The sequence below is a fragment of the Tauraco erythrolophus genome, chromosome 4, assembly GCF_009769465.1.
Source record: "Tauraco erythrolophus isolate bTauEry1 chromosome 4, bTauEry1.pri, whole genome shotgun sequence".
NCBI lineage: Eukaryota > Metazoa > Chordata > Aves > Musophagiformes > Musophagidae > Tauraco > Tauraco erythrolophus.
Window position 1 is genome coordinate 58,167,209 of NC_141468.1, and position 114,738 is coordinate 58,281,946.

At 50.4% G+C, this 114,738-nt stretch overlaps 9 protein-coding genes across 12 annotated transcripts; 4 read left to right on the forward strand and 5 right to left on the reverse strand.

Annotated features, from left to right (window-relative positions):
* Nucleotides 1–20,226: 20,226 nt before the first annotated feature.
* On the forward strand, nucleotides 20,227–28,782 carry CYP2D6 (cytochrome P450 family 2 subfamily D member 6). The gene is made up of 9 exons (XM_086610125.1): nucleotides 20,227–20,439; nucleotides 22,490–22,661; nucleotides 23,374–23,526; nucleotides 24,177–24,337; nucleotides 24,473–24,646; nucleotides 26,478–26,619; nucleotides 27,228–27,415; nucleotides 28,332–28,473; nucleotides 28,604–28,782. Exons 1-9 carry the CDS (start codon nucleotides 20,227–20,229, stop codon nucleotides 28,780–28,782), a joined length of 1,524 nt encoding a protein of 507 aa, XP_086466251.1.
* Nucleotides 28,783–31,028: 2,246 nt separating this feature from the next.
* On the forward strand, nucleotides 31,029–33,748 carry NDUFA6 (NADH:ubiquinone oxidoreductase subunit A6). The gene is made up of 3 exons (XM_086610242.1): nucleotides 31,029–31,172; nucleotides 31,768–31,883; nucleotides 33,118–33,748. The coding sequence occupies exons 1-3, from the start codon at nucleotides 31,046–31,048 to the stop codon at nucleotides 33,247–33,249; spliced, it is 375 nt and encodes a 124-aa protein (XP_086466368.1). The 5' UTR covers nucleotides 31,029–31,045; the 3' UTR covers nucleotides 33,250–33,748.
* A 1,574-nt stretch (nucleotides 33,749–35,322) lies between these two features.
* Nucleotides 35,323–37,791, reverse strand: SMDT1 (single-pass membrane protein with aspartate rich tail 1). The gene is made up of 3 exons (XM_086610522.1): nucleotides 37,636–37,791; nucleotides 36,936–37,076; nucleotides 35,323–35,608 (listed from the first exon to the last, which is right to left on the reverse strand). Exons 1-2 carry the CDS (start codon nucleotides 37,789–37,791, stop codon nucleotides 36,939–36,941), a joined length of 294 nt encoding a protein of 97 aa, XP_086466648.1. The 3' UTR covers nucleotides 35,323–35,608; nucleotides 36,936–36,938.
* A 4,506-nt stretch (nucleotides 37,792–42,297) lies between these two features.
* Nucleotides 42,298–43,739, reverse strand: PHETA2 (PH domain containing endocytic trafficking adaptor 2). The gene is made up of 2 exons (XM_009984420.2): nucleotides 43,646–43,739; nucleotides 42,298–43,112 (listed from the first exon to the last, which is right to left on the reverse strand). Exon 2 carries the CDS (start codon nucleotides 43,102–43,104, stop codon nucleotides 42,298–42,300), a length of 807 nt encoding a protein of 268 aa, XP_009982722.2. The 5' UTR covers nucleotides 43,105–43,112; nucleotides 43,646–43,739.
* Nucleotides 43,740–45,504: 1,765 nt separating this feature from the next.
* Nucleotides 45,505–49,422, forward strand: NAGA (alpha-N-acetylgalactosaminidase). The gene is made up of 8 exons (XM_086610736.1): nucleotides 45,505–45,674; nucleotides 46,294–46,468; nucleotides 46,616–46,793; nucleotides 47,037–47,131; nucleotides 47,780–47,941; nucleotides 48,397–48,594; nucleotides 48,810–48,953; nucleotides 49,240–49,422. The coding sequence occupies exons 1-8, from the start codon at nucleotides 45,505–45,507 to the stop codon at nucleotides 49,420–49,422; spliced, it is 1,305 nt and encodes a 434-aa protein (XP_086466862.1).
* A 1,992-nt stretch (nucleotides 49,423–51,414) lies between these two features.
* On the reverse strand, nucleotides 51,415–61,674 carry WBP2NL (WBP2 N-terminal like). Its single transcript, XM_086611016.1, has 8 exons — nucleotides 61,606–61,674; nucleotides 58,630–58,738; nucleotides 57,958–58,093; nucleotides 56,350–56,442; nucleotides 55,386–55,604; nucleotides 54,836–54,964; nucleotides 54,403–54,479; nucleotides 51,415–53,128 (listed from the first exon to the last, which is right to left on the reverse strand). The coding sequence occupies exons 1-8, from the start codon at nucleotides 61,662–61,664 to the stop codon at nucleotides 53,081–53,083; spliced, it is 870 nt and encodes a 289-aa protein (XP_086467142.1). The 5' UTR covers nucleotides 61,665–61,674; the 3' UTR covers nucleotides 51,415–53,080.
* A 3,809-nt stretch (nucleotides 61,675–65,483) lies between these two features.
* SEPTIN3 (septin 3) lies at nucleotides 65,484–80,707 on the reverse strand. 2 transcript variants are annotated; one of them, XM_086610126.1, is made up of 10 exons: nucleotides 80,386–80,707; nucleotides 72,298–72,489; nucleotides 71,940–72,068; nucleotides 71,116–71,197; nucleotides 70,619–70,756; nucleotides 70,139–70,256; nucleotides 69,591–69,686; nucleotides 67,402–67,501; nucleotides 66,877–66,928; nucleotides 65,484–65,619 (listed from the first exon to the last, which is right to left on the reverse strand). In XM_086610126.1, the coding sequence occupies exons 1-10, from the start codon at nucleotides 80,705–80,707 to the stop codon at nucleotides 65,484–65,486; spliced, it is 1,365 nt and encodes a 454-aa protein (XP_086466252.1). The 2 variants fall into 2 exon arrangements, with proteins under 2 accessions (XP_086466252.1, XP_009990722.1); XM_009992420.2 differs by lacking the exon at nucleotides 80,386–80,707 and adding an exon at nucleotides 78,715–78,724.
* Nucleotides 80,708–84,873: 4,166 nt separating this feature from the next.
* SMIM45 (small integral membrane protein 45) lies at nucleotides 84,874–91,928 on the reverse strand. Of its 2 annotated transcripts, XM_086610129.1 has the most exons (4): nucleotides 91,886–91,928; nucleotides 88,565–88,753; nucleotides 85,587–85,647; nucleotides 84,874–85,105 (listed from the first exon to the last, which is right to left on the reverse strand). In XM_086610129.1, exons 1-4 carry the CDS (start codon nucleotides 91,926–91,928, stop codon nucleotides 84,874–84,876), a joined length of 525 nt encoding a protein of 174 aa, XP_086466255.1. The 2 variants fall into 2 exon arrangements, with proteins under 2 accessions (XP_086466255.1, XP_086466256.1); XM_086610130.1 differs by lacking the exons at nucleotides 85,587–85,647; nucleotides 91,886–91,928 and having other exon boundaries at nucleotides 84,874–85,082; nucleotides 88,569–88,611.
* On the forward strand, nucleotides 89,144–103,464 carry CENPM (centromere protein M). 2 transcript variants are annotated; one of them, XM_086610128.1, is made up of 6 exons: nucleotides 89,144–89,159; nucleotides 89,198–89,216; nucleotides 98,970–99,068; nucleotides 100,113–100,192; nucleotides 101,996–102,087; nucleotides 102,832–103,464. In XM_086610128.1, the coding sequence occupies exons 1-6, from the start codon at nucleotides 89,144–89,146 to the stop codon at nucleotides 102,955–102,957; spliced, it is 432 nt and encodes a 143-aa protein (XP_086466254.1). In that variant the 3' UTR covers nucleotides 102,958–103,464. The 2 variants fall into 2 exon arrangements, with proteins under 2 accessions (XP_086466254.1, XP_086466253.1); XM_086610127.1 differs by lacking the exons at nucleotides 89,144–89,159; nucleotides 89,198–89,216 and adding exons at nucleotides 95,956–96,012; nucleotides 96,316–96,395.
* Nucleotides 103,465–114,738: the final 11,274 nt, after the last annotated feature.

Sequence of the window (114,738 nt, forward strand, 5' to 3'; positions counted from 1 at the left end):
TTTTGGGCTGAGCTGGATATAAACTTCCTAAATTATCATGCGTAATAGCAGTGTTATGTCAGGAATTGCCTATGCCATCTTGAGTGCAGTGGTTGTCCTGGACATGGTAGAAATGCTTAGTAGAGGGACACAGAATCGGTTTGTCTGCCCTAGTCCCTGGCTTATCAGAATGACTGGAAGAAGCAGTCCTGTATCTAAAAATACAGATCTAGAAAATACAAAGATACGGCAAATATTTTGTGGCTCCACTGACTTCCCTGTGAGAAGCTGAATGTGTAGGTACAATCTTAGTCTTGGGTTAGAAATCTCTTTATTGTGAAACAGGATGAGATTCTTGTTTGGCTGTGGAATATCTCTAACAAACATGTTTGGTTTTGTTGGGTTTTTTGTTCGTTTCTTTGAGAGAGCTACTGCAGTATATTGTGAATCAGAGAATTTAGTCAATGAAAGTAGAGGACAAAAGTAATTATTAGAAAATTGTGGGAGACCAGTAACTCTCCGGTACTTTCTCTATGTCATTGCTGCATGCCGAAGAGGTTTGACTAGTGCACATCACTGAAAAATCACCTCCATATAGATACTCTGCACTATCAGCTCCCAAACTGACCTGTGCTGTTCAACTAGAAACTGCTTATGTAAAGCTGTAAAGGAAAAATGAGATTTTCCTTACGGTGTAAAGATCAGTGAAATAGTTGCTGTTGTTATCTTTATACATGGGTGTTTACATTTTTGCTCTGCGTGTACTTTTGGTCGGATCCAAAAGGTTCACCCTGTCATCCAGCTGAAAAGTGAACAGGGTGCTGCTTACAGAGCCATCTTGCAGGATTTAATTTCTTAAGTGGGACCCCTACACTAGTTAGTACCTCTACAGAAGGGAGCCTGAATTAGAGGGAAAGCGTTGCTTGTTCGCTGGCTTCTTTAATGGGCTGTATTGAGAGCCAAGACTGCTTCCTCGTCCTCTAGAGGTTTCCTGTAATTTATTGCTTAACTCTGTTTTTATGCCATAGTTTCAGGTTTTTGACCTTACCTGGCTAGCTTTAGAAATGCTGATATTTATTAGCAGCCCTAGAGAGAGCTATCTCCCATCCAAATACTTTGAAAGAGAAAAATACACTTCTAGCTCATAGCAAACCTCCTGTGAAGGAAATCTTCCGCTCTAGCTGGGGTGCACAGTTCAGACTGGCTGTGCACTCTTCCGTGTGGTAAGACCTACCCGCACATACTACTGAACATGAACATCACGCAGGTCATGCGCAAATACCACCTGTGTTACATCAGCGGCTTTTGGGTTGTAGCCAGACTCACTAACAACCAGACTTGGAGGTCGCTGTGGGTTTGGAAGTCAGTGCTCCCTGGCTTCGAGGTATTTCATGACAACGGTTTTCTGAGTTCTATTGAAAATGCTTATTTTTGGTGCTGCATCTTTTAGTGGGGAGCAGTGACAAATGGTAGAGAAATTTTCAGGGAAGGAGCTGGGAGGTGCTCTGCATTCAAACTAAAAATAAATATAACATTGTAAAGGTAAGTCTGCATCGTATAGCGAGAGTCCCATGAGCTGAAGCCAATTTATCAAAGAAACGTCACCACATCTAATGGTTTTATTAAAAGCAGAAAGGTCCGTACGTTTTATAGCGTTTGTATTAGGAAAATTTAACTGGACTTCGACCTGAGTTCCTGCACCTGAGCTGTGTTTCCCTCTCAGAAGAGTGGTAGAATCATTAGATTCTTTTAGATTATTTTGAGGACGTTATTTTGGGGACTGTTGGAATTACCATGAACAGATACTTGACCTCGATTATGGGGCATAACAGTACCTACTTCTTCTCGTGCACTTTTTAATCAGCTGTTGTTGAAACACCGTACAAGTATGACAAATCTCATGGTTCACATTTGTAGTTGGAAGAAATACCGAAAAGCAAATTACTCTTCGGTGTTGTATGATGAAATAAGAAATTGGCTGTTGGAAGTAGACCTCAAAGAGGCAAGAAATGACCATTTGTATAAGCAGAACAAAGATGGTGATTTAATGTAACACTTATATTTTTTGTAATATCTTTGCTGCTTTGGAAACCAAGATGAGTTTACTGTATAAAATGGATGTTGCAGTCTGTCTGTCCAGCTGTGGCTAAAGCTGAGGAGGAATTGTTGCCTGTACAGCTGATAGATGGCAAAACTGTAAGCAACCAGTTTGGAAATGAAACCGAAGAGCTGCACTCTGCAAGAAAATAAGCAAAGCTTGTGAAACGCTGCTGATGAAGATGTTTCCAGCAACCAAAAGCAGGGGCCATACAGAATGGACCAATTTTGCAGACTCTGAGCAGATTGCCAGGGTTGTGTTTGGTTCTGCTCCAATTGTGAAACATTCTGGGCTTCACAGGACAGGAAAATGTGCTGGGAGAAGAAAATTTCCAAAGCCGTGAGATGGATGTGGGCATTTGAAGCCTTAAAGAGGGCATTGATGGCTGCAGTCATCATGGCCTACTTCAGCCACACAACTCAGTTTTATTAAAAACAACAGCAATGTGTTGCCTCAGGAACACAAAAGACTTGGAAAAGATGCTGTGCATCAGAAATGTAGGCATTCCTTATGACAAATATGAAGGATAGACTTGGCAAACATCGAGTTTGTTGCTTCAGAAGAGGAGGGAAAGAATGTGCATCTTTTGGACCGAACAAAATTGTTGCAGTCTAGAAGGTGAGCAAATTAGAAGTGGAAATCACTTAAGACTAATCCCAATCCCTAATAATCAGCAACAGTGACTGTAGGCTGCCAGTAATTGGGATGAATTCTGCTTTGGAGCATGGCCCATTGGCCTCAAACACTGCCCATCACCCACATTTGATGGATTTACCCCTGAGCTGAGGGTAAGCACTGCAGCTTATGGTCCAAAGTTCCTCTCAAAAATAAGGAGAGGTGAGAAAACCTTTTACAAGTGGCCTGATTGTGTGAGAAATACCAAATCAGTAGAAGTCATGGAAGATTTGTTCTTGGGGCTCCTTTCAGGGAATGCTAAGACATGAGGAGACCTGAGACCACCAGAAAAGCACTTGAAGGCCTGGAGTCCTCACTGGTGGAGGTGGCTGTTCCTGCTGACCTTTTCTGTGTGAAGTTGCACATGTGTGAGTTTTGGAAGAACAGTCTAGGTAGGTACCATACCAAGCTCATTCTGTGCCATTTATTAGACTACACAGCAACAGGCCCTGAAAGCAACTCTTCCACGTAGAACCTTTTTGCATCCAAATGGTTGTTCCAAATAGAGGATAGTCTCTGTTGTGCTTAAAAACGGAATGTTGGCCGCCAGGTCACCTGGGTTGGTTGGTCCCTCTTCAAAGCACACACTTCATCTTGTTTTTCCACCTCCAGTCAATAGCAACCCACAGAAACAGTGGAACAGGAAGGCTGATGTTAATTTTCTAGGGTTTCATTTGAGCTAGTTAAAAGAGTCGCTTGAGACAGGGAGACACCAGAAGTCTGTGTAACCTGTATTTACCATTTCTGCAGAGAGAAAGATTGAGTTGCCCCTTATTTTTAGCATTTTTTGGAGTTACTTGGACTTTGAGAGTAGCTGATCAAAAACCTAAACAACCTGTCCCAGTCCGCAGTCAGGTGTTCAGTGAAGGGTATGGTGGAACTTTCTTTTCTTGTCCTTTATAAAGGACCAGTGAGGGGCTTGTCTGAACAGCCTTTTCATCTGGCTATTTGCAACAGCCCTCTGAACTACCTTTTTCTTCACTAGGTGCATTATGGATATACCAATTTGCGGTTTTTAAGAATGTGTGTTCTTATCTTTTGGATTTGTAAGTGTATATGTACATCTGGAAACATATGAGTACAAGGATTCGATAGCTGAAAGAAAATGTTTATGTTCCTTGACCAGCTTGCATGATGTTGGGTGGGAGTGATAAAAACCACAGCTAAGGTCTGTCAGGAGTTCAGGGAGCACTTGTTGGGCCATTTAAATGTCACGATCCAGAGTCTCTCACGAGGCACTGTGCCTCTGCACAAGCAAACAGGCAGCGTTCATGAAAGACTAGAATCCTTCCTTGCAGTCAGCAGGCTCTGTACCTTCATGGCACAACTTCCTAAGTGCCCCTCCTTGAAATAAGCTTCTAAGAGCCACACAACACGACAACTCACGTTAGAGGACAGAGAAACCGCTAACTCCTGTATTTCCCCTTCGTTTTCACTTCTGCCTCAAGTGACGGGGGAGCGTTTGAGCTTGATTTCTGCTGCAGCCTGTGTGGCTCAGGCTGTTGGAATTGCCAGAGCAGACAAGTATCCCTAGTCATTCTGAAAAGCCTTGTGGCACTACGATTCAAAAAGCACCTGAGAGTTCATAACAGGCATGAACAGGCCGAGACGTTTTCATTCTCGTTTCCGTTCATTAGGGGAGTCTTTGTAAGACTCTACCGTTGCATTTCTCCAACTTTTACATTACTTTCAGGTCATCTGTGTATTGCACATCTGTGTTGCTTGCAGGTGACTTGTCCTGTTTTTCATAATTCATCTTGGAGTCACTCAAGGGTTGTGTTTTGGAGTTGTAGCCCGCAGGATTTGGGATGCAGGAGCTCCCATTTCCCAGCCCTCCCTCTCACCCTAAGGTGCAACCAAGGGCATCTGTAGCTGGTCTCTGTTCCTTAGGCACTCAGAAAGCCCAGGCACCTCCAGGCTCACCCAGAGCTTATTCCCCTGGTATCTGGTGGCTGTTTGAGTGCTGTATTTCAGTATTTCAGTACTTCAGCGACTTCTCCAATTGGGTTTTTGGCCTATCGCATGTCTTCATTATCTGCACATTATCTGTCTTCATGTCTTCATTATCTGCCGGGTCAGAAGTCCTCAAATTCTGCCTTTTTCTCTCTCTCTTTTTTTTTTTTTTTTTTTTAATAGAATCAGGAAATTTATTCCAGGCTTCTTCAACTTTGCTTTTTTTTTTTTTTTTCCCCAAAACTGAGGAAATCTTCTCCATTGTTCGCAAAATATATATAGAAGTATACCTGCTCTAGATCAAATGTTTAATAAGAATTCAAATAGTGTCTATGATCAGGAATCCCAGTCCAGCAACTGTGACTATTGCAAAAAGGACACATGAACATTTTACCTGTCATCCACGTTCATGTTTTAAAGCTGTCTGGAAATCCTGATGTAGAACAGACTGGGAGGACCTTTCGAGGTCTCTGGTCCAATCCTGTGGCTCAGCGAAGGCCAGCCCCAGAACTATACACCAGGTTGCTCAAGGCTTTGGACAGTCAAGTTTTTAAAACCTTCAGGGTGAAGACTCCACACGCTCTCTGAGACCCCATTCCTGTTCTCAGCCATTCTCCTGGAGCAGCAATTCCTCCCTGTATCTAATCACAATTCCCGTTGCTGCAGCTTGTGACTTGCTTCCTGCCCTGCTGCTGTGAAGTTCAGAGAAGAATCTGGCTCCATCCTGCAGCAGTTCACAGTGGTATGACAAGTTAGGGCAGTCAGGCTGCATGGATGATCCCTGAAAATACTTAGCAGTGGTTTTAATCCTGAAATCCAGCACACCTGCGGGGCTTTGATGTAGCTGTCCAGAGCAGCTGGGGAAGTTGTGGCAGCAGCAGTTGTGGTTATTCTGGACCTCGTTCCTGCCAGGAACTGCACTGCGATCCCTCCCTCTGCAGCCAGGAGGAAAGGGGAGCAGGGACCTCTGCTCAAGTGAAGTCTTTGGAACAGAGTTATCAGAACCTTCTTCTTCAAAGCCTTACTTCTTCTAATTGAAACTTCTTTCTAATTTAAACTTGCTTTTTTCCTGCTTTCTAGAAAACCTGATGTTTGGGTTGATACTCTGGAGGCCAGAGGTCTTCAGCCTGACTTCAGTCAAGCCTAGTCTGCTTGAGGGAAGCGGGACCGAAACCCCAGGCCATGGGCACTGCGGAGCATGTCAGATGGCAGCAGCTTTCCATCACTGCTAGCACGGGCGTTCCTCAGGCTGGTGAACTGTCTCAACCTTGAGTAGAAACCGCAGGTCCCAGCCCACCTCGCCTAATCCTACGCGGTGCAAAATTCACCCTGGCTTGTGGGGCGTGAAGGAGTTTACCCTTCCTTCTTATAGCCCCGACCTCTCTCCGCACCCTCCTCTGCCTGCCTGCTCACCTGCCCACTATGGAACCGCTGCTGCCTCCCGGCTCTTGGTCCTTCTGTCCCTGCCCAGCACCCGGCCCAGCCCGGGGCTGCGCTGCGGGTACAGGTTGGGAGGACTGTCTGGTGCTGCCACCTTAAGGCTTTCTGAATTCATACTCCAACATAACTCACGTGTAAATTAAGCTGAGGGACAGAGGGTGAGGAGCCCACCAAAGGCAGTTTGTAGCAGTTTGAGGGTGGCATAAAGCAGTTACGCTGCTCTCGCTGAGCCCTGCAGCTGCTCCACTGGTTCTCATGGAAAAATGTACAGAGGTTTCAGCCAAGGTCTTTGCGTGCACCCCTTGATTTTGCAGGATGAGTCAAATTAAAGTTTCTCTCTCAGAGGAGGTTTTTACAATACCCGTTTCTGGCACGGGTGGGTGCAGAGGTGGGTGGCGGCACCGCTGCCTGTCTGCTGCCCCCAGACTCGGGTGGTGGCTCCATCTGCCACGAAGCTGTCATCACCGGAGGTGCCCTTCCCCATCAAATTTATGAGACTTGCACAGGAAAGCAGGTAACATTAGAAATAGTTGTTGAATTTTTTATCCTGAGTACAAAGGCTCTCCTAGATATTAGGCCTTAGTTCAACACACAGTGAAGACAAATCAAAAAGCTTTGGATTTTGGAATAGGCGATAAAGAGCATAAAGTAATTAAGGATTTGTCTTAGGGCCTTTCCCTCTTTCTGGGTATGAGCCAGTGTGTCTTATCCTGGAGTAACACGGATCAGAAGGGAGCTGCAGAAAGATCCTAACTCACATACACAACGCCTGTATTCAGTATATAGGAGGACTAAGGTTTGTCATCTCCATATGTGGCGTGGTTTTCACAATTGCCAAGTTTTCGGCTTTTAAGCAACCCAACATTTTTTAAAGTGTTACAACCACAAAAACATCCATTTATCCTGGCTAGCTCAGCCTTGCGTGTTGCTGGTGCTCAGTGATGCCTCACCCTGAGCTGTGAGCACGAGGCCACGCAGCCGTTCCCGGGGGACCTGGGAGTTGGTGGGTTGGGGAATCTGCTGTTTCTCTTGCAGGTGGGGAGGTCGTTTCTGTCGAGGAGCTCAGTGTTTTGCCATCAGGAGGAGGGGAGCAGGGTCAGGTCACTGGAGGCCCCGACACCTCCCATGTCATTTCAGTCCCACTCACAACCCGCAGCATGGCAGCCTCATGCCTTTAGGCATCTGTTCCGTCTCTTGGTCTCTTGGCCAGCTCAAAAATCACAGAGAAAATACTTTCTTTTTCAGTTTTTCCTTGCAGCCACCACCTCTGGTCCTTCCTCCTTCCCATGAAAAGATCACTGCTTATGGATACCTCCTGGGTAAAAGAGTGCAGGTATTTTTGTTGATGCAATTTTTGTTAACACAAAACCACAATTGCATAGCTGTAGGAAATATAAAAGTGAACATAGAAAAGTAAGCTTGTTATGTACAGTTGCTACGAGAATGTAGCAACTGCTATTGGCAAAGTAACCTACAGATCATTTGGGATAGAGTACCCAAGGTAACCGACTGGCTAAACACTCTGCAGTTAAGATCTTGCCTGCATTGCCATCATTTCTAATTTCTGCTTCACTCCATATGCTCCCACTGTTATTAATCAAACTGTGAGCGTGACTGAGCCAATGTTTCAAACCAAAACAGTTATTCATGGGTTTCCTATTCACAAAAAAAAATAAAATATACATTCTGATTTCCCATGCACATTCGGATTTGTGAAGCATAAATTATCATTAGGAGCATCGCACTGAAATGAAACATAAACAACCTGTTTCACTCTTGTAGTAACACACAGCAGTCTTCTGTTTCCAGCACACTGATAAAAACTTCTAAACGCTGACTTGTATTCAAGCCATTGTTTATACTGACAGAAAAAGTGCAGATAAAACTATGAAAAATTGCTAATGAGAGCTTGACACTGCGTTATTCATGAAAATAATAAACTCTATACTCAACAACAAGCACACTGTGCTCTTGGAAATGATTAACAGAGAGTTTAGATCATCAAAATTGTATGTTTGGGTATTTTCATTTTAAGTGGATTAATAATCATTCAGGCAAAAAGTGCTGGGGCAAATGCACGTCTTATTTTTGCTCTTAAAGTTATTAGTTTTCTAATAGAATAGCTGTAAGCTCTTCAGCTTATCATCTGCTGCTGCCTTAATGGACTGCTGAACAAAGAGCAGAATTCAGGAGATCGTGACAGAACAATCATCAATTCGTACCCAGTGAGCAGCAGTCACATTTTCTTCTGCAGTTAAGCCTGGCCTGCCAGTACACGTGCCTTTGCCAGCGACAGTCTGCTCTCCGAACTGTGCTGTCTTTTCCATTTCTTTCCTTCTCTCCTTGGATTTCTCTATCAGTCACTATTTTTACCTCTGTCTTATCATTAATTCCTGCCCCTTGAAGCTCCTCAGGTGCCTGGGAGACAGGAGCATTGAGATTGTTGAGATTTGGGCTGCTTTGTTAGTGAATGAAGCCAGAGATGTCTTTTGGTTTTCACAGATTGTCAGGAGAAGCCACATGGGTTTTAGTGGCTGGAGGAGGATCCATCAGCCCGTTGCAGGGATGGAAAACTCTCCTGTCGCGACACGCCATGGGGTGCCAGCTGGGCTCATGTCGCTTTTACTGTGGCAGTGGGAACCACGTCCCCAGTGCTGTCCCTGCCATGTCACTCACGTGTGCCCACGGCGCGCCCAACCTGCAGGTACTTCCCACCACCGGTGAGACATCTGCCCAGCTGCACAGCAGTGAACAGCCCTACTTGGTGTGAGCCTGTGGCCATTGTCCTTTAAAACTGGGGAAAATTGCGGTACTGCTTCTGCCCGTAACTTCTTTGCTAGTGCCATGGAGGGCAGTTTACACCCCTCGTGTTGGCAGTCTGAGCCCAGACCAGCAAAATGTCTGGGCTCAGTTCATCCTAGCGTTTACTTATAATTCACAGAATCATAGGATCATCTGGTTGGAAGAGACCCTCAAGACCATCGAGTCCAACCACTCACCCTGCACTGTCAGGGTCCCTAAACCATGTTCCTCAACACCAAATCCACACGGTTTTTAAAAACCTCCAGGGATGGGGACTCCACCGTCTCCCTGGGCAGCCTGTTCCAATACTTTACAACCATCTCTGTAAAGAAATTTTTCCTGATATCTAACCTAAATTTCCCCTGGTGTAACTTGAGGCCATTCCCTCTCATCCTGTCATTCATAACATGGGAGAAGAGACTGACCCCCATCTCCCTAAAACTTCCTTTCAGGTAACTGTAGAGAGTGATAAGGTCCCCCCTGAGCCTCCTCTTCTCCAAACTAAACAGTCCCAGCTCCCTCAGCTGCTCCTCATAGGACAAGTTCTCTAAACCCTTCACTAGTTTCGTTGCTCTTCTCTGAAACCGCTCCAGCATCTCAACATCCTTCCTGAAGCGAGGGGCCCAAGACTGGACACAGCACTCAAGGTGTGGCCTCACCAGTGCTGAGTATAGGGAGACAATCACTTCCCTGCTCCTGCTGGCCACGCTGTTTCTGAAACATGCCAGGATTCTGTTGGCTTTCTTGGCTGCTTGGGCACACCGCTGGCTCGTGTTCAATCGGCTGTTGACCAGCACCCCCAGGTCCTTCTCTGCTGTGCAGCTTTCCAGCCACACTTCCCCAAGCCTGTAACACTGCAGGGGGTTGTTGTGGCCCAAGTGCAGGACCCGGCACTTGGTCTTGTTGAATTTCATACAGTTAGCCTCTGCCCATCAATCCAGTCTATCCAGGTCCCTCTGTAGAGCCTCCCAACCCTCAGGCAGATCAACACTACCTCCCAATTTAGTGTCATCTGCAAACTTGCTGAGGGTGCACTCGATCCCCTCATCCAGATCATTGATAAAGATGTTAAAGAGAACAAGCCCCAACACTGAGCCCTGTGGAACACCACTGGTGACCAGCCACCAGCTAGATTTAACTCCATTTACCACCACTCTCTGGGCCTGGCCATCCAGCCAGTTTTAGATCCAGCGAAGCGTACACCCATCCAAGTCATAGGCAGCCAGCTTCTGCAGAAGAATGTTATGGAAAACAGTGTCAAAGGCTTTGCTAAAATCAAGGTAAACAACATCCACAGTTCTTCCCTCATCCACTAAATGGATCGTTTTATCATAGTTTGGGTTTTATCATGGTTTGGGTTGGAAGAGACCTCAAAGATCATCCAGTTCCAGCCCCCTGCCATGGGCAGGGAAACCCTCCACTACCCCAGGTTGCTCAAGCCTCATCCAACCTGGCCTTGAACACTTCCAGGGATGGGGCATCCACAACTTCTCTAGGTAAACTGTTCCAGTGCCTCACCACCCTCAGAGTGAAAAATTTCTTCCTTATATCTAATCTAAATCTACCCTCTTTCAGTTTAAAGCCATTGCCCCTTGACCTATCACTACACGCCCTTGTAAAAAGTGCCTCTCCAGCTTTCCTGTAGGCCCCCTCTAAGTACTGGAAGACTGCAATAAGATCACCCCGGAGCCTTCTCTTCTCCAGGCTGAACAGCCACAACTCTCTCAGCCTGTCTTCATAGCAGAGGTGCTTCAGCCCTCGGATCATCTTCGTGGCCCTCCTCTGGACCCACTCCAGCAGCTCCAAGTCCTTCTTGTGTTGGGGATTCCAGAGTTGGATGCAGTATTCCAGGTGGGGTCTCACGAGAGCAGAGTAGAGGGGCAGAATCACCTCCCTCAACCTGCTAGCCACACTTCTTTTGATGCAGCCCAGGATACGGTTGGCTTTCTGGGCTGCCAGCGCACATTGCTGGCTTGTGTTGAGCTTCTCATCAACCAACATCCCCAAGCCCTTCTCCTCAGGGCTGCTGTCAATCCATTCTTTGCCCAGCTTGTACTTGTGCTTGGGATTGCCCCGACCCATTGATACAGGGATAGGTATAGGAGTAGGCATAAGACTACATAAGACTATATTAGCTATTATTTCTATGGATAGGTATAAGAATAGGCATAAGACGGCATAAGACTCTGGGAAATACATAGCTCTGTGAAATAGCTCTGTGAATTGCTAGAAGTTATCAAATACTAATCCCTGCTTTGAAACACTAACTACCCGAAAAGAAGGCCGGTAAGAGAGACAAAATAAATGATGGCAAGGTTGTAACTCATGACCCATAGGGAGAAAAACAGACAAAGAGGAGAGATAAGGACTAACAAGAACTAACATTTGTCTTCAAACAATAACAAGTAGGAGACAACCAGGTGTCCACTCAAGGCCAGGCCAGGCTGGGAAACGGTTTGGCTCTGCAAGCCCAGCCAAAACAGGAATTTTAGGGAAGAAGTGAAAACACACAGCGAGAAAGACCTACGGCCTTCTTCATCCCAAAGACCCCTGCCCACGACCACCAGGAGGCGTGTCAAGGAGAAGCCTGAGGCGGATCCTGAGGCGGGAGCTATGGAAATGATCTCCTGGGAGAGACTGCCCTTTTGGGGGGACGGTGATGAGTATGTCTGTATAAATACAAGAAAAACTGCTACGGCAGGTGTGCATGTTTGTGGTGGAGCGATCCTCCGTGCACCCAGCGCTGCAATAAACATACCTACTTTACAACTTTCCAAGTTGTGAAGTCTGTTTCTGCACATCACCATGTGCAGGACCTTGCACTTGGCCTTGTTCAACTTCATGAGGTTCTGACAGGCCCACCTCTCCAGCCTGTCCAGGTCCCTCTGGATGGCATCCCTTCCCTCCAGCATGTCTGCAACACCACACAGCTTGGTTGTCATCAGCAAACTTGCTGGGGGTGCACTCGATCCCACTCTCCGTTTCATGTCCTGCTGTTTAGTTCTGCTGCAGTTTGGTCTTGGCTTAAGTCCTGTGGAGCAGATACCTGCTATTGCCCCTCTGTAGAGGCCAGCACAGCAGGGCCCCAAACTAGGGATGGCTCTACTGTTTCTGTACGATCTGCTGGATCTACCAAACCGAGCCTAAGGAGAGGCTAATGTCTGCGCACCTTATCACACAGTGGCAGGTCAGCTGACACAAGCTTCTCTATACAAACCAGCTGTGCAAACGTGGGGACACGAGGGGAGGAAAGGCATCCTGAGCTGAGCAACAGCACGTGTCCACAACATCAAAAATGGCTGCGTAACTTAAACGAGGCAGGAGCCAACTCCTCGCACCAAAATAACTGCTGTGGCATCACTCTGAGCACCCGCTTAAATGATCAGAGTAGATAATGTGCCACTTTACCAGAACAAGAATCTTTTTACTCTCACAGTTGGAGCAATCACAGCCACCAAGCCGGGAGGAAGGTGATGTGAAACAGAGACAGTCACTTCTACCTTTATGGACTCTAAGGAAATTGTAACAGCAAGTATGTTTTAGAAGTAATGCTTCTCTTCATCTCTTCTTTCTGAGATGTGCTGAGCACACACAGCCTGAATGCTTTCCTGTGAAGCCAGGGATGTTCAGGAGCCATCAGAAACAGGCTAATGAGCTTGGAGTGAAAAGAGAGAATTATCACTGAAAGCTGAGATCTGACTTACCTACTAGAAGACAGCATCTCCTAAGGTTATTCTGTCTGCTCCCAAGTGCCATAAGCACAGGAGAAAATGCAACTCACTTTTTAGCCAGATTAGCTTCCCTTTTTATTTTAGAATCATAGGATCGTTTCAGTTGGAAGAGACCTTGAAGATCATTGAGTCCAATGGTTAGCCTAACAGTGCAAGTCCACCACTAAGCCATGTCCCCAGGCACCACATCTACATATCTTTTAAATACCTCCAGGGATGGTGACTCAACCACTTCCCTGAGCAGCCTCTTTCAATGCTTGACAATGCTTGCTTATTTTGATTGATAAATAACTGAAGTGAGGACCTAACTACGAAAAAACAGCATCCCCAGCTATCCTTCCAGAACACGGAAACAGCAGCAAAATGCTCCCTGTGAAATACTGCCCCTGCCAGAAGAACAAGATCATAGTTAGATGTTTCCTGAAACAAGAGTGAGTCTTCAAATTAACTTTTCGTCTTTTCTAACCTCTATTCTGAGATCTTTGGCAACTCACCTCTTTGCTTGGTAATAATTATGGTACCAGACCTCATTAATGTACTTTGCACCTAGACTTTGTAGATGCTTTATCACAACCAGGTAAATATTAAACTCATTTTACAAGAGAGGAAATTGAGCTAGCAGCTAGCTATTGCCTTTCACTCACATGGCAAATCAATGGCAGAAACTAAACCAAGATGCTTTTTTCTGTTTGGCTTCCAAACCCTGGATTTCATCACTTCATTATTTTCAAAGGTGTCCCACTGTTCTCACGCTTCAGGAAAGCAGGATGAGTTTCTCATATGGATTTAAATGCATCTCTTATAGGGAAAAAAAAAATATCCCCAACCAGGATTTTAGCCACTGCCTCTGTCCAAAATTCCCCTGGATGCTATCGTTAGAGCAGAGAAAAACTCCATGGTATCAGTACTAAACCAAAAATGAAAAGAAAAGCGATATATTCACAGCTCTTGAGAAGCTTAAAGAACTAGAAACCAAAACCAGCAGCTGAGACAAATCAACAGCCCATGGTATCGGGGGCGTAAGCCATATTTTTTTGACAGTTTCACAGAAGAGTGTGAGTCAAGGCAACTGCTGCCAGTCATTTTCCGAATGCGCAGGCATCTTTCCCAGAGCTCGGCCACATCACAGAGGTTTAACAGTATCTTCAGGCAGCATTTTAGACCAGTGCTGGTACCACAACCCATACAAAACAGCACTTTGATTCGTTACCTCTCCGTGCTGGGGTTAGAAATTGCACGTGCTGAGCTCCATTTGGCTAACTCAGGTTAACCTAAGTAATGATGGGAATGTTTTAGCCTGAGGAATTAAGGCCTGTAGGAGAACCTGAACTTGGATTCAGCGATTAAAACCAAGCCAGCTTGTTTAGATTTCTGCTTTAACCCAGTTAATATGATGAGGATACTGGGGTTAGGGCCCATAACTACCATGGTCTATTTGCTGAACTGGCAAAATCCTTACTGGGCAGCATTACGTACATGTGCAAGCTCAGTTCAGTATCATCTCGAGCTCCATGAAATATCAAGTCAAGACAAAGTCATTCTGCTCTTATCATTTCAGTTCTTCAGTTTCCCTTTAGAATCTGATGCTTGTCTGGGGGTAACTTCATCTCGGTGGCTGCTTCATTCATCCAGATGCTGACGCCTGCAGTGACTACGCAGCTCACACTGCCAGGCTGGTCGCAGCGGTTGCCAGAGCCTGGCTCCTCGACATCTTATGGCACCAGCACAAAGTTGTCTCTCTGGGGTGAAAGATAGGGTGAAAGATGCGGCCCAAGGCCTGCCTCGCTCTCGGTATCAAGTTCAGTGTCGTTGCTCTATAAGAGCACGGGACATATATGGGGACGGGACGGGATGGGTGAAAGAAGCAAAGTCCAACTAAGACTCACTTTGGTGATAGGTGAGCTGTTGTGATTGATATAGGAAAAAGGGTAGGAAGCCACAGGAATTTAAAAAAAAAGCCTGAAGAACAGATTTCTTTGCAATGTGGGAAGGCTGGCAGTAAGTCATAGTAACAGTAACTATGAAAGACTTGGCTATTTCAGTTCTGCTGACTGCTTTATTGTGAACAAGCTGTTAGCACAGTCCATCTTAAGGCTGTAGAAGTACTTCCAACGTATAAAACCTCATCTGAAGGCCAAGAAAGTCACAATAAACCGGCTGAGACTAAAATTTCCTGAGTTGGGGTTGTGCCTCAGGCTAAATTTGTTTGGGAACATTCAGCCAAAAAATTTTTAATCCCTTTCTAATGGCTGACATTGTTCTTAGAAATCCATTGTTTATCTGACCTTCTCCTAACCCTTTAGAAAAATTCCTGGAGATCTTTTCCTTTCTCAGTTTAATGCTTTGAAGCATTACACGCGAAACTTGGCAGGAGGCAGCTTTCTGTTAGGAAGACACATTGCACCAGCTCTCTAAAACTGTGCTCAAACTTGGCCATGTTACAGGCACTTGAAAACCCAGTTTGCGTGTGCTTGATAGAGTTCTCAGTTTTTCAGCTCAAATTCCCCAGAGACATCTGAACGGAGCAGGTGGTGGTTATTACCGGCTGCTGGAGGCTGGCAAGGGTGAATGACAAGTGCAAAGCTGCTCTCCTCCATGTTCCCCTTGCCCCCTTCCAGCACTGAAATGGTCAGGAGGAGAAGCCATCCAAGTGAAGCCAAACAGGTGAAAGATAGATGGTGGACTGAAAAAAGGAAATGGAGGAAGGACCAAAAAAGTCTGGGTCTGGATGGGAGATCATGTTTTCTGGACTCAGGAGAGGCACCAAAGAGGAAATATTTCTGGGGTTTTCACCAGCCTCAGCTCTGCTGTAAGCCTGGAGATGGATAGACAAGGAACGAGAGCAGCAGGCTTCACATGGACCATTTGTGCTGTTCCAAGAGGCTTTGCTCCTCCAGAATGAAAAATTGCCAAGACTTGGGCCCATCTAACAGTGTTAGGGAGAAAGCAGTCAGCCTGCTGGGATTTGGATGAAAAATTTCTGAAAGCTTAAGAAAATATTCATGTTATGTGACCAGTGCTTCCTGGCTGGCTCGTGAAGGAATGAGTATGTGATGCTGGGTAAACTCTGAATCAGCAGTTTTCATAAACAGGCACTAATCTGTGACCTTCGAGTCCAGGGTGCCAAACTCGTGATCCTGCAAGAAGACCTGCAGAAGCTGCTTGCAACCACAGCCAGGAGCTGGGCTCAGGTCCTGGACAGCTGTGTGTGGCAGCTTCTAGTCTTTTCCTATTAGGTACTAACACGTGGATGGTCATTTGGACTCACGTTTCCGTTTTCTCCATTGGTGGCACCTCAGAGCGATGCTACAAGTACAAAAGACTGCCTGCTCCGAACTCATGCAGTCACTGATGACCATGGTGGAAAAGCCCAACTAAAATACCCTTATGGACAGGGCACAAAGAGCAGGTGGCAAAATAGACTTTAAGACCACATACTGTAATTAAAACAGGATGAGTAAATGATCATCACCTGTCCTGTGCACCGAATAAAGGGAGAGTCCTTCAGAAAGGAACAATAGCACGAGATCGTAATTAAAGATGATGATCTTAAGGAATATATGGACAAAAAGGCTCAATTAAAATTGCGCATTACCTTACTTCTGGATGCTTCATTTTGCAATATTGGTAAGTTTTTTCTTAAAGCTGCCTTTCTGTTCGTATTGCAGGTTCTCCAGTCAAAGAACAGTGATGTCTGCATGCAACGTCTGTAACTTCGCTTAGCTCGTCTCTTAATTGCCTGTGCAGTGAAAGACAGGCACCCAGCACAGTGGGGCTGCAGCTAGCTAAAATTAATATGTACGGATTTGCAGGTTTTTTCCCCTGACTTGAAAATCACTCAAAATATTACTTTATGGAAAAGAAACGCAAATGAATGTCTTTCATTCTTTGGAATTATAATTAGCCTTTTCTCTTTCTCTCTCTCAGAAAGAGATTTGTTGTCTATTGTTTCTTTGCTTGCTTTGAAAACTGTTCTTCAGAAATTGCCTAAGCTATAATCCTTGTTCCAGTCCTTTGCAGGAATGGCAGTCTGTGCCACTAGCCAAAAGTGGAGGAGTTTGCAGCCTGAAGGGGGTAGAGGGAAAGATCATTTACCCAGAGATCTTTTGGAAAGGTATAAACTGGGGGGTGCGTGTGTACTATTTTTTTCTTAAGCTGGTGCATTTCTCAGGTTGCAAGCTTTGTCACCTTATGTCAAGGCCGAGCCACAGGAAGAAGAGCAGCTGGAGAGTTACTCTTCTGAGGGCCTTCAGGGCAATGTTCATTAAAAGTAAATCCACTTCCCTGAATTCCAGTCAACCATTCTTCTTACAGCCTGGAGGTGAGCGATGAGAGTCTGACAGACTTTGGCTCTAGTCAAAATAAGCAGAAAGGAAAGAACCCAGGTGGATATTTTTCAGCTGAAGTTTGTAAAGGTGGAGCTCAAAAGACATTGAAATGGGCAGGGTAACATACTTTTACCAGTGGGGTGATCAGGAAATGTCCACTGGCATTCTTGGAACCACATTTCCCATCTTTTCACTTGTCATCTGAGTACATGGGTCATGAAAATCAGTGTGAGAGGAAGTCTTTGATCACCTTTTAGCATTCAGCCATCTCCTGCTCAAGCCAGTCCACTGAGTACAGGACTGTCACAGCTCTGTCTCCTAAGATCCCGCAGTAGAGCTGTTTGAAATGTGGTGGGTACTCAAAAGTCAATGAGCTCCCAGAGTACTCTGCAAATATACTTCAGCTCTTGTTATCTCTACCAGGCCGTACTTGCAAGGAGTGCTCTCTGTCCCATCACCCAGGTCGTTAATAAATATGTTAATCTTTATCAGCTCCAGTATAGATACCTGTCCTGGGTTAGGCCGCTCCAGCAACCGCACCCACACAGCCGGTCACTCACCCTCCCCCACCCCCAGGAATGAGGGAGAGAATTAAAGGAGAAATGGGAAACCCGTGGGTTGAGATAAGAACAATTTAATAGAGATAAGTAATACACAGTGTAGATGCTCACCACCCCCTCTTATCCGCAGCCCATCTCGTCCCAAAGCTGCAATCCCGGACGAATGCGAGGCCCTGAAATAGAGAGGGGGAGAGAGAGAGATAGTACTCCAAGAGTGGGAGTACTGGAAAAGAGAGAATAAAAAAGGCAATAGAGCAAAGGCGCAGCAAGCACAAAAGAGCAAAAACGGCAAAAGAGCCAAAGCGCAAAAGCCCTTCTGTCCGGCTGTCCCTCACTTTTATACTGGGCATGACGCTGCATGATATGGAATACTAATTGGCCAGTTTGGCCCTCAATCTTAAGTTCCACCACAAATCACAAGGGGAATCGTGGCCCCCTTGTCCCGGCTATGCTCCCCCCTTATCCCACCGTGCTTCTGCACTCTGGCACACTGAAAAGTCCTTGGCCAACTACAAACATCAGCTTGCTAGCAACATTCTTCTCAGAGCGAGCCTCTGAGTAAAACCAAAACACGGAGCTCTTCTAGCTGCTAAAAAGAAGAGCTAACTCTGTCCCAGCTAAAACCAGGACAATACCTAAAAGATGTCACAAGTGATCAGCCACCAGTTGGACTCTGTACACTACTCTCATGCTTTAAGGAGGTTGCCCTTGAAGAATAACCAGCTCTGCTGGGCCCCTTTGCTCTCCAGGGCCACTACCTTTGGGATCCTGTCAAGCAGACCCTTGAATGAGGTGAAATCTGCTCTCCTGAAGGCAAGGACAGTAATGCTATTTGTCCTGCCGGCTTCTTGCAAGATTTAATATTTCACTGTCTCATGGGTGCTACAGGCAAACTTACCCTTGACTGTCATGTTCTGGACCAATTCTTCCCTTTTTTGTGAATAGCAAACCTAGCAGAGCATCTACCCCATTTGTCTCATCGACTGTCTGTGTCAAGAAATTGTCTTCAGCACACTCCTGAAACCACCTGGATTGTGCCTGACCAACTAGCTGTTCGAGTTAAAGCACACCCCTGAGTCCTAAGGCCTGTGACTGTGTGAGGTGGCTCCACTGACTTGCTCTCCTTGATCAGCTAGGCTGTAGTGAGTGGGCAGCACAACATTGCCCATGTTGCTTTGCCCACTTCTCCTTGCCCACAAGCACTTGAATGGCTCATCATATGTCCCATGGCAAAGCTCTGGGCACTCTGCATAAAGCACCACCACTCCTCACTCTTTCCAGCTCGTCTTTCCTGAAGAGCCCATGTCTATCTGTGGCAGCTCTCCAGTCATGTGATTCTCTGTAATTCAAGAGAAATCATAATTCCACAGTTGGGTGGAGGCTGGTAATTGCCCCGGCTGTTTCCCATGCTGCATATGTTTGTTTCCAGATATGTGAGACGAACGCTGAGTCACAGTCCTTTCACAAGGCACGTGCAGGATCATGCTGTAGAGACTCCAGTGAAGGGACCTCTGCACATGGATAAGGAGCGTTTAGGTGCCTCTTTGGGCAAGGGGCATTTCGAGGCCTTGGCTGCGCACCAGAGCTGACTGCACAGGCTTCACAGGTGCGCCACTTTGCAGTCTGAGCTCTCCGTCACCGCTGCAGCAATTGCTCCATGAGGAGCTTTTCTCTGATCCTGCTGAGATCACAGATCAAACTGTGATGGGTTTACTGCTTCTTTTCAGCTAGAGCTAACCGTTGTAAGAGTGAGCTTTATTGATCTCCGATGGCAGCGATGCCAGGAGCACATAGATGTGCTGCTTTAGGAAATACTTCTACTATCTCCGTAATTGTGTTTGCATTACCGCTGCCCCAAAGGCTGGAAATTCGAGGCTCCTTGCAATACACTTGCTTTCTCCCTTGCAGCTGAGCAGTATTCTACACAAATCAAGGTCATTGTGCTGACTGACATTTGGAGTTGAATCAAGATTTCTATTCCCAGACACATAAACTATTTTTAAAGTCTCAGATCGCTGTTTCGGGCTCATTTCTGTGGCGAGTGCTTTCTGTATGGGAAAGCTTGACCTCACCTGAGCATTCTCAAGAGCTTTCTCTGCAAACAGAAACCTGGAAGATCTGTGTTCAGGAGCTGCTTCTCCTTTGACTTGTCTGTACCAACAAGAAGGTGACACAGATTTAAATAAACTTTTTCAAAATCATCCTGTGAGAATGCAGCAAGACTGGATTGCTTGTTGTGAACTGCGAACCCACTCCTGCACCCAAACATCGGGACCTCACCCAGCCCTGCCCCCATAGAGAGCACCACTTCCGGAGCTCCCACCTCTGGCAGGGACGAAGAGTCTTCTGAGCTCTGGCTTTGGAGGAGGAGGAGGAAGAGGAGGGACGACTCTCGTCACCACTCCCCCTAAGGTTGAGCTGAGCAGAGGAGGAGCTTCGAGTTTGAGCCAAGTCCCACACTCAGAGGCCAGCAGCAGCAGGCAGAGAGGAGCAGGGAGACAGAAAAAGAGAGTGTGGGGAAGAAGAGAAAGCAAGGAGAAGAGGGCAGCTGCCTGGGGAAGGAAGTGAGAGAGGAGAGGAGGAGAGGAGAGGAGGAGGCAAAGGAGGCAGAAACAGTCTTAAGTCAATAGAAGAAGACCACGGAGTAGACAGGCTGCAAAATGACATTGCTCCTGTGGCTGGGGTCCCAGCTGACATCCTGCTGGAGCAACATTTCTATACTGGGAGTTTTTCTTACAGTCTTTACTTTAGCTCTTGACTTCATGAAGCGCAGGAAGAAGTGGAGCCATTACCCACCAGGCCCTGTGTCGCTGCCGTTCATCGGGACCATGCTGTCCATTGACTTCCAGAACCCCCACCTCTCCTTCAACCAGGTGAGTGCCGGATCCTGCGACGAAGCCCCCTCGCACAACTGTGGGCCGAGGAGGGATGGAGACGCCCTGGCACCATCCACCCTTGCACAGAGCTGAATGGCAATGCCCCCTCCAAAGTCTAGGATGAAGCAAGTCACTGCCTAAGGGCACTGACCTGGCCCATACCAATAAATAGGTAGTCACACACCAACACTCGTCAGCCTCCATCGCCCGATCTCTGCATGAGCTCAGTGGGAGATGCTGTTGTGCCCCCAGTGACAGATGATGCTTGCTCTGCTGTAGAGCTGGCCACCAAGTTAACGTGTGGGGGCAAGGGAACAGGGAGGTGTACAAAGAATGGAAGACAAGCGTGTGGCTGCAGGAATGGCAGACTTCCCTGCGAGTTACTGAAGCACACCTACAGGTGTGTGACTGTTTCAGTGAAAGAGATCGGCTTGCAGGATTTGCCGCAGCAGCAACGCCCAAATTTCACACTGGGGTTTCAGGTCAACTTTCTCCATAAAAGGAGGGTACACATCTAGTAAGACTGGTAACTGGCACACAGTGATTAGTAGCATTCCTTTTCGAAGTCAGGGCTTAGCTTTTCTCAAAGGAAAAGCACAGCGCAGCTTGCAGCAGATACGCCACGGCGGTTTCGTGCTTCAGTTTGCAAACGCTAAAGACCTTTTCTCTAGGACAGCGCTGTTCAGCTGTCTGTCCAAAATCTGCCAAATGGAGAAACTAAATATAGCATTTGTATTACTTGCTTGCGTATGATCCAAAAGATTACTATTTTCAAATCACATCACGTCAGGGTCATGCTAACCACAATCTTGACCAGTAATTGCTTTTAATGATGTATTTCTAGTGCCAGTGAAGTGCTAATTGCCTTTCCAACCCCACTGCAAATACAGTCTCAAGTACTTCAATTCCTTGTGTTGCTACGGTGCAGAAATGAAGACACTTAGCTTTTTAACAAAAAAAAAGACAGAAAAAAAAATCATAGAATCATAGAATGGTTTGGGTTGGAAGAGACCTTAAAGAGCATCTAGTTCCAATCCCCCTGCCATGGGCAGGGATACGTTCCACTATGTCAGGTTGCTCCAAGCCTCATCCAACCTGGCCTTGAAGGCTTCCAGGGATGGGGCATCCACAACTTCTCTGGGCAGCCTGTTCCAGTGCCTCACCACTCTTATTGTAGAAACAGAAGACAAAGCATAGTCTGTGGGGCATTGCTGCTATTGCACAGTCTTCCAACCACGTGCTCCCAAGCACTTTGTTCAGTGTTACTGACTAGCAGGGAAGCTTTGACCTGCCTTCCTGGGAGTCTGTGTCCAGTCAAAGGGCTTGTCTACCTAGAGGAGACTTAGCTCCATGGCAAGCTGCCATGGTGAGCGTATTACTGGCTGGCTTACCTGTGCAGCCATCCTGCTGTCAGCATTACGTCTCTTGTAGATCACAGCAGACTTAGGGTGTGTGCCAGTTACCAGTCTTACTAGATGTGTACCCTCCTTTTACAGAGAAAGTTGACCTGAAACCCCAGTGTGAAATTGCCTCTTTCAAATGTGTTTTTGGGAACCGGGCTCTGGTTAGATTTTTAGGAGCAGATGCATATTAAAAAAAAATTATGTATCACCTGATAACCAATATTTTATTCTAGCAGAAGTAGACTAACTCAAAACTTGCCTAGTCTTTCAGATCAAAATAAATACAAGCATTAGGAAATAATTTGTTGTTGAGCATGAAGCCTTTGAAAATCCCTAGACAGGTCTTGACCTTGTGTTGTCAGACAAAATCTAAAATACTTGCACAATGGCCATGGCAACAGTTTGGCCAGGATAGCTGTATTCTAGATCTTTCCACTCACAGAGCATCGATCTCTGCTTCAGCTGTTGTTAGGCACCACTCTGAGCTGTTGCACTGCAAAGACAAAGGTCAAACATCAGCCGAAGGTCTCCTAATAAAAGCACCTTGAAAATCACTAAATAGTAAAGGGCCTAAGGAAGGATATGTTGATACGGTGATGTTACATTCAGCTCATTTTCAGGGACATACTTTTTTGTCTTGGCAGCTTCACAAGAAGTTTGGAAACATCTTCAGTCTCCAGAACTCCTGGACAAACCTGGTAGTGCTGAATGGGTATAAAACAGTGAAGGAAGCCCTGGTCCACAAATCAGAGGACTTTGCTGACCGGCCATACTTTCCAATATATGAACATGTGGGCTACGGAACCAAATCCGAAGGCAAGTCCCTCGGAAATGGACATTCCGCACTGGCACTAGCACAAAGACTAGTGGGTAGATGGAAGATTTTCTCAGTACGGAGCCACCTTCTCATGTCACTGTGGCCAATCTTCTTGTGTGTCTGCCATCCTTTGGTGGTGACAAAATCAGATATGATGAAGAGGAGGCTCCCCTTAGTGGTTGTAGTACAGCTCCAGGTGCTAGCACACACCTCTTCAGCAGTGTTAGGACACAATCAGTGGTACAACTTTCCTGCTAGCGTTGAGCTGGTAGCTCCTGACACTCAGGTCACACACTATGCACATATCATTGTCATCACAAAAAAAGGTAACTTTTTTCCAAGACAGAGTATTTTCCAGCATCCAGCCCACATCTGTCATCCTCAGCTCCTGTGTGGTGGCACAAGCTGCTACCCAGCTCACACAAGCTAAGGGTGCAATGCTGAATGGTTTGGGGGAGTGATTCCTTTATCCTTAGAAGCACTTGTTGCTCTCATCGCATCCCCCCTCCACCTTTGCTCGCCATGCACATGCATTAGAAGGTGCAGTAATCTGTTTTTAGAATTGCTGTATGAACAAGCTGTACAAGATCAGACTCTTTCATCTGTCCACACAGACCTGTACCTCCAAACTCACATTTGCTATTCTCTAGCAAACTTTGCTTGATGTACAGGTCAGAGCTCCTGACATTTCTTGCTCATCCATAATTCCAGGGATTGTTTTAGCAAGATACGGGCACGTCTGGAAGGAGCTAAGGAAATTCACGCTCTCTACCTTGAGGAACTTTGGGATGGGAAAGAAATCCTTGGAGGAGCGAGTGACGGAGGAAGCTGGATTTCTGTGCTCCGCAGTCAATTCTGAAGGAGGTTTGTCACATCCGGAGGACAGAGAAATCATAGAAAAAGGGAATACCGTGATGCAGAGAGAAAAGTAATACTACAGCCACTCTTGTTTGCGTGCAGTGCTCTCTTCCTAAGCAAATGCAGTGTTTCTAGTCTATATGCACCAGTGACCCTGCTCTACCTTGAAGCCACTTCTACTTTACACAGTGGGGCTAGTGTAACACTGATCCATTTGAACACAGGAAACAAATAGGAAATAAATAGAAATAAAGCAGTAAAATATAATTATTCCTAGAGCTGGGTAACTATTAACTTTCTGAAGTTTAGTGGAACATTCTAATACCATCACATGCAATAAAAGTGCAGCTGAGTTTTCACAGCACATCGCCTGTCATCTAAACACAAAGCAAAGTGTTATCTGTCAAATGACAGAACAACCCTGCAACTCAGTTTTTCTTGGGAGTTTTCTCTTTCAAACAAGGATCAACCAAATAGTAGTAGGAGATGAGAGGATCTTCACTTGCTAGTATGATGCATTTGTACTTGGAGTGGTTTGGGGGCTTTTTCTCTTGAAGGCATCAAGGAGGCATTTGTGTGTTTTCATTGCTGACGGCTGAGGTCCAACAGCTGGGTGTTGCTTAGCTTCATCGCTTGGTCTCCATTTCCATTTTTAGGCCGTCCTTTCAATTTACATCTTCTTGTAAGTAATGCAGTCTGCAACGTGATCTGCACCACCGTCTATGGAGAGCGTTTCGACTATGGTGATGAGACATTCAAGAAGCTGTCACATTTGTTTCAGAACTCTCTGGATGAAGAAACTGGATTCCTGCCTCAGGTAAACCAAGAGCGTAATATGTTCTGTAAGAAGCTTGTTCTGTTGCTTGAGAGCATTGTGTTTTCATTATTTTCCATTTTGCATCACATAATATCTTCTCTCTCTTTCTCTCTCTCTATGGTTCTGACATCCCAGCTTCTTAACGTGGTGCCCATTTTGTTGCGCATCCCCGGAGTGCCACAGAAAGTCTTTCGAGAGCAAAAGGCGTTCATGGACTTCATAGACGTGCTCATAGATAAGCACAGGGAGACCTGGAACCCTGCTCACATCCGAGATCTCACTGATGCATTTTTAAAGGAAATGGAGAAGGTAAGGTGACGCCGGCGGAACCTCAGGGTCCAGGGACAATTCTTCTGCCTGTTTAAGCTTGTTGATAGAAGCTGACTTTCCTCATAAAGCTGTATAAAACCTTTTACTAACTAATTTCCTACTTTTTCATTCCACATTGTATCTTGAGAAGAAAGGTGTTAACTTCTTCATGCTGTAATCTCCTTAATTAATCTCTTAAGAGACCATATTATCTGCTGATGTTCTTGTTCCAATTTTCTACCTTCACGTTCCCCTCAGAGTCTAGCAACTCCCTTCTTTTCAGCCTACACCATTTTGAAGGCATTCAAAAGGCAATGATTGAGAATTCACTCATATTTCTAAGTTTGTGCCAAGGGACAAGTCAACATGCAAGATTCTGTGTATGTCGTTGCCTCAATGACTGATGTCTCAAAATCAGTTACAAAACTGCAGGCACAGAATGGCTTTTTGGTATCACTGCCCAGTCTGTAGCCTGTCTTTAAACCAAGTTATGACTTGGGAAGACAGCATCTCCTTCAGGATGTGTGTCTTTGAATTGCTTGCTAAGAACTAGATCCCTACACATCAGATAAAGGCCTAAACCTGAACCTCACTGAAATGAAAAAGGAGTCTTTCCTTTGATTCAGTCAAGCGTGAAGTCAGTATAAAATCAAAGGTACTTACGTCAGCCCATCCATCCACCATATGTTTCTGCACATGGATTCACTAAATTTCAAGTGCCAGATGAGCAACAGTAGCAAATTCTGCCTGTGCATTGCTTCCGCCATCCGAGTCCTCAGGCTGGATTGCTGCTCTGTGCATAAGGAACCCTGCCGTGCTGCAGGCACTGGGCACCTCCAGTCCATGCGTTGCCCCCAGCTCACACAGGCGGAGCAACGTGACCTACGTTACTCTGCAGTGAGCAGTACTATTTGGGGGTGGATGTGAGCCTGACTGCGTTGCCTCTTGTCACATCTCTCTCCTGTTCACTACGGTCCCCTGATAAGCCAGCCTGATAAATCTCTCTGCTGGGTTAACTTTGGTCAAGTCAGTCTCATAGCTCCTTTGCCAGAGATCTTTTCTTGGAAAAACAGTTGAGTCTTAAATGCCTTATTAGTTGCTATCCATAGTACAACAGCATCAAAATACACAGAATAACTTAGCAGAAGCTAGTCCCTGGGAGAGGGAAGTATAAAGAGGATTAGAAAAGACAAGCAGATGAACTCATGCAGAGAGCTTGTCATATCTCATATGCTAACAAATTTGAGCTCAATTAGCATTTGGATGAGAGACTAGTTTTGCTGAAATTGGTGTTGCAGACTTAATAGGCAGCAATGATACCCTGACCTTTTTTTTTTTTTTGATTGTAAGAAAATAGCAGGGCAGAAGCAGCGAGAATCTGTAACGCATAGCTATACATAACCTTCTCAAAATATTGTTAATTTTGCATTTGCCACATCAATGCAGCCTCCTTTCTACTGCGTGGGTTTTATGATCTATCAAGCCTGAATAACTGTGTTCCACCTCCTCTGGGAGAGGATGTTACAACAAGTGGCAGGGGCCTGCTGACTGTTTGAGTTGAGAGGGCAAGGCATTCACTTCTGTCCTGAAGGCAGGTGTAGTGTTTATCTCTCAGGATACGGGAGGTGATTGATGATCTTCAAATACATGAGGTAACGAGGACTTGACATCAGTCATACACAGACTGTTGCCCGAGTTGTGCTCTACTCTCCCAATGAACTTCTTGGTCAGTAAAAATGGATCTAGCGCTTCTTAGTACTTCTCTGGAACAACAACCTTCTTGGCCAGCAAGTACCTGAGCTCCAGTCACCCACTTCTTTGCTCTCCACAGGGTAAGGAGGCTGAAAAGAACGGTTTCAACTATAACAACCTTCGTCTGGTGACCGCAGACTTGTTTGCAGCTGGTTCTGAGACCACCTCCACCACTCTCCGGTGGGCAATTCTGTACATGCTTCTCCACACGGAAATACAGAGTAAGTCAAAAGACAGGCAGAGGTATGGTGTCTTCCCTTCAACTCTCATTTTTCTGAACATCTTCTCTTCGTGGCTTGGGAATTTTGCAATATGGATCAGCTTTGGTGATTGTTGGTCTAGCAGAAACCAGGAGAAACACTTACCAAACACAGCTGTTCTGGCAGGGACCAGTGGCAGGGGCGAAGCCCTGAAAAAAAAGGCCGGAGTTGGAAGGGCAAGTTCATTCTCACCTTCATTTTGAAGGCCAGCTGAAGACTTTCAGTGGCCAGAGTACCCTCCATCCAGTATTTGGGACAGATGCTAATCGCTTTTAATTCTCTAATGTTGCATGTCCAGGTGCTCTTTCAGCTGAACAGAGGAGGGGTAAGGTAGTATGTCAAGCAACAAGACCTTTATTAGAGATACTAGGCACAAAGAATAGTTATACAGATGGCTCTGAGAAACTGAAAACAAATGCATTCCCCTCTAGTTTCTGTTCCTTTCTCTAATTGCTTGTCCTGCTGTCACCTAGTGTCTACAAACTCATGCTGCCAGCCTTCCTACATCTTGTCCCAGCCCCTTCTGTTTATCTAAGGGCACTCTAATTTCTTACCTGTGCTGCTTTCAGGTAAGGTTCAAGCGGAGATTGATAAGGTCATTGGCAGAGAGAGATCACCCACCATGATGGACCAAGCGAGCATGCCCTACACCAATGCTGTGATCCATGAAGTGCAACGCTGCGGGGATATCGTTCCTATTGGACTACCTCACATGACATACCGGGACACCGAGTTGCAAGGCTTCTTCATTCCCAAGGTGACCGTGACCAGATAGGCAATGCAGCATCCTCTACCTGTGCAGATGCCAGGCATGAGGTGTGGGTGACCCCACACAACTCTGCAGCGTGGCGCTTCCAGCCCCAAATTACAGTCACTGGCCAGCAATGAAGTAGGACATTTTGAAATGCTAAATGTGGGCAGACGGTCACATTTGTGCTCCAGGTGTGCACTGGTTATGTGGGAACCAGTGGCAGTTCAGTGCAGAGGTTTGCTTTCCTCTCGATGAGCTGTGACATTCACTGCCTTTGTTGGAAGCAGAAAGAAATGAAGCCTAACAGGCTCTCTGGAGGCACACACCACCAGCTTCCTGGCTTTCCTGAGATGGCAGTAGTTAAAATTCTAATCTCTGAAGCTCTTCAAATAGCTTTCAGTCTGCCATTGTGACCAGCGGCTGCCCTGCCAGCACTGGTAGCAATGCAAGCCTGGGATATTTTTTTAGCCCTGTGATACCTCCTCTAGCTTAGAACACTGACATGTGAAACAGGAAAGCTTTGCAATTTCCCATGGGCCCTGCGAAAGTTGGGCTTTGAAGTCTGTCAGTCAGCTTTTTCTCTCCAGCTACAAAACAACTCCAGGCAGATCTGAGAAGCAGAGGCCGTTTCCACTGTGCAACCATGAAATTGGCATTCGCACACAATGGCCTGTGTAAGGATACAAATTGCAAAAGTTCAGGTGCTTTAGAGCATAGGGCAGGCACCGTATCTCCCTGGAAAAGTGCCCTGCTTTAGCTCTGTTTTAAATACGATACAGAAGAGATCGGTGCCTTGTTCTGAAGCACTGAACAATGGTTGCTATTAGATGGGAGACACAGACCAAGAGGGACCAACACTGATCTGTTGTGCCGAGATAATGCTGCTGTTCTCACTTAAGTTTCCTTTTGTGGAGGACTGCAGGGGACGACGATCATCACCAACTTATCTTCCGTGCTGAAGGATGAGACAGTATGGGAGAAGCCCAACGAGTTTTACCCCAAACACTTCCTGGATGCGAAAGGGCAGTTTGTGAAACCAGAGGCCTTCCTGCCTTTCTCAGCAGGTAAATCTGAGGGGATGATCTAAGCTGCAAGTCAGAAGCACAGCAGGAGGGGTGATCTGCTCCTCCTGCAGAGATTCCAGCGCGGTTTAATGACCTCTTTCATGGAAACTTTCTACTCCCTCTCTTGCAGGTCGCCGTGCCTGCCTAGGGGAACAGCTGGCCAGGATGGAGCTCTTTATTTTCTTCACGACTCTCCTGCAGAAATTCACCTTTGTGGTTCCTGAGAACCAGCCCAGGCCACAGGAGGGTAGTCGCTTTGCCCTCACGAAGTCCCCACACCCATATGAGGTGCAAGCTGTCCCAAGATAAGTGCACACCACTCTCACTCAGAGACCACCACCAATGCAAACTGTGTCAGAAATATTGCAGGTTTAGGCAGGATCATGCTGGGTTCCGCTCAAGACATCTGAGGTCTGTGCAGATGTCTCCAGCTGTGTAAAGTAAGGATCTGGCCCAATAAATAGATTAATTCCAAACCTGGTTCTTGAATCAGCCATAGCACATTACGAATGACGATCAAGTTTGCAAGAATATATGTGCCTAATCAGCCAGCTCTGCTGCGCTTGGGGCTCTCATCGGTTGCAGCAGCAGTTCACTGAGCACACAGCTACTGAAAGAATTACTACTCCTGAATCAGTTTACTGAAATACAAGGGTATCCTGGGTAAAAGACAACCCTGGGGTCTTCTAATTCTAGGAGAAAAAAAAAACTTGGAAAAATCCCTTGTTATCCTGCTGCATACTCAGCCCCACTCGGCCTCCCATGCGGTGCCATCCCACAGCAGCATATGCCTCTGCCTGGTGCTCAGGGGAGTCCAGCTCTGGCTCGATTCCTGCAAAAACAATCCACAGCCCGTCAGCTGATTTGGCATATGCTGCTGGTGGGCAGGGAGAGAGCTTCAGCTCCCACAACATGGTAACATTTAAATGCAGTTTCAGTTTCAGAGCAGTGCTCTTGAAAATTCTTACCAGCCAATAAATGCATAACCCCTTCGTTCCTTCCTGTTTATTGCCTACTCCTGTCTATTGCACACATATTACCTTGCCTTCATTTATGGTCCCAAAGAAAGCAAGTTTTAATGCAGAGAAATGCCCGACAACCCTTGTATCACACTATGCCTCCAGCAGGAGTAAATACCAAGAAGTACATAAATAATCCCTATGGTGTTTCAGCCACAGAAGCAGGTCATTTGTGAAATACAGAAATTCCTATAAATGTATTTTAAGAGGAATCCCGGTGTCTAGATTTACCCTCTCCTATCTAAATAGTTCCTGAAAACTGCTTTTTTCAGCATTGCATAAAGTCAGCTCTTGGGCAGGTTTGGAACTCATGAAGGGATGGAATTACAGTGTTTGAAACAGTACGGCTGCAGATTTCAGAACTACCTTTCTCCTTCTTCCTGCAATATTCCTGACAAATTGTTTTGCAAGGTGTTAAGATATGTCGATGTTTGCATTAGTAGTAACTACTTAAGCGTAACTACTACTTAAGTAGTAACTACCACACGTGAATAAGAAGACCATAGCATAAAGGAGCTTCTACTCAGAATCACAACTAAAAAAACCATCTCTGGAACTGAGTGCATGTGTGTGCACACATTCATACCTATCTTTCTAACAGTAATTTTTCAAGCTACGAAAGCTATTGAATTATGCAAATACTTATTAATACCATTGCCAAGATTTTTACTTCAGCAAGAACTGCACGTTTATGCTTTTCATCTACAAAATAATCTGAAAGAATAAAGTGATATGAAAAGTCGTCTTTCTCACGCCTCCTCTTTGCGTTTGTCTCACAGACCTGCCTCAGATACTCACCTGACAACTCTCTCCTTACAGCCAGCACCCCGCCTGTTTCTTTCAAGATCTTTTCAGTGTTACTTTTCTGGTTGGTTCAATGACACTGAACCGAACACGCCTGGGTTTATAGTTACCAGCACACCCGTAAGTGCTTTCAAAAAGAAGCTGTCAGTGAACTAAACTTCCAACAGAAATGATTCCTGCAATCGTGTACTTGGATCCAAAGCGTGGGTACGCCGGGAGCAGGGACGGTCGAAAGAAAGTCAATCTATATGTGCCAACACCAGCTGGTGCGGCGCTTTGGAGGCGAAAGGGAACAAACAGATCATTGCGAAATACTCATCCAGCACTGGTACCGGCAAGGGGGATGCATCTCCAAGCCAAAATCGGCCGTAAGCGCCAACCAGCCGGCGCTGGGAGCTGGGGGCAGGCGCTGTTACGAACCCGCCTCTCCCCGTACCGCCCCCGCCCCTCGGCCCGCCTCTCCTCCGCCTCCGCCAGCCCCGCCAGCTGCGCTGCGGGTGCGGCCGCCCCGGGAGGCGGGGCACGCCACAGCCCCGCCCACTCGCTCGGGTCCTCCGTCGCGCAGCCAGCGGTGATCGACGCTTCTCCCGACCAATCAGGTGGGAAGCTGCCGCTATTTGCCGGGCCCAAAAGGCTGGAGTGGCAGCGCGTCTGGCCAATAGAAGGTCACCGTGCCCGTTCCCACCGGCGGCGGGGAAGGGGCGGGACGCAGCGGGCGGAGCAGTCGCCGCGGCGGCGGCCGTAACAAGATGGCGGTGGCGGGCAAAGGAGCGGTGTCTGCGGCGGTGAAGCCGATCTTCAGCCGAGACCTGAGCGAGGCGAAGCGGCGCGTGAGGGAGCTGTACCGGGCCTGGTACCGCGAGGTGCCCAACACGGGTGAGGGGCGCGGAGCCGGCCACGCACGCGCGGGCGCGGAGCGCGCGCTCAAGGTCGTAACGGCCACCCGGCAGCCGGTGGGCTCTTAAAGGGCCCGTCGAGGAGCGCCGGTTGCCGCGGGTGTGCGGGGTCCCCGCCGCGGCCCTGGCCCGCTGCGTGTGCGGCGGGTGAACGCGGTTGTTCGGGGCCTTACAGCGGCTGCGGGCTCTCGGGTGGCAGCCCCGTGCAGAACGGGCCCGCCGGCCTGGCACTGCCCGGTTTGCCGTGCCCTCCCTGCGCTGGCTGCCGCCCCGGGACGGGCAGCTCCGGTCTCCTCATGCCTTACTCGCGCTCGGCTTTCCTAACGAAGCAGAAGAGAAGTCTAGCGCTAATTTTGCAGGCTGGGGACGCGTGGCATGATTCCCTGCCTCCTTAAAGTTGCACAGGGGCTCGTACCGTGGCCTGGTTGTTTGCCTGAAATTAATTGTATTAGCGAAGTCTGCAGACATTGCAAGAACAAACGACTGTAGTGTTTTGTAGGGTTGAGTTGTGCGCTGTCAGTAGAAAAAAAGGAAGACAACCGAGATGATCTCTGCGGGTGTTCTGTTTTTCCTAGTGCACCTCTATCAGCTGGACATCACAGTGAAACAGGGGCGCAACAAGGTGCGGGAGCTGTTCATGAAGAATGCCCACGTTACCGATCCACGGGTGGTAGACATGCTGGTTATCAAGGTACAAACAAGTTATTGCCGTGTTGTTGAAGCTGCACAGAACGCGAGAGTGGATAATTGGTGGTGAGAGTGATGGAGGAGCTGCTTTAGCATGCAGAGGAATAAGGTCTTCACTCACCTAAGTCAGAGCTGCCAGAATATGGATTTCTGTCACTCAGTGTACTGGCTCTTCCAGTTTGCAGATGTTTAAAAGAGGAAGTGTATGGCAAGCAAAACAGTGGTTTAAACACAATGTTTTGGGTTTTTTTAATTTGTTTTTTAGAAAACAGTGGCAATCAAAGAAAGGAGAAGAAGATGCTGCTAGCTAGTTTATCACTTAAAATTGCCTTTCTACTCTCTACCGTACTGCCTTAGATTGGGATGTGGTTTTCTTCACCGATTCTGAAACATACACTAGAGTGGCAGTACTGCGTGGGAGGGTGGCTTTAGGTGGCAAAACACCTCGAGTCTGTAACACGTCTGGTTATGTCTTAGGCCTGGGAGACCCGTCTGGTGCAAAGCAACCATCAACATACCAAGAGTAGGGAAAGGCTTCAGAACGGGTCTGAGCAACGATAACTGACCTTTGCGGTTCTAATGCGTCAGAAAGCTTCCCACTGAGGACTGCTGTGCTGTGTGTTTCTTGCATTTCAAGACAACTAGTCTGTCTTTACATGATGAAAAAAAGCTGGAAACAGAATCCTAGGTGATAGAGTAGGTGACAGTTCCAGGCAGTCTTGTTCTGCTCTGTGCTGCCATCCTCTAAAACCAGTACGATAAATCATAGACTGGAGTCAGATAAAAGTTATGTTTAATAGCAATACTGGTGCAAAGCACTTGGCAGCAATTTACTTAGTTTTACAGATAAGTTGCTGCTATTAAAAAAAAAAAAATAAATAGAGGTGCATCAAAATCAGGATTGCAGTGTAGAATTTAATAGGGGTGCTGGTCATGAGAGAAAAAAGGCAGGTTCTAAGCAGGGGGCATGGTCCCTTGCCTATTCCGCAGGGCTGGAAAGCTGTAGAGACAAGTGACTTGTTAATATAGGACATGAAGCATGAAAGTCACAAGGCAGGAACAGTATGTATATTTGTGTCACAGTGTAGGTGATGCAAGCAGTCTTTAGGAGTACAGAATTGTTGATGCAGCCATCTTAAGGGTGTTTCTAAGTGCATTCAAATAATTTTCATAGTGCTGTACAGTTAGAATCAGGCTCTAACTGAGAACTAGTCTAAAATTCTTTTGTCTGTGCGCAGGGAAAAATGGAGCTTCAAGAAACCATTCAGGTATGGAAGCAGAGGACTCACGTCATGAGGTATTTCCATGAGACGGAAACCCCACGACCTAAAGACTTTCTGTCCAAATTCTATGCGGGTCACGATCCCTGAGAGATTGAATCTGTGTCTTCCTGCCTTGTATTGCAAATAAAGTTCTATATAGCAGAAAAAAATCTGTACAGAAAGATTGTATAGCATATTAGGAGCCTAATGACTAACTGAATCCAGAGTGTGTGCACGCCATTACGATCTATATGGAGAGCTGTGATTTCCTGGTTTTGCCAACGTGTGTTTTCAGTGGATGGAGTTTGTCCCATCACTTGACCTGGAGCATCTGCTGAATGGCTGTGAGGCTTCCTGCTTAGTCTGCAGCCCCTGTGTGTAGGTGTTAGCTCTCTGGAAGAAAGAGTGGGCCCTCAGAAAAGCCAGTGTAGTCACACAGATATTCTTGTGCTTGAGGCCCATCTGTGTTCATGCAGTGTTTTGCGATTTCATGCTATCAGTTTGTTGGCCTTGTGTTTTTCACTTGGACACTAGTCTCTGTTTACTTCCTCACAGAGAACGGGGTAAAATCCAATAGACAAATAAAGCCCTTTGTGCAATAAAAAGATCAGCAGAGTCCATTTCCCTGCTGTGAAATGAAATTACCTGGAAAAATGGGGTTTCGTACTGTTGTCTAGAATAGGGAGGCTCTGTAAGAGCTTCTGATGCCTAGCAGAAGATGGTGTCCTGCCTTCACCTCCTTAATTGAATCTGGAATTACCTACTCCCTTCTGAGAAGGGTGAGGACAATTTGTTCTTTTCACCAGTCAGAACACATTTTCAGCAGGTAACTCAGTGCTGGAGCTCCCCCATGTGTGATCAGCATTGAATGCTTGTACTACTCTCAAACTTCTTTTTATCCTGGCCTAAATACTGGGGCCTTCTTCCCCGTATGAGGGCTGTAAAGCCTCAGGGATGCATATGTATGTGTACCTACCTAGGGGCTTTGGTGGTGGGATGTTTTTTTAGGACAGGGCTGAAGGAGGAACACGGCCAGGAGAAGTGATGGGATAAAGCAGTGATAAGGAATTTGGCAGTATAGAAAACAGGAGCAGGGACGTGTTTGGCTCCCAAGAGCAGATGAGCTCGAGCAACCACTTCTTAGTTGGCCATGGAAGAGGGGGCAACTGAGATACCGACTGACTCAAGAACGTTCCAGCTGCCTTCAGCTACAGCTGTTGGGGTTACTCAGATTGCAGGCTCCCTTTCTCTCAGTACCTAAGCTGGAGAGTTAACAGAGCAAACATCAAAAGCAGTGCCAAATAATAAGGGAGCAAGTGTGCCTATTTGAACTACACACTGTACTAACGTGTGTGACATTAAAAGAAACTTTTTAACAGCTGCAAGAATACTGAAGGGAAAAGTGAGCAGTCAAGAGGAGAGGCCGGATACAGTGACCAGAAACCATGACAGAGACATTGGAGCAATGCTGGTGTTAAAAAAAAAAAAAACAAAACACATTTGACTTTAACCTTTGAAGGTATTTGAGAAAACAGCTGGTCTGATGTGACCGAAGATACTCTACACATGTCCTAGCAGTAGAGAAGACCTTTTAAGTCTATTATGCAAGGATTTAATTACAATAGTAAATGCTTCTGTGAAAAGAAGAGTTGAAATTTATACACAGTTAAGAAAATAAATATTGGGGCTCATACAGAAGAAAGTACTGAACTGCCTAGGAAATACTAGGTACTTGGAGCCAAAGCGTTCAGAGATTTTTCACCATTCAGAGATTAAATGCTATAAAACACATCACCAAGTTACTTTGTCACTTGTGATCTTAACCTTTTACCAAAGCTACTCAAACGTTTTAACAACGTGATGATAATACTGTATTTAATCCTCAGTGAGGTGAAATTAACGATATAATCTCTGCCTAGGTTGTAAATCAGCATTATTTGAACAGCAGTGCCAGTGTAAATATGTACTCCATTCTTTTTATGAGGCTGTCTTGTGGGGCTGCTGCTTCCTCTAGGATTCCTGTCATGCACTGTAGATGAGTACTGAGTTACAGAAAGATCTCATAAGAGGAAATAAGTATGGAGAGCCTCCTTAGCAGAACAGCAGTATGGAGGTAGAAAGGTTAAAACAGAAATGCTACGACATAGACACATAATCTATAAAAACACAAGTCCAAAGTCATACATCTCAATCTCTTGATCTTTAATTAAGTGGTTCCCATATTGCTGATAAAAGGAATCCCAAGTAGTTTTTGATGAGGCAAGCGTGTGTGTGCAAGGATGCAGGGCCTATCAAGCACTTCCTTCAACCCTGATCTACAGGTTTCCATCTTAGACATGCGCAGGATGCTCACTGGCAAGGGGGATACAGAGCCCCCGGTCCCATTCAGAAAGGACAAAACAGGTGACAGATGTTGGAACCATTGCTTTGTCAATGGTTTTCTCTCTTCTGTTCTTCCATTACAATTCTGCAAATAAAACAATAAGCCATTACTCTTCAGATATACGATACTGAGCTCCAGTCTGTACCCTCCCCCTGAACCACACAAGGTGGAGTTTACATAAAAGGAATTTCTAACAGGTCATTGCAGTCTTTACAGTCTTTTAATTCTTTGGTTTTAGATGCGTAGTGCATGCTGGAAAATCCCTTTATCAAATGGAATACATCCCCCGAACTGACTATAAAGCAACACTATTTACAACAGCTTTAAAACAGCTTCTTTGTTCTATAAATAATCAAATAAGGGCAAGTTAAACAGAATAACATAAACCGGTAGGAAGTGTAGTGCAGTGTAGTGTACTATAGATAAAGGTGAATTATTTCCACTCTTCCTTTATCCAGTGAGTCTGAATGGTCCAACTACTCCAAAGATCAGTGTTGTAACACCCACCGGACAGTTTTTTTCTGATGGGTTCTGGAATTCCCTTAAATTGTTCACCTCTGTATAAGAATTTCGTACAATAAGTGATTCTTTTTTAAAATAGGCATTCCGTGAGTTAGCAGAAGACTTTTAAACAGGTAAACATGTAAAAGAGAATCACAGAATCATTTAGGTTGGCAACCTAACACTGCTAAGTCCACCTCTAAACCACATCCCTATGTGCCAGTCTATATGTCTCTTTGAACAACCCCAGGAATGGTGAATCAACTGGGTCCCTGGACAGCCTATTCCAATGCTTGACAACACTTTGGTGAAGGCATTTTGCCTAATATCCACTCTAAACTTCCTCTGGCGCAACCTGAGGCCGTTTCCTCTCGTCCTATCACATGCTACTTGGGGAAAAAAGACCTACACTCTCCTCACTACAACCTCTTTTCAGGTAGTTGTGGAAAGTGATAAGGTCTCCTGCCAGCCTCCTTTTCTCCAGGCTGAACGACCTCAGTTCCCTCAGCTGCTCCTCACAGGACTTGTGCTCTACACCCTTCACTAGCTTTGTCGTTCTTCTTTGGATGCGTAACATAGTAACACTGGAGTCCCTCTTTTCTGTCTGCAGTGTAGACCCTTACTGACTACAGTTTATTTCTGATTCAAGATCTAAAACACCATCAGTTTATTCCAATCTCTAATGAGCATATGTTGTGGAGATTTCACATTCAGTTACCAGTCTGGCCTACTCCAGTATAGAAGAACAGAAAAGTCAGTAGCCAAAGGCAATACTGTGTCTGTGTGTTTCACTGCAAACGCATCTTTCAAGCTGTTGCTGTCTGTGTTTCCTAGCCTGAGATTCTCCTCCCTGCCTCAAGCCAAACGGGAAGCACAAATAATTAGACTGCTGATGATGCTAATGACATACCCTTTAATCATCATCGTCATCATCCTCTGGGACAAAGATATCGTGTTCTTCAAGTAGGGCTGCGAAGTTCTTACTGATCTGAGTCCCAACATACAGGAAAGGGATCACAACGCTGAATACTCTCAGGAGGCCAAAGGGTGTCTGCAAGGAGCCGATTGGAAAGACTGATCTTTACCAGCAAGTTGCACTGTGGCTGGACCTACGTACTGCCGGCTCCACAGGCGCGCAGCGGACCTGGGGAGCAGCGGGAGGAACGGCTGCCGTCCCTAGTGCCGGACCCCCACTCACCGCATCGCGCTTCGCATAAAAACTCCAGCACCGGGAGAACAGGAACCCGCGGGGAGCTCGGGGTGGGGAAAACTAGGGGCTTAGGAAGGGAGAGCGCTTGCCGGTGAGAAACGGCTGGGTACAGCCGGCTGTTTGTCTCCTCCTTATGCGCGGCGACCACCGCCGGGTCAGCGCTTCCCCGCTCGGGGGCAAACTGGCCGCCCGCCCCGGCCCCGACCCCTCAGGGCGGCCGCCGCCACCCTGCTGCTGGGGGGCGCTTCCGCATCCCCGCCCCGAGCCGCTCATTAGCCTAGCGCCTGTCACTCAATCTGGACGCCCCGCCTGCAGCCGAGGCGCCCGCACTGATTTGCCACCGCTGCCATCCGTTACGCCGCGATTGGCTGTCGCCCCTACCCGCTCGCCCCTCACTCACCTTAACCGGCTTGGGCAAAATGGCGCCGCTGCGGGTGACGGTGGCGCTCCGGGAGGGCACAAACGGCACGGCCGGGGTGCGGCGCGGCCCGCCCCAGCCCGCCCGCCCTGAGGAAGCCGCGGCCGTCGCCAGGAGCCGCCCGCCTGCCGCTGCCATCCTCCCTCCTGCCCTTCACCGGGCTCCTGTACCGGCCGAGCCCAGGCGTCACCCGGGGCGGCGGGGCCGTCTGTTCTCGCGAGGCTTCAGAGAGGCGCGAGATCGCCGGTGCGCATGCGTGGGGCGGGGCTGCTAGCCGGGACGCGACCGCGTCTCCGTGATGGGCCCGTCCGCGCCGGGAGCGGTCCGCCGGCTGTGTGGTCGGGGGCCGACCCTCTCCCCGCCTTACTGCCGCTCTCGCTGCCACCGCGGGGAGAAAGGAACCGAGCAGCCTTTCACCGCGTCTCGCCAAAGGGCGCGGTAAGGCTCGGCAGAGGAAGACCGGGCCGAGTGACGCTGGAAGCGGGCAGGGCGGGAATCGCCAGGCCCTGCAGCCCCCGCCGCGGGTGTTCGGCGTTCACGGCTCTGTTGGCAGCGCACGGGCTACAAATCAAAACGGTTTATTCGGCTTCACGGCATAAAATACAAACGTTAATAATGTCTTGAAATGCATAATACACGTTCTGCACGTAAAACAAAGGCGCATGCAAAACCACCTCTTAAAAAAAACACGTCGTCTACCTAAAATACAAGCACTTGAAAAGGCAGGAGTTGCTCGTAGTGTCGCCTGGTAAGGGTGCAGACTAGAAAGCACACTTGGTGCTGGGGAAAGATGCCCCTGACGCGGGAACTCCACACCTTCCCTGTGCGTTTCAGTGGGGGTAACTTAAGTTTCTCTGCAAAGGCAGTCGAGAGGGGTAAGACTGGGAGTCACCCAGCTCCAAAGTATTAATGCTGTAGCTATTGTAACAGAAAATGTCTGATCTTGGTCATGGATGTCCACCAAATGGCTGGCAGTGGTCATGGGTAAAATCTTTTATCACTAGGACCTGGATTCAGTGGAAAACATCACAGTTGTTTATAAAAAGATAAACGTACAGAAATAAAACAATACATTATAGGCCTGAATCTGAAATCTCAGCCTCAGAAAAATGGAAGGATTTAATCAACTATTTTAACAGGATTGGGAGCCATCTTTGGCACAGCTTACAAAGGCTATGTCAATCTCCCTCCCTCTTTCAGTCTTCAATTTCTTTTAAATTCAAGCAGTCTGATTCAAACAAAACATTTTTCTCTCATTGCTTTTGCGTCATTATGCTAAAGAAAACTCTTAGAAAAGGATTTGACTTAAGTACTTTTAAGAAAAGTTGCCATTCAGCTTTCGTGTTCAGCTCCCCCTTTGCTAAGGAACCGGTTTTGTTCTGCCCAGACGTTTTCTATTTTTAAAAAATAATAAGGGAAGCGAAGGCAGAAGGTGAAACAGTCCAAACCTGAATGACCAGAGAAAAAACAGCGTGTGGCAATCAGTCTCATTTTGCTGTAGGGGACAATGAAAACTCTCTGCTTTTCCTGTTAACGATCTCTTGCCTGCAGACAGAAAGAGAGGATGCTCCATTAGCCAGATGCATGTGCAATCTCAGGAAGCTGAAATGCTGACCTTCTGTCTGGGGGCTGCTTCAAAGGTGCCGCCAGCACAAGTGGTCCTCAGCCAAGCTGGTTTGATAGCCTCCATCTCAGAAGAGGTGGTGGATCACCCAGGTGCTTCCTGCCTAATGAAGCAAGCGGCGGTGGTCATTAAGAAACCGTACATCGGTACAAATTTGAGCTGGCTCCAATTATGGCTGTTTTTACTCCCAAAAGGTGCCATCCCTAATATACGAGTGAGATGGTGAGGAAGCCCTGACCAAGCGCATCCAAAGTCAGGCAGCGCTTTGGAGACCTAGGAAAGGCCCAGGCATGGACAGCTGGGCCGAGCACAAATACTGTTCAGGATTCAGCCATTTTCTTTTCAGCGCTGGCTGCAGAATAAAACACAAAATTACTCCAAATGCGATCGACAGAAAGCGGAGCGCAGCTCCTCATTTGCAGGATTTAGGGTTTAGTTGGGATATGTACTAACGCAAAGGCAGGTAGCGTGCAAATTGTGCCATTTGAATGGTGCAGATTAAAGCATTAAATATAAGCTCTTTAGTAGTGTTACTAGCACAATCCTGGCTTATTAAAACAAACTAAGCTGCTTAAAAGTGAAACTGCCCTTAAATGAATAATACTGTTTCAGTTCCAGTTCTGTCAGAACTGGCTTTGTTAATTTATTTTCCCTTTCAAGTCACTCCCAATTCTTGGGTCTCATGTAGGAACTGCCATTACATTTTGATTTATTTTGGACGTTAAATCTTTACCACCAAACTGCCTTATTTCAGTCTCAGACATCAAGAATATTCTTCTCTCTGTATTACATTTAAAAAAAACCCCACACCACCACAGAAAAATGCTCGCCAAGTCTGACCCTGGCCCCAAAATACCCACGCTCAGAACAAGGAGGCACCAGGTAGTGCCATTCCCTGATGCTGCTGCTCTGCCATGGGGAAGGGGACAGATTTCCAGCCAGGAACACTGCACCACTGAACAATTTAAGCAGCAGGTAGGGAGGCAGAACTGGCCCGTTAAGTCCAGCCAGCTGGACTACTGACGGAGCCTGAGCAGTAGCCTGTGGCCACCTGCTCCTGTTTTTTCTGAACTGTTTTCACTTAAAAGGCAGAACAAAAATAATCCTCCCAAACCCAAAGATCCTTACTGTGAAGAAACACAGGCATGAACTGGAGAGGACTGGATTGCATCACTCGTATGTGAAGGTTACACTCCCACTGCCCAAAGTCATGTTTGTAAGATCTGATTTAAGATCCGATTTCCTCTGATATACCATCGAGCCATAATTAGGCAGGAGGCTGGAAGCTCATCATCCAAACCTACCAGAGATATATTTTCAAAGGCACCAAGAGTTAATGGAAGTCATTTGATTTCCGCATTGGCAATCTCTACTGGCTACTGCAAAGTATTAAGCTGAGTGTGTTTAACTCCAGAAAGGCAAATAGGTTCCTATCAGTTGTGACCTGGATTGGCCTGTTGCTTTCCTAGCAAGGCTCCTTAATAAAACAGGGCAATAAAACCAGGTTTAACACTCTTAGATAGGAAGCACAAGCGTATTTTTTTCTGCTCTGAAAAACCACTCTTGCCAAGAGGGTACAGGAGGAGATTTATAAACCCCATCTCCAGGGTGTTCCCGTCCCTGGACTCAGCACCGACCTACTTGTACCGTCTGCCTTGTGGCCAAGGTTTCTGACCTACTGAAGGACAAGTCTGTTTCTGTAGTGAGGCGACAGGCGTGCCTCCCCGCAGCCCTCCTCGCCTGCTGGGAGGATGGGACGTGCTACGGAGATCAGCTGAGTGATGCCGACATGAAATCAGAGGGAAGCACTGGCTTTGGTAGAAAGCATCGATGTGGCTTTGATGCTGGAGAGGCAAGCCCAGACACTGCTGACACGCAGTCTGTGCTACCTGTAACTCACTCCCACACCTTCACTTAGCTCCTGAGACCAGCCCTCTCCTCCTCCCTGCTCCTCCGCAGCCTCTCCTCCGACTGCACAGCTCTGCCAGGAGCTGGGCAGAGCCACAGCAGCGAGAGGCCCTGCAAGAGTGCGGCTCTGGACACTGCCTCGGGCAAGCTGCCCCAGGAGCCAGCTGAGCCCTGTATGGCACTTTGCAGGAGCTATGGTCTCCACAGGGGCTGAAAAATACACCCCTGGCCAGGCAAAGAGGCTTTAGCATCCATTTTGGAACAGGGAAGGCTTGACCGGAGATATTAACAGGCTTGGCTGCTGCTCAATGGAGTCCAGATCAGCCCTGGGGAGCTCCTGGTCCTCGCTGTTGCTTCAGACCAGGCTCGGTGTCTCCATTCCAGCCTTGCTCAGGTGCTCAAAGAGACAGATGCACCCCAAGAAATCCACATCCCAAGGGATTTAGCAGGGAGGAGGGTTGGTGCAGATGAAAGTAAAAAGAACTGATGACACAAGAACCCAGTCCTTGGTGTCCTGAGTGCCGGGCCAGCCACAGCCACGGTGGCTCACTGATGTCCTGTGGTGAGGGAGGCACAAAGGTGGCGGCACCCACCACGGCCAGTGGCCCATCTCAGGCATTTCGTAAGATCCCAGCCTTATCTGCAGCGAAACAGCAAAGGCAGAAGGACTTCGGCACAAGACCACAGACAATAATAAACGCTGAACTGTGCAAACTTCCACACTGAGAAACAAAACCAAAGTGGTGAAGGAGAGGCAGAAAATGAAGCACCCAGAGCATCCACTATGCCAGGATGGCAAGCAGCCAAGCTTGCGGGTGAGGTTTGTTGCATATGTGCCGATTTGGGCCCCCTCCACACCTCGTATCACCAGCGGCGGAGAGTTCAAAGGCAGCTTCTCTGGGAGTACACACTCTCCAGCTGCATAAAGCCTCATGGAAATGAAATGTGAGGTTTGGGGAAGACCTCAGTCTCTCCCGCACACCCCGTGAAGCACACACACTGCACACTCAGCCACCGACCAGGGCAGGGGGCAAGCAGCGTCCCTCGCTTTGCTCTTCTAAGGTGGGAGAGAGGCTGCCAGGCATCAGCTGGCCAGCAGCTTGTGCCCCTGGTCATGGATGTCCCCTCTTCTGCCTCTCCTGCCACTCCCGTCTCAGAACCGCGATCTCTTGCCCGTACCAGCTGTGCAGCTTGGAGAAGCAGGCTGTCTCCGGTGACACCGGACTCTCCGGCATGGCCGGCGAGCAGCTGGGTGCCGGTGACCCCACGGCGCTGCCAGCGGCTGAGCGTCGGCGTGGAGGCAGGGGTGGGGGCTTCGCGTGCCCGTCACGGTCGGGGCAGGCAGCCCCGCCAGGGACGCCACCGCTGCTGCCCCATGTGGAGTAACCGTTCTCCAGGACAGGGGGCTTCTCCTGGAGGGGGAGCAAGGCAGGGTTGGAGAGGTGCCTCTTCCTGCTGGAGGAGGAGGACCTCCGTGGAGACTTGCGGCAAGCAGCCAAGCTCTTGCAGGCCTCCTCCAGCTGCTTCTCCAGCTCCCTCACCACCAGCCGCATGTAGTCGAAGCTGGCCCGTGAGAGTGCCTTCACCCAGGCCTCCATGGCAGCCTGCCCATCGGCCGCCAGCACGTAAGCCCTGGCACCAGCATCATCAAAGCGGATGGCGAAGGCGAACTCCTCGGCGGCCTCGCACAGCTCCACGGTGCAGCCCTCCAGCACCACCAGCCCCATGGGCTCCCGGCTCTCCTGCTCCTCGAAGTAGAAGAGGAGGTTGCCCTTGAGAACAAACCAGCGGCGCTGGTAGGATGTGGCGTGGTGGGCATGGTGGTGGTGCCGCTCCACCCGCTTGCGGAGGAAGCCGGCATGGTCGGCGGGTGAGTCGCAGGTGGCGTAGTGGGCCACGCTCCGTTCGTTCAGCTTCATTGCCACGCCTAGGAGCAGAGGAAAAGAAGGGGAAGAAGTTGGCTCGGGGTGAGGAACATCTCACCTGACCTGCCAGGAGAAGCCCGATACTGCCCCAAGCCCGCTGTGGCGAAAAGCAGCCCCGACTCCAGCAGCCAGTGCTGCAGGACGGCATCTCACCAGCAAGCACCCTGCGAATGGCGAGATGGTTCCTCACTGCTGCAGAGAGGAGGTCATCACCAGAGCCCCACCACTGATACATCTGACGTCTCTGGGGACGACAACACTGCTGCTTCATTTCTTGTTTTACGAGTGACCTACTTTACTGGGTTTTTATGAGGCACATCAAAAAAAATTTGCCTCTGTGCCTGTAAGGCATTTGTTTCACTCTCTCTTATTTTAGGGCAGGACAAGGAGAGTGTTTTCATACCCAAGGGTTCCAGGACCTTTGTTTGAGCACTCACTCCCCATCTCCATGCAGGACCCCCTGGCCCCACAAGCCCTCCCAGCAGCAGCACCCCCAGCCCCAGGTTAACCAGCAGCAGGGTGTGAGGTGCCGTACCAGCTGCGTGGGTCAGACCACGACCCCTTGCCGTCTTCCTTGGGTGGGCTGCTCCCTTGCCGAGGGCCTCCAAAGCTTCATCGTGCCGAGCCCCATTCCTGATCAGAGGAAAGATGGCAGAGAGGGAGTCACAACCCAGAACAGCTCGGGACTGAAAAAGCAAAGGGCTGCGTTGCTCCCACCCCAGAAAGCCAGGGTCCTCAGCACACAGGAGCCCCGCCAGGACCGGGCACTGCTGGTGAGTGGCTCTGAAAACCAGAGTGGCAAAACCAGGGGCACTTGCATTGGCTCCAAAGCCCAAGCCCCATCCCAGCTCAGGCCAGTGCTCCTGTGGGTTTAGGTTTTGGCTCCTCTGGGTTTGTTTTGATATCGTTACGAAAAAAAATAGAGCTTTTGTAGAAGCCCGTCGCTGCACTGTCTGCGGAGGCCCTGCAGCAGGCGATTCGGCCAGGCAGCAGATCCCACCGAAGGACACAGCGAGCGCAGCCTTTGTGCTTCTGCAACTGCAAATGGATGTCCCGCGCCAAAACTCTGCATAGAGAAATACGCAGAGAACAAACCACAGCCGCCACTCCCCGGGCCAGATCCGGCTGGAGGAGGCTCCTCGGTGCTGAGCAACCTCCAGCATCCCTCCAGGAGCCCTTCTCCCCCATCAGCGCTTGCAGGGCAGGGCTGAGGACAAGGGGCACGGAGCCCAGTTGGAAAACGGACAAAAATTCCCTCAGGCGTAAGGAAACGCTGTTTCCCGGAGTTGCTTTGCCCTCGGCGCGGCACCCTGAGGAATTTCCAGCCTTGCACACCCCGGCTGAGGACAGCCCTGACGGGAGGGGGCTGTGGGAGTCCCGTGCTCTGAGCATGTGTGCGCGGGTGTGCCATGCTGGGCTGCGTGTCTTTCTGTGTGTGTGCGCGTGTGCAACTGGTCCGTGTGTCTTTGTGTGTCTGTCTGTGTGTGTTTGCCGTGCGCCTGCGGAACCCCGACGCCCGGGCCCGGCCCCGCCGCCCGCTCCCGCCCCGCCGCGCCGCCGCCCCGCGGACCTTGCCCAGCGCCTCGCCCCGGCGGCAGGACGGCGGGTCCCAGCCCGGCCCGGCTCACCTCGGGCCCTTCCTGCTCGGCGGCGTTCCCGGCGCGGCGCGGCGGTGCGGGGCAGCCGAGGGCCGGCCGCGGCCGGGCGGGGGAGGGCTCCTGCGGCCGCCGGGGCCGTCCCGCCGCGCCGGCAGCACCGCCCCGCCGGCGCCGGCGGCGGCGGGGGGCGGCCGGCGGGGCACGCGGTGCTTGGGGCCGTTGTCTGCTGCACCTCTCCGCTTCGCCCGACACCCCTTCGGGTACCCCTGGGGTCCCACCTCGGCGGGACCAAAAGCCCCCGACTCCTCTCAGTGTAACTATTGGGGTGCAGCGGCCATGGGGTGTCAGTAATGGGGTGCAGCAGCAGCGGGGTGCAATGGCACTTGGGTGTAAAGCCAGTGGGGTTCAGCAGCCGTGGGGTGCGTTACCGACTGGGTACAATGCTGACAGGGTGCACCAGGTACGGGGTGCAGCAGCGGGGTGCAGTGCTAATGGGGTGCAATACCGCCAGGGTGCACTGCTGATGGGGGGGACACACAGCTGTGGGGTGCGGCGGCAACGGGTGTAACTGCTGGGGGGTTCCATGGGTCTGTTACTGACGGGGGGCGGCAGCGCAGAGGGGCGATACCGGCGGGGTCGGCGGCTGCGGGGCGGAGCGGGGCCGGGAGCGGGGCCGGGCCGGACGGAGGGGAGGGAGGCGGGGCCGGGAGGTCAGGTGATGCGGGCGGCATCATGTGAGCGGGGCCGGGCCGAGCTGGGGCGGGGAGCGGTGGTTTGGGTCCTGGTGGCGGCGAGGATGGAGGTGCCGGTGTTGGTGCTGAGCGGGCTGGTCCTGGCCTTGGTCCTGGCGCTGCCCACCCTGGCCCTGGAGAACGGGCTGGCGCTCACCCCCCCCATGGGCTGGCTGGCTTGGGAGCGGTTCCGCTGCAACGTGGACTGCCGGGCGGATCCCCGCAACTGCATCAGGTCAGCGGGGCGGGGAGCGGCGGGGGAGTCCCCGTCCGTCGTCCCCCCACCTTCCCCGGGGCTCCCTGCCAAGGAGGGCCTCGGTGCGGCATCTCTTCCCCCCGGGACTCGTCCTCTTTCTTCTCCCTGCAAGCGAGGCTTGTCCTGTTTGTCGCCTGCCCGGGGGAACCTGCTCGGAAATGCCAGGCTGGTGTCCTGGGTCTGCCCCGAGTGGGTGGACGGGGCGGTGGCAGGGCGGGAGAGGGTGGATGGTCGGGTTGGACATCAGGTCCGGGATGGCTCTGGCAGCGTCTGTGAGTCCCTGGGATGAGCCCTGCAGCAATGGGATCTCGGGGATTAGGGGTGTGTGGGAGGTGGGGGTCCCCCAGCACTGAAGGATGTGGCTGGGTTTTGTGGGGCGTTGGGGAAACGCTTCCCCTTGTTGAGGTCAATGAATGGGATGTGGACGGGTTTTAAACAGAAGCCTTGGGGACCTCCCCATATGGCCCAGGCCAGCCCTGTCGTGACCAACCCTTCAGAGCCTCTGTTAGCCCCAAAGTCTTGCTGGCTGCCTGCAGCCGGTGGGGCATAGAGGTCACAGGGGCTCAGCCTGCCATGTCTCCGTCCCCCCGCCCCCTAGTGAGACGCTCTTCTTCGAGATGGCAGACCGCCTGGCGGAGGACGGCTGGAGGGAGCTGGGCTATGAGTACATCAACATCGATGACTGCTGGTCAGCCAAGCAGCGGGACGCAGCAGGACGGCTGGTTCCTGACCCTGAGAGGTTTCCCAGGGGAATAAAGGCTCTGGCTGATTACGTGAGTGCCCGCTGGGGATGGTGCAGGGTCTCTGTGTCCCCACACCACCATGGCAGGAGGGCTGGGAGAGGATGGAGGAGCCTGGTCCCTGGGAGGCACCTCAGACCCTCCTTGTCCCCCCTCCTTACAGCTCTCCTCTCCTTGCAGGTCCATGCCCGGGGCCTGAAGCTGGGCATTTATGGTGACCTGGGCACATTCACCTGCGGGGGCTACCCAGGCACCACGCTGGACTGCGTGAAGCAGGACGCCCAGACCTTTGCGGAGTGGGGTGTGGACATGCTGAAGCTGGATGGGTGCTACTCGTCGGGAGAGGAGCAGGCGGAGGGTAAAGGCTCCCCAGCCAGATGGTATTTCTCCCCTCGCTGCTTTGGTCAGGGTGGCTGGACATCTGCAGAAACACTTGGCCGGCTTTGGTTCTTCCCTTGTTTCTCCTGTTGCAGCTCTTGGGCAAAGAGGAGGGAGTTTGGGTGCCCTAGAGCAGGTGTAAGGCAGGGGGCCAGCCGGGTGGGCTGGGATCCAGGCTACTGCCAGCCATCATCTTCACCACTTGTTGTCTTCTCTCCCTAAGGCTACCCAGAAATGGCAAAGGCCTTGAATGCAACAGGCCGCCCCATCGTCTACTCCTGCAGCTGGCCGGCATATCAGGGCGGGCTCCCCCCTAAGGTGAGGGTTGTCCTGTCTGGCAACTGCTTCCCGTGTCTCCTGTGCCCTGCGGGAGCTCTTGTTGGAGCTGCAGGAGCTGGGTGCTGCACCCCACTGATTGCTCAGCCCCTGGTTGGATGGGGCTGCAGGTCCCCGGAGAGGACCTGGCCTCCCTGCCAGGCATTTGGGGACACTTAGGGTTCCCAGCGTGGCTAGGTGATGGAAATCTGGGGGAAGAAGGCCCTGGGGTGTGCCCTCTCCATCCCACTCAGCTGGTGTGAGGTTGATCCTGACAGTCTGTTCTTCTGTGAGGGGTCCTGTCTGGTTTAAGTGTTTGAAATAGGTTGTTCCTCCTAGTAATGTTTCTTGAGAATTGAGTGCATTTTTTTTTTTCCTCTTTCACCTTCTGAGTCAACCTTGCAGCTGATCATACTTCCCCAAGACCTCTTCTATGGTTGTTTTGCCAGACGTCCTAACATACTGGGGTGTGCCCAGTCATATTGGAATATGACTCTCTCCTCCTTCATTGTGTGACTCTGCCCTTCTCCAGGTGCCAGTGCTTTGCAAACACCAAGCATCTTCTGGATGCTGTAGTCTGGCTGCCCCTTCTGCTCTGGTTTGCAGACTCCATCCTTTCTCCTTCCTGCCTGACCCTGTGCTCCTCTCCAGGTGAACTACACCGTCCTGGCAGAGGTCTGCAACCTGTGGCGTAACTACGATGACATCCAGGACTCCTGGGACAGCATACTTTCCATCCTGGACTGGTTCTCTGCAAACCAGGATGTCCTGCAGCCGGTGGCTGGCCCTGGCCACTGGAATGACCCTGACATGGTGCGGCTGGGTGGTGGGTGCGCTGACTCTGGTCAGGGGCTCTCTGGGGATCCCCTTCTAGGTGCAGGGTGAAGGAACAGCGCCAGGAGCAGGAGCCCTGTTGCTGCAAAGAGGCAAAGCTTGTTGCCCTTGGCTAAGCTGTGGGAAAAGCCTGTGGTTGCAATGAACCCTCCAATGCCCGAGTATACCTGTCCTCTTGTCCAGGTGTCCTTGTTCTTCCCTGCACAGCCTGACTGGGGATGGTAGTGAACTGAAGGGTAATAGTGAGTGTGTTTGAATGTGTGCTGATGGCCTAGCACCTAGCAGAAGTGGGATGTCGCAGCTGCCCAAGGAGAAGCAGCAGCCTGTGTGAGGCTTCCCATGTGTGCTCCACCCACCCAGGAGGCTACAGCATCACCAAGTGTGGTGAGCAGACCAGTTTCTAACCCTTTTCTGTTTCTCCCTCTCCCCTCCAGCTCATCATTGGAAACTTTGGCCTTAGCTACGAGCAGTCACGCTCCCAAATGGCCTTGTGGACGGTGATGGCAGCTCCGCTCCTTATGTCCACAGACCTCCGCACCATCTCCCCGAGTGCCAAGGAGATCCTGCAGAACCGCCTGATGATCCAGATCAACCAGGACCCCCTGGGAATCCAGGGGCGCAGGATTGTCAAGGTTAGGGGGAAGGTGGACGTGTTCGGGAGGGCAGACAGGAGCAGCATGTGGCATCAGAAAAAGGAGAGAGAGGGAAGCAATGCAGAGAAGCATGTGCAGGACAGCTGTGGGAGCTGTGGGCCTGCTGGCATAGCAGCCCTGAAGGGCAAGGTCAGAAGTTATGGGCCAGTGCTGGTCCTGGCAGCACTGCCTTACCCACCCATCCCCAACCCTAGGAGAAATCCCACATCGAGGTGTTCCTGCGCCCACTGTCCCATGCTGCCAGTGCCCTTGTCTTCTTCAGCCGGAGGACGGATATGCCCTTCCTCTACACCACCAGCCTGGCCAAGCTTCACTTCCCTGAGGATGCGGTGTATGAGGTGAGCCCCACTGGCACGCTGCATGGCAGGGCAGCCCCATGGCACCTGGATCCCCTTCTTTCCAGCTCCCCGCATTGAAACCCTCTGCGTTTTGGGGAGGGAAGGATTCCCACTCCCTGCCTTCAGGATGAAGGGGCAGTTGCTTGTTGGGTTGCCCTCCTGCCCACTGCTGTGCCCCGTTCCCCTGTGTGGCATGGCCCACTTGGGCTGGGGCTGTCAGTGAGCGCTTTTGGACCTCAAGATGAAAGGTCTATGGAAGTCCTGGTAGCCACCATCTCTCTTCCAGGTTCAAGATGTGTACAGTGGGAAGATCATCAGCGGCTTAAAGACAGGAGACAGCTTCTCGGTTGTTATTAACCCCTCGGGGGTAGTGATGTGGTATGTCTATCCCATGGCACTCTCGGTGCAGCCCTGGCACATCGTCAAACAGCGAGCCCCTGGTGGGAGTTTCCGCCCAGTCCTCCTGTGATCGCAGTGTGGGTCAGTGCTGGGGTGAGCTGCCAGACCCTGTGGCACGGGACTCTTCGTTGCATAAGTGTCTTTGGCTGTCATGCCCAGCAGTGCTGGGGAGTGACTCTCAGGTAATTCTTCTGGTGCCAGCTTGATGCTACTCAGTCTGCATAAAGCAGGAATTCTTGTTACTCACCTCCTAAGGTTGTGCAAAGCCTGATTCCTCTGCGATTGCAAAGCTCTTTGAGATCCTCCTATGGAAGATGCCATACAAGCAGAGTCCAGCCACTGTTGAGTTTGTCAACTCTGACACCTGAGCACTTTACTGCTTTGAACTGAGTACCACTGACTGCTGCAGGGGCTGTTTGAACTATGCCTGTAGAAAGGCCTTGGATGCTTTAGTATCTTCTAGGATGGTGATGCATCCCCTTCTCCCCAGCCCTGCCATGTGAGTGATGGCTTTAGCCTCAAGGATCAGACCTGTCCACCTTCTTTCGTCTGCTACAATCAGCTGGCTTAGAATAAAGGGCTGTCAATAGGGCTACACCCTTCCCATGTACCCTCCCCAGGACCAAGAGCTCCTGGAGGAATGATGGTCCTGTCCAGAGGGGTGTTGCTTGCAGGCCTGATCTTGCTGCCAGAATCCTGGAGGCCAACACTACTCCAGTCTAGCATACATGCTAGCGTTGTATTAAAGCCCCTCTGGTATCAGTTTACAGCAGAGCAGAGCAAAACCCTCCATAGGCAATGGCCAACCCCAGCAGCCTTGCTGAGGTACAGCATCAAAAACCGTAGAGCACAAGTGGTGGTCAGGAAAATGCCAATGCTTAGCAGAGGTTGTCTTTTGAGTTGCAAAGTGGTCATGGGTGCCTCCAAGCTGTGTCCTGTTCTTGCTGTAACAGGAAATTCCTGCTAAAAGGAGGCTTGGGCTCTCCTCCAGATGGCTGAATGCTCAGGGTTTCTCAGGGAAAAGGTTCCTCTATCTCCCGAGGGCAGCTACATCCACAGCTCCATCGTGGGGAGGACCCTGCACTAATAAACTGGAAGTGAGCAGCAAGATGGACTCTAGAGCCCTCAACTGATTCACCTTCATACAGCACACATCCTGCAGAGGAATTTTAGGTGAGATGTGGCCCACTCTGTCCTAGAGAGGCATGCAGCATTCGTGAAGATTGTCTCTGAAGATTGTTGTCCAAGGGAGACCAGCAAGACTAAGCATCAGACCAGGGAAATAACAACATTTAAGATTAGCCAAAGGGAAAAAAAAAAGAAGTTTCTCCTTTCTGTTCAGATGATGGAGGGTTGGGCGCCCACGCCAGTTCCTGCAGGACCAAATGGCTGATTCTGTCCACTTCCAAAATGTCTTCAGTGCAGCAGCAAGATACTGAACACGATGCTTCAGTGGTAACAGGAAGGATGAGTGCACTTCGTGTCTGTGTATGGGAGCTGGCTTTGTTCTTGGGGAATGATTGAGACGAATTAATTGAAATAAAGGGGAAGCAGGGCAGAGGCTCTCTGTTTCATGTTTATTCAGTGTTGCTAGCTATAGCTCCTTGGTTAATGTAGGATTACAGAGTCATTACCTCAAAAGAGGAACTATGCTAAGAAATAGAATGGGTTTCCTGTGAAGAGACTGGACTGATGCAGAGTAGGAAACAGCCTTCCAGTAGTTACATCATGTTCAGCAGGGCACCAGCTTTCCTTGGCGCAAGGGGAAACAGATTTTACAGTCCACAGTTAAGTGCCATTTTCCTTTACCGTTTTTTTTTTTTTTTCCATGTGGAGTTCCTCTTAAAGCCAGGCCTTTCTACTGCCTAAAGACAGGCAGTAAACGTACAAAGGAGAGCTGCTAAGAATACAGCCTTGGTGAGTGGCAGGGTGGGGACACTGCCTCTACCAAATGCAGTGTTGTGCCTGCCCTGAGGACACGAACATTCTGGATATCTGGGTGAGAGCAAAGGCACAAACCAGCCTCCCACCCTCCCCAGGCAGCAAGAGGACAAGTCCCACCTTCTTCTCTCCCCTCAGTTACTTCATTCCAGATCCAGCTTAGCCAGGCACCAGGGAGAGAGGAGGACTGGCCCACAGCACACCCGAAAGAACACCAGTGGTTGTCATTTGTTCCAGCCTTCTGTGCAGCAGGCAGAAATGAAGGTCAACACAAACACACGCAATAGTGAACAGGCAGCTAAAGGTATCAACGCTTCTGTATTAAAGTGCAATTCAAAAGTTATAAACATTCATGAAGATTGATTATTTTTAAATACAGAGTTATTAGAATATCTCTACTTCAGGCTTAAATGGTGTTTATAGATACGGAAATTTAGTTCCTCCCACACAGGGCTGCTTTAGGAATTCACACTTGCCAGTTGCGCAAGCCTGACTTACAGGAAAGCCCTGGTGCACAGAGAAGCAAGAGGGAAAACTCTCTTTCCTCTCACTGTGAAGGTACGAAGGCTATAGGAAGAAACACAGTCACCCTGTATGTAAAGGATCACAAGGATCTCCAGCAGACTAGAGAGACTTCAGAGCAGGTTTAATGGCACTACGCCCTGGGGAAGAAGGCAGGGTTGTGGCTGAGCAGCTGAGACACGGAACTGCACCCCTAAGCAACCCAGCTCCAGCATTACAGCGCCCACCTGCCCCCGTTGCTCAGGCGTGTGCATACACACCCTGGCTGCAGCAGCTGAAGGAGAAGACGGCAGGGCAGTTTTCCCCTGCCGAGCTAGCACGCAGCACAAGCTTTCTCAGAAGAGGGAGCCAGGGCTGCGGGACCTGTCTCCTGCCAAGGCTAATGCCAGGTCCTCTTCCTAATGTAACATATTTTGCTCCAAGGCAAGCAGCCTCCTGCGCAGCACTTGACTCCATTACACTTGAAGAATAGCTGCTTGACACAAGATCATTGCACAGATACTGGACCTGCTTCTAGGAGAGGGAAAGGAAGACTGATTCGCACGCCTGCCAGTATCAGCTCACTGCCCTGCAGCACACCTTTGTTTGCTTTTCTGTTCAGTGTCTACAAAAGCAGGCTGACGGGCCCATCCCCTTCCCTCTCGTGCAGCCAAATGCTTCAGAGTCTCTTAGGATGCACAGAGTCTCTTAGGATGCACTTTGCAAGTTCGTCACCTCATGACTGTTAGACCAGGACATGAAACACACGCTTCCAGCATGATACAGGATTTTCAGAGTCCTATCTCACACTCTGCTGTGCCAGAATTTAAGGAAATTTAACACCTTTCTGGGGCACCCTAGGGTCTATGCAAGGAACCTCATGGCTCTTTATACCTTTCCCCTTGGATGGTGCTTCAGAAGAAGTCAAAAGTTTGGCATTCCAAGCAGCTTTACTCCAAGATCCCAGAGCCTTCATATTTTAGTCCTAGATTAGCGATGTGGTCTACCGGTGGTTTAAGAAGTCTCTCTCTCTCTTCAAGCCAATGGCAGAGCAAAAAGGTTAGTGCTTTGACCCCATGAGATAAAGAAAATAAGCAGGAAAGTGCTGTTGTTCCACCTTGTATTGCCATTGACAATGTTTAAGGAGGGCAGGTGCTCAGCTGCCCAGCACTACACATATTGTATATATACAAAGAGACCTAGAAATATTCTAACCCAAGGGGTAGTAACAGCCAAGTTGTCTTCAGGGAGAGAGACTGTGAGAGGCTGATTGCAATTTTCTTCTGTTAGTTGTTCTTCTTATCCTCAGGAGGTGTATAAGGAGGTGGCTGATCCTGGAAGGAGATAAAGTAGAGTCAACAACCCTGCTTGTTTTATGATGAGCTCTTCTCAGGCGTTCCCAGGTTTGCCTTACAAGAAATGACTGCTCTTCAGTGAGCAAGAGACAGAGCCAGGTGCTGTGTTTTAAGCTGTCATTTCATCGCATCATTCCTCTCTAATATCACTCATGCTCCAGAATATATGCTACCTCCCTTAACGTTTCTAGTGAATGTCCCCTCAAAACCAGGGAAGAAATGGTCTGTTGCAAGTAGACCGTTTAATCTGTTTTAATCCCCATCCTCCACTTCCAGGACTTTGTCTCTCTTCAACCTGGAGAAGAGAAGGCTCTGGGGTGATCTCATTGCAGCTTTCCAGTACTTAAAGGGGGCCTACAGGAAAGCTGGAGAGGGACTTTTTACAAGGGTGTGTAGTGATAGGACAAAGGGCAATGGATTTAAACTGAAAAAGGGGAGATTTAGATTGGATATAAGGAAGAAATTTTTCAGTCAGAGGGTGGTGAGGCACTGGAACAGGTTGCCCAGAGAAGTTGTAGATGCTCCATCCCTGGAAGTGTTCAAGGCCAGGTTGGATGAGGCTTTGGGCAACCTGATGTAGTGGAGGGTTTCCCTGCCCATGGCAGGGGGGTTGGAACTAGATGATCTTTGAAGTCTCTTCCAGCTCTAACCATTCTATGATTCTATGATTCATGTTCGTAGCTCTGACCTGGCAGACAGCAAGCCCCTGGGCTGAGGGCCAAGCTTTGCTGCTCCATCGACCTCCAGCCCACCACAGAGCCACACAAGGCAGGGAAGGGCACAGGCAGACCGGCTGTCACGTACCCCACGTAGGCTACAGCCTACCTACTGGCTGCTGCTGACTGAACTGTAGGAGACCTCCCTGTGTCCTCACAGCCCAGCAAAAAAATAAAACAAAACCCTTACGCTGTCATCCTTATGTGACCTGCTCTTCAACTCTCCTCACTTTCAGGCCTCACAGAAGCAGAGAGGTCTGTACATTCTCTGTGCTCATGCAAATTTCTCATGCCTTTAAGAGTAAGACAAGTACTGAACCACAACTACTGGGTGAATCTTACGGCCCTTCTCCTTTCCTGACTCAGGATTTAACGAGCCACCTTCATGGCACTATCATCCACACCTCCAAGGAAAACTCACACATTCTGTGCATTTTCAAAATGACGTCACGCTAGACTTTGCTAGGAAAGCAAACCGCTGTCTCTTAGTGACGGAAGGGGGAGCAGGCTCACACAGACCACAGGTGCAGTACTCACCATGGGCATGTACACATTGTGTGGGTTGGCAGGGTTGTAATATGCACTGGAAGCAGCCTCCATGGCCTTACTGTCCCCTAGAGAGAGAAGAAGGGAGCATAGGACATGCTCATCTTACATGCCCCAGGCAGCAGCCCCAGCCCCAGAGCCTTCTCCCCAACCATAGCTCTTCTGAGTAGTCAACAAAAGTCCAAAGAGCCAGCAGCAACCACAGCAAGCTGGGTTTGAACTCGGATCAGTTCAGCAAAGCTGCAAGCTGGCTAGAGCTGACCACAAGCTGTGCAGCGCAGAGCTGAGCAGCTCCTCTTCCACTTGTGTTATCTCAATAGATCAAGATATCTTTGAGCTCCTGCAACAGCAGCTTCCCCACCCCATGCCGTACCCACAATGCCACCCACAGCCTAAGCACCCTTTTGCACCCAGACCCAATTACCTGGCATCCCTGGGCCCACCCAGGCCGGGGGAGCTGTGGAGGCTGAGGGTCCTGGAGGAGACAGCCCAGAGTAGGGGGGAGGAGGTGGCACATACATGGGGTTCATGTTTGGAAGCGGTGGGTAAATACCTGAAAAAGACAACACCGAATTGATGCTTTAGACTGTGGCAATGGGACAGAGGGGAAGAGAGCTCACAGGCCTAGCAGCACATCAGCCTGGAGAAGGGCGCTGGTGAAGCTCTGCAGGCGTGGCAGGGATGCAGGCAGCGGGGATCTGACATTTTGCTAACGCCCATCATGCGTTAGCATGCTGTCTGCAGGCAACAATTCTCTGCCGTGCAACAGCACAATTTACAAACCACATTTTCACCTCCTGTCCAGCTGCAATGATAGAGACATGCGAGTGTGATCAACAGCACATGGCAGATTTTTGCAAGGACAAGGATTCTTGATGGAGACAAAATTACAGCCACCTTCAATGTACCATTGTGATTTATTTACAACAAACAGCAAAGACATGCTACCAGTCAACATTACACAACTTCCAAACCTGGAGTCTGGGCGTATGGATATCCCATGGGCTGTGGAGCAGGTCCATAGGCATTCATAGGAGGTGGTGTATAAGGATATGGTCCATTTGGTGGTGGAGGTGCAGCGTAGCCCCCCGGTGCAGGTGAATAACCCCCTGGAGCAGGCGGGGCGGGTGCATACCCTCCAGGCACAGGTGTATAGCCATAGCCGGAGTTCTGGAGAGGAATGCCGCTGGAAGCTAAGGAGCAGATGTTTAGTAAGCCAGACATCCTTTCATTATAACTAAATGTGTAGAATAAAAGGAAAACAGTCCTGTGCATGCAGCACCATTTCCCTTCATTTAAATTCACAATACAGTCCTGGCATAGTCCTGCGCTTGAAAAGCATTTGTCTCCTCACCTTAAGTTCACAGAGTGCTAAACAAAACCAGCTGAAAAAATACTAGCTATCAGGTACCAGTCCCATCACAGAGCTCCTGCTGCTACAAGAAAAGACCATTCTAAAGCAAGTATCAGTAGGACGTTTTCCTCTTCTTTTAAAACTTTGTCAGAAAAAAAATGTCCATTTTTCCCCCATTTGAAAGTTTTAAACCAAAGTTATTTTTTAAAATTTCTTTTTCCCCTTTCCAAATGTGAACATGTTAACTTCCTCCACTATTATAGAACTGAGTTGAGGGTAGGTAAGTGGATTGATTTTTCACCATCACATATTTCAACTTTATTCCAGGAGGAATAAGGTTCTGTAAAAAAGGTGGTCCACCTCAGAAGAACAGACCCCAGAATATTCTGACAAAGCATTAAGATGAAATAAAAAGCATCGGAAGGGAAAATTAAAGTTCCCCTGGAAAGAGAAAAAAATACATTGCTGTGGAAGAGTGCATAGAGTACTCCTCTTCCCCCAGCCCATGAAGTTCAAAAAAAAGCACTATTCTATAACTAGCTCAGCCAACCATGGGGGAACTGTGGGTTCTGAAGATCCTTTACCGTTAGAGGCAGCTTTGAACATCAGCTGTCCAAACTCAATGGCTCCTCCACTGTTGAAAGTCAGTTTAAACGTCCCCTGACCTTCCCAGCCACCTAGAAGAGAGAATTAGAATTGAAACAGACTATTAACCTCCTCAGTAGCAGTTAAGCCAGCAAAAGAGTTAATATTCAAATTATTCTTTATTTCAAACCTATTTTGCATCATATTGCCAGAAGGAAAGAATTAAGGCGCTGCTATCAGATGTCCCCCAAAATGGTATCTCAAGAAGATCAGGAATTTACTTCTTTACCCTTTAAAAGACAATCTCCTCTACAGTTACGTAGAAGCAGCCTACTCTAGATACTAGGTTGTTTTGTCCTTTCTTGAAGGGTTTAACAGAACCTAATAATGAACACAGTGTAAAGAAAGAACCTTAGTCACTCAGGATTTTATCAAAAGCCCTCAAATGAAGTTTTATTGCTGACCTCAGTAGACTACAGATCAGCATCTGCAACTCAGGCTAGGATTTAAATCAAATGCGACATTCTTAATCTCTTTGACCCACAAAAGCTCAGAGAGATTATAAATGCTTACGTATATAAGCAACTTTTCAGAAAAAAATTCAAGTAGGCAATGACAATGCAAGATAAGTAGGAGTGCTTTGTTTTGTAGTGGCTTTTTTGGGTGTTTTTTTTTTGTTTGTTTTTTGGTGGTTTTAGAAAAAAGGTATCATTTAAATTAAAGATTTCATAAAATAAGTATACAATCTATCTTCCTTGTCTAACAATGAAGTTAGTAAAAGTACAGGTAGTCTCTTGGGGACAAGGTAGAAATAGAGGACAGAAACATAACAATCCACCATGGAAAAAGTGGAGATTTACCCTTGGAAATTCACCTCTTTAAAACCACTGTCTTAGTATGATATCAGCCTGAGAAAGTGGGCTGATCCACAATCCAGAGGACCCAGCCACTTTAAAACATTTATACAAACAGAAAGCAAAAGCATAAGTTCTCCAGATGCCATGAAAATACACATAAACTAATTCCGGGGCTGAAGAGGGAAGAAATTGGAACCAGAAGCCTTGTTTTTAACCACTGTTTACCTTCTGCAGTTCCCCATGCTTGCTCCTGACTCTAAGTCTTACCACAGTTTCACCAAATTGGGAACAAAGCTAACAATATACAGCAGCATCCTAGATGGACACAAACATACCCAAGGTGGTAAGTCTCTACTGACCTCCGGAAAACAAAACTGGTTGCTAATTCTGTCAATACCAATGGCTGGTGACTCGGTCACTTACCCACTGTTCCAGGTCGAAGAGAAAGGAAAACACGCACATGTGGAAACCAAGTAAACGTGACTACGCAGCAAGACAGAAGTTACAGAATTAAGCAAAAGCCATCCTGCAGAAGTCAGTTACCAGCTTGGGGGTCAGGCAGTAATGCCAAAGCAGTGCCTTAAAGTTCAGAAGACATGAGTTACCTTCGGGTGGACATGCTAGCTATACTACTACAGCTACTCTGTCCACCCTTCCTGTGCATGTAAGCTGTCTATCTGATGTCCAGCAGAAGAGAAAAGGAATTGTGACACTTAGGAAGAGTTCAGTCTACAAAGCGTGGGCACACACCTCCTGCCTCGGCCTGAATCTGTCCTTTGATGTAATTGGCAGAGAAAACAGGCTGCTCGATCGAGCATCCTTTCACCAAGTAAAATGGCATCATGAAAGACAGCATAGGATCCTTCCCCTTCGACACAAAGATCATCTGCAAGACAGGAGGGAATGCGTCAGAATTACTCGAACTAGATATAAAAAGGTGGTCATTAAGTTCTAGTTGTAGCAGCATCTAAAAAAGAGGATAATTTAACCCCTAGTATCAGTATGCAAGTTGTTATTTCACAGCCTTCATGCTGCAGGATTCCAAACAGGTTTGATGGCATGGCTCACTCACCTGAAACACCTATGTTCCAAAATGATATACCACTTACAACACACACACATTTACAGAGTTTTATTGTTCTACTTTTTAAGGATAAGCTGTGACAGTTTTCAAAGAAAGTAATATAATATATGAAATAAATTCTCTAGACAGAAATTTCCAGGACTGCACATACCTTTGTAGGGAATTGGGATTGTGACACAGGCATGAACTATCCTATTTCTTCCTTCCCTTCTCCTACCTAGTATTCTCAGTCGCTCCTCCCATACCAAAAATCCCTTCTCCTATCGACAACTAGGTTTCTAGCCTAAAGTCCACAAGATCCCTTGAGAAAGAGGAAGCCCTACTAGCATCAGACTTACCCTGTAAGGGGTGAGATACAGCATCCCTTTCTTGGTGCCTTTGAAGGCTTCGGGCTTGCCTGTCACGTCACTGAAGGAGAGCTCCACATCTTTACACTGTTTGAGAACACTACAGGAGGAAATCAGAGAAATTGGAGAGACAACCTCAGCAACAGCTCGGACACACACCCCCATCACACAGAGAGGGGGACAGCACACCAGAAACTCTTAATATTACCCCAAAAGACTGAGTTCTGATGTGGTCCCTGCTGTTTTTCCTTTGGACAGAGAGGGATGATATATGGAGAGTGAAAGAATTCATCCTCTCATCTGTGACAACTTCTGCTCCTCCTCCACAAAGGGAAGTTTTAAATGTCAGTTTCTCTTTCTGTCTCCAAAACCATCAGGCTGAGGAATTCCTCACTCCACATGAGAACAGCCTCAGCTCAAAGGTCAGGGCACAGAAAGGGGAGAGATGTCTGAAACTGTCCCCCTTGAAGCCAAGGTATCACCTCAGAGCAAGCCACTCTCTCCAAGTCAACGCTCAAATCCAGGACCGGCCACCACACGGGAGAACAGCACCGCTGTAACATCGCACCCACTGTGCAAACTGAGGAAGTTACTTCACTAATACTCTCACTGCTGACCTTCCTTCACAGGATTTAAGTAAATATTTGTAATAAACAACACCATGCTAAGGAACAAAACCAGGAGCCAGTAATGTCAGCAATAAGGTTATTATTGTTGGATACCTGTGGGAACATTAGCGAAGTCTGTTAATGACACCAAAGCCAGATAGGAACTGTGAAAACTGCAGGGTCAGGGGTATGGAGATGACTGAAAAATTAAATATATTTTCAGGAAAAATGAAAGAGTCAACTTGGGAAAGCGTGTCACTGAATCTACAGGGTAGACCCTAATCATACCATCTTCTTTTGATGCAGCCCAGGATACGGTTGGCTTTCTGGGCTGCAAGCGCACATTGCCGGCTCATGTTGAGCTTCTCATCAGCCAACACTCCCAAGTCCTCTCCTCAGGGCTGCTCTCAGTCCATTCTCCGCCCAGCCTGTACTTGTGCTTGGGATTGCCCTGTCCCATGTCCATGACCTGATGCTTGGCCTTGTTGAACTCCATGAGGTTCACGCAGGCCCACCTCTCCAGCCTGTCAAAGTCCCTACGGATGGCATTCCTTCTCTCCACCATGTTGACAGCACCACACAGCTTGGTGTTGTCAGCAAACTTGCTGAGGGTGCACGCAGTCTCACTGTCCATGTTGCCGACGAAGATGTTGAACAGCTCTGGCCCCAGTACCAACCCCAGAGGGATGCCACTTGTCACTGGCCTCTACTTGGACATCGAGCTGTTGACCGCAAACTCTCTGAGTATGACCATCGAGTCAATTCCTTATCCACCAAGTGGTCCATCTGTCAAATCCATGTCTCTCCAATTTAGAGACAAGGATGTCATGCAGGACAGTGTCAAATGTCAAATTACCCTTATATATTCTCATCGGTCTATTCTAAAAGTCAGATCAACTAAGGAGTCAGGAAACTGCAAAATTATTGGGGGACAGGTGGAATCAGCAGAGTCAACATATGGGAAAACAACCAAAAGCCCTGTAGTTTCAGTTTGTGTGCTCTCTAGGGAAGCGAAAAACATATAACAGTATAGATTAGTTTCCAGATACATCTGGAAAATGTAGCAATCCAAGGAGGAAGACATTAAAAATGTCTACCTTTAATGTGAAAAAAAAAAAACTGACCAAAAAATTCTACTTGGACATCGCTTCATAGTTGAGCTAGATGCAGATTCTCAGACTGGCTGAGAGGGACAGACTGACAGGGCAGCAGCACTCTTTTAATTTCCAAGATGCAAAGAGGAAACATTTTTTCTAAGCTAAATAGAACCAACTCCTTGACAGTTTGGATCTTACCAGATCACTTCCTCAACCATGTCCTTCAGCAGCATTTCACGTCAGTTTGCCTCATTGGGAAGAATTTCTACGTAGTCACTTTTATGTTTATTCCTTCCCAGCTACTCACACAAGCAAATAACATGCAGCTACCACCACTGGGCGTAATTATGCTGCTGAACTGGTTTGCACCTGCATGCCCGTCCAAGGCTGTCACGGGAGAGCTGTGCACCCCGTGGAGCACCCACCTGTGACTAAGCAGCACCTAGAAGAATGGCTTGAGGTCAAGGATAGAGAGATCTCCTTTAAACCAACAGAAGCCCTACGTTTCAAAGGACTTTCCTGACTGAAGTATTAGCAGTGAGTTACAAACTCAACGTTATTTGAAGCATGTTTTTGGAGTGTATTTTTCCAATTGTTTACCAGCCCCAAACCAACTCAATGACCGTTTACTGGGCCCCTGGATTCTAAGATTTCTCTAGACAAGATTGCGGGAGCACCTGAACACAGCCAAGGTGAAGCCCAAGCCCGTCGAGCTGGTCTGCCATCTCCACTCGGGGCGAGGGCGGGCATCGAGCAGCCGCCAGCGCTTTCACGCACAGAGGTCCTCCTCCTGCGCCGAGGATGGGGCCTGCTCTGCTCAGTCCTCGCCTCCGACGAAAAGTTTTCCTTACTTCGAAGTCGAGTGATTCCGACTCCTACCTTAAGCGGCCTATGTCTCCCTGACATCGTTAGCTAACGGCATGTGACATAACAGAAAAACGCCGATTCCTTGTCTTTTACAGGCGGTGACAGCCAGGACGCCTGCTGGAGCGGCACTGAAGACCGCCGAGCTCCAGCGGCACAGACGAGGCAGCTCTGCCGGCTCCAGCCCGGCCCGCCCGCCGCTGCCTGCCCCCGCGCTGCCGGGAGAGCTCTAAGTGAACAGCCCCAGACCCGGCCGGGCTGGCAGAGGACGGGGCCGCCGCAGCGGGGCCGAACTGCGCCCCCCGCCCCGGCCCCCCGGGCTGCCGGCCCCCCGGGCTGCCGGCCCCAACCCGCCCCCACCCCACAGGCCGCCGCGGCCCCGCGCCGCCCGCCGGTACCTCTCGGCATTGGGGATGACGACGCCGCCCTCCTGCGAGTGGTTCCTGTTCAGCGCCATCGCGCCCCGCGCTGGCCCCGCCCCCGACCCGTGACGTCACCGCGACCGCCCCGCCCAACTTGGCACCTCCCGGCAGGCGGCGAGCGCGCGGCGGAAATGACGCGGCAGCCGCTGTCAGGCGACGCTGGTTTAATGGCGGCCGGCGGAGGGGACGCTACAGCTCGTGGCACCGCCCGGCCCCCCTTCCCTTCCCTCCCCTCCCCTCCCGGCCCGAGGCTCGGCGGCCGCCGAGGAGGACCGCGGCTGGTCCCTCCTACCCGCGCCTGGCGGCGGCGGCGGCGGCAGCCGCCTGCGGCCGCGCCCCGCCGGGCCCGAGGAAGGGTCGTTTCCGTAAACCCGCTCCGGTCCGGTGTCGCGCCGCTTCCCGAGGCCTCTGCTGGGTGGGAGGGGTGGCGGCAGCGCGAGGCGCCTGTTCCCGAATCCCAGTGAGCCGTAATTGACTTGTTTTCACAACTACCCACAAATACTTATGCCTGCACGTAGCGCTGCTCGCTCCTCCTGCCCTCTGCGCTCGCAGCGTCACCGTGCCTGCTGCCGTGTTCGTCGTTATCCTAAACGGAATTTGTCCAGTATATAAAAAAAAAGGCCTTTGGGATTTACCACGCGTTGCAAAATTTTTCCGGTCGGTGGCTTACGTGGTGAAGAGTTTGTGAGTCTCTGAACGCACCGAGTGGGTGCCTCCGGTGTAAAATGTAGACTCTACCCCGCTATGATATTGTTCAAGTGATACCTCTGAGGGGAACATCTGAGGTGCTGTGGTCATCCCAGGACTCAGCTGGTGGCACACGGGAGCTGGGATCCGTTCAGGCTTTTCCCAGTTTATCTGTCGGCAGAGACTTTTCTCCCAACAGTATCTCCTGCTGTTGCGCAACATGGGAAATTTTTGATGTTTGCCATTTGTAGACTTTCTGGGAGATAGGCAGATGTCGGTAGGATATTTGCATGAGCGGATGGCAGTGAGGAATACCTAAGCCTGCTTTTCTCAGCAAGCTTTTATGCATTCCTTAGAAGTAGTCCATGATCTGACAGGAAATTACAGAGCAGAGCTTAAAAACCACCTTATTACAACCAAACAAAAATTCCTAAACATACAGGGTAAAACACACAGCCTTGTCCTTGCAGTCCATGTTACAGGCAAAGGAAAATCTCTTTCTTCTGCTTCGTGGGACCTGCTTTGCTTTCATTAAGCAAGGCAGCGTTGGCTTTCCGCCATAACCCTTGTTTGGGCCCAAAAGTCGCAGAAACGACCGTACCGCAGCCCAGGGTGATGCAGCCCGATGGCAAGAGGTCCTCTAGAGCAGTCACATGGCTGCCGAAGAAAGCTGTGTGAGAAAGCAAGCACAGGGAACACCTTCACACGCTCCTGCTAAAGACAATGGAGCGTGGCTTCATGCTTCAGTGCAGTGAAGAAGAGGAGCCCTGGGCGAGGAGCCCTGGGCGAGTCTTTCCTCTTGCACCGGACTTAAAACATTATGTAGAGGAGAGGCTAGGCAGGAGCAGCCACAGTGGAGCAGGCTGAGAAGATGCTTCTGGCAGCCAGTAATGCAGGGGCACGTCCATGGCTCAGTGGCTGGTGGAGACAAGTTGGGAGGAGGCTTTGACCCCATGTTGGGCTGTGGACGGCCAGTGTGGGCGACGGAATGGGTAGCAGTGTAGCAGGATGGTTTCTGCAAGGTCTGTGGTACGGCTGCTGGCACCCGTGATGAGGTTTTTGTTCTCTGTGGGGCCGAGGAGGCCTGGTGCAGGCGGGAAGGCGAGTGCAAGGCTATATGCACACGCTGCATCCTGGAACACCAGGAGCTGTGAACGTAGCTGGTGAAAGGACTGCGAAGGACCGGTACGGCCCTGATATCCTAGTGATGCTGAGCACAGCTGATTTGTGCGGACAGGGGGAGCGAGAGTGAAGAGACCTTTGCTTTGTAGTGACAGCACCAGAGAAAGCCACAAGATGGACAAATGCTCTTAGACGGTTTTGGTAAGGCTTGGAGCACCCTATTCCCAGCCCTGGCCCTCATACAGCTCTGTCATCCATCCTCAGGCTTGGCTTGAGTTCTGCCCTGCTAATCCCTTCACTGGGACCTCTTCCTCCCTCCCATGCCAGCCTTTCCAACCCCCATCCCAAACTCAGTGCAATTCCCCTGACTCACAGCACTACTGTCCCATGCCATAGCATTCTGCACAGGCATTTTAAATGCAACCAGCTGTTCTCCTGGAGATGACAGCCCCTGCCAACTGTGTCATATGCTAGGTGACAAGCAGAGACTGCCAAACTCAGGACATCTGTGATTTTCTTCCCCCCTCCCTTCTGCCCATCCAGCCCTGACACTTTCTGCCTGGCTCAGAGACATCCAGAAAAATAGCTGACACTGGCTAGACACGCGCATATGGTCTTCAGTAAAGCCATGCCTCTTTCTGCTCCAAGGTCTTTAACTTCCCTCCCCGTCCACTCCAAGGGAAGGTAAAACTACAGCTTTTCAACCCAACACAATGAAAGCACATTGATAAGGAGATGTGAGGGCTGGAAGAGGGAGAGGGAGGAAATGGCCTGGAGAAGAAGCAGATTCAAGTACTTGGAAGAACGAAGGAGAGACAGAAAGGGTTGAGAGCAGAGAAAATGAGATAGGGAAAGGAAGGAAGCAAGCAAGCTATGGAGGGCTAAAAGGGAATAAGGACAAAAGCACAGGAGAGGAGGACATGAAAGCTGGAAGGGCAGTAGGAGCATGGAGGAACAGCACAGGCTGAGACTGCTGGAGCACTGGCCTGCACTCCTCCAAGATCCTGAAGGCGCTGTGCCAAGTGGAGCTGTTGCTGGGGAGTCCCCAGCAGGGACCCACTGTGGCACAGTCTTCCCTGTGCTCCCACAGCAGTGGGGCAGTGTTGTGGGGGAAAGGTTCGGCCAGGGCCTGCTCAGCGGCAGCAGAGAGAGACTAGAGGGACTGCTGCAGTGGTGGGTGAGGTGGAGTGACTTCAGGGTGGCTTGGTCTGAGCTGGACGCTGCATGGGATCAAAAGCCTGTGACACTCAAGCATGGCTCTCGATCTTAGCACTGGGCAGGACAAGTGTACCCTCTGCAGCAGAGACATGATCTTTTCCCCTGGGTTTTCTTTTGGAAAATATGGCTGTTTTCCCCAAAGTACTTTGGTGCTTCTCAAATAGATGCTACAACCCAAGAACTAATTCTACCTCCTCCCACCGGTCACTTACTCTGAACCACAAAACACATCGGTCTGTCACTTCTCCCATCTATCCACTTCCAAGCTGCCATTTCCCCTTGGGCAGCCACAGCAAAAAATGGGGATAAAATGCTGGGCCACCACGCCCTCAGACCAGCCAGCTGCCTTCCCACCCACCGAGGACCCAAAAGAAAGCTCTGCTGCTGTCATTGAAGACACTGCGTGCACCGACTCAACCGTTTCTCCTGGAGTCTCTCCTTGCCATGTCTCCAAGTGATAAGAGAACCACAGCATGCCCCAGATCTCCCACCTCCAAAGCCCACCTGTCCCCAGAAGTCTTTCCTCCCCATCCCTGTTTCCCCCAGGCAAGACACACAGTTGAGAGACAGAAATGAGAGAAAGGAAGGTGACAGACAGTCCGCTGTGCAAAAAACAAACCGAGAATGAGGACACTCTGGGAAGGCTGGGGGAAACACCTTTCATCCCTCTCCGCACGCAGGCACGCACTCACATTCGCATCCTCTCACACACGCAGAGGATGCGGCACATGATTCAGAGACAGGCCTGTCATAGAGTCAAGGGTAGAGGGGGTGGGTCGTCATATCCAGAGACACCAGGTGACAGCGGAGGGGGAGTGGGGTGTCATTCACAGGTTACTTTCATGGTTTTCCTCTGTCTCGACAGTCATGGGGGGCAGCCCTCCGTTGTCATTCAGCCGCTTGGCCCTGTAGGTCTCATAGTGGATGTTGTGGGTCACTTCTTTTAGGTCCTGAAGGTGGGTCCTGCAGGGAGCAAAACGAAGATGTGGTTGGAAAGAGAATACAATAACCAATATCAGGGCGTCAGTATTAATCTTCTGATGATCATTTTATTCCCCAAGATAAATAGAAGATTTCTCCAGTCAGTCTGGCTAATGAGTGTACCCCTCTTTCTGCATGGCTGCCATCATACAGAACTGAGAGCTGGAGCATCAACATCCAAGAACACGTCCATAGGATGCAGACTATGGGCTGAAATCTCCGGTTATGCTTGCCAGTGCCCTGTCCCTCTCACACCTCTGCCAGTGGGACAGCTACTGGCCGTTCTGGTGTGTCAGAAGCAGACAGGTCTTGTCTCATCTGAAGCAGTGGTCAGACAAGGTAGCACTAGGAGGGTGTATCAGGTCCACTTTGGACCATAACCTGCTGAACACTGCCATGAGCAATAGCCCCTAACCTCCATAGAAAGCCTGGGGACTTGGGTTGCTGTATGCTTTGTGATGGTCACTTGATTAGGATGTTTTTACTGGAAGACCTGGGGAAAGCACGTCTGCTGCAGAAGGTATCACAGAACAAAAAGAGGGCAGCAGGGTGATGTCAAGGCATTGTACCTGGCCAAGTGTCTCAATACCACCATACCCACAGGTAGAATGAGCCACAGGGCTCTGGCTTTGAAGTGTGTTTCCCTTATTTTCTTATTTTTGGTGTTGTTTTAAAACCTTATTGTATATATAGGGAACAGAGGTGACCCTGGATCTGCAGCTTTTCTACAGAATTTGAGGCAGATATCACTTGTGCTGAGACAACTTCATGAAACAAAGTAGAAATAAGACAGGACAATGAAAGCCGAATGAAATATGGAGCTTTTCAATTCCAGGTCATATGTTCCAGCATATCCCTCAGCCTGGTAGGACACATGGTCTAGGATGGGGTAGTGGCCTCTTTCTCCCTGACTTCAGCCCAGTCTTGTTGTCAGCAACAAATAGATGTTGTTGCAACCTAATGTCCCCAATAGGATATAAGGGGGATGGTAGTACCCTGCTTTTCTCCAGGCATCCAGCTCATACATGAAAACTAGCACCTACTTGACATAGTGGTCGTGTCACTAAGAGAGGCAGTAAAGTACCTACCCCTTAACTCAATCCAACCCTACCCCACATAAGCTTTCACTACCTGAAATGTACTTTATTTTCCTTTCCATAGGGGATACTTCACTCTAAGAAGGTCTCAGGAAGACTCTCTGCTCATCAAGAGCAAACTGTTGCATGGCCATGGCCTTACCTGATGACAAAATCTCGAAGTAGGGCAAATTCACAGTGAGTGAGGTTTTCCACTGAAAAGAAAGCAAGCAATTGTTATGTTTAATTTTTTCAGCAGCCCCTTTGTGGTTACAGAGCATGGGAAGGTCATTGCCATGAGGCAGGTTCCAGGTGGGCAGAGCCTGCATACTTCAGAAAGGACACAGTTGTTTGAACACCACACTGTCAGGCGTTGAGGAGACACACTAAGAGGTGCTGAGCAGACACATGTGAATTATCATTTGAGAAACAAGACAACTTCAGGAGCTCAGCTTCACGTACCATAGTGTTTGGAATGGCTACAGCTTCTGCCAGTCAGCAGTAGTGGTACCACATTGACCAGCAGTTCCCTCCCAACAGAACTATTTCAGAGTTCTCCTCTTTCTTATTTTAAAAAAGTTTATGTAAAAGGAATGGAATGTAGCCATGGGACATGTTATCTGGACCCTTGTCTATTACTGAGGCCTGCAGAGTTCCCAGAAGCTCCCAGAAGCAAAGGGGTTTTTACCTTCAATGATTCCCCAAGGTGTTTTCCTGCCCAGGACTCTTTTGCCATTCACTTGGTACTCCTTGTCGCTGCCCACTACTGCGAAGGGCATGCTTTCCTGCTGGGGAGAGACATATGGAGAGGCCTACTGAACCCATTCCAGAGAGCATCACCATCACTGTTCTGCATCCACCTTTCGTCCTCTCAGCTCACCAAACACAAGGCTTTCTCCAAGAGAAGAGGTTCTTAGGGCAACACTTCACTGGCTGTACTCTTCATCCATCAGTGCTATCCCTAGCATTTTCGGCCTTTGCTTTACAGGTGTCCTTGCACCCCCTGAGCTTAGTAGGTAGCCTGCAGCAGTGCAAAGGGCTCTAGAGAGGGGGACAGAACTTTTCTGCACCCATCTCCAGCATTTCTGAAGAGGGGGATGACCAGAGAAGAAGTACCTTTGTGTAACCAGGAGAGGGTCTGTCAGCCCACAGCTGCTCATAGGGGTAGTTTGCAGTGATTTTTTTCTCACCAAGTTTGTAGTTCTTCACCAGAAGAAGACTAGAAGACTCAAAATAATCCTCCCCAACAAGACACATGAACATTCAACAAGTTTAATGGCTGAAATGGTTGAACTGAGGAAGGCCAGAAATGAGGTAGTGGTGCAGCTTTCCTGGGAAGTGGGATAGTTGGTGAGGCTCTTGGGGACCCAGATACCGCTAAGCACAGGGAAAAAATGCCTGTTTCCAGAGCACAGGGGGCAGAAGACCCTGCTATCCATAAGGTTGTGCAGATGCTCATAGACTTACTTTGCTTTCTAGATGTCCCTGGGCCTGGGAAGAGACTGCAATTACCACAGGAATAGAGATTAAAAAGCAGTTTATTTCTTATGTGTGAGACTGTCCAAACCTAGGGCAATGATGCTGAAGTGCAGAACAAAATGTAGTGCCCTCCTCGAACCCAGTAGCAGTTTGGAGAAGAAGCAAAACCTGTCCAGTCTTTCCCAGAATGTGTGATGTGTTGCCAAATGATTAATTAAGCTGGGGAAGGTGGGAATTTCTGTTGGGGCTGTGACAGCTAGGGGAGTTGAAAGGGCAAGTGTCACGCTGGAACACAAGACTCCTGGCGTTTCCTGAGGACTGACGTGGAGGCCAATCTATTTTCATTAACGGCCTAGCCACAAAAATGATGAGTGGGATAATTAAAAGCACTAGCATCACAAGGCCAAGAGGTGTGGTCAGGACAAAGGCAGACTGTGTTATTATCTGAGCAAATGTATGTAAGTTTGAGACACAAAGAGCAGTATTTAGGGAATAGCATTAAGGATTTCTGCAACGACACCCGAGCTCGTGAACAAGCAACAATTGAAGGAGGGGAAGGACCCCACGTGCTAGTCAGTCACAAGATGACCACAAGCCACCAGTCTGATGCAATTGTTTAAAAAGCACATGTGGTCCATGGGCTTAGCAGTTCAGATCTCAGAAGAGACAGGAGAGCATGGGTTACCAGCACCAGTGCTAGAAAATGAAATCAAACTGGAGCAGGCACAGAAAAAAGTGACTAAGAGCATGGACTACTGAGGAATGGGAAGCTCATCCAAAGGAGCTTGTCTCCTTTAGCTGACCAGAAGGTCAGCAAAGGATGATATTGTTCTCTACAAATGCCTTGAGTGGTGGAGGGGACTGCTAGGTAGGAGAACTGCTTGAGTCAGTGTTGGCACAAGAACACAGATATAGTCCTGGGTACAACCTGGCCATGAACAAACACAGGCTTGAAATCAAGAGACAGTTTCTAATACCCTGAGGAGGGAAGCATGGGACAAGCCTTCTCACAGGGGCTGGGGGATCAAAGAACTGGACTGCTCTTCAAGTCAAGTTTGGTCAGCGGATGAGAGGGCTCATGGGGCAGTTGTTTGGGACAGAGGCTGGACATCAGCCACACATCAGGCCCCTTTGGTCCTTAACGGTGGCCAAACAGAGCATTTAGCAAGAGGAGGTGAAACATAGTCCCTCCTTACTCAGCCTTCACAGCATCCTGTAGTAACAACAGGGACGAATTAAGCTGGGAAGGAGGAATGACCATCCCTTACATCCATTGCATCCTTCGTTCAGGGACCATGAAGCACTTAAAATGTTCTAGTGACACATATCTGTTTTACACTCATTAAATATGACCACCCCTCCTCCCCCCTTCCCCTCCCACAATAAAATGTTTCCTACCCTGATTTTGTCGTTCTCTGTTTTATCCTCCAAGTCCTCATCGAATTCTTTCTGGGGGTAAAACTCGATCCCATTTACTTCTAGCTCTTTGCGCACCTGGGTAGAGAGACATTTTGGAGCAGAAAGCAACACAAACCTGAAGGTAAGGCAAGTAGGATGGCCAGGCAAACATCTGGGAAACCCTTCCAGTGGGCAGGGGCTGGAGGGATTGTCCTGAGGGAATTGTGCAGCCAACAGGACACACAGCAGCCATGACGAGACTTTCTTCCCCAACCCCTGTTACTCGTCTGGCTCTGCAGTTCCCGTGGCAGAGCATATCAAGAGATGCCACAGGGCTACACACCTTTCTTCCCCCTCTAACAGATGCCCTCACAGCCATAAACAGCTGCATCTTCAGGACAGTCTCAGGACTTACCCACCAACTCAGTGCTGGACTCTGTGCATGCCCTGGGGACTGCGCTGCAATCCCAGGAAGAAGGATACCGCTCATTTCTCCCACCTCCGAGCCAGGGCAGGGAAGGATCCCATGCAGGAGAGGAGATACTCACTCTTTGTTTGAATTCGGTCTTCTCCTCCAAGGTCATGGTGTCAGCCTTGGCAATAACTGGGATGATGTTCACTACCTTGCTGAGATGTTTCATGAACTCCAGGTCCAAAGGCCGCAGGCTGCAGCCCAAGAGGGAACAACATGGAAAGGGTCACTTTACCCTCCTCGCCTTTCATCCTGGTGACTCTCCCAGCATCAGGGCATCAATGAAACCTCCCTTGTACGTACCCCGCTTGCTGCCATTGTGCTCAATCTCCTTTCTCCCATTCATCCTGCCCTCTCCCAAAAAACACAGTGGTGTTTCTCCTGCCCTTGTGATCCTAGACTCTTTCAAGCCCCACAGCACCCGAAGTTAAGCTGAACAGTGGCCAGCCCTGCAGGCAAGACCCCTGGGACCGTGGCAGAGACGGAGTAGTGCAGGGTATATACCTGCCACAAAGGGACCAAGGGCTTGAGGAAGGACGAGGGACCATGTACGTACGAGTGGCCCGTGGGGGAGATGAAGTAGAGGCAGCAATGCACTCGCGTGTCTGGAATTCGTTTCTTCCTTGCAATATTCACCTCCTCTTTCAAAAATTTTTCATATTGCTCGTTGATGTATTTCTCAATAGGCTCCCAGCTGTTAAGGTGGGAGAGAGAGATGAATAGGCAGGTACAAATCTCCTCATGTTCCTGCCTAGAATGTTCCCAGCTCTGACAGCAGCAAAGCAGGCTCAGGCATAAAAAATATCCACCACAAGCATCTCACCATCAGCAGAGATGTTTAAGAGTTTCTGTTGACTGAACACAGAAATAGGCACTTGCTGTGTAATGCATGCACACCCCCGAGCATGCACACAGACCCGTGGTGTTCACTGAGTACCCCGAGTGCAATAGTTTCACAGGTGCTTTCCAGGCCAAGTAGATGAGAGTCACTCCATGTATCATCTTAACTGCAGCCTGTTCTGGGACACAAGACCTCCACCATGTAATACTCACCAGTTCTCATTGTTGATCTGATCCCCAAATCCTGGCGTGTCGATCACTGTCAGCTTCATTTTGACACCACCTTCTTCAATGACTGGGGAAGAAATTGCAAACAATCATACGCCTCCCTGGGCACCTGCTCCATCATGAAACATGTCTCTGTGCCCTACAAGGGAACAAGAGCACTCTGCCCTCATCACTGCCCAGCAAGCATGACCAGGCCAGGCTGGGTCATGCCTCAAGAGTTGTGACCCCTACTTGCATTTCTGACCCCAAATTTTGGTAACCTCTGCACCAAAGCCACTTTATGTCACTCTGCCATAGGTAAATGGATTTGTGCTCAGTCGGTGGCCCAGACATAGTACCTACCTTACACAACTTATCCTCTCCTCCAACGCATCATCCTGAATCTGAGATGATGCTTGTTACTCTGCACCACTGTAGAAGCTGTGCCAATGCTTTGCCACGAGGAGAATGTGCTCTACCAGGCTTGGGATGGGACTGACAAATGCAATTTGTATAGATCATCAAGTGTCCGAAGGCGGGAACGACTTACAGCAAGGCTTAATCCACACAGGCAGACTAATGACTTGGCAGAAGAAATATCTATAACTCTCTTTCTACACCTCGCTTTTGGCTGTGGCATCAGTGGCATTGCTGTTTCAGAGAAGCCTTGGCTGGGTCTGAGGCCATCTAAAACTGGCACATGTCCTTTAGCTTCCCATGCAGAAAGGGCTGCCTAATACCAAATAACTGTTTGCATAGACTACTAGGGTCTCCTGCAAGACTGTACTGAAGCATCGGTATTGCCTCCACCCCAGCAGCCTGACTCTTACCATGCCCAATGGCTTTGATCTCCACTGTTTTGGGGATCTTCTCCTCCCGGTTCCAGCCAGAAGATTTGCGGCTCACCTGGGATTTGAAGAGGGTATTCACCAACGTTGACTTTCCCAGTCCACTCTGACCTGAGGATTGAAAAGAGGAAGCTCGTTACGTCTACCACAGCCCAGCAATGACAGCAGACCCAGGGGGCAGAGCCAGGCTGGCAGAGGAAGGGGCTATAGGTGTCCCCTTTCCTTGTGGAAGCTCTCGTTTCCCTCAGAGCAAGCACCGTTTACTCCCTCCTGCCCTTCCTGCAGGGCTCAATCTCCCACCTGGCCGTGGTTCCCAGTACCTCAGCTGGTCCCTGCCTACCTACAACCATGATGTTGAAGTCGAAACCTGTCTTCATGGTTTTCTTGCGCATCTGCTCAATGATGGTGTCAATACCAATGTAGCCCAGCAAATTGGCATTAATGCCCATGGGTTTCATCGGTACAACTGGTTTTTGTCGTGTCTCTGGGACCAGCTCAGACATGGCTGCTTCGTTTTTGCTCTCCACTGGCCCTGCATGGGGAGAAAAATAGAAAAATCATCATTGAAGTGTAACAAGGACCTCCCTGCTGCCCTGTCAGATGGGCTGAAGGCAACTCTGAGTGTCCATTTCAAGGGCTGCTGAGCATGACTGTCGTGGTTTAGCCCAACTGGCAACTAAGGACCATGCGGCTGCTTGCTCACTCCTCCCCATGCCCCTGTGGGATGGGGACGAGAAAATACAACAAAAGGCTCATGGATCAAGACAAGAACAGGGAGGGATCACTGACCAATTAGGGTCATGGGCAAAACAGACTTGACTTGGGGGAAAAGAATCAATTTAATTTGTTACCAGTTAATTCAGAGTAGGATAATGAGAAATAAAACCAGACAAAACTAAACCCCTCCCTTCTTCCTGGGATCAACTTTGCTCATAATTTCTCTACCTCCTTCCCTCTGGCGGCGCAGAGGGACGGGGAATGGGTGTTGTGATCAGTTCATCACATTGTTTCTGCTGGTCCTTCCTCTTCCTTCCTCTTCCTCTTCCTCACATTCTTCCCCTGCTCCAGTGTGGGGTTCCTCCCATGGGAGACAGTTCTCCATGAACTTTTCCAATGTGGTTCCCTCCCATGGGGTGTGGTTGTCCAGGAACAGACTGCTGCAGCGCAGGCTTTTCCCATGAAGTCATGGCTTCTAAGGGTGCAGCCACCCACTCCAGTGTGGGGTCCTCTATGGGCTGCGAGTGGATCTCTGCTCCACCATTAACCTCCGTGAGCTGCAGGAGGGCCACCTGCCATCTCACCATGGGCTGCAGAGAAATCTCAGCTCTGGCACACTTCCTCCTTCTCCTCCATCTTCACTGACCTTGATGTCTGCATAGTTGTTTCTCTCACATCCCACTCCTCTCTCTCTGCTGCAGATTCTGCAGCAGGTTTTTTTTTTTTCCCCTTCTTAAATGTGTTATCACAGAGGCACTACCACCGTCACTGGTGGGCTCAGCCTTGGCCAAAGGCGGGTCCAACTTGGAGCCAGGGAAGCTTTTAGCATCTTCTTATAGGACCCACCCCTGTAGCCCTTTCTCTGCTATCGAAACCCTGCCACACAAACCCAATACAATGAGTGAATGGCAAGATTTTAGCAGTAAGGCTCTTCATGGAGGAACATCTGCTTGAGTTACCAGCACGTTCTTCTGTGTATCACTCCAAATGAGGAGGTGGAGGAGCGGGGCTTGTTGAGCATGGAATGTACTGATGGTTACTTCCAAACAGAAGGAGCAGACCCAGTGAAGCTGGCTGGGCTCCTGATCGGGTGCCCAAAGCTCTCTATGCGTCTCCTCCTTTTTGTCTCCCAGTTTTCATCAGGACCATCAGTGTTTTGCCCCTCCACGTTTAGCATGATATTTACAATGGAACAGACTTTCAAAAATTATCATATGTCAAGTCACTGCTTCGAAACAGAGTTTAGAATTTAACATGAGGATTTGCAAGCTTGGCCCTTGCCAGAGGAGGCTGCGTTAATGGCTGTGCTGCGCAGGCAGAGTTCCTCTGAGGAAGGCAGTGGTGGAGGTGAAAAGCATGGCCATGATCTCCGTGCTTGCTTCCAGCCCACAGATCAATGGGTTTTGTCATGCTCAAGAAATTAATCATCATTATCAATAACCTAATCATCTGCACCTTTCCCTCTTCACCTCCCCCTCCTCCCTTCTTCCATGTAAAGCAAATGGGCGAAAGGAAAGGCCCTGTGGGCTTTTTGGCCTCCCCGACTCTTTTTTGGGTGATGGCACACACTGCTTGGGGTGGGCCTTGTCCATTTATCTCTGTCACTTGTCTCATTAGTGGGCAGCTCCCACCCGCTGGGAGGAAGCTGGAGGTTGGGAGAGGAGAGGGCACAGAAGAAAAGCTGTAATTGGTGGGGAAGGGAGGCGTGAGGGATGAATCTAGAAAGGAAGATGAAGGGGATGGGAATCGAATACCTTTCATATACAAACCAGCTGCAAACTAGAGCCTCTCCTACTCTAATTACTAGACTCCCCCATGCTTTGTCTCATTAGATGGTTATTTTTCCAGGACAGGGACAGCATGGATTTTTGCTTGGTAAGCACTCCTCTTGTTTTGGGTGCCACTTCAGTTCAAGTATCTCACACTAAATTATCCCTTTCCATCACTTCAGCGGAGTTTTCCGCTCCTCTCAGCAGAACCCACTGGCTGCAGAGGAGCACATGAGCAGCAGGGCAGGAGCCTGCCGTTTGGTGGGTGACACATGCCTCTTGGAGAGGAAGACGACTCAGAGGTCACCGGGTCTGGGGACACCGACAGCACCAGTCTGGGGTCCCTGTGACAGCTCAGGCAGGGCAGGCAGAGACAGGGGCTGGGGAGAGGTCAGAGGGAATTTGTTTGAGGGCAGGCTTAGGCTGCTACAGGCTGCACAGCTGGCTGGCGACCCTGCCTAGCGTTCCCACATCAAAGCTCCTGTGCGGACACAAAGGATGGCTCTACACAGGGAAAAATTTACATTTTATATATAAGCTTTAACATCCCACTATCGTATGCTGGGGGTAGACCTTGCGAAGGACCACCCTTGGCAAGGAGAAGGGTACCTCCACCCAGCTCCTTTTACACCACTTGGGAAGTCTGTTATGTTAAAGTGGGAGAAGGGATGTTCCCTCCATGTAAGAGGATGGCAGCACAGCCGCCCGTGCACAGCACTACGGGTAACATCCAAAAGGTCTTGGCTTCATACCACCTCCGTTCCACCTTGCCCGCAGAGGAGAGGTCTGACAGAGGATGGCTTCCCCCTCCTGCTCTTCTCCACTGAGCAAGGGCACTCTGAGCTATCACCATCCTCTCCTGAAGCAGCGAGCAGCACCCTGGGGGGACCAGAGCAGAAGATAGACCATTGGCTTGAGCCAGGCTGGCAATTTGGAGCACCTTATGCTGCTGGGCAGCTGCCGGAGGAGGCAGCCTGCCGAGCCAAGCGCTTCGCCACCGCAATCCGGTCTTACACCTGTCACAGCTAGTCTGTGCCTTTCCTGCTGATGAAGCGTCCCTTGGGGCTCCTGTTGTCTTCTTCCAGCTTTCTCAAAGCTGCTGCCAGCCAGGAAAGCCCATCTCTCTGGCACAGCACGGAGGGCCAAGCCAGCCAGCTCTCCTGCACCTTGCTCCTCGCTCATCCTCTCCTGGGCTGCCCCACACCACCACTGCTGTAGTCGGGTGGCTGTGCTGTGCCCCTCATCCTGCTGCAGCACCCTCCAGCACACACCCCACACAGCCCTGCTGGGGTCTCACCTACCCCAGAGTGGGAAACAAGAGAGAAAGACAGGGAATGATGAGGGACATGGGGCAGGGGGCTGTGAGGCACTCGGCTACTTCAGTAATGGGGTCAAATAAAGCCCAGACGTGGACAGCGAACAGGGCGAGGTGGGAAGAAAGCCCAGCTGAGCAGCTGCATGGGATGGGTGCAGGATCTGGGCCACGTGGGATGCAATTCCTGTGCTGCCCGGACAGTAGCTCGTGCTCTGGGAGTCTGTTGCCCTCTCCTTTATTCCTTCAACTCTTTGTTCTTACACAGAGAGGAGGAAGGAGGGAAGTTGCTGGCAGCCAGTCTCAAGGCTCACTAAGAGGTTTATAGGTCATCCCTCAACCTCACCGAGGGACACTTTGCCCAGAGCCAGCAGATGTTGCTAACTCTGCTGTGGCCATCGCAATATGTGGCCACCCCTTTGCAGGCTTCACTGCTGGAGCCAGGAGCTTGCAGTGGCTGGAGCAGATATTTCAGAGTCGGGTTCCTGAGCATCTATAAAAAGTCCTGAGACCAGGAGAAAAGATCTCCAGAAATGTCCTTATTTTCTGGATTTTATCTCAGTGATGTTACCCTGGTTTTGATTTTGGACATTCAATGTCTCAACTGACCTCCTCTCAGTCACTTACCTTCCTCTTCTGTATGGGGTACCTTCCCGTACAGCCTCAGGAAGGGAAGCCCCCATTTTGCAAAGAGGTAGCCAAGGGCTAAGCTTTCTGCACATGATTTTCCATGTCTTGACTCCCACAGAGGAGTCCTGGGAGCCGAGTGAGGAATAGCCTGCTGGGGAGGTCAGGGTGTGCAAAACCGGGGCCAGAGCTATGAGAGGCACCTTGAGACATGAAACGTGTCTACCCGGCCTCCTGGGAATGGCTCTGTTTTATGTGCAGCGATGCTACTGCTTCTAGGAAGTCTCATTAGCACTCTGACCGACTGGTCAAAGGGTAGCATTATGCATCCGAGGCACATCCCGTAGCCCCTCCAGCTGTCCCCTGTAATGAATACATGCTAGGGCACTACGGCCAGTACAGCTGGTAATGAATAGAGGGTTAGCCAAGGTTAACCACTTGCATCCGCTGTTTGCATTGCCACCCTTTTCACTGCTGCTTTGTTCCGTGTGCCAAGTGAAGCTGATTTAAGAGGGCGGTTGCTGGTGACACCTCTGCTGCCTGGTTCCCGGCAGGAGGCGGCCCAGGCTGGGTTGCTGGAGGATAACCTCTGGCTCAGAGGAGATGCTCCACTTGGCTCCAGAGCAAGGAAAGGTTCAGTGTCTGGGGCTGAGGCAAGCAGGGCCAGAAGGGCAATGGGTGCCTGGAGACGTGCCAGCTGTCTCCTGCCTCTGACACTCACCATCCACCCCAAAATCTCTCCCTGGAAGGCCGGTGTACGTGGCCAGCAGCAGACACAGCTACTGCAGCGCACCCTTCACATCTAGCTGGGGACGGAGGTGGCCTTGCAGGTCCCTTAGGGGCTCAGGTGGTGGGGACTAACATCTACTCTGTCCCCATAATCCAGATACAGCTGTATCCCCTCCCCCTGCCTTCCTGTCCTTTGTCTGAGTGGGAAGAGGGAGGGCTGCAAACAGTCACTCACCACAACCCAGCTTCCAGCAAGGAAAGGCTGTTTAACCCCAACGTAACACATGGATGGCCTCTCTGTGGCTCTCCTCCCGTGTGGCACGAGGTCGTCCCACTCCAGCCGGAGGTAGTGATCCACATGTGTATCTCACCCCAGCCCCTTCCACCCGAATGGCCCCAGACCCACAGTCCCACTCCCTGCAAAGGCAGGATGGGGAGGAGGGATGGGTTTGGAGCCTGAAGACAGCTGGCAGGAGCAGGCCCTCGATGGGTGATGCCAGGACGCTAGGAAGGAAAGCAAGTGGCTACTTCAGTAGCACAGCCTCTCTGGGGCTTGCAGGCATTAAGATCTGTTCCTTGCTTCAGATCTGCAGAGGTGCTGGATTAAGCATCTCTTTGCTGGAAAAATCTCTTTCCCCCCTCAGTTTCTGTGATGACCCCAGGGCATTTCTTCCAGCTGTGCAGCGCAAAGGCTGAGCCCTGCCGGATGCACGGCCTGACCTCAGGGTGCAGAACAGAACCATTCTACTTACTAGATCTTTTTGTCTGGCGTGAGGATCATTGGCCATTTCCAGTGAGGCAGAGAAACTCACCCCAGCCCTTTGGGCTGTCGCAGCCTTCCCGGCAGCAGCCTTCCTTCCCCTCAGCGCTCTGCAGAGGGCTTGGGCAGGAGACCAGCTGCAGTGAAATCTAGGGCAGCGTGTGCCGAAGCCTCTCTGGAGAGGCAGAAGCTGGAGGTAAAGGGGCTGGGCATGTCCCCAGTCCAGCTGCCGCAGGGTAGGATGCTTGCCTCAGCCCTGGCCATACCCTCAGTGCCGCTTCCCAGCCATGCAGTCCTTACCCCATACCCCGGCTAGCCGCCTGGGCGGCACGGCTGTATCGCAAGGTGAGAGGACGCTGAGCAGCCCTGGACGAGGGCATCCTTGCCACCGCTGCTGCCTGTCCCCCTGCCTGCCTGCCCGCCTGCAAGTCTCCTGCGCAGATGCCCGGGGAGCAGCACAGGACATCCCCGCTGCCCCCACAACGTCTGCCTGTCACTGGCAAGGGACAAGCCAGTCGCCGAGCAGCTTGTGGGCTTTCCCCAGCCCCGGACCCGCTGGGATTACCTTTCTTTCAAAGCAGCCCCTGATGCCAGCTACTCCCTATCAACCCCGCAACCAGCCCTGCTTGTTCTCCTTCATGCCAGACTGCTGCCGCCAAAAGGAAAAAAAAAAGAGGAAAGACAAAGCCAAGACCGATTTCCCCCGCTGCCCTTCGGTGTTATTCCTCCCCCATGGCCAGAGCTGGGCAGTGTGAGGGCTCAGCGGAGGAGGGTGCCTCCATGAAAAGCCCCAGCGGCATCCCTCCGGCATCACCCAGCCCTGCCAAGCCCGGAGCATCCTACCTTTGAACATGAAGCTTCCTTTGTCTGCGAATCCTCTCCCAAGGGGGTGGCTCTCCCCCCCACTTTTCTAGACTGACACTGGCGCAGCACGGTGGGCTACAAGGATCCGCTTTTACCTCCCTCTTTCTTCCCTGTGCCCTCTTCTCCCCTCCTCTCCTTGCCCTCCTTCTCCAGTGGCTATTTCAGCGGAGCGGGGATGCTGGTGCTGATCCTGCTGCCATCGTCATGTGACCTGAATATTAAACATCGCCGCAAAATCTCCCCCCGCGCACCCTCCCCCGGCTCCATCGCAGGCCCCCGCCAGCCTCTCCACCTGGCGGGGGGGCACAGCCGCGGGGACAGAGGAGCAGCCACCGATGGGCCCCCCGTGTCCTGGAGGGGTTCCCCTTTGCACACCCGCACTGCACGGGCCTTTTCTTGCCCCTTTCCCTCCTAGTTCCCCAGCGGTTTCAGCATCTCTGCTTGTTTGGGGAGGGGGATATTTAACCCTTCACAGCTTCGCTCCAGTGGGGCTGAGAAAGGGCAGTCTTTCCCCCTAGGTATTTATGAGGTTCAGGGGACTGCAAGGCCTCCTTTTGCTTTCTCGGAGAAAGGAAATTGGGAACGTCTTGGCTCATCAAAAGCGATTTGCCCTTCAGCTCCGCTTGTGAAGGCGTGAGAAACCTTTTCTCCTCCGGCACCGCGATTCCTGGCTGTCGGCCCGCGGTGCAGAGGCAGAGCGAGCGCCAGCCCTGCTCTTTGTGTGTGTACGTACGTGTGTGTGCACGCGTGCACACACATGCGTGTGCACACGTGTGTGGGGCAGGGAGAGGTCCCATCCCCAGACCATGTAAGGGTGCACGGGTCACATCCCCATGTGCCCTGGCAGGGTGTCCATGCCTGGTGATCCCGTCTACATGTGTCCGGTGGATGTGCTTGCGCCTGGAGAGCCGTGCAGATGCCCCTGGCTGCTGGCACCTTTGGAGGGGGATGCCCCTTCCTCCTCCTGCATTTCCTTCTCCTATGGTTGTGAGCCCCAGCCCCATCACACACCATGGCCCCACCACGCCATGCTGGGGCACAAACATCCGGGACTGCTCTGACCCTCTGACATTCTTTTGGGGATGTCCCATGTGTTCCTTCACTGCACAGCCTCCTGGGTGGGGGACGAGCTGCAGGATGCCTGGCAGACTCAGCAGGGGTTTTGGGCACCTCTTTTTGCAGCACCTCTGGGCAAAAAGGAAACTGCAGCCACTGTTGGTTACAGGAGTGTTTAAAAATAACTGTTGGTGCTGAAAAGTTACCCAGGCTATGCTGAGTGGTCTGACAAGCTGGCTGTCTTGGGACAGACAGACAGACAGACATCCTCGCTCCTGACATGGCACCCGCAACCACTCGTTTCCCTGCTGGGTGCCGGGCTCAGCACCATGTGGGCTCACCTCCCACCCGCCTTTGCCCTGTCACGCTCCTGCTGTGGGCGAATGGGAAATCACTCCACGGGGAGGAAGACCCTGTTGTCCCCCACGTTACCCCACTGCTCCCGAAGGGCCCTGCCCAACCCCGAGCCCCATGGCACCACCGAGGGACTCCTTGGTGCTTCCCTCCCTCCCTCCCTCCCTCCCTCCCTCCCTCCCTCCCTCCCTTCCTCCCTTCCTCGTCCCTGCCCAGCCCAGCCCGGCAGCGGAGACCCACCGGTGCGTGGCGGGGAGCAGGGCACCCCCATCTTCGCTGCTGAGGCAGCCTCTGCTCTGCCAGGGCCACCGTGTCGCCGGAGCCCCTCGGCTGCCACAGGCCGGGGGCGAGGGGGGACAGGGGTGATGGGCGCCGGGCCCCGCAGCCGCTCCCAGGGGGGTCCCCCGCCGGCCCGGCGCAGGGTGATAGAGAGGCAGCTCCGCTCCGTGGGGACACCGAGGGGACCGTCGTGCCGCGGCGTGGGGCCCAGGCTGTGGCTGGGGCCAGTGCGGCCACCCGGGGCGGGCAGGCGGCTGCGGTGAGGGGCGATGTCCTCCTCCATGGTGGGCGGCAGTAGGTGGGAAGCAGAGGTGTGAGGGCGGCGGGCAGGCGGTGCCAGACCAGGGGGCTCAGGCCTTCCCCGCCGCCAGGGTCGCAGTGTCCTGGGGTGCAGCGCTTCCTGGAGCCACCGTCATCCACAGGCCTGAGCCCCTGGCGTCAGTACTGCCAGGGCGGCCGGCCCACCTCCAGCCAGGACAATGGGGTGCTTGTGGCCTGCCCGGCACCCTCCTACGTCTGGTGCCGCGGCCGCTCCTGCCCCATGACCTGGTGCCTTCCTGGCCCCTGTCACAGCAGCCCCACGCCGCCGGCAGCCCCCCACCGTGGGCAGCCCCATGTCCCGCTCTCACGGGAGAGGTGGAGGAGCAGTGTGGACCCACCAGGTCAGGCCTGTGCTGTCTGCTCCTGAGGACAACGGGTGTGATTTAAAAAATACTTTAAAATCTCTGAATTTTTGAGATGTTTTCCCTTCCTCTCTTCATTTCTTTTTCCCCCTGAAATGGCAGATTCCACTTCAGTGATTTGTGCCCCATTGAGGAAGTTCAGTGTTTGCTTGTTGGGTGTTTTTCCAGGTTGATGCTTCTTTCCCTTATTCTGTTTTTCTTTTACTTCTTCGTTATTCTGATTGTTTCTTAGTTTTGCCAGCTTTGAGGCATTTTCAGGGTCAATTCAGCATCCGTTACAAGGAGTCTGCTTGCTGCTCTACGCCTTCCTCACTGTAACAGAGGCTTTGAAGGGCACTGCCATAACCAAGGAGGAAAGGAAAAAGCTGTTTTGGTGGGGAGGGTCGAGGATACGTGTGGTTTGGTGGGCAAACAGGAGCAAAGAGAGCCAGGCGCCCACAGCACCCGCACTGCGGCAGGGGTGATGCTCGCCTGCCTTTGGGTGGCCAGGGCTGTGGAGTGGAGGGGGAGAATCGCTGTCCCAGGACCTGCAGTGAGCCATGGGGAGTGCTGGGGGAAGGCAGGGCTCAGGGTGGTGTAATTTCTCTGCTTCTTTAAAGGCAAAAAGACAGAGAAGGTGGAAAAGACCAACCTGATGCTGTGCAGTATTTCCAGCACTAAGTATCTTCTCTGCTGCTTTATGCAGTTTAATTCAGTATCTGTGACTATTTCCCTCTCCCCTGAGGTCTCTCTAGCTGCACAGGTCCCACAGGGGAGAAACAGTCTCAGTTTTCAGGCAGTGATTGCCTTTGGCTTAATTATTCCCAGATAGCCCCGCAGCGCAGCCGGCACAGAAATCAGGCGGCCGAAGACCTACCCTGCTGTAAAGGAAACCTCGCTGCAGACTGGTCCTCGCTGCCTGCCCTGAGCTGGATGGAGGCAGCTCCCAGGGGGAACAACAGGAGAACAAAGTGTCAGCTATGTGGTTTGTCACATGCTTTTATTCCACTGGGGAGGGCTTTGACATCGTTGGCAATAAAGTACTTCGTAACCGTGGAAAATACCTGGCTTAATACTGAATGTGTCAGGATTAAACAGCATGAAACATAAGCCAGAGGACATGAATAACTAGTTTCTCTCTAGTCCAGCCCTGACCTGTTTGTCGTCTTCTTTTCGCTCGGTTTCTGTGGCCAGTCGTGGGCAGAGTGGAGGTGAAAACAGGCAGGACAGCAGGCAGAGGAGGACGCAGAGGAGGGGAGAGGGGACCCTCACAGGGACCCTCATCACACCATGGATGCCACCTGTCCCAGAGCAGCGGTGGCAGACTCAGCCTTTCCTTTTTACCAGCCTACTGGTTTTCCCTCTCCTCTTTTGACTCAGCAGGCAAAAGTGGGTTTGGAGGAGGTGCAATGGCAGAGCAGCCTGCCTGGGGACCAGATTCCCCTTCCCACAGGGACAGTTTAACCTGTCCTGGGCTGCTCCAAGCCCCTCAGTTTCAGTACAGAGGCTTTTATTGCTACCCCATGGCTCAGCTGGTGTCCTTTTGCAGCGCAGTCACAGTGGGGAGTCAAGGCCAGGATACGGGTTTCCAAGCTGGTGCTTGAAGGGCAGGGGACATGAGCCATTCAGCCAAGGGTGGCACATCAGACCGTGCAGCCCAGCCCTGTGGCATTTCCCTTTTGCAGCCCCAAATCACCAAGGCGCAAAAATACGTGGGATTTACCTGTTTCAGGGCTGCACCTACGCTTTGAGCCTTTGCTTGCCAGGGTGAGCGTAACTCTGGGCACAGGAGTAATCCTGCTCACTACATTTCCCTGCTAAGTGAGGCTCCCTAGTTAGGGTACTCGCATCAACATCTCTGTTTTTTGGCTGAATGGAAGGACTCACAACTTGTCCTCTGGCTGAAACAAAGACAGAAAGTTCCTGCCAGTGTGCCTGGTTTTGCTGTGGAAGATAAAAGTGGTATGATTGCAATCTGGACAGATTAAATGTCCCGGAAAGACCCAGGATATTTACAGGCTGTCCTGACCCATTCCTTCTTCAGCCAAAACCCTTTAGAGCTAAAAATTAACTTTCATCTCCAGATAATTACCAGTGGAACATCACTCACTCAAACCAGCCCAGCGCACTCTCCTTCTGTCTTTGAGAATGGAGGAGAAAACTTTCACTGACAGGTTCACAGGAGATGCTGAGGTACACGAGCTCATCCAGGATCTGTGGCAGATTTGGGCAGCTGGCCCAAGGGACTCCTACTGCTCAAAGGAGCCATCGGGGACCATGGCACAGAGTCAGCACCCCAGGAGCACGCTGGGGATGTGGGTCACCCCAATACTGGCAGGCCCAGGTGACGGCACGAGATGCACAGACACCCCACATCACGTGGGGTGATGGCACCAGCTGACATCCCCTGGGACATGTGGGAGTGGGTCACACAGGACCTTGCTGTGTCCAGAGTGCTCACAAGTAGCACCTCTGCCTCTCCTTCATCCGAAGAGTGAGTGTTGAGGTGGGAAGAGAGGTGAGGTGAGGCTTTTGATGAAATCTCCTGCCACGGGTTCAGAGCTCCCCCAAACCTCCCTCTACACACTGGACGTTGCACTGGGCTGGGAGGGAGGGAGAAGATGTGAATGTCCCTCTCAGCCCCAGCATCATGCCCTCATACAGCACTTTCATAGCCCATCAGCCCTGGGGCAGTGCAAAAAGTGCAGATAGCCTATAAACATGGGATTTTGTGCCAGACACACATTATACAGCTTGGGTCCAGAAAGCAGAGGTGGTACAATGGGCCCACTTAATTGTCTGGCTCAGTGTCCTTTCTCAGAGATATGTAGGGAAGGGTGTTTGATGGGTGCTTCACAGCTTTCGTTGGGATGACAGTTAAGGGAAAGCCCATCCATGCTGTAGGACTCCAGAGTGCAGGGACTGAAGAGTGCAAGCTACCTCCCAGTCTATACCATCTCACTCTGCGACAGAGGGGCAAAAGTCAGGCAGATTGGGAGAGGCTTATGTGATAATTCTGGCAGCACCCCTTCATGGAGAGCTGCAGAATATTCTCAGCTTGACATAGGACTTGGACAAACGTCTTCAGAAAAGATCTTTAATTTGAATACAGTGCATCTGGAATGGATGGATGGGTGGATGAATGTTCTCCGTCTCCCAAACAGACACAAAGAAGCATTGCGCCATTAGCAGGGATGAAGGCTTTCAGTCTCTGGGGCTTGCTGAGCCCTTGGCCTCTCTGGATAGAACTTCAGCACGCTTACCATCCCAGCACCAGGGGTGGGTGCTGTGAAGCACTCAGCTGAAGCAATGATCTGGGTTGAAATCCCGTTTATTTCCCCCCAAATACCCCCTTGGCTTAAACAGACTAGGTTGAGATTTAACCCAGTGAACAGGAGTAAAAGGCTCTGTATCCCTTTGCAAGCCCAGTACCCCTACAGAGACCTGTCCTACTGAAGGTCATGTCAAGATGCCAGGCAGCTCAAATTCAAGTGATCAACAAGAGACCTTTTGTTAGAGTGGTTCATCAGTCTTGGCCATGGGGAGGAGCCGAAGTCCTTGGGTGATGGGCTGTGAGCATGTGGGAAGCTCCGATTCTATAGTGCCACACAAACCTTGCCTAAGAAGCCAAGGGGCAGAAAGGTGAGTGGTGAATAGGAGACCCAGATCAGCAAAAAGTGAAGTGACGATTGGTCCCGCTTGCACAGGGCAGGACTGTCATCCCAGCTGAGGCTTGTGGACTGCTGCACACCCAGGAGAGCCTCTTCTGGACTCGATGGGCAGCGTGTCAGACCTCAGGCACACCGAAGGCCAGGTTGTCCCGAATCATCAGTGTCTTCCGAAGGTCTCGTTCCATGATTGGCCTCTGCGTTCGCCACTTATGGGCTTCCTGGAGTCCTGGCTCGAAGTAGTAAATGCAAGCTCCAAAGCCCACCAGGATGAGAATGGAGATCATCAGATACACTGGCACAAACCAATCCAAGAAGTGGGGCATAGCTACCAGAGAAAAGGGGAGAAAGCTCGTGCAGCAGGAGCACCCAAAAGCCACCTCCACCGAGCTTCACCAGCAGCCATCTGCACCCAGCCTCCCTGCATCCGTCCTCACAGCCCCGTTGCTCCCCAGTTCATGCTTGCTTGCACACCAAGGCCCCTCAGCCCCTCACTGAGCAGCAGTGCCACTCCCTCCCTGCAGAGCAGGACAAGCCCTCATGCCCCCAGCCCTGCTGCCAGTGATTAAAGGCAGGCAGTGGGTAAATGCAGCTGCTTCTCATCCCCTGCTTGGGGGAACGTCTGCTGCCCTTTCCCCTGATGCTCCACAACCCCTTTGAATTCCCTGTCTGAGCTGGTCTAGCTTGAGGCTGAGACCTCCCTTGCTGCACCCCTATTTTGTGTCCTGCTTTTCCGGGTGCAGGGACCTTGCAGTGCTCGGTTCAGCCCAGAACCCCCCACCCCGACCCCACATAACCCACTGGGCAGCGAGAGCCACTTACTGGGAGTGGCTGGTCTGCCTTGCCGGGAGCCTCTTGCCACCCAGGTGTGAGGTGCCGTGTCCAGAGCAGCGCTGCCCTGGGGAACACAAAACAATGTGCCACATGGTTGCCATCGACCCAGAGCTGAAAATGAGCGAGCAGGAAGGAGCAGACATCTCCCTGCCCAGCCATCAGGGATGAAACTTTCTGGAGAGATGGACAGATGAGGTCCCAGCCCCACAATCTGCTGGTGCCCTGGCCCACTCCCTCCCCACCATTATGGCTCTGCTCAGGGTATACACCCTGACTCAGGGCCATTTAAAAGCTATAATGGTGCTACGTTTGTGCCCGTCCCTTATACCGATCCTTTGGGAGGGAAGGAGCAACCCACAGCAGTGCCCAACTTGCCTGACTCCCAGCTTCCCGCTCTTACTGAAACATCAGCCAGGGCATGGATCATGCAGGTACAGAAAAGGGGATCAAGAAGCATCTCTCCCAAAAAAAGGCACAGCTGCAGCCTCCCCCAGGCACCGGGGCTGCTGGGTTTTGCACAGTGAGTGTACTGCTGGTCACAGGCTTCAGTGGATTAAACTGGGGACCTCAGGCTTGGGAAAGCACAATGGTGCCAGGCTCAGGCACAAAATGCAGTCCTGAAGGGGGACTTTCCAAAATCCACACACCTCATTGGGGGTGATGAAATGCCCCTTGACTTCAATGAGGTGAAGTTAGAGTAGAGCTGTGGCCTTGTCAAGCTCCTGCTTTTCCAAACACCTGAAAGCTGCCACCTGCAACTGTCCCCCAAGTCACCTCTCTGCCAATAACTGTGTGTCTCCCACCTCCCTTGCGTGGGGCGGTTAAGCGGAGGCTGGGGAAAGCTCTGAGCATCTCTATCCTCTTCCCTGCTCCTGGCCCGTAAGGCTACTACCCTTTCCCACACCAGAGGCTGGGCTTTTTCTAGTTTTCTTTTCTTTTATACCACTGCCAGCTGTTGCTTCCAATGTGCCCAGCAGCATTTATCTGCTGGACACCTCTTGCAGCAGGAGAGCCTGTCTCTGCCTGCTTGCCCTGAGACTGGCAGCAAGAAGCATGAGATTCATCTCTACACTCTGAATAACACCTTTTTTTTTGTCACAGGCTTAGATCTGAAATGAGATGCAGTTATTGTTAACATAAGCAAGAAGCTGCCAGCATTGGAGAAAATGCCTGATTTTCTCCTGCTTACTGGCATGGATGTTGATACTTATCTGTTCTCTTTGCATGACAGAGGAGACTTCTGGATTTCGCCTCCTCCTACCACGCTCTTTGGCTTTCAGCGGTCCTTGGTTTTGCTACCCGTGGCGCTACCTCAACCATTGCCGAGTCCTGGAGGACTTTTTCTGTCTCCCTCTCAGTGATTTGCATCTCTCTTTTGCCAGGCCTGTGCTCCACCTGATCGAAAGCAATGGGACCGGATGGCTAAGTGTTGGCCACCATTTGGCCAGGAGCAAAGGGACAGTCTGGATGCTGCTCCTGCCTCTTCATGGCTGCCTCTTGGCCTTAACTTGGGAGAAAACACCCTGCCCCAGCCTGCAATAACATCACAGACGTGTTGTGGGGAGCAGGGATCCTCCTGTGGGGTCTCCCTTGCACAACTCGTCCTGAGGGACAGCAGAAGGAATTAGGCACGAACCCCGCTCCCTGACAGGAGTTGGATCTGAGGTTTGGGTTTGGCCAGAGGCCCCTCAGTGCAACTTTCATACGTGCTCTGCAAAGTAGGTCCTGTGCACCCCATGCACCCCTCAGCTGCTGCCACAGCCAGACTGGGGGCCAAGGCTGCTGCAAACCCCTTCTCCAGAGGTGCCCCAGCAGCTGATACCACTGCCCACTGGCAACAGCAATGAGCAGGGTTAGGGAGCCTGGGAAGGTGACTCCAGCTTGGACCCCCTCAAGGGGACAGGAGGAAAGCCAGCAATCTCATTTCCTTCCCTGATCATCTCCTTTCCAAACCTGAGAGCGAAGCTGCCGTCCAAACACACCGCAATAAAAAGCAGCCCTACAGACATCCCTGTTTATCCTTCCTCAGAGACCAGCAGAGCCAGCATTTCCCAGCACCTTGCCAGCAAACTATTCTTCGGTCTGCTTGCCATGCAGCCCTCACCTCGTGCCACATCCCGCTACTGCTCACCCATCCCTGCCCCCCCAACAAAGGCTCCTCGCTGTGGCCAAGGCGAGTGCTGGGCGAGGTGCCCGAGTCCCCCCAGCCTCTGCAGGGCCAGCCTGGCAAAGCACTTGCTCTTGTCAGGTGGGTGAGCAGATTTTGGCTGCAAATGCTGAAAGAGGGAGTTTCATTTGGGAAGATGTCAGCTTTCTGGAGCAGCTCTGCGGATATTAAACATGCCTTAACCCTTGCTGGACTGGTTGGTCTCAGCACCCCATTTTGCAGTGGGACATCCGTGTCCTCCCAGAGATGCAAAAGAGTCCCTGGTCTTTTAGCTGAGACACCATCTTAAGCTAACTGACCCTTTTTAAACCTGTGCTACATGTGTTGCTCCAGCTGCTCTCTTTCAATGTCACCCCTGGATCCCTTGTGCCACCTCTGGCTACCCCCTTAGGTGGGTACATTTGTGATGGGTGCCCCAGGGGGGCTGCAAGTTACAGGGCAGAAACTGCTTTGGGATGGGGCTGGAGCAGGGAAGCGGGGGGGGGGGTGCAGGGTGCACAGACACGCAGCAGTGAGCGGGTAGGGGGTGAGCGAGGCAGGAGTGGTGCCTGTGCAGAGCAGCAGGACACAGGTGACTTTGGGCACAAAACCCTCTGTTTTTTTGTGCCGGGACGGGAGCACAAACCAGGTTGCAGAGCTACCAGCCGTGGGCTCACCCCAACCAGACAAGATTCCCCCAGGACAGGGCACCCCGGGGCAGCTTGCAACTAGGGGCAAGGAGCTTCCGACGGCTGAGGACCTGGACACGGCCCCGGTCCCGTACGTTGCCTCCCCGACAAGCCCCCGCCACCTGCCCGGCAACGTGCCACCTACCTCCTGCCAGGGGCGCGGGGTGATGGGATGAGGCTGCTCCCTCCGGCAGCTGCCGGGACCCGGCCGGGATGAGTCAGGCTCCTTTCCCAGCCCGGCAGTGCCAGGGAGAAGGGTCCCCGCGCCGGGAAAACCGGGCGACAGCGAGAGGCGACAGGCGCGGGGCGGGCGGGTGGGATGGCGGGAGCAGCCGCGGCTGGTTGGCAGCGTGCGAGGGTGACAGGCAGCCAGCGGCGCGGCCTCATTTCCCACCGGGGCTCCGAGGGGCATCCCCCATCGCCTTCCCGGCTGCGTCAGCTCCCCTCCAGCCTCCCCAGGGCACGCCAGCACCGGCCTCCCCCCAAAGGAGGGACCGTCTGCAACCAATTGCATCCCCGCGCGGGGGGGGTGGTGGGGGTGCATTTTAGCAGCAGTCGCTATGGCAACGGGCCTCCCGAGCTCTACCCGCACATGGTACCCGGGCGAGAGCCACGGGAGAGGCGGCCGAGGGATGCTCTCCCTCCTCCTGCATCATCCGCAGCCCGGGCTGCAGAGCCGGAGGACCTGAGAAAGAAGGATGGGGCTGAGTAGGAGGAGAAATGCTGGAGGAGACGTGCGTGAGCTCGGGCTGATGGAGATTTATGGGATTTAAGGCTCCACAGATTTAACAGTGTGCCCACGCCAGGCTCGTGGCTTGTCAGAAGCAGGACAAAGGCAGAGAGAGGGAGGAATGGAAGGGAGGGAGGTTAGTACTCCCTTTAGGGGGTTTATGCAAAAATAAAATAATCAATGCTTTGACCAAAAGTACCCTACAGCAGAAAACAGGAAAAAACATTGCTGTCTGAAGTAATACTTTTGCTTTCAGTGACATACTTTGTTTCCTGAATTCATACCTGGCTCTGTCATTGCTGCTGCTGACAGAAGCGGCTTTGTTAAAACATTTTCAGCTTTTCAGCAGCACAGAGATAGGAACAACCAGTTATGCTTTTCTGGTTGTGGGGTTTTTTTTTGTACACAGGGAAATTTTCGCCATCACCCAGAAGTTATTTAAAGCAAAAATATTTCAACAAAATCAAACAACTGGCTCCAGCTCTGAGAGCTGCTTGGTCTCCAGCCCTGCCCACTTAGTCTCTGACACCCACAGCCCTGCAGACGTGCAACAAGGGGTGCCTGTAAAGGCTTGCAGAGCTAATAAAATTCACTAAAATGTCTGAGCCCTGAATTTGTGCCTGCTACACACCTATGCCCCAGGAGCTGAGAGGTGTGAGATTTGGCTTCCCAGTAGATTGTACTTCAGGCAGAAGTGGGCTTGTCCCCTCCCCAAGCCAACCTGTGGCCACCGACAAAGCCCACGTGCACGTGCTGGCTCCAAAGTTAACGCACCCAACCAGTTCATCACCCAGCCTGTGCCCCGGTTTCATCCATCGGCACAGAGACAGGGCTACGCTGGGGGCCATGGGAGCTGGCTGGCATGCTCCGTGATTTCCTCCTCATCCTCCTTTTGTCCTCCCACTTCTGCTTGATGCAGCTTCATAATAGCCTCGAAGTCTTGAGTATAGGCTTGGGATTCCTCTGTTCCCAGCAGGATATCTGCACAGAGGATCAGATCCATTAGAATTAGCTAGCTGCTTTTTGGGTTGCTCCAGCAAGGTGGGCACTCCAGGTGATTGCTGTGTGCCTCCACAGTGAAGCCTGCAATTGCACCTTAATTTTAACTTCACTGAAGTTCAGCCATGATACCTTCCTTGGCCACCAGCACAGTAACTGTTTCACTCAGCCATTGCAGAGAGAAGAAAACACAAGCCTCACAGTTTTGACCATACTGGGAGAGAAACATGTGGTTTGGACAAACCAAAAGCCAAACAGATTTAAAAAATATAATGCTGAAAATGTATTGTTTATTGTGTTCCCAGAGCAAACTCTAAAAGCAGACCAAGACGCAGTACATTTGAGAGGGGAGAAGGGAAACCACTTTCCAGGTATGCAAAGAAATTGAGAGGGAGATCAGTGGTGGCTGGCATAAGGCAGGAGACTGTTAATTTCTCCAGGAACCCAGTTGGTGTCAGAGCCACAGACCACCCTGGTGGGGCCTGCTGGGCCAGGTGTCCTCAAATACACCATGCCAAAACTTGTAAGATGCCCCCCATCTCCAGCCAACTGTCCCAGCTCTCTGTCATAGGTCACACCAGGGGGACACCAGGGCCAGTGTGTGTTCATCAGGCTGCAACTTCTCCCCAGGTTGAAGCTCAGGCTTAATGCTAAAACACTACTCATGCAGCCAAAACCCCAGAACAGCAATAGTTTTTTCTCATGGGGTCATTTTTTTTTCCCTGGCTCACTTCCCTGCCATGCAAGTACTGGGAGGGCATGGCAAAGAGTAAGGCTTACCTCTTTCTGCAGCCATCACTGCATCTGTGGGTTTGTGCAAGTCATGATGCGGTAGCCTCGCTTGCTTCAAGCAGAACCACCCCTCAGCTGTGTTCGAAGCACCCTTGGAGGCAGCAGAAAATGAGGAGTGGTCTTCATGCTGCTGGAGTTGGGAAGTGCTCCAAGAACCCCTGCCCTGTGGTGGCCTCTGACACCGCAGCAGCTGTTTGCTGCCTGTGACGGGGCTCTCAGGTGCTGTCACATCCTTTGGTTTCTAACAAGAGCTGCAGCATCGAGATGGCTCCAGGCATCGAGGTGCTGCGTACAGCTCAAACCGCATGGAAACGCTTCAGCTGCAGTTCAGCTTTCACTACGAATAAGGCTGTCATGTGCCACTCAGCATCTTCCAGGCATAAGTGCATGCATATCATCCTGCCCAGGGCCAGGGGGCTTCCAGACCTTTCCACCTGGCTCCATATCTCTGGGCAGCCACAAATTCACCTGCACGATGAAGGTGAGCACAGGGTTGAGTTTGATGTGAAAGGGCCACCCAGCCAGAGCAGAAATAATGAAATTCTTCTCAGACAAAAGCGCTGGCTGGAGAAAGAGGAGATGGTTGGGTAACCTCAGGCACAAGCTTCCTACGTGTAACATGCCCATAAATTACAGCATGAACGACATACTGAGCTTGGCTTAATCCCAAGCCTGATTAAGTGTTATTCTAGTTTTTCCTAAAAAGTTTCCTCACTGTTCTTTAGTGTCTTTTAGGCTTTTATCAGCATCTTCTGAGATGACCAGACACAAGTCTCTGCCCACCTTTAAGGCAACACCAATCCCTCAAATACTACTATCCCAAGGTAGGTAGAGGCATGGGAGAAGATGGACTTTATCAAACTAGCCTCCCCCAAGGTCTGCAGTAGAGGACAAAACTCCAGCTAGAGTCACAGAAATACTTCCCTGCTCAGCTGCTGGAGGTGAAGGAGTTGCTGCAGGATGCAGAAGGTACCCTGGATGCATGGCAGGACATCAGTCGGATACTCCGGTGGGAAAGCAGAGTAAACTGCCTCTGGGTGTTACTGCAGCTTCAAATAAGGGAACTCATTTGAGAAGCTTTGCTGAGTAGATCAAAAAGCTAATGAAATGTATATGGTGAGTTAAATTAAAGAGCAGAATGGAAAAAGCTGACTTACTTTGGGTCTAACGATAGCTGGGGAGAGCCTTTGTCAAAAGAAGCTGAAGTTGCCAGGAACATACGTGGAAATGTTATTAGTTTTCCTAATAATTTGCACTTGCTTCAAAATGACATCAGTTTTGTCTATTAGTGGAAAAACAAGGGCAATCAAATACACATGAGTTTGTAATCTGCATGCTTCCTGGGCAGCACTGAGAAGGGTCAGCCCGGAGACAGCAACGCATGGCCAGGTGACATCTCACAAAACTCATGCTGAATGGGGCTGGGATGAAGCCACCACTGCCAGGAACGGGCACTGAGACAACTGGGACCATGCTGGGGTCAGTGCTCCTCCCCAGACAATCTCCAAAGCCTGTCTCTGTTGCTCGTCTGGCTGCTCAAGATGAACTGAGAGAGAAAGCAGAGAGAAAATATCCTGAGATTCAGTCATCAACCCGCTAGATGAAGCACACAGCAAATTGGCCAAGGATATCTGAGGGTGATGTGTGCTGTATAATATTTTTTTGTAGCAGTTGGTGCTGTACTGCTGCAGGAGTGACTGCACCGTTCCCAGGAGCACTGGAGATGGCCAGGCCAAGTCTTGATGATGCTAATTGCCTTTATTGGAAGCACCAGAGCATCTTCACATAGTCTACATTACACTTCTACTCATTTTCAGAATGGTTTGTGCTACCAGAGCAAAATACACAGAGTAAAATCAGGAGCTCTCCCCTTCCGTATCATGACCTGCTCTCACCCCTTCTGCCGGCGCTGGGGGCCAGTGCACTGACACCCCTGCTTCAGCTCTCCTGCACTGCTCAGAAGCGGAGATCAACTCATTATTCCCACTTTGCAAACTGGAAACGGGGTGGAGAGAGGTGAAACAGCCTGATATAGTCACGCAGTGATATGTAAAATACACCCCAGCTTCCAACACCAGCCATGTCTCATCCCTCTCCCCTCCTTTCCTTGTCGAGCTACAGATCTAGACAAGAGCTGCAGACACGTTGCCAGCCTGAGTCTCCATCTCCTTATGCCATCGTCTACCACGAAAAACAGTTTTTAAATGCCACCCTTTGACAGTAGAGCTGTTTTACACCCCTTGGCCTGTGGGTAAATAGCCAAGGAGGGTGCAGGACAATGACTCCTGTTCTCCCTCCTGGTTACCCACAGAGCAGAGCTTGCTTTGCAGGCTTCGCATCCCCCTGCAGAGCATCCCTGCCTGCATTTCAAAGAGGAAGGAAAGCAAAGTGAATCTGCCTGGTACAGCTCACCGTGCCAGCTGTTGTGCAATGGCTTTGCATCCCAGCAGGAAATTGGCTCTGCTGAAGCCTACACTTTCAGGCAGGGGCTATCAGCACTACCACTTCCCCCCTCCAAGTCACTCTCAGGTGGGCCATGCACCCAAAGGTCCTTTGTTAGTAAGGGGCTAAAAAGGAGACATCCCCCTGGCGAAAGGGTGCAGTGAAGGTGGGGCACGTAGAGGAGGGAGTGAGGAGAATCTCTGTGTCCCCACAAGAAGGTGAGGGTCAGCACTGCAGAGGGAAGTCTACCAAGGGACAGCCAAGAAACCTGCCGGGGACAAGAAAAAATAACTGTGAGATCGGTGGTAGCTCATCTGGACATGCTGAACCTCAACAGACACCAGTATTGCAAGAAGGAGGGAGCCTGCAATGATAGGGAACATTGCAAGTGTGTCCACAACCAGACACTGAAGAAACCTGCCACTGGGGTTGTTCAGCCTGAAGAAGAGAAGGCTCTGGGGAGACCTTCTAGCAGCCTTTCAGTACCCAAAGGGGGCCTACAAGAAAGCTGGAGAGGGACTTTTTACAAGGGCATGTAGTGATAGGACAAGGGGAAATGGCTTTAATGGCTTTGAACTGAAACAGGATAGAATCATAGAATCATAGAATCATTTGGTTGGAAGAGAACCTCAGGATCATCGAGTCCAACCATTCACCCTGCATTGTTAGGGTCGCTAAACCATGTTCCTCAACACCAAATCCATACGGTTTTTAAACACCTCCAGGGATGGGGACTCCACCACCTCCCTGGGCAGCCTGTTCCAATACTTCACAAAGTAGATTCAGATTAAACAGAAGGAAGAAATTCTTCACCCTGAGGGTGGTGAGGCACTGGAACATATTGCCCAGAGAAGCTGTGGATGCCCCATCTCTGGAAGTGTTCAAGGCCAGGTTGAATGAGGCTTTGGGTGGATGAGGCTTATCTAGTGGAAGGTGTCCTTGCCCATGGCAGAGGGGTTGGAACTAAATGAGCTTTAACATCCCTTCCAACCCAAACCATTCTGTGATTCTATGATTCTGCGAGGCCAGAGAGCAGGCAACGGGGAGTAGCAGGGAGCAGAAAGAGGACAAACATTTTTTAGGTGATTGCCAGAGCTTTTAGCATATTTCCATATCCTTAGCAGCCCAAAAGGAGATGTTTCAATTGCTCTCTAGGTCCCCCCAAGCCAGGAGCTTGCTCTTGTTATTTATCACATCTGCCTGCCTCCCATCTTTAGGACATGTCTGCCCTGGATTCGTCCTCCCTTCCCCCTGCCGAACTCAACAACAACCAGAAATATCCTGCAGTGTCTTCTGCTTCACCTGCAATTTGTCTCATGCTAGCAATGAGCAGAACCGTCTGCCTTTGTCAAGATCAAAAAAGTCACGGCAGCCATGTTATGTCAGCTTACATTAAATTCCCCCACTCTCCACTCTGCCTCCCCTCTCTGGCTCAACGAAGAGGGAGAGACGCATCTTCATCCTCCTGCAGCCTTCCTTCCCCTGGCACATCTGCCATTCGGGGGTGCCCTGGCTGAAGGGGCAGGGAGAGCCAGCCCCAGCTGAGGGAGGTCCTGGACCCCCCTCCACACCAAGCTGGCGTTGAACTCAGGAACAAAGCAAAGAGCAAGAAATGCAGCAAGGCGGACCATAGGTCACCAAGGGACATTGGACCTCCAGGGGCTTTACATCACTGCACGTCATCCTCCTGCTCTGACCTTGGAGTGAGGAAAGCTCAGCCCACCTCCATCACTGCAGTGCTTCTGCTCAGGCTCATTCCTGCCCATATCACACGCAGGGGAGCCGGGGGAAGGTGCCCAGGAAGGGGTAAGCTGGAGGTCGGGGCTGCTGGAGTGGCAGCAAAACCTCACACAGACCAATACAGCATACAACGCCGGGCGCTGTGGCTGTATGCCGTCAGGGAAATTCTCTTCCCTAGCTCTTACATCAAGCAGTCTTTATAGCATGGAAGTGTATTGACTTTGTTAACATATGTTAGTTCACATATACATCATGACGTAAGGAATAGTGGAATTTTACTGGAGCCTTCGGTATTGTTCAGGTTTGAGCAAACTAGCGGACACCACCTCATAGTAAGGACGAGGGGGACACTCCAGCCCTGGAAATAAGGACTTTGCTTCTCGGAAGCTTAGGGCCGTCCCTGATACCCCTGGACAGCCAAGGTGAGGTAGCACCCTACCCCTCTCACACGTCTTCCAAACCCTCGAGCATCATCCGGCCCCACCGATAAGTGCCTGCGGCACGACCGACCGCCGGGACGCCCGGATACAGAGCTTCACGGTGATTAGCAATCAGTAGCGCGGCTGTTCCCGGTTAGCCAAGCCGTGCGGTGCCTGAAGCCCCGGCGCAAACCCCGCCTGCCGTACCCCGCCGTGCCCGGGCCGCCCCCGCGCACGGCTAAAGGCCCCGCAGCGCCCCCTGTCGCCCGCCCGCTCCCCGGCGGACCCAATGCGCAAGCGCGCCGGCAGCCCCGCCCCTCCCGCCAGGCCCCGCCCCGACGCGCTACGTCGGCGCGACGCGGGGCGTAGCGGCGGCGGTTTGAATCCGGGCGGCGCCGTCTCGCGCGGGGATGGCGGTGCTGCGGCCCTTCGACAAGCTCCCGGCGCTCAACTCCGCCATCTTCCTGGTAGGCCTGGTGGCGCCGCGCCCCGTCCCGTCCCCGCCGCCCCTTCCTCCTCCCAGGGGTTGGCCCTGCGGTCGGCGCCCGCTTGTCCGGCATCCTCCGGTCCGGCGCCCTCCGCCGCCGCGGGCCGCGCCTCAGGGGCAACAGCGGTGCTGGCCCCGCCCCCCGATATGCAAACGCACCCGGTTCGCGCCGGGCCGCCGGCGCCGTGGCGGGGAGCGAGTCCCGGGGGCCGCGTGGCTGCCCCCGGCTCGGCGCCGCCTCCGGGGCGGCCTCTGACCGTGCTTTTCCCTCCTGTCCGCGCAGCTGGTGGGTTCGGACGAAGGCCTCCAGCAGAAGCTGGCGGAGGCGATCCTCCGAGAGAAGAAGAACTTCAAGATCAGTATGTGAGTGGTGGGGAGGGGGATGCGCCGCCTGCGGCCCCGACCGCTGGCCCGGAGCGGGGTCGTACGGGGCCCCTCCGCCTCCTTGTCCGAGAGACGGAGGCGAAGCAGCGGCTGTGATCCGGCTTCACGAGAAGTTGCTGCTGCAGAAGTGCAGGCACCGAAGTTGGTTATAAACGCAGCTTCTGTCCAAGTGGCGGCAGCTGGAACCGCAGGGCCTTCGCGTCGAAGAAATATCTTAACTCTAGAGAGAACGCTGGAGTGCGCTACTGCATAGTGTGGCTGGCGTCTGCAAGGCGCAACCAACTTGCTCTGTCTTCAGGGCAAACAGCGTGGGCGTGATTAGAAATGGGAGTGGAGACAATTCTTACTTATTGATCGTGTTCACGATGCATGTACCGTTGCACTTTGCGTATTGCACAGATGTTTGATTCATAAATTGCAAGGGTTTGAGAGGAGCGGAGATTTATTTTTTTTTTCTTTTGGGAGACAGGCATATACAGGAATTAAACATCCTGGGACAAATAAGGACAAGTACAATGCTTGCAACTACTTGAAACTGAACAAGTTTTCCTTGTCCATTACTTTTGGTGCTATTCATAGCCCTTTGATTTGTATGCGTGCACGTGCTTTTCCTCCTCAAGCTATTAAGATGCACTTGGAATTTTAACTTTAGCTGCATGACAAGTCCTGTCTTAAAAGCTTGATTAACTAACTTTTTATGGTATAATGTTCTTGACAGCTCTCTTGCCAAGACCAAATGAGTTTAGTCAGCTCTTCAGAAGGTGTTTGTGTTATTTCACTGCTGTAATCCAAGGCTGTGCAGTAAAGACAAACGTGAGCTAATGTTTTACTAGCCAGCTAGAGTGACTATACTGCTCTGATTGTGGCATCTTGGATGCTTGTGCTAACTAATAGCAAATTAATTACCCAATTTTCTATGCAAATCCTGCAGCCTCTACTGAGCTGAGGAGAGCCATAACTAGATGAGTACTGGTACTACAGCTGGGTAACTACCCAAAGGCATGGAAACTTAAGCTCATGCTGCAGAACAAGATAAGTCCCTGTGCTAGTATCACTAGGAAAGCAGAAGTCCGAGACAGTGTTGGATTTTTTTTCCCCACTGTCTTGCTTTGGGATTATACACGTTACACAGTCATAGTGTCTTGTCTGGCTGGTCTACCTGCCAGATACAGCTGTTGTGAGAAAAATTGTGTGGCTGGGGTTTTTGTGTCTCTTCCTACCGGGGGGAAAGAAAAAAAGGCTCCTGTAGCCCATATCTGGAGGCTGCTGAATCACTTAGTGATTTAAATAAAATAGAATTCCAAATCATGGAGCTTCCCCCTCCCCCCCCCCCCTCAACAAGGAGATCTGGTACTTTCACCACAGCTTCTCCCTAAATTTTACCTTAAATTTGTAAGTTAGTTTGTGTTGTGGTGTGTTTTTCAAGCACACTTGGCTCATATCCTGTGTTAGTTTCAGAATGTTTTTGTTAAAGCATACCTTCCTTAAAAATAGGAAACAAAACGCCTTTATCTGGAGTCTGGCCGACAAAACTACAAACTGCGTATGATTGATAGAAGGAGATATGTACTGTGGTCTGTGGCTGCTGGAGAAACTGCTAAGTCCTTGAGATTTAATCGTTAGAGGCGATATTGCTCAAGGAGACCAAAGTCAGTGTTTGTCTCTTGGCTTCCAGAGAGGAACTGGATTGTGAGACTGAAATTCTGGTATTTTTGTTTGCCCAATCTGTCTTTTAGGTCATCTTCTAAAAACATGGTGCTGATAATTTTCTTCTGTGTGGAAGGCCCAGATATACTGTACTGAAGCTTTTTTTTTTTCCCCCCCTCCCATCTCCAGTGGGAAGAGAGACAAAAAACCCCCACCCTATAGTTCTTCTTCCAACAGTTGTATCAACAATGGTGGTGTTGTGTAGAAGGACACCAAAACTAACCTAGCAACTCCTCACACACTGAGAAATCAAAAGGGAGGTAGTGATATAATAGAAGTAGTAAGCTCTTTCTGAGTTGAAACTTTATCTATAAAACTATACTAGTGATAAATTTCTAGTTCAAGGTTTTGTGAATACAACACAACTTTCTGAAACGAGGACACCTGAGCAAGTAGCTTCTCCTGTGTGAGCACATGAGCAGTATCTCTGGAACATGACAGGAAAGCACTGATGCATTTTAACTGAAAGTTGACAGCAGAATATACCAGTAAAGCATTGGGGTTCCCTTTGTTGGAAAGGGTTCTTCTTAACAATTAAATAAAATGACTGCCATACAGATCTGGGGGGAGAAAATGTTTCTATGAGTCTTATTATGGTCTAATAAACTTCCCGTTTATAAACAACCTTGTCTAGCAAGTATCCTTGTGGCTGTCAGCAGCTATGAGTAGGTTTAGGGTACGAGAATACCACTTAAAGAATCACAGTGTCTCTTCAGTGCCTACGTATTTAGTAATTAGCTGGCTTCCTGGTAACTTGCTAGATGGGGAACTGCAATGGTTGTGTGGTTATGTGGATACTGCCTTGCCAAGCTAGTTGGTTAAACTGGCAAATTTATTGTCTTTCAGTCACCTTGCTACATCCCTCCCTTTACCTTCAGAGAGGGATCACCTTCGGCCCAGGATAGATCTGATTGTGTTTATGATTGACATCAAGAGCAAACACAGGTAAAAGAAGGACAAAAATACAAGGTGGGGAAACTGATATTCTTTCTTGGATTAATGGCTAAATCTACATTTTTACTGTGCCAGAATCGCTGAATAGTGGATTTCAAACCCAAGACTTGCTGTGATGGGAGAGCTCAGTAATACATGCAGCGGTTTTCTGGCCTCCAGCAGTGGATTAGGACTGAACTGCTCTGTCTGATAACGTGCCTGTTGCGCACTAAGTTGCCATAGCAGAGAAGGCAGAATTTATTCCTGGATCCAGACATAGGATGATATGAACTGAGCTTTGGAAAGACGCTGTCTGTAAAATTAGATGGAAACAATGGTGGTGGTGTTAAGTTCTGTAATACAGATGGCTGATGCGCGCTGGGCAGTGCTACCACGTAACGAGCCAGTTGCTGTGTCCGTGTCCTCAGTTCACTGATACTGCTGGTTAACTAGGATCAGCACTACGGATGTCTCTAGGCAAAAGATAAAGGTCTGCAGGGATTGATCCCTTTTCTCTCGTCTTGTGCTCATCTTTGTAGAAATGATATTTGTGTCCCCAGGCCATAAGTAAAGACTTGCTAAACCACAAAAGTCAGCATTTTATTACTTGCTTAACTTGTGACTGATGATCCTGGGCTCTCATTTACCAAAAATGACAGGCCCAGCTGCATACTTACAGCACAGATGGTGCTGCAGAAATGTGTGGGCTAGCTCTTCTGAAAGAGCTGAAGTAGTGCTGAAGTCTTGTTGGATGTTAATGAATTTGGATGCTTAGTGTCCGCAAATTATGGAGGATACCATTCAAACTAAGTCTAACTGTTGAGTCTTGGGTAGAAAGGATATGATGTTATAGATTATTAAACAGCTGTGGGTATTACAGAGGTCTCTGCTGCCATGCTTTTACCATAGAGCATGACTCTTCCAGCTCACAGATCAGCAGATGTTAACATCATTGGTTTTCTAATGGTTTGTGTTTCTGAAAGCTATTCCCATTGTCCTTATGCTGCACTGTTTTTACCTCCCTGTCCAACTGGATTGTCTGTGCTTTTCTGACAGCTTGAAGAATGTCGAAGCTTCCCTAACTCATGTGGATGCCAACTTCTTCCTGGGGAAAGTGTGCTTTCTTGTCACTGGGGGTACGTATGGCATCTGACGTCTTCCTCCTCTCAAGGTAGCAGAACTCACTGTTGCTTTCCTTAAAACAGGGCAGTGACTTAACTTGAAACAAAACAAAGGAAACCAGAGGCTTTGTTGAAAGCTTTCTTTAAATTATATCTGAACTCATCTGCCTTTTTTTATTGTTTTCTTAGATAAAACATGGTTCTCTTCTCTCATGCTTACTTGCTCTCTCCTTTTTATTTTTGCCTGTCAGACCTCTGTTCTCTGTCCTTAATCTCTGAATATGACTTGTGTTATTGATTTTTGTTTATTTTCCTGTGGCAATGCAGAAGTCTGTTTTATCTGCTGTTGCAGATCTCTCTTAATGATAATCTTAATGAGCAGTGAGGCAGTGAGAAGCATATGATACTGTGGTAATAAAATGAACCTAAATGGATAAACCACTAAACTATTAAGTATAGTTTTATTACAAGACTGGTGTCCCTGCTGTGTGCTGTCTGGCTTTGTTGTGCCCTTAATCCCCACAGACCCCACCGCCCAAAAGCAGACAGGGTGCTTTCCTCCATACACTCCCTCCTTCAGCTCTGAGGAACTGGAGAGGCCAGCCTGTGCTGCTCAGTGTTGGAACAGAGGTGCTGTGTCCCTGGAATTTGGGGGTCAGGAGGCCTAATTCTGAGGTGGAAAAGAGTCTGGGCATTGTCTTTTGCTATGGCTCTCCTGATGGAGTAAAGACCTTGGAGACATCACCCTGTGATAGCACATGAGCCAGGAGGGCATCTGATTAATGAGTAGAAGATTCTGCCCCAGCTGATCTCTTTTCCAAAATGTTAATGTCATAGTACTCAGTAATGTGGTGATACTATTCCTGCTGTCAGTATCATGAAGGACTTCTGTGCTAATTCTGTTGCAAATTGTTGTGGTTTAGCCCAGCCGACAACTAAATGCCACACAGCTGCTCACTCACCCTCCCTCACCCCAGGGGAATGGGGAAGAGAATTAAAGGGGGAAAGGGAAGGAGACTCATGGGTTGAGATAAGAACAATTTAATAATATTAAAAGTAATAATTATTAAATATTAATATACTAATATTATTGGAAAATGTATAAATATTCACGAATGTACACACAAGTGATGCAAGGAGTGTAATTGCTTGCCACTTGATAACCAATGCCTGTCCCATCCTGACAAATGATCCTGAAACAGAAAAGTCTCAACATGGCAATCCTGGATGAGCAAGAGGCTGAGAGAGAGGCGGGGAGGGGGAGGGAGAGGGAGAAGGAGAGGGAGAGAGGGGGAGAGAGAGAGGGAGAGCGCCCTCAGAAGAGAGTTTCTGGAAGAGCAAGAGCCTCTTCCGGGTCAACCGTCACCTGTATACTGGATATGACATTGCATGATATGGAATACTCCATTGGTCAATTTGGTCCTCAGACTTAAATCTAAGTTCAAATCGTAAGAGGAGTGGTGGACGCTTTGTCCTGGCTATGTTCCTCCCCAGTCTGTTGTGCTTCTGCAAGTTGGCAAAACATGGGAAGCTGAAAAGTCCTTGAGGCCTCAGTGCCAACTACAAGCATCAGTGCTCTATCAACATTCTTCTCATACCAAATCACAGACTAAAATCAAAACGCAGAGCTCTTCTAGCTGCTAAAAAGTCAAACCCAGGACAGAATCTTGAACCATTCTATTTGTACTGCTCACTGTTGCCTTACTTTCTATGCTGCTCTCAAAATTAGCTCTGGATCATTTTGGGGATGTGGAATTTCCTGGTACTTCACTGAATGTTGATTATGGGGCTTGTAACGTGGGAAAACTTTTTCTGTAGTTGGCAGGGTGAACTACTGCAGCATAGACATGAATGCCATCTGGAAACTGAGAGAAGTCTACTGCAGTCCTGTGCTATTCTGTGAGCTGGAGGTAAAATGTTTATTTGATGTCTGGAGGGATTTGTGCGTTCCACTGCTCTCTGATCCTTAGGAACATCATTGCATTAGCAATAAATACATGTGTATATGCCACTGTCTTGCATAAGTGTTGGAATCCAGACTCCTTCTACAAGAACAGTAGAGTTACAGGAGTCTGACTGTCCTTGAAATGAGTCTTCTAGATTACCTGCTCCTTCGTGTGCTACTACTTCAAAGCCTCAGGAAGCCAAGTCTAAATTAACAAAGACTTCTCTGATAGGCAAACCCTTGTTATACTTGTTCCTTGAGGCATTTTCTCTTCCTGGGAGCCCCTGAGCTGTTATTTGCCATGTGACTCTTGCCCACAGAACGTTTCCTGTTAGCCAGGCTTTGTTGCTTCACAGGCTGTTTTGCCATCTGATATGGCACTCTTTCCAATTACCTGCTTGGTCTGAAAAGCTGGAAGGAGAGTTTGGCATTCAGCAGTAGCACACTTCACTTTTCTGTGTACTCAGCTTTTCACCCTCAGAGACTGCTTCCCTACCAGCAGGTAATATCTGTGCCTTTGGCAAGCCCGTCAGGATTTTCAGCTGACAACGCTGTACCTTCCTAACATTAGGGGAATAAATGGGCCTCTTTGGGATTTTCTGTAGCTAGCTGCTCTGAACCATGCTTAATGCCTGCTCCGGTTCTTTCTTTTATGCCAGCTTAGCTCTTCTTTTCTATTGATTAAATAATTTCTCCATTTCATTTCCAGTTGGAAGGGATGCGAGTTGCCACTGCTCAGCGACTTCTCCGGATGTTACAGATCTGTGCTGGTCACGTACCAGGAGTTTCTGCTTTGTCCTTTGGCTCACTGATGAGGCACTCTGATGATGACTAGTTTCTCATTGTGAGAATTCAGCCACGTTCATCAGGGCTTGTTTCACTTCAGGCATTCAAGCTGCTGCAGTTGGAATCACATTGGGAAGCTTTTTTGCTGGACTTGTCATGACCATTCATCCAGAGCTGTTCCTAACTGCTAATCTCTCAAGAAAAGCTTGATTTCTCTTCAGTGGATAATGTATAGTTGTTGGGGAGAAGGCAGTTTGAATTGGGGATTCCTATCCATTATTACATTAAGTTTGAGTATCATTCACTGTGCAAGTGGCCAGGAGCTACTTGTTTTACTGAGACAATATTGGAAGAACAGGCCACTACCCCAAATGCTGCATGTCGCAGTTGAGTATCTTAGTTTCAGTGTCCCCAAAGTACTAGAGAAGAGGCAAAGGCTCCTGCTTCCTTTCAGTTGGAATATTGCACCTTGGACTAACGTGAAACTTCACTGCCAGGTTTTGTCTGCCCACCAAGAGCATAATGGGGAAGGAAGATCATCCTGCAGCTTCTAGACAGACTGCAATTGGCAGTTAAAGATCCAGTTGTGTGAGCAGCTGCCCAGAGAAGGGCTCAGTGTTTCCATGCCTGATACCTAATAGGTGAGGAAGGAACTAAAGAAGATAATCTAGCACTTCAGCTTTCTTTTAGATCTATCAAGCCCAGGATAACAAGCAACCTTAGTCTGTCAAGCCCAGGCTAACCCTAGCAACTCAGCCTCCAGGGCTGACCAGAGGTGAAATACAGCAAACTGGACTACAGCAACGTACAGAAAACATGTTATCTTTTGCAAGTTTGGTGTATGCTGTGTATATAATCCCTTAACAAACAGGTTCTTGTCATGCCTTATTCCTACTGCAAGTAATTAGTGTGTTTGGAAGTTGTAAGTTAATAAAACATATAATATTTAATAATTAGTTGTATGCTCTTTGTTTAGGTGTGTGGCACGGGCTCTAAAACGTATAAACACTCGGTCCAGTTTGCCCTGGCAGGGAGCTGGCTCCTTGCTGGCTGTTTGGACCTAGTTAATTGGTGGGCTGCAGTCACGGTTTCAGCCACGTGGTGGTGGCAAAAGCTTTCCAAAGACAATCCTTCCCGTACAGTGAGTTGAGCCACTTTGCAGAATGCAGTGTTTCTTGAAAGGCTGGGATGTTTTTTACCCAGAATTGCATGCCAGGTAGAAATGAAGCCTAGAGAGAATGCGTTAGCTCCCCTCTAGTTTGATTTATTTAATCCCTAATAGTCTGCTTTAATGTTCCTAGGTACAGAGCTCTAGCTGCGTGTGCTGTTTTGCTTAGCTTGTTTCTGACATCTGTGAGCAGGAAAAAGCGGAAAGCAACACTGCAGGCTTAATCAGCTGTGAGTGTTGGCAGTCCTTGTAAAGACAGCTCAGCAAGGCACAAAGCCTGTATCCTTGCTCAGAGGACACACAAATCCTAGCTCTGGTTGTATTGTTGCTGGTGGGGGAGGGCTAGGTTGTTTGTCAGCTGGAACAAAAGGAGCTAAACCATTCAGCTGTGTTATGGTGCCCAAAAGGGCTGGACGCTGGCTAAAACCCAAAGGAGAAAGACGTGCAAACTCTTGTGGCTGTGTAAGAAGGATTGGGAGCTTAATGGGCATGCCCTACTTTCGGCTCGCTTTGTGATCCTGAAGGTACTAGCCAGGACTTTGCCGCCAGAGAGGGGCAATCATGCTAAGAAACAAGTTTCTCTGCTGGTTATGCTGTCTCAGCCTCGCTCTCGCTGCAGGTCCCTCAAAATAAACGAGACCATGGTTTAGAATAGACTGGTTTCGATTTGTTCTTGATGTGCAGGTGCAGCCTGGGGGAGGGAAGGAAGGGCTGCGGTATGAAATGAGCCATTCTTTCGTGTCCTCCGCAACTGCTGTAAGGTAAAGAGAATCTTCCGTCTCCTAGGTCGCTCTCCAGTTGCCTCTAATAACTATTGGACTCGGGTAAAATCCCTTTGGCCTCAAGAGTAATTTCGCTGTGCTTTCTTAACTGGTGAAAATGAAACTTTCTTTGGTTCACCCAGAATGCTTTGTAGCAACACACGTGCTACAGTCCGTTCCTGCACCTTCAAACATAGTTGTTTTTTTTTCCACTGCTGTGTTTCAGATGCAGTATTTCTTTCCTTCTACTACTTTCAAAGAAGAAAGATGCTGTTTGTACTTCCTACAGGTGGCCGAATCCCAGCTGGTACAAAATAAATTCTAGTTCCTTAAGAGCAGCATCTCGCTTCACCTTGGGGCAAATATTTTTCTTACTTTTAGGAAAAACCCTTTACTAGAACTGGCAGGGGAAGTGGAGCGTATCTAAGAATGTGACACTGTGTCTCAGGTCCATCATGTTTTACAACCGAAAGTAGTTGGGACACATCTAAAGCTACAGCTTCAACTATGTAAATACCTCTAGGAACTGTCAGCTCTTAGTTTAGACAGGCCGTAACACTGCCCCTATCAGAGAAGACAAGGCAGCTGAGGATATCTTTCATCTGGATGGAGTAGCCAGGGCTAATGTTTGATAGAGGTCTTGTGTAAGTAGTACTTGGATTGGGATCAGAGGCACGGAAGGCCTGAAGCTGAATTGAGGCTAGTGACTCAGGTTCTGTTGTGTTTAAACATCGCGAAAGAGCTTGCCAAGCTGGCGGAAATCTAAACTAACGGAAATATTTTGGAGTTGCTTGCTTTCTTTTCCTCTCTTTGTTGCCACAGTTCCTTATCCCTGTGGAGATTTTGTACAAAAAGAAATCCCCCTCTCTGTGGCGAAAGTACCCGTGAGTGTTGCTGGTTTGACTGTTTCACTTTGTGGACGTGTTTTTGTCAGCTATGTCAGCAAAATTAGTGTAAAAGTGATTTAATTAGTGTAGAAGACCTTGCACCAGTGGCACTGGTGTAGGCTGCAGTCATGCAGTGCTTTTTTTCGAGTGGACCTGAGTGAGGCTGTAGTAGGGTCTCTTCTGCTACAGCAGTTTGACCCACAGGATTTTGCCTTCAATCCGGTTACTTGAAGATTTTGTATCCTCAGCCTGCTAGCTGAGCTGCTTGTGGAGGTGCTCTGTGAGAGATTTCAGCACATATCAGCTTGGTTAGCATTACCTGTTGGGATTATAGTTCTCTCTCAAACCAGCTTTTCAAGGGAAATCGTGTTTTTTTGTTGTTTGTGGTTGTTTTTTTTTCCTTGCTGGCTTTGCCATATCAGCAATTAAATCAGACCAACTTTTAAGCATAAGACATGATATGCTCCGTCTATACTAACAGGAGAGACACTGTGTACTGATACAGGGCATATAGTAAAAGATCTTTCTGTCCTGGAGCAAAGAGCAGAGATAAATCCAGCCCTGGAGACTTATCTGTCCCTCTAAACCATGAAACTGGTGGTAGAGGTTTAGATTCAGGGCCATCTGTAATATTTGCTTTGGGGACTGGCTAAAACTGGATGTCTGCTGGCCAAGACCTGTAGTTCAAAGGGGCTGGCTGGTTTCGGTCAGTGGTGGTGCTCAGCAGCTGTGATCGCACTGGAGGAGCTGTGTGGTAGCTCTCACCATGACCACTGTCCACAGCAGCAGTGGGTGAGAAGGGACTTTACTGCTCTGTTGCCTGGAGCTGACCTGCAGAGCTGTGGCAGAGGTACCTGCTCTGCTGCCAAAAGCAAGGGAGACTCTTTCTCCTCTTGGGTTTTTAACTTGTCTTGATTGTGCAGGAGCACTGGGCTGGCCGGATTCCAGCTGCTCTGTCTCTGTTCAGCTGGCCCACATCTCCTGGCAGTCTCCTTTGCACATTGAGTGTTCTCCGCTTTCCCACCCTAAGCTGGTGTGTTGCTGTGGGCTGCTGAACAACTGCCACTTTCCGTTCAATGACCAGCTGTCCTTCACTGGTGGGGAAAAGTGATTTATATGCAAGAGAAAGCAGTAGCTGGCACAGCCCAGGGCTGGAAGCCAGAAACGCTGGGCTCGTTTCACCTCTGTGGCTGATTTCTTGCATGACTCTGGGCACGCGTGTTAAAATTCTCTGTGCCTCCCTTGCTCTGCCTCTACAGCAGGAGCTGCCTCCACTGGAGGGGTGTGATGAGGGTTAACTGGCATTGCTTTGGCATCACAAATCTGGGATCGAGTGGAAACATTCAGAAGAAAACATGTTTTCCTAATTAGCAGAGTTTGATTTTTTATTTATTTATTTTTTTCACCTAAGTTCTAGGGGAGAATGGTTTGGCCAGGACCTGCCTGCTGGGCACCTCCTGAGATCCACTGTGTTTCGTGCTGCTTACCCGCCTGCCTGAAACTGGGCTGCGATCCTTCTTGTAAGGCGTTGCAGCATGGTTGGATTTTTGTTGTGAACTGGAACAAAACCACCCTCTGAGACGCTGGAATTCCCCGCGCAGTTCAATTAGCCTTGAATCGGCCAGTGGGGGAAATCAAAGTCTCTGGATCTCTTCCTCACTGTTAAATATTAATGCGACGCAGCGATGCTAGGCAGGACAGCATCCCCTCGGGTTGGCTCCGCGTAGAAGGAGCTGTCTTGGCTGTGAAGAACCGGTGCGCGAGAGAGGTTGGGCGCTGGGGGACTCGCTCATGATGTGACTTGCTCAGACTTCTCGGCAGCTGAGCAGTGTGGGCTCCTGGCCCGTGCTGGGCCACGTTTCTCTTGCCACGGGCTCCTTCTGCGAGAGCTGACACGTGCCGCGATGCTAATGGCCTTCATCCCCCTTGAGCTCGCCGTGTGGCGGGGTGTGCCACGAGGAGCCGGGAAAGGTGCCGTGCGTGTCCCCTGCCCCACCGCCGCCTTTGCCGAGGCAAGCCAGCGGTGTGTGACAGAGAGCCCGTGGTTTACATAGGCGCAGGCTGCCTTCCTCGCCACCCGCCCAGGTGCAGCTGCGGGCTGGGTACAAGAGTCCCGGGGGCTCTGCACGTCACGGGAAGAAGCACCGAGGTGGAGTGGGGACAAAAACAAAGAGAGAAGCCACCTCCCCTTGGGAAACCTGGTCCTGGTGCTCAAGGACTGCTCTGTCCTCTGGATCCTGCTGCCCTCTGAGCACTACAACGAGCTGTGCCATGGCCCGCTGAAGCACCTGTGCTCTGCTCTAGAGTCTGCTCTGGTCTGCACGCAGGAGTGAGGCACAGGCACACTGGTGAGCACTTGGCAAGACCTAAAAAACCCAGCTAGTGCCAAAAACGCTAGGGAGGCTTCCCTCATTCTCTGGCAGCATGGAGTTAATTTCCTTTCCTGTCTTCCCCCGGAAGCTCTCCCAGTTCCACTGGGTGCCCACCCTGCGGTGACAGGGTGACGGTGCCGTGCTGCAGCTGGCCCTGCCTTGCTCCTGACCGGCTGACTGTGTCGTCACGGCGCTCAGGTTGATGAAGCACCTCGGGTGTTTGCTGAGGGTCAGCAGTCCTTAAGGCACTAACGCTGTCTGCACCGGTCAACTCAAAGCTCTCCTGAGCCTCCGTGCTGGCCGCTCGCCTAGGTTTGATGGCAGCATTGGCATTGCGCCAGCGCGAACGTAACGTTTGGGTTTTTTCGATTCCCCCTCCACACTGCTAGGTTTCCTTTTCTTGCTCTTCCAGAGATGACGAATGTGAAGCCAGGGCTGCGTTTGACTCAGCTCAGTAAATAACAACCTGTGGCTCATGTTGCAGTGGAGAATCCCTCTTCAAAGCAATGTGCCAGCATCAACTAATTAATCCTCATTCCCCTATGGGACAGAGAGGTGACTCAGTGCGTCATGCTGTTACGCTGAGCAGCAGAGGATCAAAGGTGTTGGAGCTGGGGAAGCCCTGGGATAGCACAGTTGCTCCATGCCCGCACACTGGGCACCTGTAAAGTTTTGGTCTTACACACTTGTTTCCAGGGCTCCTATTTAGCCATGCAGAAGATGGAAAGCTCTGCTACTTCAGAGACGGGGCTGAAGCTGTGTTCACCTTGCTTTGCAGGGATTGTTTTTACTACCTAGTGTTCCCTTTTGACCTTTTCCATCCTGTTGCTCCTTCATTATAACCCAACTTGGCCATCCTGAGCGATTCTCCTTCCTGTTCTCACATATAGGTCCTTCATGCCTTCCTGGTATCCCCATGTGTGTGCGCACAGGTGAAAGGCAGAGGGGCTTAGGCACTGTGGAGACAGAGCTGCAGTGGTGGTGCAAATCCCTCTTGGGTTTCATGACCCCCAGTGAGCCACGTGCCAAGGCTGTGCCAGTGCAGTGACCCTGAAGAAGTGCAAAAAACTCCAACACCTGGCCTTGGGCTGCCCTGGCATCCGTTGTGCCACTATGTGAGCTGCTCCTGGGGAAGGAAAGGGGAGTTGCTTGCGTGCAGATGTTGCATAATACTGACCTAGTTTGAACGCAAGTTTGCGGGCTGGGAAGTGTTTGCCTGGCCTGCGGGGAAGAGAAAACCCCTCCAGGGCCAGAGCTGCTGCACCGCATCCTCAGCTCTGTGTTATGAAGGAGATGAAACGTGAAGCATGTGCATTCTCCAGAACCTGGCTCTTCCCTCTTGCCCGAGCTGCACGTGGAGGATCACCTGTGCGAGTCCCCTCTGCGTGCGCATGAGCCATGGTTTGACTGAGCTCAGCCACTGCATGGGACTAATACGTAGTGATGGTGTCCTATAAATTATATAGTCGGTATGTTCACCATCTGCTCTGCACTGAAAGCTGAGTGTGATTGAGACCTTCCCCCCTTCCCAAAGCTTGACTCTCTTGCCAAGCTTGAAATGTGTGTGGATCTCCCGTAAGTGATTGTGATTGAATCAGGTAAAGAGGAAATTTTTTAAGCAGGCTGCAATGTTCCCTGCACCCAAAGTGAGAGCTGAAACATAGGCCAGCATCCTATTATGAGGCTGTGAGTAAAAAGCGAGTGATTTCATGCTAATTAGGTTTTAAAGGGAGAAAATCTTGATTGCAGCGGTCATATCAAAGTATCAAAATAGTAATGCAAAAAGCAAAGGAAACTCCAGAGTGATTCATATGAGAAGGGGAAATAAAGACAGTCATGGAGGAAGAAGGAGTTTGAGGGGGGACTGAATTGCTCTGCTGCCCAAAAGCAGAGGGGATTTGAATCAGATTATCCTCATTAGATGTCTCTTTAAAGCATCATCAAGCCAAATGAATGGTCCGGGGGAGACCTCGCAGGCATGGTGTCTGTGATTATCACCAGGGATTTACAGTCCTAGTTATCTAGCTTAGAGACAAGATTATTAGGGGGTATAAAGCTGTATCTGCCCTCAGCCTCTAATGTGAATTTTTAGGTTGGGTGATGGGAGATGCTGTATCACCACATGGTCCCTCGGAAGCCTGCCTGCATCCTCTGGTGGTCCGGCCCTCCGTGCACTGTGGCTGCAGTGTGGAGGGGAAAGGCGAGTGTGAGCCAGGGAGCTGTGCTGCCCAGGAGATGTTCCCTGGGAGTGGATGGGCAGCCTGCCCGGTGGACTGTGGCAGAGGGCAGGACTCTCCTATGGGTGCTCTCACTGAGACAGGAAACCAGGAAACGGATCTTGGAGGGGCGATTATGGCTGGCTGCCTCAGCAATACTGTTCGCCCCCTGCAGCATCTCCATTCCTGTGGCAGCCTGTGTTGGTGCAGCTCATCCTTCTTCCAGCCAGAGCCTTTAAGGCCCTGAAGGCTCAGAAGTTGGTGGGGCTTTTACAGGGGGAGCTCCCTTTGAGGGAGGACTATCCCTTTGAAAGGGAATTGATGAGCTTCGCCCACAGGTCCCTTGGAAGACAGGGGGATGTGTGTGTGTGAGCACAGCACAGGGCTGCTGTCAGTCCCTCTCCACCTCCCCAGCTCTGCATCCGCAGCAGCCCATCATCCTCCCCTTCCTCTCCTTCCCAAACCCATGCATTGCTCCCTTGATGCTTCTCTGGGCTTTGGCAGGACAGCCGAGGCATGTGCCCAGATACCGGCCAGGAGAGGAGGGGCATGGGCCAAATCTGCCTCTCAGCTCTCTCCTACATCACATCCTTAACACGGCCTTTGAAATTTGTAACAATATTCCACATTCGAGCCCATGCAAATTAAATTACTCCAGCCTTTTTACACCAGGCCAGTATCCAGAGGTCTGAGAGAAGCCAGAGAATGACATGGAGGGATTGGTAAGTGTGGCAATGCCACTGCAGACTAATGAAATGCATTTGGTGCAGAGGTGCTTTGGCGGGAGAGGGAGGAGAGGGGAGGCTGTCAGCCGGAGCCTCCCAGCTGACAGTGTGGCGGTGACGATCTCACTGCTGGAGGCAGCCGGCCAGCCACAGGACCCGCTTTGGCTCAGTGGAAATGCCCTTCCTTGCTTCTCATCCCGAGTTGGGGCTTGCCCTCATGTGCAAACACGTGCCGCTTTTTCCTCCTGCAGTACTGCAGTCCCTCTCGATGCTCCGAGGCTGAAACCAGCTTGAGTTTGGCATCTGAGCAGCCAAGCAGCCTACGGTCAAAATCCCTGTACTCCCTTGGCTCAGCTGCTCGCAGGGCATCGTCTGGCGGTGACAAACGGAAAAGTTGGAGCTCCCCGGTGGAGGGCATGAGGGATGTTGGCCTCGCACCTACTGCTGCTGCCCACACCCGGGGTGGTGGGAGGCTGCAGGGCAGCATCCTCCCTACTAGCGAGGAAAATGAGTCGGCCACAAAAGTCAGCTCAGGGAGCCGTTTCTGGAGCAGTGGTTAGGACTGGAAACCACGCAGGCTCCTGTACCCTTACTCCTGTTTATGCTCTTGCAATCTGCAGGTGCCACAGGAGTTTTGGGGGTTTTTTTGGTGCGTTCTGTTCCCCAATTGAGCTGTGCTTTAAGTCATCCAGGCACACTACTGCTTTTGAGCATCTCCATTAGGATGGCTCGTGTGGCTGCTGTTGAGGAGCATGGCCGTGAAGCGGCCATGCTGGGGCTGGGCTGCGGTTGTGGTGGGTGGTGGGGTGTTATTTGTGTATGGGGAAGGGGGTTGGTTGTACAGCAGGCAGCAGAGTAAATTGCAACAAATGAGTGCCTCAGATAAACGTAACTTCTTCTGTGTTGGAGTCGCTTGCAAACACCTTCCTCTTTTCTCGGGTTGTTTCTTGTTCAAATGTATTCACCAAACCATTCCCGTGAGCGAGCCGGGGCTGCAGCTCTCCTCTGCGCAGTTTGTTATAACGACGCACTATGCAAAATGCAATCGGGGCTGCCTAATTTAGTTTTGACTTCCAGGCCAATCAAAGTGGTTTCCTGTCCCCTGCTGCTGGAATGAGCTGCAAAGGGTGGGGGTCAACAGGAGACAGCCCCTCGCCTTCAGAGGGCTTTGATTTTTGGCTCTGGAGACCTCCGTGCCCCAAGAGCGCAGTGGTAGGGCTCCCAGTGGCAAGTACTGGGGAGGTTTCTGTGCTCGACCCGGTGTGCCAGGGAGGGTTCTGCTCCGGCATACACATGCCTGAACTGACTGCACCCACCTGCTCGGAGGTTTGTAGTGTGGCAGCGTGTCGCCCTCAGCCATAGGTTTCTGTTGCGGGGACGTCCAGGCAGAAGAGCTGGGCTCCACTAACAGTGTGTTGCTCGTGACATGGCAGGGCTTGTGAGAGCCCGGGCAGTGTCCGAAGACCCAAGCCTCACTAGGAAAGTCTCACCACGCTCTGCAGAGTGGCAAGAGCAGCCAGCACACTATCTGGAAACACCCATCACTCCCCACCACTGCCTGCTCCTGGGAGGAAAGGACAAGGGCTCAGCTCCCCCAGGGCAAGACTGGGGATGGAGGAGTTTCTCCCACATCCTCCATGCTGCTGTGTTGCGCTTGGGCTTTCTGGGGCAGGGAGTGCCTTTCCCTGGCAGTGCCAACCCACCGCCCTCCCTCTGCAACCCTGGAGAGTTCTTCAAAGGGCAGCCCACCTTAGAAGCCTAATGTAGGTGCTTGGCATCACGCCTGGAGGGGTTCAAGCCTGCTTGCAGAGGGAGCCAAAGACACCTACTTGTTTTTTCTTAACCTCATGGATGAGCACAACTCCAGGGACATACAAATAAGAAAGGGGCAGATGAACGATGTTCAGCGGAGCTGGTGCCACCGAGATGCTGTCTTGTGATGACCTCCCCAAAATCCATTGGTAAGAAGCAGAGCACCTACAGAGGAGTCTGGGTTTTAGGGTGGTGGTGCATCTTTAGGGTGGTGGTGCATCTCTTGAAGCTTTCAGTTTCCCATCTTACTCCTAAAATCTTCCTAGATTTTATCCCTAAGCCTGACGGGCTTTGAGAAGGCAAAAGAGAGGCTGGACTGGGCTGGGGCACTCCAGTGGATCCCAAGGAGGAGGTTTGTGCTGGAGCCCTGAAAAAATGTCTCCTGAGAGCTGTACCAGGACATCGTGGAAGGGGGTGCTTTCCACTAGCCGGCACAGGGGTGCTCTGGAGGGGCGCAGGAGAGAGGCCCCCAATGTGCTTTGGGGGTTGGCTCCAGCCAAAGCCTTCCAGAAGCACCACCTGGATGTGGGGCAGCTGTTGGGCTGTGCCGAGGCGTTCCTGGGTCGTTGGATGCATCCTGTCACAGGTTCGTCCCGAGGTAAATGGGTCTGTTTGATAAACACCTCGCAGCTTCTCTGATCGACAAGCCTTTGGGTTTCCGGTGCGCACGAGCACAAGGTGAACTTTCGGTGGATATTTTCTGCTACGGGCGGTTCTGCAAACGTGTGTGTGAGTCACTTCACCCACCCTTGACACCAGAGGAACCGCTCACACGAGTCCAGTCACTCATGTGTGCATGAGCGCTCGCAGGACATCACTGTCCCTCCCCGCTCCTGGGGCCACTGGCGCTGCCCCGACCATTGCTGGACTCTCCACGGGGATCCCAGCCGCCAAAGCCAGCCCTCCCAGTGTGTGACTGGAGCAAACAGCACTGGAAATTGGGCTCTCTGACTCCAGGATTAAGACATAATTTTTAAATAGCTCGTTTGAGGTCTTTGCTGGTTTATTTGTTTAATAAACGCACTTAGTTAGCCGGAATCCCAGGCTCCAGGGGCTTTCTTTTCTCTGCAGAGGAGATAAGAAAAGCATATTTCGTTATCCAGTGAGTCATTTTTTCTGCTCTTTAATTATGCATTTGTGCTATTATCAAGCGTATTCAGCTCCTAGATGCAAACAGCTCAAACTACTCACAAAGCCTTAACTTTTGCGGCTCCAAAAATGATCAATCACTGTTATGAAGGGCAGGGCAGGCAAAGACAGGGGAGACGAGGTGGGGGACAGCCTATTCCCGGAGCCGGCTGGGCAGCCTGGGCCGCACTGGTGAGCAGGCACACATGTGAGTGCCGCTGGGGAAGTCAGCGGTGATTTTCTCCATGAGTAAGCGTTACCATGTGCAAATTCGAACATCATTTTCTCGGCCCAGGAGGAGGCGGACAGGCCGGGAAGGGAGCGTGGAAGAGCTGTAGAAGGGGATAAAAAGGGCTCAGAAAATGGAGGGGGAATAGGGTAAGATCAATCGTGGCGATGCGGCTGCAACATCCTTCCACGTAACAGGACCTGGGAGCATTTTATTTGCAGGAGGACGTCAGGCTGCCGTCCCCGCGCTCCCCGCCATGTACTCGCAGCTTCAGGTTTTCACTCCAGGTACCGAAACAGGAGCCATCAGCTCCTGAGCTCTAGTGTAAATCTTACCCTCCACCCCAAAAGCAACATGTAGGTGCCTCGGTTTGGGTTTTCCCCAGCGCGTATACTTGACTGGAGGGGTCACGGAGTTAATCTGTGGTACAGCAGATGCCAGGACCTGTTTCCCTGGAGGTCGCCGAGAGATGACTGACGTGGGGGAAGCACAACAGGGGGATTACAGGGGAGAGGGTGAGGGGAGGATGATG

Bases quoted from the DNA above. Each gene is read 5' to 3' on its own strand.
- CYP2D6 (XM_086610125.1), top strand. From the start codon at position 20,227: ATGACATTGCTCCTGTGGCTGGGGTCCCAGCTGACATCCTGCTGGAGC. The intron at 24,338-24,472 runs GTAAACCAAGAG...CTGACATCCCAG, and splicing joins AAACTGGATTCCTGCCTCAG to CTTCTTAACGTGGTGCCCAT. The intron at 26,620-27,227 runs GTAAGTCAAAAG...TGCTGCTTTCAG, and splicing joins TCTCCACACGGAAATACAGA to GTAAGGTTCAAGCGGAGATT.
- NDUFA6 (XM_086610242.1), top strand. From the start codon at position 31,046: ATGGCGGTGGCGGGCAAAGGAGCGGTGTCTGCGGCGGTGAAGCCGATC. The intron at 31,173-31,767 runs GTGAGGGGCGCG...TGTTTTTCCTAG, and splicing joins CCGCGAGGTGCCCAACACGG to TGCACCTCTATCAGCTGGAC. The intron at 31,884-33,117 runs GTACAAACAAGT...GTCTGTGCGCAG, and splicing joins TAGACATGCTGGTTATCAAG to GGAAAAATGGAGCTTCAAGA.
- SMDT1 (XM_086610522.1), bottom strand. From the start codon at position 37,791: ATGGCAGCGGCAGGCGGGCGGCTCCTGGCGACGGCCGCGGCTTCCTCA. The intron at 37,077-37,635 runs GTGAGTGAGGGG...GGCTCCTTGCAG, and splicing joins TTTTGCCCAAGCCGGTTAAG to ACACCCTTTGGCCTCCTGAG.
- PHETA2 (XM_009984420.2), bottom strand. From the start codon at position 43,104: ATGAAGCTGAACGAACGGAGCGTGGCCCACTACGCCACCTGCGACTCA.
- NAGA (XM_086610736.1), top strand. From the start codon at position 45,505: ATGGAGGTGCCGGTGTTGGTGCTGAGCGGGCTGGTCCTGGCCTTGGTC. The intron at 46,794-47,036 runs GTAAAGGCTCCC...TCTCTCCCTAAG, and splicing joins GGGAGAGGAGCAGGCGGAGG to GCTACCCAGAAATGGCAAAG. The intron at 48,595-48,809 runs GTTAGGGGGAAG...CCCCAACCCTAG, and splicing joins AGGGGCGCAGGATTGTCAAG to GAGAAATCCCACATCGAGGT.
- WBP2NL (XM_086611016.1), bottom strand. From the start codon at position 61,664: ATGGCGCTGAACAGGAACCACTCGCAGGAGGGCGGCGTCGTCATCCCC. The intron at 58,739-61,605 runs GTACCGGCGGGC...TTCCTCCTGTAG, and splicing joins GTCATCCCCAATGCCGAGAG to TGTTCTCAAACAGTGTAAAG. The intron at 56,443-57,957 runs GTGTGTGCCCAC...TCTCTCTTCTAG, and splicing joins GATTCAGGCCGAGGCAGGAG to GTGGCTGGGAAGGTCAGGGG.
- SEPTIN3 (XM_086610126.1), bottom strand. From the start codon at position 80,707: ATGGAGGAGGACATCGCCCCTCACCGCAGCCGCCTGCCCGCCCCGGGT. The intron at 72,490-80,385 runs GTGGGTCTCCGC...CTCCCCATGCAG, and splicing joins CTGCTCCCCGCCACGCACCG to GGCCAGTGGAGAGCAAAAAC. The intron at 66,929-67,401 runs GTAAAAACCCCT...CTTTCTTTTCAG, and splicing joins ACCTTGGGGAATCATTGAAG to TGGAAAACCTCACTCACTGT.
- SMIM45 (XM_086610129.1), bottom strand. From the start codon at position 91,928: ATGCATCCAGGGTACCTTCTGCATCCTGCAGCAACTCCTTCAC. The intron at 88,754-91,885 runs CTCCAGCAGCTG...CCAGCCGCGGCT, and splicing joins TCCTGCAGCAACTCCTTCAC to GCTCCCGCCATCCCACCCGC. The intron at 85,106-85,586 runs GCCACTCCCAGT...CTGCTGCACGAG, and splicing joins GCTCCCGGCAAGGCAGACCA to CTTTCTCCCCTTTTCTCTGG.
- CENPM (XM_086610127.1), top strand. From the start codon at position 95,956: ATGGCGGTGCTGCGGCCCTTCGACAAGCTCCCGGCGCTCAACTCCGCC. The intron at 100,193-101,995 runs GTACGTATGGCA...CTTTTTCTGTAG, and splicing joins GTGCTTTCTTGTCACTGGGG to TTGGCAGGGTGAACTACTGC. The intron at 102,088-102,831 runs GTAAAATGTTTA...TTTCATTTCCAG, and splicing joins TGCTATTCTGTGAGCTGGAG to TTGGAAGGGATGCGAGTTGC.